This window comes from Arachis hypogaea, chromosome 6 (assembly GCF_003086295.3).
Source record: "Arachis hypogaea cultivar Tifrunner chromosome 6, arahy.Tifrunner.gnm2.J5K5, whole genome shotgun sequence".
NCBI classification, from domain to species: Eukaryota; Viridiplantae; Streptophyta; class Magnoliopsida; order Fabales; family Fabaceae; genus Arachis; species Arachis hypogaea.
In genome coordinates, this window is record NC_092041.1 from 116,158,619 (window position 1) to 116,302,797 (window position 144,179).

General features: G+C 30.7%; 12 protein-coding genes, 3 long non-coding RNA genes and 1 other non-coding gene across 20 annotated transcripts; 9 read left to right on the forward strand and 7 right to left on the reverse strand.

Moving 5' to 3' along the window:
- Positions 1-11,185: 11,185 nt before the first annotated feature.
- LOC112756070 (uncharacterized) lies at positions 11,186-14,989 on the reverse strand. 2 transcript variants are annotated; one of them, XR_011862767.1, is made up of 3 exons: positions 13,709-14,989; positions 11,914-11,963; positions 11,186-11,701 (listed from the first exon to the last, which is right to left on the reverse strand). It is a non-coding gene; the product is annotated as an uncharacterized lncRNA (long non-coding RNA). The 2 variants fall into 2 exon arrangements; XR_011862766.1 differs by lacking the exon at positions 13,709-14,989 and adding an exon at positions 12,321-12,896.
- A 102-nt stretch (positions 14,990-15,091) lies between these two features.
- LOC140173543 (uncharacterized) lies at positions 15,092-17,733 on the reverse strand. Its single transcript, XR_011862768.1, has 2 exons — positions 17,530-17,733; positions 15,092-15,778 (listed from the first exon to the last, which is right to left on the reverse strand). It is a non-coding gene; the product is annotated as an uncharacterized lncRNA (long non-coding RNA).
- Positions 17,734-27,869: 10,136 nt separating this feature from the next.
- On the forward strand, positions 27,870-29,833 carry LOC112756071 (uncharacterized). The gene is made up of 2 exons (XR_011862769.1): positions 27,870-28,244; positions 29,228-29,833. It is a non-coding gene; the product is annotated as an uncharacterized protein (transcript).
- Positions 29,834-36,335: 6,502 nt separating this feature from the next.
- On the forward strand, positions 36,336-41,657 carry LOC112756072 (uncharacterized). The gene is made up of 13 exons (XM_025804491.2): positions 36,336-36,767; positions 37,393-37,564; positions 37,945-38,025; positions 38,832-38,926; positions 39,005-39,120; positions 39,227-39,337; positions 39,455-39,564; positions 39,647-39,956; positions 40,062-40,139; positions 40,220-40,270; positions 40,394-40,483; positions 40,802-40,879; positions 41,323-41,657. Exons 1-13 carry the CDS (start codon positions 36,758-36,760, stop codon positions 41,371-41,373), a joined length of 1,353 nt encoding a protein of 450 aa, XP_025660276.1. The 5' UTR covers positions 36,336-36,757; the 3' UTR covers positions 41,374-41,657.
- Positions 41,658-50,989: 9,332 nt separating this feature from the next.
- Positions 50,990-56,274, forward strand: LOC112756073 (protein NPGR1). Of its 3 annotated transcripts, XM_025804492.3 has the most exons (7): positions 51,118-51,399; positions 51,484-52,387; positions 52,791-53,101; positions 53,380-53,638; positions 53,851-55,091; positions 55,445-55,592; positions 55,783-56,274. In XM_025804492.3, exons 3-7 carry the CDS (start codon positions 52,901-52,903, stop codon positions 56,091-56,093), a joined length of 2,160 nt encoding a protein of 719 aa, XP_025660277.1. In that variant the 5' UTR covers positions 51,118-51,399; positions 51,484-52,387; positions 52,791-52,900; the 3' UTR covers positions 56,094-56,274. The 3 variants fall into 3 exon arrangements, with proteins under 3 accessions (XP_025660279.1, XP_025660277.1, XP_025660280.1); XM_025804494.3 differs by lacking the exon at positions 51,484-52,387 and having other exon boundaries at positions 50,990-51,399; XM_025804495.3 differs by lacking the exons at positions 51,118-51,399; positions 51,484-52,387 and adding an exon at positions 52,390-52,658.
- A 159-nt stretch (positions 56,275-56,433) lies between these two features.
- LOC112756074 (uncharacterized) lies at positions 56,434-58,754 on the reverse strand. Its single transcript, XM_025804496.2, has 4 exons — positions 58,329-58,754; positions 57,575-57,680; positions 57,267-57,327; positions 56,434-56,703 (listed from the first exon to the last, which is right to left on the reverse strand). Exons 1-3 carry the CDS (start codon positions 58,442-58,444, stop codon positions 57,313-57,315), a joined length of 237 nt encoding a protein of 78 aa, XP_025660281.1. The 5' UTR covers positions 58,445-58,754; the 3' UTR covers positions 56,434-56,703; positions 57,267-57,312.
- Positions 58,755-68,983: 10,229 nt separating this feature from the next.
- Positions 68,984-70,769, forward strand: LOC112756075 (uncharacterized). Of its 2 annotated transcripts, none has more exons than XM_025804497.3 (4): positions 68,984-69,333; positions 69,441-69,572; positions 69,695-69,878; positions 70,321-70,769. In XM_025804497.3, exons 2-4 carry the CDS (start codon positions 69,471-69,473, stop codon positions 70,344-70,346), a joined length of 312 nt encoding a protein of 103 aa, XP_025660282.1. In that variant the 5' UTR covers positions 68,984-69,333; positions 69,441-69,470; the 3' UTR covers positions 70,347-70,769. The 2 variants fall into 2 exon arrangements, with proteins under 2 accessions (XP_025660282.1, XP_025660283.1); XM_025804498.3 differs by having other exon boundaries at positions 69,445-69,572.
- Positions 70,770-72,420: 1,651 nt separating this feature from the next.
- LOC112757901 (mitogen-activated protein kinase kinase kinase 20-like) lies at positions 72,421-72,945 on the forward strand. Its single transcript, XM_025806450.1, has one exon. It carries the CDS (start codon positions 72,421-72,423, stop codon positions 72,943-72,945), a length of 525 nt encoding a protein of 174 aa, XP_025662235.1.
- A 1,801-nt stretch (positions 72,946-74,746) lies between these two features.
- On the reverse strand, positions 74,747-77,088 carry LOC112756076 (uncharacterized). Its single transcript, XM_025804499.3, has 2 exons — positions 76,277-77,088; positions 74,747-75,887 (listed from the first exon to the last, which is right to left on the reverse strand). Exon 2 carries the CDS (start codon positions 75,880-75,882, stop codon positions 75,388-75,390), a length of 495 nt encoding a protein of 164 aa, XP_025660284.1. The 5' UTR covers positions 75,883-75,887; positions 76,277-77,088; the 3' UTR covers positions 74,747-75,387.
- A 21,658-nt stretch (positions 77,089-98,746) lies between these two features.
- On the reverse strand, positions 98,747-100,430 carry LOC112756079 (3-oxo-Delta(4,5)-steroid 5-beta-reductase). Its single transcript, XM_025804502.2, has 2 exons — positions 100,265-100,430; positions 98,747-100,117 (listed from the first exon to the last, which is right to left on the reverse strand). Exons 1-2 carry the CDS (start codon positions 100,304-100,306, stop codon positions 98,984-98,986), a joined length of 1,176 nt encoding a protein of 391 aa, XP_025660287.1. The 5' UTR covers positions 100,307-100,430; the 3' UTR covers positions 98,747-98,983.
- Positions 100,431-107,212: 6,782 nt separating this feature from the next.
- LOC112756078 (replication protein A 70 kDa DNA-binding subunit D) lies at positions 107,213-113,110 on the forward strand. Its single transcript, XM_025804500.3, has 14 exons — positions 107,213-107,516; positions 107,710-107,839; positions 108,921-109,007; positions 109,174-109,318; positions 109,412-109,679; positions 110,259-110,355; positions 110,455-110,582; positions 110,678-110,762; positions 110,866-110,998; positions 111,119-111,276; positions 112,039-112,162; positions 112,265-112,447; positions 112,550-112,615; positions 112,729-113,110. The coding sequence occupies exons 4-14, from the start codon at positions 109,280-109,282 to the stop codon at positions 112,876-112,878; spliced, it is 1,431 nt and encodes a 476-aa protein (XP_025660285.1). The 5' UTR covers positions 107,213-107,516; positions 107,710-107,839; positions 108,921-109,007; positions 109,174-109,279; the 3' UTR covers positions 112,879-113,110.
- Positions 113,111-113,790: 680 nt separating this feature from the next.
- LOC140173544 (uncharacterized) lies at positions 113,791-115,413 on the forward strand. The gene is made up of 3 exons (XR_011862770.1): positions 113,791-114,087; positions 114,320-114,445; positions 115,264-115,413. It is a non-coding gene; the product is annotated as an uncharacterized lncRNA (long non-coding RNA).
- Positions 115,414-118,472: 3,059 nt separating this feature from the next.
- Positions 118,473-120,317, forward strand: LOC112757904 (replication protein A 70 kDa DNA-binding subunit D-like). Its single transcript, XM_072197834.1, has 4 exons — positions 118,473-118,553; positions 118,643-118,757; positions 118,834-118,988; positions 119,381-120,317. Exons 1-4 carry the CDS (start codon positions 118,492-118,494, stop codon positions 119,559-119,561), a joined length of 513 nt encoding a protein of 170 aa, XP_072053935.1. The 5' UTR covers positions 118,473-118,491; the 3' UTR covers positions 119,562-120,317.
- A 2,644-nt stretch (positions 120,318-122,961) lies between these two features.
- On the forward strand, positions 122,962-129,647 carry LOC112757905 (uncharacterized). The gene is made up of 12 exons (XM_025806454.1): positions 122,962-123,076; positions 123,754-123,843; positions 124,266-124,368; positions 124,460-124,632; positions 124,745-124,822; positions 124,926-125,295; positions 125,379-126,071; positions 126,114-126,307; positions 126,386-127,276; positions 127,564-127,890; positions 127,981-128,897; positions 128,979-129,647. The coding sequence occupies exons 1-12, from the start codon at positions 122,962-122,964 to the stop codon at positions 129,645-129,647; spliced, it is 4,620 nt and encodes a 1,539-aa protein (XP_025662239.1).
- Positions 129,648-129,770: 123 nt separating this feature from the next.
- On the reverse strand, positions 129,771-131,746 carry LOC112756080 ((S)-8-oxocitronellyl enol synthase CYC2-like). Its single transcript, XM_025804503.3, has 2 exons — positions 130,551-131,746; positions 129,771-130,408 (listed from the first exon to the last, which is right to left on the reverse strand). The coding sequence occupies exons 1-2, from the start codon at positions 130,590-130,592 to the stop codon at positions 129,869-129,871; spliced, it is 582 nt and encodes a 193-aa protein (XP_025660288.1). The 5' UTR covers positions 130,593-131,746; the 3' UTR covers positions 129,771-129,868.
- Positions 131,747-139,083: 7,337 nt separating this feature from the next.
- On the reverse strand, positions 139,084-141,777 carry LOC112756081 (uncharacterized). Its single transcript, XM_025804504.3, has 3 exons — positions 141,079-141,777; positions 140,314-140,661; positions 139,084-140,002 (listed from the first exon to the last, which is right to left on the reverse strand). Exons 1-3 carry the CDS (start codon positions 141,526-141,528, stop codon positions 139,382-139,384), a joined length of 1,419 nt encoding a protein of 472 aa, XP_025660289.1. The 5' UTR covers positions 141,529-141,777; the 3' UTR covers positions 139,084-139,381.
- Between the last annotated feature and the right edge of the window lie 2,402 nt (positions 141,778-144,179).

Here is a 144,179-nt window from a genome sequence, read left to right on the forward strand (position 1 = left end):
TTAGTATTAGCTCACGTGCGTGCATGCAAATTTATTTTCATTAGAACAAAGTATTATTTTGGTCCTAATCTTTGGGTTAAGTGTTAATTCAGTTCTTAACATTTTTAATGTTTTATTTTAATTCTAAAAAATTTTAAACATGTTATTTCAGTTCCAAAATTTCAAATAAGTTTAGTGTTAACCAATAATCACCGACAAAAAAGTTTTTTTTTATAATTGATTGATATGATTTAGAATTTTTTTTATAAGAAGATTGAGAAAAAAATTTGTTACAAGATTTTAACTATATTTTTTTAATAAAAAAAAAGATATAACTTATAAATAGTGTTGTTAATGTTCACATCATTTTCTTTCTTAACTATTCACATAAATTTAATAAGAATATAATATTAAATTTGTTTAAAATATTTTAGGACAGAAATAACATATTTAAAATTTTAAAGATTAAATTAAAATTTGATTAAATATTAATAATTAAAATAGTATTTATTTTTTTATTAAGAAAAATGCTAAATTTTTAGTTAATAATATTTAAAATTATAGATTAAAATTATATTATTAAATTATTAGACTAAAATTACACTTACCTTTGAATTTTGTTCTTTTATTGAAAAGAGTTCTTTACTAAAAAAAGGTTAGTTACATCCAATCAAGAAGATGAAATCCTCCATGATCGCTAATATGACTTATTTTAATTTAAAAATTATTTTAAAAGTCTTTATTTAAAAAATTAATTTAGCTATAAGAACAAGTAAAACAAGACTACAAAAACACGAATAAGATACAGGTAGGGTGTACAACAAGGTTTGGTTCGGTCCGGATTTGAGTAATTTGAGTGAGTTTTGATTTTTAAGTGATTCGGTAAGATTTTAAAATAAAAAAAAATTTAAACGGTCTGTGACAATTATTTCGAAAGATAATAAGACTCTTCATAAAAAAAATCCAATTCGATTCCTGAATTTTATTTTTATGGGACTGATTAGTTTCTGTACCAAAAGAAGTCAATGTTATTTTTTTTACATAGGAGCTCATCAGTCTCAAAAAAAAGTTTAAGAGCTGAGTTAGATTTTTTTTTTTTTGTCAAAAATTTCGTAATCGAAGTAATTGTGAGGAGTCGAGTTAGATATTCACTCAAAAGAAAAATCTAACCCGATAAGACAATTAAACCGGATCTAAGCTAAAGTTATGGTCTCCTGGTGTGATTCGGTAAATGTTAGTAAAAGATTTTGTGTTATTAGTGGTAATTGGTGATTTTTCTGTAATTCTAAAATTTGATTCTATGTGAATTTATGTTTCGATTCTAAGTGAATTTTACAACATTATAAATAATTATTATTGGATATTTACATATTTTACAACATTCAATAACGTATGTCTTGTTTTAAAATTTTGTTTTATTTTTAACTAAAATTATATAATATTAAGTATAAATTGATTCATTTATTTTTAATGAAAATTATAAAATTAAAAAATTTTCAAAATACACCGAATTAAACTTTTATTTTATAAATTTTTTATAAATTATAATTACTGTATTACACTTTTATTTTATTTGGTATGGTTGTGATCCAAATATAATGAGATTCCGTCGAGTCTAAAATTGAAACTATACTTGAATTACAAATGTGATAAATATTTAGAGTCGGATTTAAGTTAAAATAAATCTGATTTTATCATGTCTATGTTCTCTTGGATAAAAATAGTTAGGGAGGATGATAATAAATTGAAATAGGACAATGATGATGTAGCTATTTACAATTTTTATCTTTAAAATAATTTATATACTAATATAACAAATATGTTAGGTGTATATTAAAATTAAATTTAAAATATAAAATATATATTTATGAGTTAAATAACATATATCAAAATGAAATTTATTTTTCAAATATTAACATTACAATTAAAAATATTTAGCTTTTTTTACTAATTTTTTTTCAAAATAATTCTTTTACTTTTAATTTGTCCTTTGAACAATTTAAAAATACAATTCTGACAACATTTTCATTCAAATCTTTTAAAATATTTGTTCGACATCTAATTTTTTAAAAATAAAAAATTCAGACGAAAAATATATATCTAATAATTTAATGACAAAGAAAGAATATTTAATTTTTTAATAGTTTTACTGAATCTAGTCCATAGATTTTGAATTGATTTCAATCGATATATTTTTAATTTTAGTTTTTACAAAAAAAAATTAGTTCGTAATATGAAGATTTAAATTTATTATCTAATGATATTAGATTTTTCTTATTCTGTTATCCTATGTGTCCAAAAAAAATACATTTGGCTATTTTAATATTAAAAAAGATTATAATTACCAAATTATCTTAAATCAAAATTCATTATATATACGTTATCTTTTATAATTTATACATAGATAATAATATTATTATTCATAAATCTTGTTATTCTACTATAATTTACTAAGAATATTATACTATATTTTAATATGTATATTGTGGTGGAATAATTATTTTACAAAAACACAAATCACACGATATCTTATCATTATTTACTTATAAATTCAATAGTATTCTTTAACACATAGATAATGGTAGGATAGTAAATTTTTAAAATTGTACATAAAACTTACTAAACATGATTTGCTAACACAATTGTCGCTAAACATGATTCATGTCCATCATGGATTTTAATAATTTTTCCACTATCACATGCTAATAAATTTTATTTTTTTCCATACATAATTGAATTTAAATTACTAAAAATGATATTTTTAAAATTTTTAACACTATCGTTCTGTGTACATACATTTAGTCATTTGTTCAAAATGAAATTAACTATTAGTTTAGTCCTCACACAACTAAAATTGTGTTCGCTTCCTTTTATGTGTGTTTCGCTTCCTTGTGATTTGTGTGTGACACGAGTTCTGATTGTTTTGTTTAACTTTTTTCTCAAGACTCCTAGTTAAATTTCTTTTCATATATACCTATGTATGTAATTTTATTTTTAGAGGTCGTAATACCTCACAATTTCTTATTTATGAACTTAAGCGTAAAGTTCTATATGTTAGGGTGTTACACTTTTTATATCATATGATATTGTTTTAACTTTATAATAATTTATTTTGGTGTAAATATAATGTAACATTTATTAAATTTAATTTTAAAAATTAAATTTGTATTAATTTATTATATAAAATTTATAAATTTGTACATTCTAATTTTATATTTGGCCAATCCAATTTAATTTGATTTATTTTGGGTCAATTTAATGTCGGGTTAAAATAAATTAAGGGTCCGGAACACAAGTAATATCTCGTTGAACTTGGTTAAAAAACAAAGTTTTACCAAAACTTACAATGTTTCTCTAGTTTATCTAAACTTCAATTCAAACCAATTCAACCATACTCAAAATCATCATCAAAACACTACTACACACTACAATTTACTCCTCAAATACACTTCAAGCATTTTCACACCTATTTCACTCAATTTTCTATCTCTTCTACTCATAGACTCATAGTTCAACAAAACCAATAATTTCCAATCAAGAATACAATCTCACTAAATTTTGCACAAATTCAACTCATCGTAAGTATCATTCATCACATATCATCACCAATCTTCATCGACGTCTATTTTCATCAATATTCATCATCAACATTACCATCAATATTCATTATCAATTCAATAATTATCAACAATCAACATCAATTCAATCCTATCCCGTCCTACACTAGCTTAAGTTTCATGAAGCATTACATATTAACTAAAAGAAACCGAAATCATACATTGGCCGATTTTCGATACGTACAAAATACAAAAAATGATTCCAAACAAGCTTCCACAAAGCTTCAGCCACCAAAGTCAATCCAATTGCCAAAACCAACTCCAATAATCACCAAATTCAAGCTATACACATTTAATTTATCATAAATTAATCCTAGAGTTCACAAAATCACTAATCCACAAGGGTTTCGCAGTGACTTACCTTATCCGACGGTATTAGGAGCAAAATCCAACAATAATCCAATGTTAGATTACCCATAAACAACCAAAATCAAAGAATTTACTTAGTAACTAAACCCAAAATTACGAAATTGTTAGGGCAGTAACGGGTTCAGCGAGAGCTACATGTGGCCACAAACGGCACGCGAATCGAAGTACCGTAGCTCAAGTTATGAGCAAATGAAAAGGATGATGAATAGCAACCCTCTTCTCTTCTCTTTGATTTCAGAGCTGTGTTGTTTGTGTTTTAGGTGGTGAATGGCTCATGAATAAGGCTATATATATATATATATGGTGCGCTTGGGCCTAACTTGGACCCAATCCAACTGTTTAGCATTTATGGTCCGTTTGACTCAACTTTGAGCCAAAATTTTTAGAATTAGCGTCCAGTTTTCAATTCTAAATATTTTTCTAAGGATTTTTAGTTTTATTTTCTCACTCGCAATACCGAAAAGACTTAAACCGGCAGTGCCAGCTATTTTACTAGTTATGTGTTTTTACACAATTTTCTGCAGGAAGTTACATTTTTCTATTTGAAAAAATTCAACAAATTCAAATCTCACCTTTAAATTTTTAAATTAAGATCTCTAAATTTTCGAACCTATTCCAAACAATTAATTTATTATTTTATTTTGATTAAACGGTTAATTACTTTCGGTTCTTACAAACATCATATACATATATATGAGAAATGATAATACTATTCTCAAAATTAATAGATAATAACACCATTTTTTTTAACTATACTTTTTTTATTTTATCTTCTTTCAAATTTATCTCTAATAATTATTCAAAAATACTTTTATATTAAAATAAAATCAATACAAATTAAATAAATTAATAAATAATAAAATTAAAAAGATTTAAAAATATGAATTGATAGCATGAATATCTACCCTAATTATACTTAATTTTGTCTTTATTAAAAATTTATTTAAATTTATCATATTAATTTTTTAATATATTCAATTATTTCCCTTTAATAATATTAAGATGTAAAATAATTGTTTTCAAATTTACATGAAAATTAAAATTAAAATGTTGAGCTGTTGCATCACTTATCTGTGTAACTTGTTGTAAAATAAAAGATATATATATAATAGAGATGTATAAATAGAAGACTCTAGTATTAAAATAATTAGCTCAATAATAATTTATATATATATAATAATATTATATGTTGTAATGTATATATATATACAAAGATAGAAAGAAGTATTAAAAATAAAGAGAGAGAGAATCACATTTGTTTATTGTTACAATCTCAATATAATAAAGATGATTAATATTGCTATTAATATTATATGTAAAGAGTAATAGAAAATAGAATTTAAAATACTTATAAAATAAAAGAAGAGAAAGAATTGTAGTAGAAATATAAGGAGAAGAGTATTTGATTGCAGCATAAAAGAAAAGTATTCGTAAGAAGTGAGAGAGAGATGATTTGTTTACTGCTTTTTACTGTGTATCTCTTTGCATCAATTCATGCCTATTTATAGGCGTACAAAAGCAGTGTTAATTAATTTCATTCAGTATTGAAAAGTGAATTCTTATCAGTAGTGGAAAGAGTGAACCGCCCATTAAATGGGCATCCACAAAATCACGCTTATCTTAACACTCCCCCTTGGATGACCATTTAGGAAAATGCCTCATTAAAACCTTACTAAAGAAAACCCAATGGGAAAAAGTTTAGTGAAGGAAAAAGAGTACAGTATCCTTTGTGATGGGGACTGCCTCATTAAAAACCTTGTCAAGAAAAATCCAATGGGAAAAAAACTTGACCAAGGAAAAAAGAGTACAGTCTCCCCCTCTTGCCGACATCATTTAATGTCTCGAAATCGACGCATCCCAATCTCATGTACCAATCTTTCAAAGGAGGATTTTGGGAATGACTTTGTAAATAAATCTGCCAGATTGTCACTTGAACGGATCTGTTGCACATCAATTGTCCCTTGATTTTGAAGATCATGAGTGAAGAAGAATTTGGGAGAAATATGCTTTGTTCTATCGCCTTTGATGTATCCGCCTTTAAGTTGAGCAATACATGCTGCATTATCTTCAAACAGGATAGTTGGAGCTATCTTATGATCAATCAGTCCACATGATGACAGAATATATTGGATCAGACTCCTCAGCCAAAAACACTCGCGACTAGCTTCATGAATCGCCAGTATTTCGGCATGATTAGAGGATGTTGCAGCAATCGTCTGTTTCGTAGACCTCCATGATATAGCTGTTCCACCATATGTGAATAAGTATCCTATTTGAGATCTCCCTTTATGTGGATCAGACAAGTATCCGGCATCTACATAGCTAACTAGTTGTGACTTGGATTCATAGGGATAAAACAATCCCATATCAACCGTCCCATGAAGATATCGAAAGATTTGTTTGATTCCACTCCAATGTCTTCTGGTTGGAGAGGAACTATACCTTGCTAGTAAATTCACCGCGAATGATATGTCAGGTCGCGTATTATTAGCAAGATACATTAGCGCTCCGATGGCACTAAGATATGGTACTTCAGGACCAAGGATATCTTCATTTTCTTCTTTAGGACGGAATTGATCCTTTTTCACATCCAAAGATCTTATGATCATTGGGGTACTCAAGGGATGTGACTTATCCATATAAAATCTCTTCAAGATCTTTTCTGTGTATGTTGTTTGATGAATAAAGATCCCATTTTTTGTATGCTCGATCTGCAGGCCGAGACAAAATTTAGTCTTTCCAAGATCTTTCATCTCAAACTCTTCTTTTAGAGTTTTTATAATTGTTGGAATCTCTTCAGGAGTCCCAATGATATTTAAATCATCAACGTACACAGCAATTATAATGAACCCAGATGTAGTTTTCTTTATGAAAACACACGGGCATATATCATCATTCTTGAAACCGTTTTTGGCCAGATACTCAGTAAGACGATTATACCACATTCGTCCAGATTGCTTTAGACCATATAAAGATCTTTGCAATTTGACTGAGTATAACCCTTGCGAATATTCACTAGATGGTTTAGATATCTTTAGTCCTTCAGGGACTTTCATATAGATATCCCGATCTAATGAGCCGTACAAATAGGCTGTTACCACATCCATTAAATGCATATGCAGTTTATGATATGCAGATAAACTGACCAAATAACGCAATGTTATCGCATCCACTACAGGGGAATACGTTTCTTCATAATCTATACCGGGCCTTTGTGAAAAACCTTGTGCCACAAGTCGGGCTTTATAGCGCACAACTTCATTTTTCTCATTTCGTTTTCTCACAAATACCCACTTATATCCAACAGGTTTTACATCTTCAGGTGTACGGACTACAGGTCCAAAGACTTCACGTTTTGCAAGTGAGTCTAATTCAGCCTTCATGGCTGCTTCCCATTTTGGCCAATCATTTCTTTGTCGACATTCTTCAACTGATCTTGGCTCAATATCCTTACTTTCATGCATGATATTTAATGCCACATTATATGCAAATATTTCATTGACAATTGTCTTATTTCGGTCCCATTTCTCTCCTGTAAAGACATAATTTATCGAGATCTCGTCATTTTTACAATTTTCAGGTACCTGAACGTCTTCTGGCGTTATATCAGAATTTTGGACAACTGCAGGTGTCTTTACTATGTCTTTTTCAACAGGAATATTATTTACCTCTTTTCTCTTTCGAGGATTTTTGTCTTTGGAACCGACAGGCCTGCCACGCTTCTGGCGTGTATTTGCTTCCGTGGCTATTTGCCCTACTGGGACATCAATTCGAATTGGGGCATTTTCCGCCCTGCCACGCTTCTGGCGTGAATTTGCTTCAGTGGCTACTTGTCCTACTGGGACGTCAATTCGAATTGAGGCATTTTCCGCTGGTATGTAAGATTTGGTTATCCTCTTTGTATCGGAAAATGCATCAGGCAATTCATTTGCTATTCTTTGCAAATGTATAATCTTTTGAACTTCTAGTTCACATTGCCCTGATCGAGGATCTAAATGCATCAGCGATGATGCATTCCAATTAAGTTCCTTTTTCAGGAAGCTTATTCTCTCCCCCTAATGTTGGAAATTTTGATTCATCAAAATGACAATCCGCAAACCGGGCTTTAAACACATCACCAGTTTGTATCTCAAGATACCTCACTATAGAGGTAGAATCATATCCAACATATATCCCCAATTTTCTTTGGGGTCCCATTTTGGTGCAATTAGGTGGTGCAATGGGAACATATATCGCACACCCAAATATTCTTAAATGGGAAACATTTGGCTGCTGGCCAAAAGCTAATTGTATAGGAGAGAATTGATGATAACTCGTTGGCCTCAAACGAATAAGTGCTGCGGCATGTAAGATAGCATGCCCCCAAACCGAAGTTGGGAGATTTGTTCTCATAAGCAAGGGTCTAGCAATTAATTGGAGGCACTTAATAAGTGATTCTGCTAACCCATTTTGTGTGTGAACATAAGCTACTGTTCAACACTTATTCCATTAGTCATACAATAAGCATCAAAAGCTTGGGAAGTAAATTCACCAGCATTATCAAGACGAATTGCTTTAATTGGATTTTCTGGAAATTGTGCTTTTAATCGAATAATTTGAGCCAGTAATCTCGCAAACGCTAGGTTGCGAGAAGATAATAAGCACACATGTGACCATCTCGAAGATGCGTCTATCAGGACCATAAAATATCTAAAAGATCTACATGGTGGATGAATAGGTCCACATATATCACCTTGAATCCTTTCTAGGAATTCAGGGGACTCAAATCCAATCTTTACTGGTGATGGCCTTAAAATTAACTTCCCTTGAGAACATGCAGCACAACAAAATTCACTAGTTTTAAGAATCTTCTGGTCCTTTAGTGAATGTCCATGAGAGTTTTCAATAATTCTTCTCATCATGGTTGTTCCCGGATGACCCAAACGGTCATGCCAAGTTATGAATTCATTTGGGCTAGTAAACTTCTGGTTTACAGTGGCATGTGATTCAATTGCACTAATCTTAGTATAATACAACCCAGATGAAAGAGAGGGTAATTTTGCTAATATAACTTTCTTATTTGAATCATGAGTTGTGATATATAAATACTCATGATTTCCCTCATTCATAGTCTCAATATGATATCCATTTCGTCGAATATCTTTAAAACTCAACAAGTTTCTTCGAGACTTGGTAGACAACAGTGCATTATTTATTATAAATTTTGTTCCTCCAGGAAACAAAATTATAGCTCTTCCGGAGCCTTCTATCACATTGCCTGAGCCAATAATAGTATTAACATATTCCTCTTTTGGCACAAGATGGGTAAAATATATATCACTTTTGAGAATAGTGTGCGAACTTGCACTATCCGCAAGGCATACATCTTCATTACATATCCTTGCCATTCTTCAAAAACAAATAATAATAAAATGAGTAGTATGCACAGTTAAATTGAATACTTGATCAGAATTATTTTTCTAAGAAACACTGTACATAAAATAATGTCATATACTAAAATTTTATTTTAAAATTTGACACATTTAATAATTTCAAAATTCATATTAATATTTCATTATTTATGTACATCACATTTGAAACTTAAATACATAGAAAATAAAACTTAACAATAAGTTCTTTTTATTTACATATCTACTTCACAATCCCACATATTAAACTATTCCATCATTGATCAAATGACCAATATTTCCTTAAGGGTCCTCAAAGAAATCAGATACATCATAATGAGTGGTGGAGTTCTCAGCATCATTTGAAACAAAATTTGTTTCCTTTCCTTTGTCGTTCTTTTTCAAAGATGCCTCGTAAAGATCGACTAGGTGCCTTGGGGTACGACAGGTACGAAACCAATGGCCCTTTCCACCACAGCGGAAACACTTCTCCTCGGTTGATTTATTCTACCCGATATTCCTTTCTTTGTCCCACTTCTGGTGAGATCTTCTCTTTTGAACATAATTCTTTTTCCTTCCATAATTTTTCTTGTTATTAAAAGCTTGCCATTTACCTCTTCTGGGGTAATGATTTGCCGTATTTACTTCAGGAAATGGGGCGGCGCCAGCTGGGCGCGCTTCATGATTTTTCAATAACAACTCATTGTTGCGTTCGGCAACAAGAAGACAAGAAATTAACTCAGAATATTTTTTAAACCCTTTCTCTCGATATTGCTGCTGCAGGAGCACATTCGAGGCATGGAAGGTTGAGAAAGTTTTCTCCAACATATCATGATCAGTTATTTTTTTCCCACACAATTTTATTCGTGAGGTGATTCGAAACATTGCAGAATTATATTCATTTATAGATTTAAAATCTTGTAAATGCAAATGCGTCCATTCATATCGGGCCTGAGGAAGTATCACCGTTTTCTGATGATTATACTTTTCTTCAAGGTCTTTCCAAAGATCTGCAGGATCTTTTAATGTAAGATATTCATTTTTCAATCCTTCGTCAAGATGACGACGGAGAAAAATCATGGCTTTGGCTTTATCCTTCTGGGATGCATTATTTTCAGCCTTAACGGTATCTCCAAGATCCATTGAATCAAGATGGATTTCAGCATCTAGTATCCATGATAAATAATTGTTTCCAGATATATCAAGAGCATTGAATTCAAGATGAGAGAGCTTCGACATAATAAAAATTTGTTACCTGAGTCTTCCTAAAAATTTGATCAGAGTCTCGTGCTGATAACGTGTTGTAAAATAAAAGATATATATATAATAGAGATGTATAAATAGAAGACTCTAGTATTAAAATAATTAGCTCAATAATAATTTATATATATATAATAATATTATATGTTGTAATGTATATATATATACAAAGATAGAAAGAAGTATTAAAAATAAAGAGAGAGAGAATCGCATTTGTTTATTGTTACAATCTCAATATAATAAAGATGATTAATATTGCTATTAATATTATATGTAAAGAGTAATAGAAAATAGAATTTAAAATACTTATAAAATAAAAGAAGAGAAAGAATTGTAGTAGAAATATAAGGAGAAGAGTATTTGATTGCAGCATAAAAGAAAAGTATTCGTAAGAAGTGAGAGAGAGATGATTTGTTTACTGTTTTTTACTGTGTATCTCTTTGCATCAATTCATGCCTATTTATAGACGTACAAAAGCAATGTTAATTAATTTCATTCAGTATTGAAAAGTAAATTCTTATCAGTAGTGGAAAGAGTGAACCGCCCATTAAATGGGCATCCACATAATCACGCTTATCTTAACTAATATTTTTCCATCAAAATTTGTTATTTCATGGCATCACACAGGTTGGAGTCAATTTCCAGTTAAAGCAACAAAAATATAACTAAAGGCCCAACACTATATCAACTAGGCTTACATAGAAGCCAATAAAACACCTTTAGTACACAAAACAGAGCTACTTCCCCAACTAGCTTGGGCAAGCAACGGAATTTTGAACCATTATAAACTGACCAAAGTATGAACCAGTTGCATGCTCAGCGTGAATTCTTGCCGGTGCTGTCCATATCAAGAATTTTCAATCAATCTAAGCTATTTACATTTTTTAAAGTATATCTGAAAGGCTTAAAATAGTGGAATCAAATGTTCCAATCAAGTACAATGGAATACCTGAACATCTTCCTAAAATAATAACAAAGAAAAAAACATAGTAGTACTTGTAAGTAGTAACATGCTCAACCGACATCAAAGTACTATTCAATTCGAATCCGACAGTTGTAGAATGCCTAAACAGCAACGGCCAAAAGAGGCTGCAAGTAATAACAACCATAAGATATGGCAACAACCAAGAATAAAATGAGCTAGAAAAGGAAGTTATATTTTCCAAACACACCAGATCACCAAGTGTATGATCTCGTATTTGAGCGACAGAATGCTTTTTTGTAGGTTTCTGGCCCGAGGTCATGATCAAAGTGGTGATAGTTGAACATAAAAAAAAAGAATAAGGGAAAAAAAAACTAACCTTTTTAAATTTGTATTCCTTCCATAAAGTATCTGGTTAAGTGATGACAGCTGAACATAAAAAAAAAGAATAAAATAAGACTAAATATAATGAAAAAATTATAAATTAATAGCAGAATTAGAAGACTACTAGTTAAACTTTCTCGGATGCTCCTGCCAACAAATCTCATTTGTGAGCTTTATACTCGGCAACAAAATCTCGTAATGTTGACAGAAAAGATCATAAATATCCGTGAGAGAGTTAACCTACAAAAATATGAATCATTTTCCACACTACTCGTGTTCATCTAACATGTTCAAGTCCCTACTCCTTTACAAACTGCTAAACATACTTCTCTTAACACTCAATCAATGATTACTAGAGATAAAGCTGGGATTTCAAAACAAAAAATATGCAATTCTGCTTACCTTGATATTGACTTAACACAAGAAATTCCTAAAACCGTCAAACAGGCTGTTAATTGCCCACACTGGTTCAAGACAATGCAGGACGAGTATGATGTTTTGATTAAAAATAACACATGGACTCTTGTTGATCCTCCATCCAATGTACCATCATTGGTTGCAAATGGGTGTTTGCAATCAAAAGAGCTCCTGATAATTCTATAATTAGATACAAAGCAAGGCTTGTAGGAAAGGGCTTTCATCAATAGGGAGGGATTGACTATAATCAGATTTTTAGCCCTGTGATTTGGCCCTCTACTATTAGATTAGTTTTGACCAAGGTTATGAGAACCAGACCGGTCATCGAACCGCTCTAATCACTTGTTTACTGGTCAAATCGGTGGTTCAATCGAAAAAATCATTTTAGAATAAAATAATAAATAAATTATAATTAAACACCCTGAAATATAATTATAGTTTAATATAAATCTTAAAATATCAAAAGTACATCAGCAACCTTAAAACAGCAACACCAGTATATTATCGAACAGCAACAATGAAACAGCAACACATTATAAAACACTAAAACAGCAACATCAGTACATTATCAAAACACTAAAACAGCAACACTAGTACATTAGCAACACCATTCAGCAAAGCAGTGATGACACTAAACTAAACACTAAAAACAGCAAAATCAGTATATTATACAACATATCAAAAGTTCAAAACAGAACATTCAGTAACCAAGCATTAGCATTAGCAAGAAAATGATGACACTAAATTAAACACTAAAAATAGCAAAATCAGTAAATTATATAACATCAAAAGTTCAAAACAGAGCATTCAGTAACCAAGCATTAGCATTAGCAAGGGAATGATGACACTAAATTAAATAGAACATTAGCAAGGAAGTGATGACACTAAAACACTAAAAACAATAAAATCAGTACATTATACAACATATCAAAAGTTCAAAACAGAGTATTCAGTAACCAAACATTAGCATTAGCAAAGCAGTGATGACACTAAATTAAATAAGCAAATTATTTTTTCAATGAATAAAAAGAACAACTAATTATGGAAGAGAAAAAAAAGCATGAATATATGATTACTGATAAGAAGAAATTGTGATAGATGAGTGATTGTTGAAAGAGAAAAGAGAGTGAATAGGAGCAGAGCAGCATTATAATTGAGCTTTAGGTTAAGCAAACCCATGATGCTGTTCCAGAATTCAAGAGAAAGAGGAGATTCCATTAAGATTACACAACAACTCAGCAACACATCACTAATCAATAATCATAATACATTCAAAATCAATAATCAGTAAATTAAAATCACAAGTTCAAAGATAGTCTTAATTCTTGATCTAATTTTAATCTGAAAATGCTATTGTGGGGCAAAATACATACCTATGTAATTTTGTATCATCATAATGTAGCATTAGTTGTTTGGGTTTTGGTGCTTCTAATAATTTCTGCAGCAGCTATAATCTTCTTAGTTACCACAGAAGGACGACGATGGCAAGACGACGAAGACACGACGACGACACAGCAGTCGGAAGCCTCGAACACGAACAGCGAAGTCACCGGGGGAATGGACGACGTGCCGAGCCCGAGCTAGAAGAGAAGGTCTGGCAGTATGGGTTTGGGACAGGGGAAGGAGGAGGCCGCGGAGACGCCGACAACCACTGACGGCGGCGGCGGTTCCGTTGACGAGGCTGGGTTTTTAACCGGTCCGGTTTTCAGAACATTGCATACCAGTGGTGGTCATTCATCAAGGATGAATTTATCATGATATTTAGATGCATTTTTGAAGAGTTGAAAAAGGTACATGTAATGGACGGTTTTCATGGAAGGTTAACCAATTTATGCATCAAAGTTCAAAGAGTCGGCCATGGACAATTTCGTGGTCTGCTGACTAATTTTCAAAGCCACCGTAAAGAGTCAATTCAACAAATGCAACTAGAGGATATCAGAGCACTGAAGAACATCATTTTGGAGGTGATAAACCGTCCTTTTGGACAGGGTAATCCGGCGATGAATCGTGAGGTTGAAGACCAATATATCTCTCAGCTTGACTTCCCCTTACAAAAATGATATAATTTTTTTCCCCTTTTATCATTGTGTTTTTTTCTCTTAAAAGTGATTATTTTCATTCAGTTGTCTCACCAAGATAATGAGAAGATGAGCAATAGATCCTGTCTTGTTCTCGAGCACCGTCAGAAAAATTCAGTTTCTACAGACTGTGCATTGACTGTTCTTCCGAAATAGGAGTGTCCATTTCCATATTAACAAACACTACAATTTGTTTCATCCATGAAATTTTGAAGAGTGAGTGCAGAGATGACGGTTGTTTATCATCACGAAAATAGAGAACACCAGTATAACACGAGTCAAAGCATTATCCGATTTTATCGGAACTACTTGCACCATCTCCGGTACACCGACGAAGATACGGTACTTGAAATTTTTTATTTGTTTGATTTGTTTTTTTTATAATATATTATTATACATATATATATTGTGAGAGTGGTAGAACAGTTATGGCAGAGAATGGTTGAATCATGTAGACTTTTTCATGAAGTTGGCCAGTTATCTATGCCATTGTCTACATGATTCACCATTCTTTGTCATAACTGTTTTACCACTCTCACAATATATATGTATAATAATATATTATAAAAAAACAAATCAAACAAATAAAAAATTTCTAAGTACCGTATCTTTGTCGGTGTATCAGAGATGTGCAAGCAGTTCCGATAAAATCGGATAATGCTTTGACTCGTGTTATACTGGTGTTCCCTATTCTCGTGATAATAAACAACAGTCATCTCTCAGATATGGTTTTCAAAATTCTATGAAGAAAACAAACTAGTATTTGTTAATATAGAAAAGGACACTCCTATTACGGAAGAACAGTCAATGCACAGTCCGTAGAAACTGAATTTTTCTGGCACCAGAACAAAACAGGATCTAGTGCCCAACTTCTCATTATCTTGGTGTTGCAACTAAATGAAAATAATCACTTTTAAGAGAAGAAAAAAACACAATGATAAAAGGGAAAAAAAATTATACCGTTTTTGTAAGGAGAAGTCAAGTTGAGAGATACAATGGTCTTCAACCTCACGATTCGTCGCTGGATTACCCTGTCCAAAAGAACGGTTTATCACCTCCAAGATGATGTTCTTCAGCGATCTGATATCCTCTAGTTGCATTTGTTGAATTGACTCTTTATGGTGGCTTTAAAAATTAGTCAGCACACCACGAAATTATTCATGGCCGACTCTTTGAACTTTGATGCATAATTTGGTTAACCTTCTATAAAAACCATCGATTACATATATCTTTTACAACTCTTCAAAAATACATCTAAATATCATAATAAATTCATCTTTAATGAATGACCACGGATCTCCTTTCGACTTATATCTAGCTTCCATCCAACCCCTTAAAGTATATGTGTCTCCCATGATGCCTTTTCTTCACAAGTCAGAGAAAACAATTTATTAATGACAGCAACAATCAAGTTTTAGACTTGACACTTTAATGCTCCTTCATTGTGTTACTCAATAAATCACCAAAAATAGTCACAATCCAAGCACATGTAAATCACAAAAGAGTCAAACAAGCACAACAAGTCAGCAACACAGCACTAATCAACAATCACAAGACATTCAAAATCAACAATCAATTAATTAAAATCACAACACAAAAACAGCAGCACAGACCTTCGAAATAATCAATAATCAACAATCAATAAACAGCAGCAGACCAGAGCAAACCAACAATCAAATAATCATTCAACAAAAATTAACAACACACAACTAGTCAACCAGACCTTCGAAAGACAGGAACAGAGCATAAAAAATACCTCAATTAACTAATTATCCAACAGAATCAACAATACCTCAATTGTAATTTCAGTATCAATCCTGGGGCTAGACAGAAATGTAGGTACAATCTAGGTACAATTAAATCACAAATCAAAACAGTAAAACACAACACACAAAATCAGTAAAGAACCAGAGCCAATCACAAAGAAATTAAAAGAAGAAAGCTACAAAAGTACAAACAATCAATTGCTTTTTCAGATTTCAACAAATTCAAATTATCTACTTTCTAGTACTTTCTTTAGTTACTATTATTTAATAACATTTAAAATATTATAACATTATTCTAATGCAAGATTAGAGTGTACTCATTCTATCTAGAACACCATTCCATCCTAATACTTTAACAATGTATGTTATTGTTACTAATGCACCTTTAATTATAGAATTACATACATCAGCCATTACAATAATTACAGCAAAATTCAGAATTACAGCAATTTAAAATCTAAAATGATATTAATTTTGTCCAAAATTTAAAATTATATCAAAATTCTATATAGCATTCAAAATCCAGAATCCAAAACCGAATTTATATCAAAATTATATTCAGCAAAATTCAGAATTACAGGACTCTATTTCTTTATGCAAAATTCAATCAAATACAGTCAGCTTCCTATTATTTCTTTAAGCTCATCTTTTGGTTTCAATGTAGTCAGAGAACTCTATTTCATAGTTCTATACTTCTATTCTAGCAAAAATCAGGTATTGTCAATCAATATTAGTACCAAAAGGTTTAAGGAAAAAACCAAATAATTCTCAAAATTTATTGTTTGCTTTGCTTGAATCTTGGTTTGGCACATCTTGAAGTTCTTTAGAGGCAATTGTATAAAAATATAAAATGCTCTTCTATCAAAATCTTCACCTATATTTTACCTCAAGCAAATCACCATATGTGCACAACGATGCCTAATGAATATCGGGGGAAAGACAATAATATATATAGAAGACTGGTGCAAGGTTTGACACACACTTAAATCTCAAGCAGCATTCTCAAACACAATTGAAATTGCATACACAGTAATTATATTCTTGCAGTGTTGATGAAGAAGGGCTATGACATGCATGATTGCAGAAACAGGAACGAAAAGAATTTTAAATTTGACCATGATCCCCAATTTAAATTTGAAATTTCAATACGCCCACACCTTCAGATAGAAACGGTTCTTAATTGAGATCTGATTACACAATTGATTAAGTAAGCAAACCCTATAATAATTACATGAGCAAAAGTTAACAAAATAAAAATAAATTAATTGAAAAACTCAAGAATTCACTGTGGCAGAGAGAGTAGAGAAGGGTCGAGACGACAAGAAAAGGAATGGTTACTGAAGAACTCACCAACCAGCCGACGACAAGAAAAGGATCGCGACGGTGAGGTTGAGATGTCGTCGAAGGCGCACCGTTTCCGGCGGAACGAAGAAGACGACACGCCGGCGGTGAGGTGAGGTTTTCTTGAACTATCGTGTGATGAGGAGATGAGGTGAGGAAGACTTGGAGGGTTACTGCCGTATGTATAGCCGTCTAGGGATTTAGGGTTAGGGGGTTCGAGACTCGAGTGTTTTTTTTTTTTTTTTTAAACCCAAAACTAGAACCGGCTGGTTACACAAAATCGCCGGTTCTCCAATTTTTATCAAAATCAGACAGTTTAATCCAATTTTCTTCGGTTCTATTCTTTATTCGGTTAAAATGACTAATAGGACCGGTCAGATAATCGATTTATTAATTTTTTGATCGAAACAACCGGTTTAATCTAATTCTTACAATTATAAAAATAATTAGATTGTACATAATTATAATAAAAATATAACTTAATTAAAAAAATCATATACAAACAATATTTGTTAGAAAATGGAATCATAATTAATAAAAATATTCTACGTTTTATTTTCTCATTAAAAAAATAGGTATTTGATAATTTCATGTTATTAAGAGAATAAAAAAATGAGATATTTTAAATTATACAAATAATTTATACTATATTCGTATATTGTAGAAAAAAATAGATAATAATTAAATTTAAGAAATTATTATCTTTTTATATTTTTTTTATTTTTTTTGTTGTCCACGGTATCTTTTAATCCGACAGGTTAAGAACTAATCTATCACGGATTTGAGCTCCATTTAAGGATTCAAACTCCCGACACTTGCTTAAGTGGACGAGTGAGCTGATTACTCGACCAACCCAAATTAATTTATATTTTTTTAATGGTATAATTTTCACATACAAGTATTTTTGCTATACAAGTCTTAGGCCCAGTTTGGATAAACAACTTAATTAAGTTATTTTTGAAGAAATAGCTTAAACAATAAATGCTTATATTAAAAGTAGCTTATAAATAAGTTATTTTGTATTTGGTTTTTTAGTTCTAAAAGTACTTATTTTAAGAGAAAAGTGATAAAAAAAACTTTTTATTATGAGAAAAGTCATTTTTTTAACTTCTCCTTAAGCACCAAAATAGCTTTTTAAAAAGTTGCAATTTTGCTTTGAAAATTGTACCAGACATTAATACTATACATTTTCATAAGTTAAAAGTTAAAAAAAAGTCACTTATAAACCTATCCAAACGGACCCTTACAAGTCTTGAAATTCACCTACTCCTTTCACGCTCCTCCTTAACAGATTTTTCAATTAACGCATGCACGTTCTTCTTCTTCTTCTTCATGTTACTTCACGTTCTCCTTCTTCATGTTAACGCGCACACGTTCTTCTTCGTTATTTTTCTTTTTCGTTATCGTTGTCATTAACACCACCTATTCCTCCTCCTCCTCTTCCTCCTTATTTTTTCATTGGATTTTCTTCTCTTTCTTTCTTTTTCTCTTTCTCCTCCAGCATCAGTTATCTCGTTGTTGAATATAATGAATAATTCAAGTTCAGATTGTCAATTGAACCAGAACAAAATTGATTATTGTTTTTTAATCCAATCCAGTGGCTGAGGTGCGGTTCAATTCAGAAGAAAAAATGCAGCATTAGAGGAAATATTTTTCTGTATTTGCAGCAAATTTGGGTATAACACAAAGATATTTGGGTGTATTTTTATTCTGATAAGTTCTGCATAATTCAAAACTCTTCATCTTCTTCTTCCTCATCTTCTGCTGCTTTTTTTTCATCATCATCATCACCATCTTCTTCTTCTTCTTTTCTTATTCATCTTTTCTTTTTTGTTTTACCTTCTCAAGTTTTTTCTTGTTTTACTCTCTTAACAAGAATAAAAACAAAAAAAATTAAACAAAGAAGAAGAAGAAACACATAATGCTGCAAGATTATTTGAAAAATGATGAACTTACATTCATTTAACTAAAAGAAAGAATGAAATAAGGAAAAGAAGAAGAAAAAAATGCAACATTAGAGAAAATATTTTTCTGTACAAAAATGCTATTTGTACACTAAAATCAACCACTAAAATCAGCCACCAATGTATTTGTGTATAAATACATGTGTGCTTTAATTTATTTTCAATGTATATTTGTATTCCATTATGTATTTTATACTAGTGGCTGATTTTGATGGCTGATTTTAGTGTACACGTAGCATAACTCATTTCTGTATTTGCAGCAAATTCGGGTGTAAAACGAAAATATTTGGGTGTAACACGAAGATATTTGGGTGTAAAATGAAGATATTTGGGTGTATTTTTATTCTGATAAATTCTGCATAATTTAGAACCATTCCTCTTCCTCCTTCTCATCTTCTACGGCTTCTTCTTCTTTTTTTTTTCTTATTCATCTTTTTTTTGTTTTACCTTCTCAAGTTTCTTCTTATTTTACTCTTTTAACAAGAATAAAAACAAAAAAATCAAACAAAGAAGAAGAAGAAACACATAATGCTGCAAAATTACTTAGAAGATGATGAACTTACATTCATTTAACTAAGAAAAAGAAAAAAATAAGAAAAAGAAGAAGAAAAAAAATGCAGCATTAGAGAAAATATTTTTCTATACAAAAATGCTATTTGCACACTAAAATCAGCCACCAATGTATTTGTATATAAATACATGTGTGCTTTAATTTATTTGCAATGTATATTTGTATTCCAGTATGTATTTTATATTGGTAGCTGACTTTAGTGGTTGATTTTAGTGTACATGTAGCATAACTCATTTTTATATTTACAACAAATTTGGGTGTAAAACGAAGATATTTGGGTGTATTTTTATTCTGATAAGTTCTGCATAATTCAGAACTCCTCCTTTTCCTCCTCCTCATCTTCTGCTGTTTCTTCTTCTTCATCTTCTTATTTCATATTATCATAATTCTTTTGGGAGGAAAAAATCAAACAAAGAAGAAAAAAATACATAATGTTACAAAATCAAAAAAAGAAGGAAGAGAAACACGACGATGAAGATGAAATACGCGAAGAAAAAGGAGGAGAAACACAAAAAAGAAGGAGACGAAGAAGGAAGAAGGGGAGGAGGAGGAGAAACGCGAAGAAAAAACAGTTGTGGTTTTCATCAAGAAAAAAAGAAGAATAGTCGTTCATAACGGTGAAGGAGCGCTTTTATGGGTGAGCGTAGTTTCTGTTGGGTTTGGCCCAACTTGTAAGACTTGTAAGCCGAAAAGACTTGTATGTGTAGCATAACTGAATAATTTATATACTTATATAACAAATATGTTAGGTGTATATTAAAATTAAATTTAAAATATAAAATACATATTTAAAATGAGTTAAATAACACATATATTTATATACAAATATATGGTGACTAATTTAAGTAATTAATTTTAGTAACTAATTTTGTATAAATAGCATTTTTACTCGTATAAAATACAAACAATTCCTGCTCTTTTTATGAACCTAAACAAACAATAAAATACATGTCCATTCAGTATAAATTTTTTGGATTTGAATTCTCTAAATTTTGAATTTTATTTTAAAAGACAAATTGTAATCTCTCACCATTTATTTCATAGGTGGAACTAAGAGAAAATATGAGAGAGAAACTATTTAAGGGTGAAAGATCACACTTTATTCTCTAAAGTAAAAATTCACAATTTAGAGGATCCAAATTTTAATTTTTACGGTAGAATCACCATTTAATGTATATTTGATATTTATGTTCATTTCTTGGAAAAAAATATCTTACGAAAAGTTAAAAGTTAAATCTCTTGGATGTATCATACAAGATAATGGAGAAATTGAACATGATGTAAATCATAGGATCCAAGCAAGTTGGTCAAAATAGCGGAGTGCATCTGGTTTTATATGCGACAAAAAAGTGCTTTTAAAACTTAAAGGTAAATTCTATCGCACTGCTATAAGACCGGCTATACTTTATGGTATGGAGTGTTGGGCGGCCAAAGGGGAGCATGAAAATAAGCTGAGTATGGCAGGGATGAAGATGTTAAAATAGATGAGTGGTCAATAAAATAAGGAACGAAGATATGAGGGAAAGAGTTGCAGTAGCACCCATTGTGGAAAAGATGGTAGAATCGCATCTCAGGTGGTTTGGACATGTGAGAAGAAGACCGACAGAATATCCAGTCAGGAGGGTGGATGAGATGGAAGATGGATAAAGGGTGAAAGGCAGAGGAAGATCTAAGAAGACCATCCATGAGATGGTCAAACGAAACCTATATGTAAACGGTCTCTCTGTAGACATGATACATGACAGAGTTCAATGACATCATTTGATTCATGTAACTGACCCCACCTAATGGGACAAGACTTTATTGTTGTATTTCTTGTTAGTTTATAATCAGTTAAGAAGTGGTTATTGGCATGATTAGTTACATAAATGTTTACTTTTTTCATTCTCTAGGCACTTTATTGATACATATATTTCAGTTGAAACTTAACAATAAGTAATCCATTTATCACAATCGGATTATTCTTCACCCTTGTCTAATCAAAGTTAGTTTTGGTGATGAGTAAGGTATGCTAATCAAATTCTAATCTTCAATGGGGCCTTAAAGAAAAGGGCAAAATAACAAGAACATTCACCAGCTTCTGTGATGTTAACAGTTATGTTTGTCTTCTAGCCTTAAGAACAGTGATATTGTTGATGCTATCCTTTGTTGTATGTAGGGTTCAATTCTTTTCTTTCTATACAACAAATGTGTCAATTTCAACAAGCCAAACCTTGTTCTTTTGACAAGGTACAAAAGTACTTCATTTTCCTATTTTAGTATGTTTTTGTTTTGTCGGTGGAGTTCATTTGACCAAACCACATTCACTTAAATAAAACTGTTGACAATCCCTCCTATTTTGTCTGTTATCAAATGCTAATCCAAACACACATGGATTAAACCATTCTATGCTGAACTTGACTATTGATATAGATACCAAAACTCTTATGGATCAAAGAATAATAATTAAAATGGAAACCTTTTTTTATTTCACAATTTTCAAAGCCAAGCATGTAAAATTTGTAGCCAAAAGAAGAGGTCCCAACTAAAAAGGGAAAATCCAAAGCATTCAAACAAAGATCTGATGTAATCACATTGGTCTTTACATGACTTTTGTGAACCAACAACTTACACAAACACTATAGCATCCCAACCATCTCATCACAAAGTAGGGTCCCAATACAATAAACATGACAAAATAAGAATGGTGAAAAAATGGAGAAAAACACAAACCTTTTTTCTTTTCATTATAACAATCACTAGTTCAATACCACCTCTTCTTTTTAATCCCACTGTCCAAGTGAGATTATAACAAAAGGTAACAAAATTCATCAAACTTCAGAACACATACTTTTTCCTTCTTCAAAACTTTCTTTGTGGTTATTGAGTGTAACTCTCCTTCTCTTGTGTCTTATAGTTTTCTTTCTCAATGTAGAAACTTTGAATTTGATCATAGTATGCAAATATATCTTCCTGCAAAACAAAGAAAAGGGTAGGTTTTGGTAAGATTAATCATTTAAAAGCTGCATGGATAGGTAGAAATCAAAGCTACTTACTCTTTATATTTTACCAAAGTTAAAAGATAAAAAGTGAAATTCAAAGGATAAAAGGAAATAAACTTTTAGCCATAAAGCATTTTCCTTTTGTAAATTAAGCACGTTGCTGCAATTTTTAGAAGAAAATCCTTTTTACTACTCACAGCTACAAGAAATCTGAATTCATGAATTGAACTCATCTTCAATTTTACTGATTCTATTGTCAAGTGCTGATCCATTGCCACCAAAGTCGCCGCAGCCGCAATAACAGATGGCCTATGATCCATTAAATTGACCTCTAGAAACAAGAACAACATACATCTTCTTTGCATCAATCAATTTTCCAGATTCTGATAAATAAGTACTCATTCCAATGCTAAAAATGAACCTTGAATTAGTGTGAAGATGATTTGAATAGTCTTGGACAAAACATGGCATGTTTGGGATTCATTGCAGAGCTTTGTGATGAAATAAGGAAGGAAAACTAATGGGGTGATCATAACCATGTTCCATTCCAATGTGCTAAGCACCAAGAGCTCCATTCTCTGAATCACTTTGTTTTCGAAGCAATAATCTTCCGATTGAAACTCGGTTAGCACCGGCACTTCACTCTCCTCCATCTTTGCAGCTAGAGTAAGACATGCAATTGATAGTAACCTCATTTTCCAACACTTACCATTCTGCATAAAAATTGAAAGATTTGAAACTAATTACACTAACTTCCTCTGAGATTTGGTGAAATTAAACATGACCCTTCTTTGTTTCTAAAGTTATACATTGATCCACCTAAGATTCATATAATAATACACTTAGACTAATAATCAAGAGTGATAATAATCATGATAAATTTCACAAAATCTTGGAAGAGTTTGTGGTAGTTCCCCTTATAATAATCAAGATTCAAGAGTGATAAATGTTGCAGTTGAAAGAGTAGTTGAGAGCTTACATCAATGGAACATTTGGAAAGGAATCTGTCAAAGTATGCCATGGACAAATAAGCTGTTTGAAAGCTAAAACCAAGTGTTGCTCTTGTCTTTGTTCATGCAAAACCAAAAGATTATTAATAAAAAAAAATCAGATTATTATTATTATAAGGAAATAAATGGGTTGTAGTTGGACAAACCTGAAGAATCCAATTAAGAGCATTAATGCGTGAATGACTGAAGCAATTCACAAATATGAAAGACTCAATATTTTTGAAAGCAAGAGTACCCTTTTCTCTCTCAATCAAAATGCTCACATATTCATCCTCAGAAGCACCATATTCTTGTAATGGAGCCAATGAACGCTCTTCTATTCTAATCTTTCCTTCCATGCATGCATCCACTATCTCTTCTTGTTCTTCTTCTTGTTCCTAGTAAAAGCTCTAAGCTTTATTTGACTTTTACAAGCTAGAGCAATAACAGTGATATATATATATATATATATATATATAAAAGAATATGTGCATGTATGTGTGTGTTTGTATATAGCTAATTTTAGCTATGCATGTTTTAAAATGGAAAATATTAACTTGAATATTGTTATACAAGGAAGACCGAAAACGAGAGATAGAGGCTAAGAGATAGAAATTGAGAAATAGAGACTAAATTAAGTTTTTGCATTATTTTTAATGTAAAATATATAAGATTGAATTATATGTCAGTATCATATTTGATTTAAGATAAATATAAAAATTAAATGATAAATCTAGAATTTATTTTATTGGGTATGTATTATTACCAAATACAATACATATACATTAATTTTAGTGTCTTGGTCATATTTATCAATATCTTAATGTTCTGTTCTATTTGTTTACAAACCAAATGCGGCCTATTGCCTCAACATACACAATTTTAGTGAGGTTGCCACTAATGATGTCATAAATATAATTGTCTTAATAAATTGCGGTAATCACAAGTCTCTAAGTAGAAATGTTTTGTTCAGACATCTTACAATCAAAACGACACACTGGACACATATTGTTCAGAGTTCAGACCATTGCTGCTAGATACAGGTTGGGGAAAAGGAAAAAACAGAAAAAAAGAAACAAAAAACTATGAAATTTAACGTGACATGCAGAGGCCAAAAAAGCCTTTCTTTACGGAGAGTACTGTATATGAAGCACATTTTTGAGGGATGAAAATAGTTTCAAACAAGATATATATATTGGATTATGAGTGGTAAATTATTTAAAGATGATCTAAACTATGTGTTATACATTGTTATGAGTTTTTACAAATGTCAGTGCCGTTTTGTTTTTTCTAATTAAAATAATATTTTTTACAGTCTTTTAATAATTAAAAAAATATTTTTTATATATTGATATTTTGTATTACTATCATAGCAATATAAAATATTAAAATGATCAAATCTTTTCGTGTTTTATACTAAAATTATCCATATATAAAAGTTTTAATAAATAATTTATGAGAAATATATTAATTATTAAATGCCAATTTTACATTTTTTTTATTTTGATTTTTTTTTATAGTTTTTTTTTTACCAAAGATAGGAGACTCGAACCCGCAACTTCTTAATTGAGTATGAAGAGACTATGCCATTTGAGTTATAACTCATTAGCTTTTTTCCTTTATACATACATCTAATCACATAATATTATATTAGTAACAATAATTATCTTTTACATTAACTATATAAATAATGATAAAAAAAACAAATATTATTATATAACTATATAAAATATTTTACACTATGAATATATTAAATTAAACTCTAAATAAATACCCAAAGAAATATAGAAAAAAAAACAAACAAACAAATTTATGCACGTGCTTTGTGGAAAGATTTTGTGGTGGGTCCTGACTCCTGAGCCTAGAAAAACCTATGCCTTGTTACTGGGCCTGGGCCTCGTAAAGGACCATCTTCAATACCTGACGAGCTAAACCTAACTACATTATCACCATCATCCTTGATTCATTCTCTCCAAAAAAAAAAAAAAAAGAAACCTTGATTCATTGACATAAAAGTTTTATAATTCACAAATAATTTCCAAAGGGATGTTCCACTACATTCACAAATGGTGAGAAATTGAAAAAGCAACTAAAAGACATTTAAGCCTAAATGGTTAAAAAACTCTCTTAAATTTTGTTTATTGATGGAATTAGTTATCTAAATTTTTGTTATAAATATTTGCCAGCCTCAATTACTACTGTTTGATAAATTTATTTATTTTAAATAATCAAATTAAATATCGTATAGTAAGTTCATGTAATTATGTTTATTTACTACAATACTAAATTTTAAAAGTAGTTTTCAAACACCTTTTAAAGTTATATCCATATAATTCAAGTTCTACTCTATATAAATGCAGAGGCCAAAAAGCCTTTCTCTGTGGAGAGTACTGTACATGAAGCACATTTTTGTGGGATGAAAATAGTTTCAAACAAGAATTATATATATATATATATATATATATATATATATATATATATATATATTGGATTGTGAGTGATAAATTATTTAAAGATGATCTAAACTATGTGTTATACATTATAGGCTTTTATAAAATGTCACGTTTTATCTCTTTATAATTAAAATAATATTTTTTACAAAACATCAGTCACGTTTTATCTTTTAATAATTAACTTTTTTTATAAATTGACGTTCTGCCATCATATTTTAATAATTAACTTTTTTTATAAATTGACGTTTTGTATTGCCATTGTAGCAATATAAAATATCAAAATAATCAAATATTCTTGTGTTTCATACTAAAATTATCCATATATAAAAGTTTTAGCTTTCAAACAACTAGAATAAATAATTTATGAAAAATATATTAATTATTAAATGCCAATTTTACATTTTTTTTTTCAAAATTTTGATTATTTTTCCTTTATAGTTTAAAATGCTTTAATTTTGTCATAAATATGAGTAATTGCCTAAATCAGTTTCCAAAAATTTTAAAAACGCACATTTTAGTTTCAAAAAAAACTAATACATAGATTAATCCCCAAGATTTTATTTCGGCAGACAAATCAGTCCCCAGTTTATTTTCCAGCAAAGTAATTACACAGATCAGTTAATAAGAATTTTAAAAGCGGATATTTTAGTCCAAAAAAAAATAATATACAGATTAATTCCCAACGTTTTTCTTCATCTGATATAACAGTCCTTCGTCCAAAAAAATTAAAATTATTATTATTATTAATTAATTAATTAATTAATTAATTAATTACACAATAATACTATACCATAATTTTTTTATATTTTTTAGACAAAAATAATAATACATTTATTCATTAGATTCTTATGTATATATTTATAACATAAAAAGTATATATATATATATATATAGTCACTCAATAATAATAATAATAATAATATTTAATAAAATTATTAAAGATTATTCTACAAGAAATTTAAAGTTGAAACTATTTGATATTTTTGTATTTAATATAATAAAAAAATATCCTATTTTAAAACTATGTTTGTATTAAAAGAAAATATTTTAATTTGGATTTCAAAACATCATTATTCACATTACTCGTTTTTAACAAAAAAGTGTATTAATATGCTAGTGTCGTCGTCCACATGCACAAAACTAAGTGAATAATAATAATAATAAAGGTCGACATATAGTAAAAGTAAGGTTTAATTACTCTGCAGGTCCCTATAGTTTCACCGAATTTTCAATTAGGTCCCTATACATTTTTTCTTTTCAATTGGGTCCTTATACATAAAATTTTTTTTCAATTAAATCCCTACCGTGTGTATAACGTTAAAGTTAACAGAATATTCTTAGTAAAAAACGAATATTCTTTAAATTTGGTTGGAGTGAGTAGCTGAAGAAACCTGCATTATTTCAAAATACCCAAATCACCCTTGCAGTTTATCACAAGTAAAAAAAGAAACCCTTTCCCTGTGGAGAACGCGATTAAGTCGTCCTCTGCTTCCCCTCTTTCAGGCCGTCATCAACATCCGTCGCTGGGGGCTTCTGCAAGGAAGGCTTGGTGGTTTGCCGTCCGTTGCCACCTTCCCTGTGAACCGGTCTGTTCTACTCTGTTCCGTTCGGAGGTGGTCAGTGCGTTCCCCGTCGCCGTCCGTCGCGGTGAAGCCCATCACCGTCGTTGCGCCGTATCGATCGGAGTCTCGTAGCGCCTGGCCTCCCGTCCCTGCATTGTGCGTCTGCTCCATCTCCCTGCACTCGAACGTTTTCTCTGAAAACAGGTCAGGAAAAAAAGCTTCTTTTGTTAGTTTTAAAAGTTGATGTGTATGCTAATTTTTTTTTTTTTAATAAAAATAACATTGGTTGAATATCTATTTCTGGGATTGATTTTTGGATTGTTTTGATAATGATTGTTTTAAGAATGCTCATCAGCTCATGTATCAAAAGACCATAGTTGAAATTGTTATGGAAATTTATATATACCCGTTTGATAAGTTTAAGTGACAGAGTGACAAATAAAAAGGAACAAAGAGAGTAGTTTAGATTTAAGTATGATTTATGCCGCTATCCATGGAGTCAAGGCCAGGGAGAGCTCAGTTATTGTTGCTATATTATGGGCAACTAGTTTGAGAGCTAGGGAGCCTATTCTATGAGAATTGTTTGGCTATGCTGTGTTGCCTTGCTGTTCTCATTACTTGCATCTTGTATTTCTAGCTGTCTAGGCCTAAGTATCTTGTTATTGTTGTAATTGTCATCGTCTGTTATTGTTGATCATTTAATAGGAGTAGTCAATTCACTCAATTGTCATAGTTGTTAGTTTTGTTATGATGGCCGTATAGACATAGAAGTATAGCTGAGATGATCTCAAGGGATTCATTTAGCCATTCCAATTTAATTACTAAGTTGCTCTCTACTGCTGGCCATTTTTCTTGGTTGTCTTGTTTGAAGGAGTTTTTGAAGGTGCATATTCTTTTTGGCAGTTTTTTCCATATAAGCTTTCACTATGTGATTGAGGATGTCGTATCTATAATTTAAAAACCTTGGGAACTGATTCGAGTAAGTGTGGACAATGTCAATATTGCAATTTGAAACATTCCTGCTCCATTTGATAACTTCACCATCCTGCAAACTAAGTTTAACAATGCTGGACTTGATCTCAATGACTTAGTCATCCTATCTGATATTTACATTATTTAATCACAGTTTTTTGTAGACCCCTTTATTTCGTTTTATCTGGTATATGTAACTTTGTGGTTTTGTAAAGGTGCACACACAATTGGAGTGTCTCACTACTCAACAATCAGCATCTGTTTGTACAACTTCACTGGGAAGTTAGATCAAGACCTTGCACTAGACAGTGAGAGTATGCACAAAATCTGAAGAAGTTCAAGTGCAAGAGCATCAATGACAACACCATTTTGATTGAGATGGACCCTGGTAGCCGCAAGACCTTTGATCTTGGTTACTATAACCAAGTTGTTAAGAGAAGAGGCCTATTCACTTCAGATTCTCAGTTGTTGGTCAACAGTGTTACAAAGTCTCTGGTGAACCAATTGCTTCAAAGGTCGCTTTGGAAATTCTATGCTCAAATTGCAATGCCTATGGAGAAAATGGAAAGAATTAATGTCAAGCCCGGGACACAAGGTGAAACCAGGAAGCAATGTGCATTGGTAAATAGTTAAGAGTAATATATATATATATATGGATTTGTGTCATGGTATGTGCAACTTTGTATTTTGTATTATTACTATATTTTGTCCTTTTGTGTTTGCTTATTTTATGCTATGCTGTAGGGTGCACTATTTCATAAGAGACCATATGGTGTGGGTGTTTTTTTGTGAGCTGGAATAAGTGGGTTCCATTTTCATAATTTTTTTCATTGGCATTTTTGTTTCATCGTTGTTAATTAAATAGATATGTGGTTTGGGTTTTTCTTTCTTTCTTAACATTTGTTTTTCGTTTGTTTGCTTGTACCTGAATCTTTAAGATCTTGTAAAATGAGAAACAAGATAGGGAAAAAACTAATATATGGCTATTAAAATCGACGGTAATGTTGTCGCTTTTTAAATTTAATATAGATCAAATATCGACACAAGCGCCGTCGATTTTAGATAATATTATCGACAATCAAGGTGTCACTTTTATTAAATATGTAAAAATCTAAAACCTATATTATCGACAAGGTAGCCGTCGATTTTATTAAAAGTTCATCGACAGCACAACAAGCCGTCAATTTTATTAGTTTTTTAAAAAATCGACACGCTTTAAAGCGACGGCAAAGCCGTCGATTTGGCTGTCGATTTTAACGGTATTTCTTGTAGTGTATAGGAATATCTTTCATTGAATATTTATAGTTTTATCGAATTTTCAATTAGGTTCCTGTACCTTTTTTTTCTTTTCAATTGAGTCCCTAAGGGTATACAAGTAATTTCACAATTTACTAACAGTTTTTTGTCGTTTGACGTTAACAAGGACTAAATTGAAAAAAAAAATAATATATAGGGATCCAATTGAAAAGAAAAAAAGTATAGGGACCTAATTGAAAATTCGGTAAAACTATAGGGACCTGCAGAGTAATTAAACCTAAAAGTAAAGTGGACGGGACTATTATGTCTGACAGATAAAAATATTGGGGATTGATTTGTATATTAATTTTTCTTGAGGACTAAAATGTTCGCTTTTAAATTTCTTGTGGACTGATTTAGATAATTACTCTGCCGAAAAATAAATTAAAAAATAATTTGTCTATCGAAATAAAACTTTAGGGATTGATCTGTGTATTAATTTTTTTTAGAGACTAAAATGTCCCCTTTTAAAATCTTTTAGGATTGATTTGAATAATTTTTATAAAGGGTTTCAATTTTTTCAGTTAAATAATTCACAGTCAACCCTAAATTAACTTTTTCTTTTCACTTTTGCAAAAATTATATATGAATAAATGAATTTAATTTTAATATATTATAAGTATAAAATAAGTTTATACGTACATCTAATCATATAATGTTACATCAATAAAAATAATTATTTTTTATATTGATTGTATAAATAATAATAAAAAAACAAGTGTAAATATATGATTGTGTAAAATATTTTACACTATAAATATATTAAATTAAACTCGATCTAAATAAATACCCAAAGAAATATAGAAAAAAACAAACAAATTTATGCACGTGCTATGGAAAGATTTTGTGGTGGGTCCTGACTCCTGAGCCTAGATAAACCTATGCCTTGTTACTGGGCCTGGGCCTCGTAAAGGACCATCTTCAATACCTGACGAGCTAAACCTAACTACATTATCACCATCATCCTTGATTCATTCTCTCCAAAAAAAAAGAAAAAAAGAAAAAAAAGAAACCTTGATTCATTGACTAATAAAAGTTTTATAATTCACAAATAATCTCCAAAGGGATGTTCCACTAGATTCAAAAATGGTGAGAAGTTGAAAAAGCAACTAAAAGACATTTAAGCCTAAATGGTTAAAAAACTCTCTTAAATTTTATTTATTGATGGAATTAGTTATCTAAATTTTTGTTATAAATATTTGCCAGCCTCAATTACTACTGTTTGATAAAATTATTTATTTTAAATAATCAAATTAAATATCGTATAGTAAGTTCATGTAATTATTTTTATTTACTACAATATCCATATAATTCAAGTCCTACTCTATATAAATAAGCATATTATATTAAGAGGGGTGTTAGAGAGCTAACAAATTTTATAATTTGTAACCATCAATTAGCTATTATTAATATTTTTAATAATATGAGATTACATATAATAATATAAAATTATTTGTTTTTTTTTTTTTTGTTAGTTAAGTACTCACCAAATTTTAATAAAATTGTTGATTTTATAGACTTTTTCATATATCAATTACATTATTATTGTTGAAAGTTGTTGAAACGAGCAATGGTCCTAACCCCTATTCTTTTACATTATACTGCACTAAACTTTATAAAAAGAAGGCTAAGTTATTGTCCCCCTAAATGGTGGGGGCTTTGTTCATTTAACTACGAAACTTGTTAATTAGGTAACTCACAGTCTACTACTCTAGCAATTGTACTGTATTCTTATCAAGGTTATAAAAATCGAATCTGTTATCAAACCACTTTAACTATTGATTTATTGATTTACTAATTTAATCGCTTTAACTATGGTTTAATCAAAATAACCATTTTATATCTACCCATATTATTATTATTATAATTTATTACAACAAAGTGATGATAAGAAAAATAAAACTATAGCCAATGAGTAATAGTTCAAATGGCATAGTTTTTTCATACTCAATTAAGAAGTTGCGAGCTCGAGTCTCCTATCTTTAGTAAAAAATAAATAAATAAATAAAACTATATATGAACATTCACATGCATTTTGTTCCTAGGCCGCAAGCAATGCAAGACCAATTCAAATTAGGCTTTTTTTTTTCTTTTTCCAATTTATTTTCAGAAAGCTATTAGGTATAGATTGATCATTGATCATTGATGTATGTGTTACATACTCATAATGTGAATATTATAATTACCTAAAACAAAATAGCAGTGTGCATATTTAATTACCTAATTCCAATAGATGACAGGTTCTCCAAAGTTGAAAGAATGAAACCATAGAACAAGTTATTAGAAATATTAAGATATTGTAAATTTTGATCGTAGCGTATCCATTTTGAAATTGACTCATGAAAAATTTTATTGAAAATTGTTAGAGGAATGGATCACCAGTTCTTTTTTAGGTTTTTTTTTTTTTTGGTGACTATTTTTAGGTTTAATTATTCTGTTGGTCTTTATAGTTTTGTAAAATTTTTAATTAATTTTTTATATATTTTTTTTTAATTGGGTCCCTGCACCAATTTTTTTTCAATTAAGTCTCTTTCAATAGTAATTAGCTTAATTTTATAGGGACCCAACTAAAAAAAAATTGGTACAGGGACCTAAATAAAAGAAAAAAAAAGTGTATGGACCTAATTAAAAAAAATTTGGTGCAAGAATTCAATTAAAAAATATATATATAAGGACCTAATTAAAAATTTTGTAAAATTATAGAAACTAACAGAGTAATTAAACCTATTTTTTATTAGTTAATTAAACTTTAGGCAATATAGAAACAAGAATCAAACAAACCAACATGTAATTAGTCATGGTTTATACCTTAATACTCTCAGCATACAAGGTGGATTAACAAATTAAAAAACATTCGGTAAAATCCTTAAATTTGTTGTTATATAGTAGTGTAGACATCAAATTTTAGTGGTCGTTTTGTATGAAAATTCATAAGTTCAAGTTTATGTATAAAATAAATAATTAAGATCTGAAATTCTGAATCCATACTTTTTCTTTCTTTAAATTAAATATTATTTTTTGTTAGTGTTATGTTATCGATAAATTAATATATTAGAAATTAAAATAATAATCTACTCTTGAATTTTATTTTGAAACAATAAATAGAAGGATTGGCCATACGTTATATGCAAGCTTATTCAACATACATTTCATGATTTCTCATGGCACTTCTCAAGTGACGAAAATAGAATACAACTTACCTTAAAAGAAAAAAAAAAATACTTGTATTTGTAGAAAGATGATACAACAACGGGAAGATTCAAAGGGTAAAGAAAATATATACTTCGAGTCCAATGGAAATCCTTCTAGCTACAAATTCCGGGTCACAAATCACCATGGGTTGTTAGTTAGTAAAATACATATATAATAATGCATTATGAATATCGGTGATTACTCGTACAAAAATGTTTTCATATAATTAAAAATAATAGCAACAGTTAGATAATTTAAAATATAATATTAAAATTAATAACAAAAATTAGCCTTTAGCATAAAATATATTAAAAATAAATAAAAAATATATGTATTTGTACATAAATATATTAGTTGGTATTTTTTTTTTGTTTCAAAAGATAGAAATATTCGAATTTGAGAAATCATTGTAAGATAGGTTAAGATAGCCGAGAAAAGTCAAAAGATTCCTGTTTTGAGGAATTTCTCCATAAAACATATTGTTGGATAGATCAAGAGATTCCAACTTCTTCATACCCCGGTAAATTGATTATAAGATTGAATCTGAATTAGCCTAAATAAACAAGTTATTAGTTGAAAGATCAATGATTTTCGTGATTGTATTGACTCTGTAATCATAATCATGACCTTTTGTAAACGAATCAACTGTGTCATAATCAAACATTCCAATTCCTTCAAGGCCATAGTAATTTTCTGCAATCATTTTAGTGACATTGTAGGTAGATCTTGGCATTTATAAAGTAATTTTTGTGAGTTTTTTATTTATAAAAAATAGTAGTATTAATGATTGGTATAATTTTAAAATTAAATTACAGTTTTTTAAGAAACTATTTAAAAGTTTATAAAAAAGTTAAAAAAAAAAATGATTTCTCTCGTAATATTACTATTTTTTTATCATATTTTTATAAAATAAATACTTTTAGAACTAAAAATTCAAATACAAAATAATTTATTTATAAACTATTTTTAATATAGCTATTTATTGTTTAAATTATTTTTTTAAAAGGAATTTAATTAAGTTTTTTATCCAAACTGAACCTAAATTATCTTATCTTGTAACTAGGGGTGGAAAAAGACCAGGCGGTCTATCAGGGGCCTGCAGCCTGGCCTGTTATAAAATAGGCACAGGCTCAGGCTGTTTTATAAAAGCTTTATTATATTAATAGGTCAGGCCCAGGCTCACTAATTAGCCTGGCCTGGCCTATCAGGCTTGTTTGGACTTTTTAATACATAATTACATATATAAATAATTTTTTTATTATTAACAAAATTATGAGATATTTTAAATTTATTATATTTAATTATAAATAGTTTTGTATATTTTAAATACTTTAAAGTTTAAAAATTCTTATAAATATTAAATATGACATTTTACATATAAATATGTTTATTAAAAAATATTTTTTTAAATAATATTTTTATTTTTGTAAAAAAAAATTAGCAAGCCTTTTAATAGGCTTCAGGCCAAGCCAAACTAAATAACAGGCTAGGCTTAATATTTTGAAAAAAGCCTATAGCAAGCTACAGGCCAAGCTCAGGCCAATCAACTACATGACAGACCAGACCTATTAAGAGCAAAGCCTGACCTGACCTGACCTGTTTTCACCCCTGAGTTCCTCAAGCTATCAATATTTTAGTGAACATATTACTAAATTCCTAAACATGTATTTCTCTCAAAATAATCTAAAAACTCTTGAGAGATAGACAACTAAAGAATAAAACCTAATGAATTTCAATGATAAGTTTTAATAAATCTTGCATAAATAATAAAAAATTCATATAACTTTTCATAGTCATTAACGAATCTTTTAATAACTTTTCACCGTAATTATTCACCCTATATTTTCTCCTTATATTTCTATATAAATTTTATTCTCTTGCTTGATCCTATTTTAGTACTACTTCTAGAAGTAGATAAGTTTTATGGTCAAATTACCTAAGTGATTTTTTCAAATTGAATATGGGCCTACTAATAATTTGTTAGGCCAATTACAGATAAAGGACATTGTTTACCGTGCATTGATAATTTGCCTCGCATTTTTTGTGTACTAACAATTCGTACCAATAAAAATTGATTTCGTTATCGGCAAATTCATTAAAATAATAAAAATAACGCAGAGTAAAAAAAAATCATAAAATTAAAAATAGAATAAATTACCATTTATACCAATAAAAGATACAGATGCTGATAAATGTACCCATATAAGAATAAAACGACAATTATAACTACAAAAATGGCTTCCGTGTGCTAAGAGTATCCGGATATTAGTTACAAAATTGGTCCATTAAGATATTTTTGGCACACGAAAATTATCTTCCATGGATACAATTATCGTTTTATTCTTATATAAATATATTTGACAGCGTTTATATCTTTCATAGATACAAATAGTAATTTATTCTTAAAAATAAAAAAGTAAATTGGTCCTTAACAATTCCTTTAAATATCTGTATTAAGAAAATCACGTCAAAAAATACGGACCACAAAATTATCCATCCTACCAAAAATTTCAGCCGAAATATATTCAATTAACATTATATTTTTAAATGTAAATTCAATTCAAATTCAATTGATTTTTACTCTTATTTCCACTGCACCTTACCGAATATCCAAAAGAATCTTAATCCAATCTACACCCGTGCAATCAAGATAACTGAATCAATTTATGACATGATTCTAAAATCTAAATAACTCCCACACACAAAGTCACAAACTTCAAAGGTGCCGACAAAAAAATAAAAAAGAAAAGAAAAGAAAAAAACCGAGGCTAGAATTCACCGAAAAATCAACGGTCTCAAATCTGCCACGTAAGTATTCACGGAATCAGCATCAGCATAATTTGCAATCACACACATTACCGAATATTCCACGCCAGCCACTTTCTTTGAACTACACTCTCTCTCTGCATTGCGATTTCTTCAAAATCCTGAATATATTTTTTCTTTCCTTCCCCTTATTTTCCGTGTGTTTCTCTTATTTCCCTTTCTTTCACGCACCCTCTCTATCGATTTTGAATTTTAATGGCTTGTTATTACTCATCGCAGCTCAACCTAGCTTCGAACTTCTTCTTGCTGCTGTTGTTTTCTGTTTTCTCCCCAAATTCTGCACAGTTGAATTCCATAGAAAACGAAATTCTCAAATCAGCTTCCTTTCAGATTCCGATTATCAAGCCTTGTACCTGCTTTTGACGAACATATCCCAAACACACACAGCTCAAAGTAGAGAAGAAAAGAGGGAAAAGCCGTTGACACGAAAAATGGGAAAGCGTACCTACTTTAACCTTATATCTTTTTTTTTTAAATTATTTTTTGGTTTTTCAGGGGATAAATAATCTTTTTCTATAAATAGATAGTTTTTTTTTTGGAATAAGGTGCTAACTTTTATAATTAATGATTTGAATTTTTAGTGTTTTACATTATCATCCAACAAAAGTGTAGAAGGATATCTGTTTATGATGAGTAACGACATGTGTTACGATAGCTTTTTAAGTCTTCATGATTTGTCAAATTCCTAAATTGGAAATTTTGATTAGCTGACGTAGAAGGTATTCTCAAATAGGGATAAAGAAAATATCTTCTAAACCAATCAAAACCTTAGATTTTTCTTTATTAATGAATAAATGTACGTGATTATTCATGTAGACTATCTTTTGAGTTTTGACCAATGAGAGAATTGCAAAATAAAATGTAAGGGACTAGGAACATAAATTTTGTAAAGATAACGACTATTATGACTGGTGCATGCAATTTAAGCTAGTAATGTGAAGGTTCATTGCTATGTTAATTGTAGTGAATTTAATGTGTTATGTTGAATGTTGCATATTGAGTTCTACCTAAAATGTTTGGTGGGAGAATTGAGTGCTGTTTGTTGTTTGGTTTTGTTTTGGGATAGGTAATTCTCAAAAGAAGAATGCTGCAATATTGTTGGACAGTGATGATGAGGGTAGTGTGAGTTCATCATCGAGTGCCCGAACTGACAAAATGTCGGTGACAGGGAACGAAGAGGTGCACGTTGATCAGGAGACTCTGCTCGAACAAGCTCTTGATGCATTAGATGAGAAAAGGTAGTTAGTTATTTCACTTGCAATCATAATTTAGAAGAGTTTTTAACATTGAAATTTGCAACCATAAATTATATGAATGTGTATGATAATAAGTCTAAATGCATGTTAGAAGAAAGAAGTGGTTTAGCATGAAAATTTGCAATGGTAAAGAACATGAACTAAGTTCATATTTGGTTATGCTTATCTTGGAGGAAAGTAGTTGTTTCAATTTTGTAGGTAGCTCTCTTAGTAAGGTTTTTAGTTTAAGCTGTTTTGAACCTGTAATAAGCTTCTATCGTATGCTAAATATATTCACAGTTTTAGCTTATTCTATTTAAACCACCTTCATTTTGAGCCTAAGGGTCTTCTATTTTATGTCTTCTCTTTTCTTCTTGATAAAGGGGTTCTACAAGAGAGAAAGCTTTGTCAGTGATCATTGAGACATTTAATAGCAATGTGCAGCATCAGTTTGTGGAGAAGAAGTAAGCATCTGTCTAACAGTTTTTCTCATTATACAATTATTTGATTATGTTTCCTTCTGTAATTTACCTAATATATGTTTCTAAAGGGACATAATGATAATCATTATAGCTATATCTGCTTTTTATCAGACATCTCTATATATAAGCCACGGTCTGCCCATGTTTGCTGCATGGTTCTTCTTTGTTTCTTAGTGTATAGATTTGAGTTGAATGTCTGTAGTTTGGTTGTGTTGAAAATGGAAATTATCTTAGGGCCCTCGCGATTGTATGTTCAAATTCCCCACTAGCTACTTGCAATTGTCCAAAATTTTCCATCGCCTAAATAATTCTTTTAGTTCAAGTAATTTCATATTACATAAGTTGCAGTTTATTTGAGGTAAAATTCAGAAATTGAAGTAAAATATAAATATTTCTCATATTTATATGAATCATTCAAACGATTTGAAGTCGATCCTTAATTTTTGTGTTCAGAACTTATCTGTTGTAATTGTGTTAGTACATACAATTGAACCAAGTTACCATTCAATTAAGTTACATATATATTTTTTTTGTCTTCCTAGCACTTATGCCTGCACTACTATGCTGTCTTGTTGACTCTGTTTCTAAAACCATGTCTACTCTTCCTGTTTATGCGATTTATCTTCTTTTGTATTTGTTATTTCTCTAAAAATGATGATTGCTATTTGAGGTATTAATGTCAGATATTATTCTTGTCAAATAATGAGATGATATATGTTACTCATATTTATTGATCTATCAAACTATGATAGTTAGGAGTATAATCTTGAAGTGCTTTCCTTTTTCAGATTTGCTACCTTATTACATTCTTGTCTTGCTTCAATAAAAAAAGGATCCAAAAAGGCATCTGCAAAGGAGATAGCATTGGCATCTCATGCAATCGGTAACAACTTGATTTAACTCACATATGCTTGATATATTACGTTTCATTTGATTAATATTTAATCTAATTCTTTTGTAGGCCTTTTGGCCATTACTGTTGGTTGTGGTGATAATGCACGAGAAATATTTGAGGAATCAGTTAATACTCTGGATGAGTATCTCACATCTAAGTCAAACGCTACAAAAATTCCGCCTGTAAGTAGGAGTTTGTATTTTTTGGAATGTCTTGTATTCAAAATTTTCCTCTGGTTCTTCAGAGGCTCTTATTCTCAATTTCCTCTGCTAAATGCTATATATGTAGTTTCTGGAATGTTTGGCTATAATCACCTTTGTTGGTGGGAATGATGAAGAGGAAACTCAGAGATCAATGGACATATTGTGGAGAGTGATTCATCCCAAATTAGGTTCCAATGTAAGCATCTGTTTCAAATGTACTAATCAAGCTCGAGTGTAATATTTTTCCGACAATAACCGTGTTATCTTGACATTTCCATGATAAATTCACTGTTTCTTCTATTTTATTATTTAGGTAGTTGCGGCCAAACCTTCTGCTCCATTAATAACTGCCGTGGTATCTGCATGGTCCTTTCTCCTCTCTACCTTGAGTGAATTGAAACTGAATTCAAAATTTTGGCAAAGGTAAGCAATCCTGTTTCTGTGTTTACTCTTTGATTTGTGGTATTGACTAGGATCTAATTAAATGTTTCTAATGTTGATGCAGTTCCATATCTTATTTATCTAGTCTTCTAGAAAAGGAAGATCGGTCGGTACGCATTGCTGCTGGCGAAGCACTGGCTCTAATTTTCGATATTGGCAGCATACAGAAATTTTCTGCTGCATCTAATAGCACAGGTGATATGATGCAAGAAGAGAGTAAAGTGCAGGAAAGTTACATACATTTACAAGGATTGAAAGGGAAGGTAAAAAATCAAGTCGAGAACCTTTCTGTTGAGGCTGGGGGAAAAGGTTCTGCTAAGAAAGATCTTAATACTCAAAGGAACTTGTTCCGAGATATCTTGGACTTTTTTGAGGTGCTTTATTTTTCTCTCAATATTTGTTTGAATAATTATTTTCTAAGAATGTAGATATTGACATAACTTCTTTATTGACATTACTTTAATACTTTGTGATACTAGTATGGTGACTCTCCTGAAATTTCAATGAAGATTGGCGGTGATTCACTGCAGACATCATCTTGGTCCCAAATGATACAGGTTTTTACTTGCATTCATCATTACTTTTCTTTGAAAAATTCTTTTTACGTATTAGCAAGCTGACATTCAGATATTTGCAGTTGAACTATCTCAAGCACTTTTTAGGGGGAGGATTCATCAAGCATATGCAGGTTGGTGTTTACTCATGGCAACTTTCTTTCTTTTGGCAAGTTCCTAATAGTTCCAAAAAGCTTACAACTCCAGAGGTTTACTTATCCCATCCCTTTTCTTTGTCTTCTACCTTGGAAATTTAGGAAAATGAGTTCCTTCATGATGTTTTTAATTTCACCCCGAAGAGAAGATATCTTGGTGGCAATGAACCCCGAATGTCCAGTGGTGAAAAGGTTAGTTTGTTTTTAATCCCAATGAGTTTTTGGGATTTGGATCATCGCATGTTTAAAAACAAAAATGTTTTTTTTTTCATGTTCATATCTCTACCATTGATTGTTTATCCTTTTTCACTTCTTATTTTCTTGAGTAATCAAATCATTAGTGGAAATGTGAATATGACAAGTTCTTGTTTATTTTGAACAATAATGGATCTAAATCCGAGGTTTTTTTTTTTTTTGTTATATCAAATGTCCTCTCTAATCTTTGGCTACTTCCGAGTTTGCGTCGTACTTACCATTATTCACTGATCTGCATCATTCTCCCACTTATAGAGAATGTTCAAGTCTCCAAATTCCGTTCAGAACAAAGCAAGGACTCAATTGCTTAATAAACAACGATTGTTATCTGAGGTAACCTTTCTTAACATAGAGATCATCAACTCTTACTTTCCTGTTTAAAATGCATGGTTACAAGTTGATTACTCTTAGGTTACCTTCCTCACAGGTTGGCTTATTTTTCGCCACCAATTCATCTCCATCTTCGTTTTTGTCCTCATTCCATTGTTCTTTTAAATTATATTGCAACAAAATCGTCACGATGGGGATCTCAATCTAAACATGTCAAACCAATATTCACTTTCTACCCTTTGTTAATAAAAATTGGTCATAGTTACAAAAGCTAGCTATTTGTGTTGGCAATGACTTAATGCACCAAGTTCAAGATGATCCAATGCTATAAGATTTGATTGCAGTTGGTGGTGTATACTTACATCATAATATAATCCTTGTTCACTTTATGATTATGTTGTCAAATTAAAATATTGTTGGGTTAATTCATTTTTTTTTATCAACAGGGTAGAAACTTAGGTCATTATGCAGCTAATGCAGGTGATGATGAAGCATGAGCTTTGGATTGGAGTGGAACTACTTATTTGCTGGGATGATGTTCACTTGAGAATTTGTTCACTAATCTTATACTTCATCATTTTCTGCTATTATTGTTATTTTGACTTAATGGCTAGGAATCTGATTTTTGCATGTTGTCCCAGCATGACAGAATATTTGCTTGTTATGTACATAGGTGGCCCCAAATATTTATGCCTTCTCTACATTGTGGTGGCCTATGTGATCAAGAATGCAACATTATATAGAAACTAGAAATTAATGTATAATTCTTGTTCTCATTTTATGTTTTCTCTTCATTTTCTCCATTTTCTCTTCCACTTTCTTTCTTTCTTTCTAGACCTATTTTCTCTTGAACCAAATAGGGGTGTACATGGGCCGGGCCACACCGGGTTTGACTTAACACAGACCCGACCCGAAATATGACCGGGCCTAATTTTTAGATCCTAACTCGATCCTAAACCCGATGAAACCTACGCACTTTCGGGCCGGGTAAAAACCAAGTCTTTATCATGTAAAAATCATCTAATCTCTAACCAATTATTTCACAATTCACATAGTAAAATTCACTTAAAAAATATAACAAGAACCAACCCTTCTCTAAAATTAAAGCATAACTATAATCAATACTAATATTGTTTATAACACCAAATATTTAAATCAATACAAATAACACAATATTATGCATTAGTCTAAAATTTTATGCATTTTAAACATAAAACATTAACTTATAATCTTATAATGACTAATAACACAAAATATTAAGGTTTACAATATTTAAATTTCACATAAGAATAGCCATCATCCATCACTAATAACACAAAATATTAATTGTGTATGATGACTGGGCTATTGGATCGAGTTCGGGTGACCCGAGCTATGACCCGAATCTAACTCGAAATAATGACCGAGTCTATTTTTGAGATCCCTACTTAACCCTAAACCCGATAAAATCACTAAATTAATCCCTAAAGTGTTCGGGGCTGGACCGGGTCTTCGGATCGGGCCAAATCATGTACACCCCTAAAACCAAAGATAGTATATAGAGAGAAGAAATTGTGTATCTACTAAGTATTAACACCAATTTAAAGTTTATATAGCTCTTCTTTAAGCATGTTTTCATGATAGAACCCACCTTTCCTTAATTTCATATTATACTAGACAAATTTCAATGTGCTGTTAAGTAAAACATTTTATATTGATAATTAACAACATACTTTAAACAATATATATCTACGCTAAACATTATTACGTACTGTGAAATAAGAGGAAATGGACTAGTATTATTTGAAATAATCCAAAGTGGAGAATGATTGATGTAAGTGGAGGGTGCGTGGAAGCTGTAAAAGGAAGATTAAAAGGATAGTGACATGAAATGAGAATAAGAGTACGTGAAAGTTACAATGGACTCAAAAATTAAGGTGGCGACAAAGTAAACTTACACACACTGCTACTTTCTAAGTACTTGTCATCCATCTCACTAGATTCTCCCTTGAAATCACTCATATCATCCTTGAAGGTGTTTTTATACTCATGAGTTTAACATATTATTTCTAAGAGTACTGCTACACATACAAGTTTTTTTTGGCATACAAGTCATATAAGTCACTTGGACATGCAAGTTATACAAGTCACTTGTATAATGTGCGTGTAAAATCACGTTGTTCCTCTTTGTATTCCGCGTTCTTCCTCTTCATTCTTTGCGTTTCTCCTTCTTTTTCTTTGCGTATTTTATTTTTATCGTCGTTTTTTTTATTACTGTTGTTATTGCTATATTTTTTCCCTCCTCCTCTTTCTATTGATTTTGCAATATTATGTATTTTTTTTCTTTATTTGATTTTTTTCTCGCAAGAAGAATTATGAGAATATGAAATAAGAAGATGAAGAAGAAGCAGCAGAAGATGAGGAAAAGGAAGAGTTTTGAATTATGCAGAATTTATTAGCACATATACACCGAAAATTTTTAAACAATACACTCGAATATCTTCGTGTTACACCCAAATATCTTTGTATTACACCCAAATTTGCTGCAAATACAGAAAAATGTTTTATTTAATACTGCATTTTTTTCTTTTTTTTATTTATTTCTTTTAGTTGAAGAATGTAAGTTCATCCTCTTTCAAATAATTTTGCAGTATTATGCGTTTCTTTTTCTTCTTTCTTTGATTTTTTTTGTTTTTATTGTTGTTAAAAGAGTAAAATAAGAAGAAATTTGAGAAGATAAAAAAAAAGATGAATAAGAAAAAAAAAGAAAATGATGATAATGATGATGAAAAAGAAGAAGAAGAAGCGGTAGAAGATGAGGAGGAGGGAGAAGAAGAGTCTTGAATTATGCAGAACTTATCAGTACACATACACCAAAAATTCTTAAACAATACACTCAAATATCTTCGTGTTATACCCAAATTTGCTGCAAATACAGACAAATATTTTCTTTAATGCATAACTTTTACATTACATTCAATTCAAACCATCAACGATAAAACATTATTCACCTACAAAATCATAAACTACCAACGAAAAAATTAGCTAGAATCGAACCACACCTCAGCCACTTAATTGGATTCAAAACAATAATCAATTTCGTTCTGATTCAATTGACAATCTGAACTTGAATTATTCATTATCTTTAACAACGAGATAATTGATGATGGAGGAGAAGGAGAAAAAGGAAGGAGGAGAAGAAATTTCAATAAAAAAGAGGAGGAGGAGGAGGAGGAAAAAGAGGTGTTGGTAACGACGATAACAAAAGAGAAGAAGAAGCGTGCAGTAACGGCACGAAAAAGAACGTGCGCACGTGAATATAAATTACTTGTATAATCTTGTATCAAAAAATGACTTATATGTGGAGAATAATTGTATTTTTAAAGTCAATTTTATGTTGTTTATTATTTGATATTTAATTTTTATAGTAAATTTTAAATATTTAAAAACTATTTATTTTTATATTTTTAAATTAAATACTAATTCTTAATTTTTTTGACAAGTTGTACACTCTTTTTTAGGCACACTATAGCAATCGTCTATTTTTAAACATATTTATATAAAAATGGTTATAGTTTTATCAAATTTATAATCAAATTTTCAGTTTAGAAGCTTTTAATTATTTTTTTTTACATCGTTTTGAATGTTATAATTAAATTTTTTTGTTTTAAAAATATTAAAATTAATAGAATACTTAAAAAATAAGAGGAAGTTTAATTTTAGAAATTTAACTCTCAAGTATAGTATCTTTAATTTAAGAATAAAATATTTAATTAATTTTAATAATTTTTTATATGATAATGACTTAATTACGATATTCACAATATTATAAGAACTTAATTAAATACTTTTAAAATATAAAAAAATTTAATTATAAATTTGATGAAACTATAAACACTATCGGAAAAAAATAATGTTGAGCTATATAAAGATTGGTAAGATCTATGAATAGATAGTGTATTTTGAAAAAACATGTGTAATTTACACTTATCTATTTGTAGCTAAAGTGCTAAACGTAATTCTTTTTATCCTTGACTTTACCATTACCTACATCATAGGCACCACTTTACAAAGTTATAAGGATCTCTGTGCATGGCATGTGCTCTTTTGAAAACTTTTTGGGCCATGATCGATGGTTTCTTTATCTCAGCCACTTCCTTTTGAAAATTGCTCTTCACTTAAAAATGATTAAAAAAATAAAACTCTTACGAGAAACAATTTTGAGATCCTAAACAAACTAAACTAGGTAATATGAGAGAAATTAGTATAAATAATAATTAAATATCCGAGATGAAAACAATAACATAAATGATACGATACACTATCAAAGAATAAGGCCATCCAATGTGTAGGGGAAAGAACAGGAAAATGTAATTGTTGATGAGACCGATGTGAAGGAAAGTAATTATCAAATCAATTTGGATTTGTCGAATAGTCAGCTCACTCGCGTGCTTAAGTTAGTGTCGAGAATTCGAATTTCGCCTTGTGTAAGCAGTAATTATTGGCCAGTGACAGACCCTTAAATGTAACTTAGATCCGCAACGAATTAATCTTTGATCTGTCGAATTAAAAATTATTGCAGACAATTAAAAAAAATAATTATTATCACAGGTATGACATAAGCCTTTCGTCACAGTTTTTAATGAAACTATTGACTTTAATTTTTGCCGTCCTTATTAATTTTCTGAAGGATTCAAAACTTCAAATACCATGCTGTTAAAAAAAATTGAATTTAAATTTTCTGAATTTTAAATTTTATTTTAAATAATAAAGTGTAATTTCTTATCATTTATTTTATAGGTGAGACTGAAAGAAAATATGAGAGAAAAATTATTCAAAAATGAGAGATCACATTTTATCTCTAAAGTAAAAAATCAAAATTTAGATAATCCAAATTTAAAAAAATTAATGAAAAGTAACAAAAAAATTTATACCATAAAAAATATAAAAAAGGTGTAAACATTATAAATATTTTTTCTTTTATATTAACAATCTCATTCGTTCAATTCTACAATGAAAAGAAAATCTTATTTTTTTAGAAACTAATATGTAAATTTTTATCAAATTTAAGAAATGTAGAAAGATTGTTCATGTCTTTGGAACAAATTTAAAGTCCGTTACCAACTTCAAAAATTAGCTTAGTGATTTCCTCCTCTTTATTTTTACCTTTGTAAGTAATGTAAAAGTTTTAGAAAATATTCTTAAATATTGTATGATGTATATGTTTTTTTTTTCATGTTGATATTTATCCCATAAAACATAAATAATATAATATAATATAATATTTATTCTGTGATTAAAAATTTAGTGATGTATAAATTTTTTCCATGAAAAACAATAAAGCTTCTCAAACTGTATTACTCGTATTTAAAATTTTAATATTCTTTCTTTAACTGTAAATTTCAACATTATTATTCTCTTCTAATTTTAGAGCAAGCATATTTAAATAAATAAACAATAAATTAAAAAATACTTGTGTTAAAAAATTGATTATTAAATTAATTACTATATATATTTATATATATTATTTAATTTATTTTTAATATATATATTTTATATAAATAATTAATTTAAAATTGATTTTTTATGTTCACATAACATGATCGCAGTAAATTACTAAATTGGGCCAGCTGTATTTATTTGACCAATATCCTTCGTTCTTCATTTCTTCTATATGAGTTGGGACCATATCTAACCATTCAACCACCATCTTTAAATATTAGGCCTATTTAAACTAAAATCTTAAATACCACGTGCTAAAACTTGATCAACGAAAATTTGTAAAAAATTGTATATGAATGTCATAGTTAAATCCATAAATGGTATATATGATAATGTAAGATTTTTTGACGTGGAATATTTCACAATGTAGGCTAAGAAAAGACACCTTAAAAAGAGCTCACATTCTAGATGGATGCTACAAAATATTTTACCCTATTTATAACATATCACAGTATAAAATTATGTAGGTTGCACTAGTGTAAAGATTCATTATATACAGATTTTGTACATATATATTTTATAATTAAAATTAGTGATACGTGTTCTTTTTTCTTCTATTAAACTAAATTCTAATGTAAATGCGAAGGCTGTAATTATAGTATAGTACAAATATTTGCACATTGTTAAATGTTAATTCCTAACTCCTTTTAAAAATAGTTGATGCCGTTAAAATTGTTACTAATTACACTTTCTTTTTCTTAATAGCTGGACGCACCAAATTTTTCAAGTAATACAACGATTATGACTTTCTTCGTTTGGACTATCGACTCAAGTTTATTTTCTTTTTTCTTTTCCTAATGTAATATACTATTAGATAAAACAATCTATAGCTATATGACGGTAAAATAATATATATATATATATATATATATATATATATATATATATATATATATATTCTCATTACAAAATGTTTTGTTTTAGTAAACCAATTATTTTTTCATTTAGTTAGTATGTTGTTTAGAAAACGGAAAGATAATTTAAATAGTAATTTTGGAATGTTGATTATATTATTTGTGGATAAATTTGTGATTATTACAAGATTTATCTATTATAGTAAACTTAGAATATTCGTAGATTTAGAATTTATTTGGGTGAGTTTATAAAAAAAATTAATTATCTTTATTCAAAAAATTATTTTAAAAAATAAAAATAATTTTATGTTTAAATATTTTATATAAAAAATATTTTTATTTATTAATTATATTTAAATATAATAATATAAAAATATTTTTTATATATTATTATGTGAAAAATATTTTTTAAAGTAAAGTAATTTTAAATTGTATAATTTTTTAGTTGAATAACGGAAGAAAAACACAAAAATATTGTTAAAAGGCACAAAAAAATTTAGTTCATTCCATAATACATAAATTATTTTTAATTATGCAGATTGTTTAGTTGAATAATACCAAAAAAAATCTATAAATTTTAATAAAAATACAAAATAATTAGTTAAAAAATATAAAAAAATTAGTTGAATAATACAAAAGTATAATTTAAGTAACACAAAAATTATAATCATAAGTTTTTAATTTAAGTTGTACATATGATATAAGACATTGTATAAGATATATTTTACATTATATTAAAGAATTATTATGACAACTACGATATTTTTTAGAAAGAACGGATAAAACCAACAAAATAAAAAATTATTATATTTATTGAAAATTTTAAATTTTTTCTATACTATGTATGTATATGTAATTTCAGATTTAACTCAATAAAATAAAATTTAAAAAAGACATTCTCGTTCCAATGTGTGTATTCTATAAGTGATTGTCGTTACAATTTAAATTTTGTACATATCTATGAAACTATTATTAAATTTAAATATAAAAAATATTTAATTATTATAAAATTTATTTAAAAGTCTTAATTAATTTAAATCTATATTTTTTAAAATTTAATTTAATTATCTTTAATAAAATAATTTTTAAAAATAAAATTAATTTTTATCCTCACAACTTTATTAAAACTGTGCATCAATTGTTACTGCTTCATATAAAGAGTATTAGATTGTTAATAATTAATGAGATCAAAAATTATTTATATATTTTATGATTTATAATTTCAGTTATGAATGATAGTATCAATAAAAAAAACACTTATTATTTAACTAATAACTTTTGTATTTGTACTTTAATAAGATCGTAAGATTTTTGTTGATGTAGTATTTTAAATTTGAATGACATTTTAAGATTTATATTAAACTATAATTATATTTTAGTATATTTATTTATATTTTATTAAATTATATAATTATAAAACAGTTATTTTAGTTTAATCATAGTTAAACCAATTAGTCTAATGAACTAATAAATCAATAATTAAAACGGTTTGATAATTGATATGATTTTCAGAAACTTTTTTTTAAGACTAGCTAATGTAATAGGTTAGTTGATTAATTAGGGTGTTAAAAACTTATAGTCCAATTTAATTCAATATGATCTAATTTAAATTTAATTATAAAATATATCAAAATTAAAAACAATTTGTATTGGACTTAAATTAAATTTTAGGTTTAACTTTTAAAATTTATTTAATCTAATTCAAATAAATTATTTTTTTTGTTTTTATAGTTAAATTTATATCTCACTTATAATATATTCTTGTTTTATGAAGTAATCCTATTAAATTTTTAAAAAAATTAAAAAAAAATATAAAAATAAAAGATAGATAACTATTATTTAAAAAAATATTTTTTATAAATTATATATATCCTAGATATAGTGCTAGAAATTTTATTATAATTATATTTCAGGTACAATGTACTCAATTTATACACGAACTTTTAAACTATATTTTAATTGTAGCATTTTAATAGTTGACTATTTTTGTTGTTTATATTTTTTATCTGTAATATTGAATATTCAAAATAAATATTTTCCATTAATATTATAAAAATTGAGTGCCTTAGTGTATTTTCATCATAGTTTAAATTAGTTATAAATTTTCTTACTAAAAATAATAGCTATTGCCTATGGGTATGATATTAAAATTCAAATTCAACTTGAAAAAAAAATATAAAGTATAAAGTATAAACTAAAGAAAGGTCAACAAACGGTGGTAGTACAATTCTGTTATTTATCTAGTGTAATTGTCTCTTATTTCTACCTTAATAAAATAACAAATCTGTTATATACATTGCAAAAAATTTAATTAACATTTTCTCTTTCTTATGTCATTCCTCTAGCAGACACAACACGCGTCAATAATTTTGTGACTCAAATGAAATATCTGTATATTTAAATCTGTACTCTATAATTTACCAATTATGTATTGTGCAAATAAATAAAAAAATAATAGTAATAATTCAAAAGTTACTATCTTTCGGTTGATCACAAAGAGTGCGAATTTTAATTTATTATACTTTATAGCTAAACTAGAGAGGTTTGTCATAATCATATCCGCTAATCTCGTTTAAAATATGGATTACTGAGTCCATATTCAAAAAGTAAGATTTACCACCTATTTAATTCGTGACTTTTTTGACAAAAAAAAATGTAAGGATCAGGGGATCATAAATACAAACTTTGCTAAGCTTAATTTGTGTTAGTATTTATTTTTTGTCTTCTTTATAATATCCAGTCATGATTACTGATTAAAGTACTCTTGTAAATGAATTTATTAAAATAAAAAATTTAAAATTTTTCTATTAATAGTAATTTTAGCCATATTAACTAAACCTATTACAAATTTGTTTGTTATTTCTTAATCAATGTCTAAGAATTTTTTTTTTTTTATTAAATCTTAACAAATACAGGCGAAGTTTTTCTGCTATAATAATTACTAATGATAGTACTATTCAACAACTATAAGGAAAAGGGATAAGATTTGATTAAGTTGGTAGTAAAGTCAGTGCTTCTGACAAAAGCTAGAAAAAGTAAGCAACATTTAAGGGGACAAAAATTAATGGAGACAAGTTGTTGATGAAGTCAGGTCTCTTCCTTCCTCTTCTGTTCTTCCCTTTCTCCATTCTTTTTTCTAACACCACACTACAGGATACACACATCCATTTCTTTGTTCTTTAGATTTTGATTTTTATTTTTAACAAAAATATGAGTAACTAATTAATTATCTTTGTAAAATTTGATTTTGTATTTGGTGGAAACTCAGATGCAGTCGACTTCACATAAAGTTGATATCTGATAGCTGTTAGATGAAAATTTAATCACATCAATCAAATCATTTAATGGCTCTCAGGTATCAACTTCACGTGAAGTCGACTTCACTTAAATTTTTACCTTGTATTTTATTATGTATTAATTTAGAATTTTACCAAAATATGAATTATATTCTTGTTAGGATATATTTAAGATATTATACATCAATATATATCAAAATATATTTCATTAATTCTATGTCTATTTAATTTGATATTATTTTAATTTTGGCACTACGATTGAATTGTATCATTTACCTTAAAATAACTATTTTTTATTGTATACCCATACATATAATAGCATCTAAATATTGTATTACTTTTGAATTATTATCATGAATTCAAATAATTTTAGATGAAAACATTTCACAACTAACAAATTTCTTTTGGAGAGATATTTAAAATTGAAATGATGAAATTTCACTTTATTTAATATTTATAGATAAATTCCATTCCATGTGACAAAATCTAGCTTCATAAAAAATGAAAGTTTTTAGCTTTCAGTTTCACACACTGTTCAAACAAAGACACTTTCTAAAAATAAATAAATCACTCAAAATAATTATAAATTGTACCCCGTTTTTTCATTTTTGGAAGAATTGATAATTAAATATTTGTCACTCTATTTTTTATTTTTCACATTTTCCCCTCCCCTTTTAACGTATTACGGAATAGAAGAGAGTCACTGCTAGGGTTTCTCCTGCACTCAACATCATCACCGCCGCTACTACCGCCGCTACCACCGCACCACGCTTCCTTCGTCTAAACTCCGAGCCGCTGCTTCTCCGTCGCAACACGCTTTCGCTTCCGCCGCCGATTTCGGATCCACCACTTCGTTGTGTTTCGTCGTCGACGGTGTTCCACTTCCTTTAAGGTTTCATTTTATTTTTATTTTATTTTACTTTATTGCCTATTCTATGAACATTTTGTGTGACTTTGGATGCTTTTACTCTGGTAGGATTCCACAATAAATTTGAGAATCTATGCACAGTTTCTGAATGTTTCTAGACGTTTGGTCTGTTAATTTTTGGACTTGAAAGTGTGGTGCGGCGGCGGTAGAAGGAGCGGTGACGGTGATGAGTGTAGGTGGCGGCAGTAGCTGCTGGGGGTGAGATGGAAAACATCAATGGCAATTCTCTTCGAAAGGATGGTTAAAAGGGAAGGAGAAATTTTGTAAAACTAGAAAATATAAAGGGACAAATGTATAATTACAAATTCTCCCAAAAACAAAATAACGGGGTTCAATTTGTAATTATTTTTAGAGTGATTAACCTTTAATTTCCACTCTAAATCCTGTTTTGTAATTTTTTTATAAAAATTCTTAAATTTGTAATGCAAAAACATCACTACTCCAATGAATACAACAGATCAAGACAAAGAAAAAGAACAACTTTGTTTAAACTTGAATCCAACTCAAAAGAATCTACCAACATCTTTCATGACACACTACACCACATGACATTTGTCACTCATATTAACATATTCCATCACCAAACATTCTGCAACCCAAAAGAGAGTAGAGAAACTAAACCAATTTTTAAATCCAAAATTATTAGTGTCAGATCTCAGATACCAATTTTCATATACTAATTTTTTGTTGTCTACTTGGATCTCCTCATTATTAAGGCCAAAGTTTCCAACTTACTTTTTTCAAGGTGCTGGATCTTATGAACCAATAAGGTCTAAGAACTAATTTTCCATTTTTAAAATGTACCAACATTAGAAAAACAAGCACAAAGTTCAAAAATAGAAGAGTAGCTTTCATGGGTTAAAACTAGTAGCTGCAGTAGTAGTAGAACACTTACACAGTTACACTTACACTTCTGAAAAGAAAGTTTAAAGTCTTTGGAATCTGAGCTATGGTAAGTTCAAAGCTATGTTGTTCATTACTGCTTGTCTAGCCTTTTTTCATCACCCTCATCCACATGCAATTTCATGTTCTTTCATGTTATATCTGGAAACACCTTTTCTCATGACATTCATCATTGCCTTTGAAGAGTATCTGTCATATCTTTGTCCCTCCATCTTTTCACCTTCCCTTTTTCTTCCATTAATGGAACTTGGTTTGTTTGTTTTTTTCCAATGAATTTTTGTTGGGGTTTTGGTTTTATTATGCTTACATACACGAAGAAGGTACCCATCGTTCTTTGCGTCATGTGTGGTTTTGCTCATTGTGTACTATAATTTGTGGCATTCTTCATTATGCTAATTTAGTTTTGTATTGAAAAATTTGCAATAATTGTGGTGAATTGTGTTGATTTGAAGGTTTTGGAGTGCTTTCTCTGGAACTGAAACTGGTTTCTGTGAAGTCCAATATCAAGCAGAACATCTGCACTTTCTTTTTTCTATCATTTTAGTTTCTTTTTGGAAGGAAGATGTTGTGTGCTTGCTCAGGGGAGCAATTCAAATTCGAGGAGGCGCCGCCGCAGTCACCGGAGTCACTGGCAACAAGAGATTTCTCTGCCAGTGGACTTTCTTCATCAAGGACTGGGGGTGATTGGGATTCTAAATTTGATCAGAACCAAGTTGAAGAAGCTGAATCAACTCTTAAAGAAGCTCTTTCTTTGAACTATGAGGTATGAATCATTAATGTCTTTCTTTCTCTCTGAAATTATTTGGTGAATTAGAAAGTTAAGTGAGGTACCAAATTCCTAATTAAGTGATGAAACTTATATAGTTGAGAAAATAACCTTTAAAAAAAAATCACTCTGGAAAAGTGAGAATCTTCCCTTAATAATATTAACTTAGTGGAGTCGGTATTGTCTGATTCATGTAGCCAACCCTGTTTAATGTGACAACGCTCAGTTGTTTGCTTTTGTTGTTGTTGTTGTCATTGTTTTTCGATGAATTTCAGGAAGCTCGGGCTTTGCTGGGGAGGCTTGAATATCAAAGAGGGAACTTTGATGCTGCCCTTCAAGTTTTTCAGGGCATTGAAATCAAGGCCTTGACACCAAGGATGATAAGAGCCATTGCTGAAAGAACTAGGCCAAAAAAACAACGTTCTAGAGCTGATAATGTGGTCCCTAATGTGATGTCAATGCATTCAGTAAGCCTTCTTGTTGAGGCAATCTTGCTTAAATCCAAGTCCTTAGAGGAACTCGGGCGATACACCGGTACCGTTTACAACACTCATAATCATATCTTAGAGCTTTTGATTATGTACAAATATTTTCAATCAGATACTTATAGTTTAAACAATTATAATCCAGTTCTACAAATTAGCATAGATAAATTACGAGTTCCAAAATGCAATTCATTATGCATGAGTGTTTTGGCAGTTACAGGTATCAAATTTTAACACTACTGCTACTTTGTTATTCACCAGAGGCTGCAAACACGTGCAGCATAATTCTGGATACGGTTGAGTCTGCTCTTTCTAATGGAATGCCAGATGGCATCGCCGAAGAGTGTAAGTTGCAAGACATGTTCCACAGAGCAATTGAACTGCTTCCAACTCTATGGATCAAGGCAGGTAATTTAGACGAAGCTGTCACGGCTTATCGCCGTGCTTTGATCAAGCCGTGGAATATGGAGCCAGGAAAGTTGGCCAGTATGCAAAAAGATTTGGCCACCACACTACTCTATTGTGGTGCTGAAGTAGACCTGCCGCCGCAATTACAAGCGAGGTCTCCAGTGACACCAAAGAGTAACATCGAAGAAGCAATACTTTTGCTATTAGTACTGATGGCAAAGATGGTGGTTCAGGAAATACAATGGGACAGTGAAACAGCAGATCATCTTACATTCGCACTTTCTGTTACCGGAATGTTTGAATCATTGGCTGATTATGTGGAGCAGATCCTTCCTGGTATCTATGATCGAGCCGAGAGATGGTACTTTCTTGCTCTTTGTTACAGTGCAGCTGGTCAGGATGAAGTGGCCTTGAACTTATTGAGGAAGTCTTGTGGTAGTTCTGAAGCAAATTGCAGACCCCATTTCCCTTCATTTTTGTTTGGTGCTAAACTGTATTCCCGGTATCCAAACCATGCTCTTGAAGGCATTAAGTTTTCCCGCGAAGCTATCGATCTAGCAAGGCTTCAAAATAAGCATTTTTTGGGTCAGGGCAAAAAATTTCTGGGTGTTTGCTCCGGCACTGCGGCTAGAAGATCTGTGCTGGATTCTGAAAGAACTATATTTCAAAGAGAGTCTTTGAACTTTCTAAATGAGGCTGCTCTAAGTCAAAATGATGATCCTGAAGTGATATTCAACCTTGGACTTGAAAATGCAATTCAAAGGAATCTTGATGCAGCTTTCGACAATATAATGATGTACTCAGATATGACTGTTGGTAGCTCGAAAAGAGGTTGGCAACTGTTAGCGCTCATAGTATCTGCACAACAGCGGTTTAAGGATTCAGAAACAATAGTTGATTTTGCGTTAGAAGATACTGAAAAGATTGACCAGTTAGAACTTCTGAGATTGAAAGCAGTACTCCAAATTGCGCAGGAGAAACCGAAGCAGGCAGTAGAGACCTACAGAATCTTGCTAGCACTGATCCAGGCTAAAAAGGAGCCTTGGCATCAAGATAAGAACAACTTTGATCAAGCAGAAACATTCAAACATGAGGTGTGTAATAATTTTACTGAATGGAGCAACACTATAAGAACACTATAATATTTATCTTAAGATATGTCTTCCAAATTTTCAATTTCGATAGCGTCTCAGCCTGTATCTTAAGTTGTAAATATATCTTAATCGTTGGGATACTTGGTTGACACTAATCTTGAGAAGGTTTTAATAAATACAAGCTCATACAGAGATTAGTTAATGAAGTTTTAAAGCCATTAACGAATACCCCTCTATCTATTTTCCCGTAAAACTTTAATTTACCATCTTATGCTTATAGGGAAAGATTGTGAATTTATTTGAGGATTGCTTGTCTAATGTTATAGATTAAGATCTGAATTCATGCTTTGCAGGCACTTCAAGAAAGGAAGTTGGAAATGGAAGCATGGCAGGATTTGGCAACAATATATGCAGACTTTAGTTCATTTCTTGATGCAAAAGCTTGTCTTGACAAAGCTCAGTTAATAGAATTTTTCTCTCCCAGAAGTTGGCACATTACTGGTATGGAGAACTTGACACCTTTGTTCATGTTTTCAATGATCAATTATTGTGCATTTCGACGAATTTTTCAATGATTTGGCATTTTTCTAAATTTCTATTGGTTGACGGTGTAAAATTACTTTACATTATTAGTGCAGAGAAATTAAATCCATTAACTAATCACTAATCTGAAATTACATGGCTGTGACAGGAATGTTATTTGAAGCACAATCATTATACCAGGAGGCCTTTGTTTCATTCTCAATCTCATTGTCAATAGAACCTGATTACATTCCAAGTATTATTTCATCTGCGGAATTGATGATCAAACTTGGTATGCAATCACTTCCAATTGCAAGAAGCTTTTTGATGAATGCATTGAGAATAGAACCAACAAACCATGATGCTTGGTTCAACCTTGGATTGGTTTCTAAAATGGAAGGTTCATTACAACAAGCAGCAGATTTCTTTCAAGCTGCATATGAACTCAAGCTTTCAGCTCCAGTGCAAAAATTTGAGTAATATTAGAACTTTAGGTAACTGTATGATATATGATCAATGTTGCATTGTTAATCATTTGATTAGAGTTCAAATGTCTAGATAATCTAGCTAGTTATCTATAGAATTACTTCATTCTATTGCAAAATCCTCAAGTTAAAGCTCATCTGATAGCAAGTTCGAAGTAATGCCGATTTAAGTAAAATAACATCTCAAGGCTGCCCTTCACATAGTAACACTCATTTAAGTAAAATAACATTATTTGAAATTTTGAATAGTGAATGGATGATATCGACATTAAGTGCGATAATAGCTATATACAAGAACAATTATGTTATATGCACACACAAAAAATCTAAACTGGTTGAGTTGAACTCTCTCCCTTTTCCATTTTTCTTTTTCAAACATTGTTGAGTTGAACTACAGAGAGAAAATAAAGTTGCTACCAAATATCTAGCATTTTTTTAAAGGGTATCAAACTATTCTTAACTAATTAACAACATAATCTTTACAATCAAAGACTATTTAACAACAACTTGGCACTAATGATACGCTTGCAGCACACACAATTTGTTCATCTTCGCAGAAAGCGAAGCTCGTGCTGCATAGAACCTCGCTGGACCCATTGCTAATACTGCAACACAGTAAATAAAAAAAATAAGACACAAGATAACCTAAATAACAGACACAATTCCTTAGGAAAAGTCCTAAGACAACATGAAGAAACCATAAAAAGTAAATTTAATCTAACTTCATTGGTTTGTTTATGTAAATTTGTTGTCAGCCAAGGAAAAAAAAGTGCTTTTGTTTACCAATGAGTTATAACTCAAATGGTATAGTCTCTCCATACTTACTTAGAGGTCGCAAGTTTGAGCCTCACTCCTAACCTTGGAAAAAAAAGTGCTTTTGTTTGCTTTCTACAGGTCTCCTTTTTTTGTAATTGATTTACTCCAAGAGAACTTAGGCCAAAAGCTCAAAACAATCCAAGCCATGTATACCTTTGAACATCCTAACTGAGAATTTTTTTCTATATAACGGGAATAACTTATATCATCTACTGTGTATGCAGTCATACAAGTACATATATTGTCTCAAGACAAGTTCTTTCATTAGAAAATGAGTTCAATATCACAAAACTTGCCCTTAAAAAAGCATTAAAAAAGAAGGGGGCCCAAAATTATCTGATAGATCACTCACCTTACACACAATTGAAAGGTTGACTCTAATATCAAATTCCCTAACCTCAACCCATCTGCCACTGATCCACAAATGAAAGAGTCAAAACACAATATTAGTGAGGTTCTAAATTTTAATACAATGAGTATGGTATGATCAAAATTCAATTGCAGATTGCTAAACAAAAGGCAAGGGAAATAAAGCAGAATATCACAATATAACAATTTTGAAGACAAGAACAACATAAAAGTTGCATCAACTCTTAATCAAGAAGGGAATTTATCTCTGGAGTTGTACTGTAACTGTTTAGCAGATTGTAAAACTATTACCTTTAGGACTGGTTCGCCTTTGTTTGCGTTTGCTGCTTGCTTTGCCATTCCTTGTTGCTGTGCACGAGCAGCTCGTCCTGCTGCAGAATTCTCAAATTGCGCTTGCCTGCAATTCCGATCAATACATGAAGTTACTCCATAGTTTGTCGTACTATTATTAACTAATAAAAAACCACAACAACAGAATTGAAATTCCATTTTTTTTTATGCTTCATTTTGTTTACCAATTACTCCCTGCATTCCCTTTCCCTTTTCTCTGTCACTATTATGTTTTGGTACATCATTGGATCAATTTATCTCAATTCAAATCTTATCCAAGCATTCAAGATTGTACAAAGAAAAAAAGTGACAGAGAGAGATAACTTTTATCCATAATTCCCTACTAATATCCCATTTGTTTTGGCCATTTCATATTCTCCTATTTCATAACTTTTATCCCTAATTCCTATTTCAACAATAAAAGTGAATTTGTACTGGTTATTGTGAATTTGTGATAATGAAATGTATCTATGAAATCCAAGCATGAGAAGAAGTAATCAGCTCAACAAAACAACCAATCAATTGGGGTTTATCAAAACACAAAAAGGGGCAATTCCAAATGGATACGTATTTGATTCACAATTTCCACAGGAAATATATTAATAACCAAAAGACTCCAAATTAAACCTCAAATCCAATGAATTATTAAGATGATACCAATGAAATTGCAAAAGCATAACATAAAATAAATAAATTAATTAAATAAAAGGATGACCTTTTCTCAGCGGCTTCAGCAGCTTTGGCACGAGCTTCTTCAGACGCTAATCTCTCTTCTTCTTTTGTCATTCGTTTATCATTTCCACCATTGAAGCAACTACAGAACATACCCATCTCTTTTCTCTGTTTCCTTTTCTTTTTCTCTCCCTTTTTTCTTGTGTGAGCTGTGCTATGCTGTATTCTTCTTCTTCTTCTTCTTCGACCCTTTTTTGGTGGTTTTAAGTTTTAACAACTAACTAACCTTCAACCTTCAACCTTAGTTGTTGTGGAAGCAATGTCCTAAAACAAGGAAACGAGGATATACTTGTGTTTAACTGTTTATTCCGCGTTAAGATTGCGTCATCAGTTTTTATTTCATTCTGACACCTATTCATTTGTTTGTTTTGTTTGTTATTTACCTTATTCTTCTGCTTTTATCAATCGTGGTAGTTATAAAATTATTAAGGCAACTACTCCTATGAAGATGCCAAAAACATCTTTTTATGATGATCTTTGTTTAAAAAGTGTAACTTATTTGTTTAGCAACACTTTAAATAAAGATAACACTTTTACTTTAAATAAAATCAAACCCTACAATCTATCATCTAATGGTCAAAATGAAATATCTTCATATGATGACAATCATAAAATCTTCATTGGAGTAGCCACCAATTATTAATTACATATATTTATGAGTGAACTAACAACTTCATCCTTTTTTTTCTCATAATGACAAAATGATTCATTTTGGTTTCTGTTTTCTATTTTCAATTATTTAGGAATTTATTTGTTTTTATTTTTTAAATAATATTTTTTTAAATTATTTTTTTATTATATTAATTTTTTTTAATATTTTATTAAATATATAGTATAATAAGTACAAATTAATTAATAAATTATTTAAATTTAAAAATATTATTTATTATAAAATTAAATAAATATTTTTAAATATATAAATAATATATATTAAAATAGAGGTAATATATTAATAATAATAACGCTATGATATAATATTAATATTATGATCTAGATAATTTTATAATAAAATAAAAATTAATAAACACATTATTTGATATATAGTAGAAGAAACCCTAGCAGAGAAAGAGTACGTACTCCGTACTCAGAGAGAATGAGAGAAGGAGAGAGCGGGAACGAGTGTTTGAGGGCGAAACACAGTGAGCATGGCGGCCATGCCGTCGGAAGAGATAAGGGGGAGAGTGTGGGTGGGGGTGCATCCGGTGTCAAGGAGGGTTTTTCACGAGGGAGTTTTTCAAATCCTACAAAGATCTCCTTTAGAGATAAAGTTATTGGTCCAGAGAAATCGAAGGCGTTTGCACTTGCAGGATCTCTATCTGGGGATAGTATAGCCACGGTGGTGGGCAAGCAGGGCGATTCCCAACCTCCATGTGTAAACTTCACTGAAGAAGCCAAGCTTTGTTTGGCAGAGCCTTATCGAGAAGCTTTAGTGATTAAGGTTCTTGATAAAAATTATAGTTACACAGCTCTTTCACACAAGCTTCGGATGGTTTGGCGCATCAAAGGTGGCTTTGATCTGCTTGATGTGGGGTTTGGGTACTTCATGGTAAAATTCGATGCATGTGAAGATCGTGAGAAGGTCATGCTTGGTGGTCCGTGGTTGATTGAGGGGCACTATGTTGCTGTAAAACCGTGGGATATAGATTTTCGGCCATGTGAGCAATCCTTCGGGTCTACGCTTGTATGGGTTCGGATTTCGGGGCTCCCAATCTGGTGCTATCAGGAACAGGCCATGATGCGTATTGCTTCTGCAATAGGAGTTCCCATCAAAGTGGACTTAGCCACTAAATTGGCTGAGAGAGGACGATATGCCCGAGTATGTGTTCAAATAAATTTAGGACTGCCAGTGATCAAGCATATCATTGTGGAAGGCGTAACTCATGTAGTGGAGTATGAAAGTTTAAATTTAATTTGTAACTCTTGTGCACGTTATGGTCACGATATGGCACAGTGCTTGGGTAGAGACTCTAGGGAAGGAAAGAGTGTTGATTCCGATGCCACCAAGCCACGGGACGGTACAAAGGCAGTGCCACATCCTGAGACCAAAAGTCATAATTTAAATGAAGTAGAACCTAATGTGGTAGGTGGCGTTACTGGCTAGAATCCTGCATCGAATTTGCAAGAAGATTTGGAGGCTAATAATTTGGAAAGAAATAATGTTGAGGAGGCTTGCATGCATGATGAACCAGGCTGGGAGCAAGTTGTGAGGAAAGGTAAAACCAAGCTGGGTCAGAAGCAATCTAACAAGGTCCAAAGAGGCATTCAATCCAGAATCGATTCGGGTAGAGTAATCAGGCCCACCATTCACTTCTCTCACACGAATGGATCAAGCTCCTATCGTGCTAGGGTCGGGTCACGAGTCAAGGTCGGACACAGCGCTTCCCGTGTTGGTGAGACGTCGATCTCCTCAACCCGACACACCCCAGTGCCTTGCGGGTCCTCTCTCCGGAAACGACCAAGGCCGGGGTCCCTACAGAGCTCGCCAGTTGAGAAGAATGGAGGCACGGTGGTGGAAGCATCGTCATGTCTTCCTGCAACCGTGAAGGAGGGTGTTACCGTGGCGGTTCCATTGGAGAAGGAAGGCGCATTGCCGGCTGTTACTGCGTCGGTAGGCGGGATTAAGGAGATATTCCAGGGAGATCCGGCAAACCTGAAGGTCACGGGAGTCACTTCCGCTGGGCAAGCCTCGGTTTGAGGTTGGTGAAGCACTTTGATTTCCTTGTTTTATATTTTTATATTTTATATTATGGATAGTTTAAATATAATAGCTTGGAATATTAGGGGTGCTTCTAATAAGTTAGCCCGGGTGAATTGTAAAGAGCTGGTTAGGAAATTTAAACCTGTAATTTTTATTGTGGTTGAAACTCACTGTCCTTTTCAACACTTGAAAATGTTCTGGGAAAGACTTGGTTATCACCCTATTGGTATAGTGGAGGCGTCAGGACACAAGGGGGGTATTTGGTTCCTTTCTGCAATACAGGGTGTTCACTGCAAATGGGTTGATGCTTTCGATCAGTGTGTTACAGTTGAGGTTCAGGTAAATAATGTGATTTGGAGGTGCAGTGGTATCTATGGTAGTCCTCAATTTAATACCAGAGTTTTGCTATGGGATTATCTTGTTACTCAATCTTCGTCTTTCTGCGGGCCATGGATTGCTCTTGGTGATTTTAATGAAGTACTATTCTCTCATGAATCTAAGGGTTGCCTCTTCTCGAGTCATCATGCAGATCGGCTTGCTGCCTCTCTAGGGGATAGTAATCTGTTTGACTTGAAGACTATTGGAAGACAATTTTCTTGGTACAGAAGGGTTAAAAATGGTGTTGAGGTGGCGAAAAAACTTGACCGGGTTTGTATCAATAGTGGCTGGCTATCTCTATTTCCAGAGGCTTACGCAGAAATTTTAAATAGGCTTCAATCTGATCATTATCCTATCCTAGTACGCTGTACAGGTCGTCCCCAACCGAAAAAGAATAGACCTTTTCGGTTTATCGCAGCTTGGGCAACTCATCCGGGGTACAGAAATATTGTGAACCAGTCATGGCAGGCTGGCTACAGAGAGATGCACGGCAAGCTTTCAGAAGTGCAGAAGAACTCTTTGGAGTTTAATTCTAAAGTGTTCGGCAATATTTTCGTTAGGAAATGCAAATTGGAGAGACAGATTAATTTCCTTCAGAAGCGACTTGAAGTAATGGAAGATTTGTCTATGCGGCAAAAAGAAAAACAGCTGATTGAGGAATTTAATAACACGCTTGTGCAGGAGGAACTTCTATGGTTTCAAAAATCCAGAGAGCAGTGGGTAAAATTTGGGGATAGAAATACCAAGTTCTTTCATGTCCAGACTCTTGTGCGGAGAAAGCATAATAAGATTCATGGTCTCTTTCTTCAAGATGGGGTGTGGGAAACGGACCCGGATGTCCTTAGAAGGGAAGCTGAATCCTTCTATAAACGCCTATTCTGCCAGTCGGAGGATGTAGACTTAGGTTGTCTTGGTGATGTGCCACTGCCTTCCCTGAATGATGAAGCCTGTTGTAGCCTCACAGCGCCAGTTACTCTAGAAGAAGTTAAGTCGGCTGTTTTCAGTATGCATTCTTTTAAGGCGCCGGGCCCTGATGGGTTTCAGGCTTTCTTCTTTAAAGAATACTGGAAGATTGTTGGTTTTGATGTTTGGACTATGGTTCGTCATGCGTTCTCTGGTTTGGATATGGATCCAAGGATGATGGAAACTCTTGTGGTTCTTATTCCGAAGGTAGAAAACCCGGTTTCCATGAAGGATTTCCGACCAATTAGTCTCTGTAATGTGGTTTACAAAGTTATAACGAAGGTCCTGGTCAATAGACTTCGTCCCCATCTCAAAGAGATTATTGGGCCCCTTCAAGGAGGGTTTATCCCGGGGAGAGGAACCCCTGACAACATCATTGTAGCACAAGAGGTTCTCCATTTCATGAAGAAGACAAAGTCAAAGAAAGGCACCCTGGCCTTTAAGATTGATTTGGAGAAAGCGTACGATAGAGTGGATTGGGGATTTCTGAAACAAACCCTGGTGAGTTTTGGCTTTCCTCCTCCGACAGTCAATCTGATTATGCGTTGTGTCACTGCTTCCTCACTGTCTATCCTCTGGAATGGGGATAGATTAAATAGCTTTACTCCGAGCAGGGGTCTTAGGCAAGGAGATCCTATATCACCGTATCTGTTTGTGTTGTGTATGGAGAGATTGTCCTGTTCTATTAATCAGCAAGTTGATAAGGGCGTGTGGAAGCCAGTTGCGGTTTCTAGAGGGGGTCCAAGAATTTCTCATTTGATGTTTGCCGATGATTTGCTTCTTTTCTGTAAAGCTGAAAAACAGCAAGTTCAAACTGTAATGGTAGCTTTGGAAAATTTCTGCAGAGCCTCTGGGATGAAGGTTAATGTGGAAAAATCTAAAGCGCTATGCTCCAAGAATGTTTCAGCGACAAGAAAAGAGATTTTCACTGGAGTCTCTTCCATCAGATTCGTTCAGAACTTGGGCAAGTATTTAGGGGTGAACCTTAATCACTCTCGGGTAACACGCGCAACTTTCAACGATGTTTTGGACAAGATTCGGGGAAGGCTAGCCAGCTGGAAAGGAAGATTGCTTAATAAGGCAGGCAGACTCTGTTTGCTCAACTCGGTAGTGACTGCGATTCCTACTTATCGCATGCAAGTATCTCTCTTCCCTAAAGGGGTAACTAATAAGATAGAATCCATGATGCGAAACTTTCTATGGAAGGGTCAAGCTGATGGTAGAGGCCTGAATCTAGTTAACTGGAAAGTGTTGGTCACTCCTAAGAAGTTTGGAGGTCTGGGAATTAGAGATCCCTTTTGTGCCAATATTGCTCTTCTTGGAAAACTAGTTTGGCAACTTTTTCACCATCCCAACAAGCTATGGGTTCAACTGTTGACGGAGAAATACCATTCTTCTAAGGATGATTGTTTTAGTCGGTCTCGAGGAAGTGGATCTTATGTTTGGAAGAGTATATGTCGAGCTTGGGATATCCTAAAGGAAGGTTTTAGTTGGTGCATTGGGGATTTGGAACAGAACTTTTGGTTTTCTAAATGGAGAAGAGAGGGGCGACTGTGTCAGGAGATGGATTATGTTCACATTTCTGATTCGGATCTCAGGATCTTGGACCTTTGGTCATCTGGACAGTGGAACCTTGAGAATATCTATTCTCCTCTGAATCAGTCTCTGCAGAGCAACATTAATTCTTACAACCCAGATGTTCAAGCTGGTTCAGAGGTCGGTTGGTGTTGGACTGGTGCGGCCTCAAAGGTTTATGATGCTCATAGTGGTTATTTATGGCTCAGTAAGAAGATGTTTAGTTGGGAGGATAGGGGTAATTGGCTTTGGCTTTGGCGTCAACATGTTCCGGAAAAGCACAAATTTTTGGCCTGGCTATGTCTTCGGGAGGCTCTTCCTACTGCTGCATTTCGTTTTAGAAGGGGCATTTCGCACACGGATAGCTGTCCACGATGTTTCTCAAGTCAGGAGTCGGTTTTACATTGTATTCGGGATTGTCCAAAAGCCCAACTTGTTTGGCAAGCTTTAGGGATCTCCGATCAACCAGTGGATTTGATGAGTTGGTTCTTACATAATAGCAAACAGCGCCCCTTTAGATTCTTTTCTGGTCTCTGGTGGATTTGGTGTTCGAGAAACAACGAGATCTTTCATCCTCACGAGCATTGGACCACAGATAAGGTGATTGGTATGGCTTTGTCCTTAGAAAAGGAGCTCCGAAATATTTTTGAGTTGCAACGACTATCTATCCCCTCAACCATTAGTGGCTCTTGGATTCCCCCCTCAGTGGGTACCTTTAAGATTAATTGTGATGCTAGCTATCCTGGCAGTGGTGCTCGAGTTGGTTTTGCTTGTGTTAGCAGAGATTGGAAGGGAAGGTGGCAACGAGGCTGTCTGGGAACAATTGAGAGTCGTAGCATTTTGCAAGGAGAGTTGTTTGCTATTTGGAGAGGCTTTCTTTTAGCATGGGACTCGGGACAAAGAGACATTATATGTGAGACAGACTGTGTGGAGGCTTTTACTATTGTCAATAATTTACAAGATTGCTCTGGGTTTACTGATCCTTTGGTGTTAAAAATCCGAGATATCATGTCTTGGAAATGGCGTGCTGATCTTCGGTTGATCTTGAGAGATGCAAATACAGTAGCAGACATCATGACAAAGACTGCAATGAGGACTATTTCTCCCCAAGTGGAGCTTCCATTGCCTTGGAAGGAGTTTGAGAGTAGTATTCAGCGGGACTGCCTTTCTTAAGCAGTTTCTTGTTTTTTTTTCTTTCTTAGTTTTTGTTTATTTTTCTTTTAAGTCACCAAAAAAAAAATTTGATATATAGTAAAAAAATTTGAGTAATAACAATTTTTTTAAATTAAATTAATAATTCTATTTGATATCTTTGCGTTAAAATATATTATTAATAGGCTACTAATACTAAATGAAATAATATATATATATATATATATATATATATATATATATATATATATATATATATTATGAAAACCATTTATAAACTCAACAAGCTCAAAATATTAATAATATTATTAATCTATTAATTTAGTTTAAAGTGATAAAAAAATTAAATTTGTTATTACTTAAAAAAATTTACTATATATCAAATAACGTGTTTATTAATTTTTATTTTATTATAAAAATTATCTAAATCATAATATTAATAATATATCATAGGTTATTATTATTAATGTATTAACTGAATTTTAATATTTATTATTTATATATATTTAAAAATTATATTTGAAAATTATAATATTCATAATAAATGATATTTTTAAATTTGAATAATTTATTAATTAATTTGTATTTATTAATTATTATACTATATATTCAATAATTTATTAAAAAATATTAATATAATGAATAAAAAAATTAAAAAGATATTGTTTAAAGAATAGGGACAAATAAATCACTAACCAATTTGAATTTAGAGAGAACTAGAATGAGACATAGTAAATTAATGATAGTATATAATAAATATTAAAAATGGCTATATTTTGTAGAATTAAATTAAATATGTGTAAACTAAAGTTAAATTTAAAAGGTGTTTTGTTTAAAATAATTTGTAGTACAAAAGATTTGGATGTTGGAGTTGTACAAAGTGATATTTTTATTTGGTTGTTTGATTTTTGTATTTGTTTTAGTTGATGGACTTAGTCTTCTTATGTGGCACTTGTCCTCCTTTTTCTGTATTGGTTATTGTTAGAGTTGTTGCTCTTTGATCCCAAACAATGTCTCAAGTGATGCAAATTCAAAAGTGTTGGAAAATGTTGAAAATTGAATCTTTAATTTCTTTCACAATAATTGTGAGTAAAAAATTTTCTTTCATTGTACTTTTAATTTGTCTATACAAATCATTTGCATCTTCTATTTTTAAATTTTTTATAGTGTAGACTTTTTCTTCTTATAACAAATGTTTGAATTTGTTCATCATATTTATCTTCACAATTACATGAAGAGATGTTTTCTGTAGTGTTAGTAAATCATAGTTAATAATTAATTAAAAAAATTGATTACATTTATTTTTTTTAAGTTATTAGAAAATGAACCATGAATAGCATATTGAAAAAAACATAATTTTAACGATATTAAAATACAATTATATATAAAGTATTATAAAATAATATAAAAAGAAGTAAAGTATCATTTTTGTTCCCAATGTTGGGAGTAAGTTTTAAAGTTGTTCCTAACATTTCAATCATCCTATTTAAGTCCCCAACGTTTCAAAATTGACTTAATGTTGTCTTATCGTTAGGGATCCATTAACAGAATTGACGGCAGGACAAAATTGAGACGATTTTGAAACGTTAGAAGTTTAAATAGGGCGAAAACGTTGGGGACAAAAATGATACATAGAAATCAATTTTAGTTTTATCCTTCAATAATATCAATTTTTTACTGTACATAATATTCAATTATTTTTTAATCACATCTAAGTAAATTATACCTAATCATATTACTTTCATTCTAAATAAATTTATTTTTTTTTATAATTTTACACTTAAAATTAAAATTATAAGTTAATATAAAAATATAAAAAAATTTATTCAAAATGAAAGTTATGTGATTAAGTGTAATTTACTTAGATGTAATTAAAACATAATTGAATATTATGTACAGTAAAAAATTGATATTATTGATGGATAAAATTAAAATTTATTTCTATGTATCATTTTTGTCCCCAACGTTTTCGTTCTAATTAAGTCCCTAACGTTTCAAAATCGTCTCAATTTTGTCTTGCTGTCAAGTCTGTTAACGGATTCCTAATTGTAGGACAACATTGAACCAAGAAAAAGTCTAGGGGGCCAGCAACTTTTGTATTTTGTGGCCAACACTTAACCATCAAAAGAAAAGTGAGTGATCTCTTACTATTAGATGTAATCTCACACCATTAAAAACACTATTGATGACCAACTGATGGTTACAAAACACAAAAATTGCTGGTCCCCTAACACTCCTCTTGAGCCAATTTTTAAAATGTTAGGGACTTAAATAGGACTATTAAAATTTTAGGACAACTTTGATATTTATCCCAAACGTTGGAGACAAAAATGATACTTTACTCATATAAAAAGTATAAAAAGAAAAAATAATTAAAGTATTTTTTTCATAAATTCAATTTAAAAATACAATAAATATGTTTTGTTTCTACCTTTTCAACTAATATAATTCTTTCTAAGTAAAAGACTTTTCTTCATCTCTGGGTGTTAATGTTTTCCATAGACGAACTACGTAAACTTTGATAAACTTTGATAAACCAATTATCTGTTTGTTTGGTGATATTGTCCAAAGAATGATGCTCTATAGAGTAAGTTTGAGATGTTGTAGTGTGAAAATAATTTTTTTGTGCTAAATTTGATGTTATTTGAAGAAGCAGTGATAAGAGACTTATATAAATAGTTCAAATAGTATGGAATTTGAATATTTGTAACGTAAGATTTATTATGATTGATAGATTATTATGACATTTGTAATATGTATGTTTATTACATTTAATGAGTTATTTATAGAAATTAATAAATTAATTATTGGGTTATAAATTTATTGAATTGTTTATAACGGTAAAATATAATAAATATAGGGATATAGATTCTTGTAAGTTACAAATTTGGTTAAACACTATTAATTTCTAATTATTGTTATTGGTAATTTTGCAGTCTAATTTACATATATTTTTATTACTTGTATATTTTTTTGTATATTTTATTTTTTTGCTGATTTGAAAATAATAATTGATTTGGCAAAAACTGAGTGGTTGATTCTAAAATTTTGTCAGTAAACAATGTTGCTAACATGGTATTAACAGGAGGAGAAAGATATCTTAAAAGTAATGAGTAAACTTACCTATCTACTTTTATATATTAAGAATAGATAGATTAAATTCCTTTTAATTTTTGAACCTGACATGTTAGAATTGACAAAAAAACACCTAAGAGACCACGTTGTGTCACGAAAGCAGAGCTGCGTTTGTTTTTGGAGATGTGACGGAAGAGCTGCGTTTGTTTTTGGAGATGTGACAGAACATGACAGTGAGGACAGAGACAATAGAATAGAGATATTAAAAATTATTCTTTGTATATTGTGTTTGGATATGTTGTACAAAGTGCAGTATTATGTTTGAATATATATAGACAAGATTAAAATATTATATAAAATGACTAAAATAGTTATACAATTCTAAATTTTTTACATCAAATACAAACTAATTTAATAGAAAATAAGAATATACAGAAAATTATAAGAAGAATTAGTCTATATAAAAATAGTATTGAAGTAATAATGATAACATAAAAAGGTTCTATAAAAAAGAGAAAGTATCTAAAAAAAAGAAAGTAGAAATAGAAAAAAAAAAGTGAGAAGAAGAGAGTACTTTTCTTAGAATAACAATGTAAAAAAAATTTAAATTAAGAAAAATAAGAAGGAATAATAATAAAATAATAAAAAATATATACCAACAAAAATAGAAAAAATTTTCATTTAAAAAAATAAAAAGCTCCTTATTCACCTTTTAAAATTCTGTATCTATTATTGTCTTGGAGATAATGTATTTAATGTCTATGTCTTTATTTTTGAACACTTTTTAAGTATTTGTTGTCTACATTGTTATTCTAAAAAATAGACAAAAAACTGAGTTGATAGTTCACTCTTTCATTTGTTGCTAAAAGAGTAAAAGGTTCTCCTTTTCTTTTATATTTTGTCCCTTCGTATTTCCCAATTTACCCTCTTTGTCTACCTTCCTCCAGCTTGTGTCATGTTGAATCCTAGCCTTGCATTGGAAATCATGGAGTTCGTGGGCGCCAAGGTCAGGAAAACTCCTTTTCATGCCAGATCTGCCTATTCTCCGCCTCATAGATTTGTTCGAGCATGGTGGCGATGACGATAGCTAGTGTTGATTCCTCGGCGCCTGGGTAACCGCTATTCAGTGCTAGTTCAGCCGCTTCGGGTGAGTTGTTTCTTTTCCCCTTTTATTTTTAGTTTTTTCTCCCTTTTTGTAAAAAATATTTTGGTCTATTGATTGGGCTCGTCTATTGTGTTGTCTTTATGCCTAAGGTAGCAAGTTTATCGGCATTTCTTAGTTGGATGGGATCCGTACCTGTGTTGAAGTGGCCTAGGAATGGTTATAGAAAGCTGAATCATAAAGAATCCGATAATGCACTACTTCCAATGGCCGAATTGAAAAAGGTTTGTTCTTAACCTGATCTTGCTGTTTTGCTGATATGGAAACATACTTCAGTAGCACTTTTATTTAAGAAAGAAAATTTATACATTAATACTCTAATTCCTTCTTTATCTAATTGAAAAAGGGCAACAAGGCATCCTTCGAAAAAAGTCAGAGTTGTCTTGAAAGTTCTGATGAATCTTATGACAAGCAACTTTATGGATGGTATGGTGCCATTCAGAGACAGATTCGAAGATCTCAATACCAAATGCGATACAGTCAACCAGTTCGAATAACAGTTTCCATTGTTGTTCTCCTTTGCTTGATTGGTAAGTTGTTTGTATCTCTGTGCAACCGTGTGTTCCACATTCATATAGACACAAGTGTACTTGCATGTCCTTCAATTTCTTAGTGATAAAAAGCTTCTTGCAACTTTGGAATTTAAGTAATTTGATAATTGAATGGCCTTCTTGCTTAGAAGTTGGGTTTACTATATAATCTCTAGGTTATAGTTGATTCCTTAGTTAGAAAAGGTTGCACATGTTGCCATCACTTCCTGCTTATTCTTTCCCTCTTTTGTTGAGTTGACTTTGTTGCTCATTATTGGGGAGTTTCCAAATATCATATAGTAAACCATGGCTCATGAGAATTTGAATTTGAATAACTTGTTACTTTTTAGCACCATGTTTGTTCAGCATCTCTTACCAATTACCATAGACTCTCTTGGTATTTTGTATGTAATGTAGCTTACACTTATCGTTATCTCTGCAGTTTTAATTGCGATTCGCGCTATGTAGAAGGAAGAAGGCTTAGACACACGTGATGATATCAGTTTGTAGCTGGCAAGAGCATGAGGAATGACAAGCTTTTGCTTCAAGCTAATTTAACATTTCAAATGCTTTGGGATTTAATATTTATAGCCAACCATAGCATTTACTCAGTTATTCATTTGTTGCTAAAAAGTTCTCCTTTTCTTCTTCTTCTTTTTTTTTCCCCTTCCTATTTTAAAATTGTTCATCAAGAGCTCTCTCTTGTAGTGGTATCACAAGTCATAAGATGCATGAGATGGAGATGAAAGAGGGAATGGACATGTTAGACCTTCTTGATGAGCTTTGGTTTTGTACCGACTCCTTTTATAACATGTACATATTCAAGATGATGTTTTATTACTCTTTTCACTCAATTGTAAATTTTGTATTAATCAAGAACTCTTTGCAAAATTAGCATCTAGAGCTAACATATTAACCCAGCATTGAAAGCAAGAGTTTCCAAATTATATGAGGTTGATCACAAAATTACATCTCTTCGTATTTTAAAAGAGAAAAATGATAGAACCAATATTCATTGCCATGTTAGGTGCTTGTTGATGTTAATGGAACCCAACCATAAACTTTAAACTCTCCTCAAATTCTGTGAGCATTTCAATGCAATCATTGGATAGAAACATTTAAACCAATATGTATCTCCTAGAATTCTTAATATTTGCAAAAAAAAATGGAAAAAAAACTATGATAGGCACCATTAATGAATACTTTTATATAAATAAAAAATCTTTATTTCTAAAAGCACAAAGGAGCATTATTTATCAAGATATTTTTTACGGATAATACATGCAGTTTGTCTAATAGTTTTTCAGTTATGTTTATTTGGTTTTAAAAATTAAAATATTAACCATAATTTTATGAGTATAATAAAACAAATACGTTTATTTTTATTAAATTAAATTAAATCGTTAATTTAAATTATATCTATTTAAATTTTTGAATAATTAATTAGACTTGATAAGTAGATGGATAAATAGATTTGAGAATGAAATATTGGAAATTAAAATACTAGTCATAATTAATCATATGGATATAGCAAAATGAGTATATTTATTTTTATTAAATTAAATTAAATCATTAATTTAAATTATATCTATTTGAATTTTTGGATAATTAAACTAGACTAGATATTTGGTTGACTTTTAAAATTTAAAAAAAAAATTATGGAGATCATAGTAGACATAAATATCATGAAACAGAGGCAAAGATTCGAAAATTAAATTTTCTCTATTTCATAACCTTTTTTACTAACAAAATCTGGGTTCAAAACTCTGATAAGATATATTTCACTTTTTATTTGGGTTTAAAATTAAAATTGATTAAAAACTGTTATAAGATAGAGATATTTCAAGTTTTTAATTTATTTTTTGATTTAAATTATTTCTACTGACACTGTCTTTATATTTTCTATTATATATGCAAATCAACTATTATCTTTCCTTTAATAAGATAAACGCGTAACTCAGTTCAAGTGCTACAAATAATTAATACAAATAGCCACAAGCTATAACGAACATAGTAATCCTTAATTATTGAAGACAAAGCTGAGTTGAGAATCCACAAAAAGAGCCAAAAAAACTAGCCAACTGCAGGTATGCAAAAAATTTGTATATTCATAAATAAAATTATTTGATCACTGTATGCATGTAACCTTTGATGTTGATTCAGGAGTAAGAAAAATCAATCCAAGATGAGTGATTTACAATGGAAGAAGCTGGAGGTCTTAGGAGCTGGTTCTTATGGCACTGTTTATCTTGCCATTCTTGTTGATGAACAAAAACGGTTTCACAGCTTCATTGCTGTAAAAAGCTCCATTCCCAGGTTGGCATTCTCACTGGAGAAAGAAGAACAGATTTTTAAATCACTTTGGGAAGGTGAGAACGGTGGTTGCCAAGAAATTATTGAATGCTTTGGAACTGAGACCACGGTAGAGCACAGACGTCAATTCTACAATCTTTTCTTGGAGTATGCTCTTTACGGTTCTTCTTTGGCTGACTTGATCCACAAGAAACCTCTCCCCTAGACCGAGGTGAGTGTCTATGCACGCATGATTGTTAAAGGGCTTTCACATATTCATCGCAAAGGAATCGTCCACTGTGACCTCAAGCCGGAGAGCATTCTTGTGTTTCCTTCATTGGATAAAGAAATTGCAAACTATCAATTGAAGATTGCAGATTTTGGATTATTGAAAACCAAAGAGGAGAAAGCAGATGTTGAGTTGTGGAAGTCCAAGCCGAGAGGTACGCCATCATACTTGTCGCCGGAAGCATTTTCCGGTCATATTGATGCTCCGATGGATATATGGGCACTTGGTTGCATAGTGATTGAAATGCTCACTGGATTGCCTGCCTGGGGTAAGAGCCCTTTGCTTATTGAGGAGTTGAGGTACTTGGTTGAGCATCATGAACTATCACCCAAGAAGCCGCAGGGAATCGGTTTTTTCTGTCATGATTTTCTGGAAAAGTGTTTTATGAAGGATCCTAGCAAGAGGTGGACTGTTGACAGGCTTTTTGATCATCCTTTCCTTTATATCACCCTGTTTCATTCATATTATCTTGCAACTTGGCTATGATTGTTTTTCTTTATTAGTTTAGAGCTATTATGATGACATTATAAGATTGAATGGTTTGGTTTATTGTGTCCCCTGTCCAAAGACCTGATGGCTATGCCGTAGGATTTCTTGGGTCAGGCCGTCTTCTTCTCCTTGATGGCTTTGCCCAAAAGGAGTTGGAGTCGGGCGGTGTTAAAAAATAGAAAAGCTGTACAAAATATTGGTACATAATGAGTCTGTTTCTTAACATTTATAGTTTGTAAGATTTAATAAACTATTTTAATAACAGTAATTTAGTTTGCTATTTGTGCTTCGAATGTTATCAGTTCTTTCAATTTTCTTTTTCTTTCTTTCTTTTATAATATGCTTTCTTTTATAATCTTGCTTTTCAGTATATGATCAAATAATTTAATTAGATAGAAAAATGTCAACCCGTGTTAGGATCAAATTTACTGGTCAAATTTCTTATTAATTGCACCAATTCGATATTGATTTCCTCAACCATGAAAATTTAGTTGGTTGATCTATTAAAGGTGCTTGATCCATTCATGGTTGCTGTTGGATGAAACATGTGTTAAGTTCAGTGGCAAAAGAACTCGAAGTTTATGCCTATTCGGGTATTCGGAATATAGCAGTTTATGTATGTTTGGAATTCATGGAACCCCTCTCACGGTTTACATAGTTTACTAAAAAGTTGTATTTTGGTATCCATTTTGTAAAAGTTGTATTTTAGTAAATTTTAAAACTCAATTATTTTATTTTGGTAAATTGCCCAATAATTTATTAACTAGAATCCAGATTTTAAGTAGTATTTTCTAATTGATTTTGAACCCATTCATCATAATCTTAAAGCATCTGCAGAAGTAGCAGTGGCACGAGTTTGTCCACCAAAGCTTGCATCATTCTGCACTCAACCACACTAATGTATCATAATTTATGAATAAAAGTTGTTGATTGAAACGGGTAGAATAATATATAATGACAAGAGGACAAAACTAACATTTTGTTGTTGGTTTTCAGAGAAAATAATCAAAATATTCACTTGATCTGTACAAAAATTTGATGAGTTTTGCATTGAATTAGTAGCAACATTGCCAAACCACTATCATAAGCAAGTATAATTTTCAAGGAGATATATAATCTTGAGAATTATTAATTCACAAGTTCGGTCGAAAGTTCAAACTATAGAAGTAACTTCTGTTTGACCTTGATATGTGAAGCCTAGCTCTTTCAACAAGAATTAATCTACAATCAATAAATGATAAAAACAAATTCTTGAAAGCAAATGAATAAATAAATCAAAGTCAGAAAGAAATGAGCAAATTTTGTTGGAAGAAATTAGCAATCTCTACCATTCTATGATTGACAAAAATAGAAATCGAGTTAATTTGGTTGGAATTGATTTTTGGGACCATCCGAAAGCATGACAAGAGAGTAACATATGGAAAATAACCTAAAGGGGTTAAACCAAGATTATTTGCTAAAGCCTAAAAACACTCATAAATTTCCATATGGCATATGCAATGTTTTGATCCTTAAGAACTAAACGTATGGCATATGCAATGTTTTGTGGCTAATTTCTTATTTACTGGAAGATAAATTGATAGATGTTAGGTGATTTATAGTTTTTTAACTAAAATTATTGACCGTTTAATATTTAAATAACGATTGGGTATACTGAAAATATCTCATATGAAGCAAAGATACATCTCTTTACCATTAAAATTTGGCGCAATGCATATTCACTAAGTTTAACAGTTGATTCAATAATTTAGTTTACATAAGTGGTACTTGTATTCCAGAGAGAACAAGACGCAAAATCTAACATAAAATTGCATTCCAACAGAATTGATGCATGGCCTCATGCATCTACTCATACAAGTCACTTTAATTTTACACCTTGCAGTGAGTGTCATATTTAAAATTTCAAAAATAAAGCTAATACATAATCAACGAAATTATCCTATTGTAGCGTGAAGTGTTTGCAGTTTGCCTATGCAATCAGCGTTGCACCTGAGTGCTTGCCAACAAAACAAACTTGGGGTTCACTACCATTCTTGTTCCATGATGTTACCATGTGATATCTCCTTTGCTTCATCGACGCAACATTGGATGTGTTGGACGTTTGCATCCAAATTCCATAGCATAGGTAACTTGTGGTACACTATCCTTCTTAGGATTTACAATGATACAAGCCCATTAACAACAGCTGCTACTTCCAGCCCAATACAAGAAGCTGAAAGCGATGAGAAAGCAATTGGGCCAGAGAAACCGTTAGCTGGGCAGAGAAATTAATGGGCTTGTATCATGCAATCTCTCCATTGACAACTCGATTATTAGGGTGAACAAGCAAAAAGTCAATACCCAGAAGACACACTTGCTCCATGATGTTCCTGTGTGCTCTCTCCTTTGCTTCAAGGATGGAACATCTCAGATGTTTGACCTCTGCCTCCAACGGCTCAATTATCCCCTTTGAGGCTTTGATGTTGTTTTCTCCTTCCTTAACTGAGCCTTCTCCTTATCAGCCTCCTTCAGCTTGTTTTTCAGATTACTAATCTTGGCGGTTAAAGTAACATTCAATTCCTCTAAGGCAGCTCTCTCGTTTTCCTTTGACTCAAGGCGGATCTCTAATTCCTTAACTCGGCCTTCTAGCACCATCTGAGATTTGGAGGTGATAGGTGGCTCCAAGTTGCGGCACATATCTTGGGCTTGAAAGGGTTTGGAGTACACATTGGACTCCTCAATGTCGGGGATCAGCACACCATTTTCAACTGGCTTCCCTTTGCCATCCATCATTTTTTGCATTTTTTTCGGAGGTGAAAGTCCTAGATCAGCACCCATGTCCACAAATGAAGATTTCTTTGAAGTTGGAGGTGGAAAGACACCGCAGGCACCTGCAATATTCCCAGTCTTGGGTGGAAGGCAGAGTTTGTCCACTGCAACACCTCTTGATGCCATGTTAGCTGCAATAAAGGAGAAAGAAACTCAAGTCAGAAAACAAAGTATATTTTATTGGCTACATTGTGCATAGTAATCAAAATTCTACAAGCAGGATAGTGGCCTTGGCAGATGATTAAGATTTAAGAGCATAACACTCTTCTTCAGCAGTCAGCACCAAAGAGGCAGAGTAAAAGAGGACATTATATATTTTATTTTATTTTTTTCTTAAAAAAAAGTAAATATTGGTAAATTGAAACATAAATTTGTCAATATTTTATTTAACTAGATTTCACTCCATTCTTGAGTTTTTCTTCCTAGATTTTTTTCCCCCTCTCTTACTAAGATATAGTATTATGGATGTGGTTTAGAAAATTGATATATGCAAAATTGACAAATCACAGAGAGAACTCACCTGGACTTGCACAAACATTGGTTCTTTTTCCATCAACTTTCACATTTTCAACACGGTTGGGGAACGCAAAACTTGGGGATGTTACTGGTGATTGTACTCTCTTTGGTCCTCTACCAAATACCAATATTGTCCGATTGAACAACTTGCGGATTGGCTTTCGAACTGGCTGAACTAATCATGTCTTCAACTTTAATGTACAACTCTATACCTCATAGCTCACGACTTGAGACATGGAAATCAAACATCAAGTGAATGTCTTGGTCAGAGGTGAGCCAAATAACCTAACTGTCAGATAATTGGGGGACTATTATACCATGCAACTTATATGCCATATGAGATATCTTCTTTCTTCCAAGTTCACCCATGTTCGCCAATATCAGATTCTTCAACTCAAGTAGAGACTCTTGATGATCAGTATCAACATTCATCAAAAAAGGATTCCAACTTTGAAAGGTTGCACCACCTACAGTGTCTTTTATATATCCGTTGGGTTGAACAACTACAAACGTGTCTGAACAAGCCATCTGTAACTCGAGATCTTTTCCAACTTTAGATGATTGAAATCTTTACTAGTAGCTAATCACATAAATGTTTCATTTTACAAATTAATCCAGCTATTATTGAAATCTTTACTAGTAGCTAATCACACAAGAATTTCTATGGGGGTGAGTAACTCGCAAAAGGTTTTTGGCATGAAATTATTTTTCACCTTAACAGGTGCTTAAACCTAGTGTCATTGTGTCATTGCTTAATGCTTGGCACACAAGTTCATAATATATTTGGTCCTAGTTATGGTATCTTTTGCTTGGTTTAGTAAGGTTTGCAATTTCCATGCATTAATTAAACAAATAAATCAGAAATAGACACAATAGATTGTGTTAATAAAGACAAGTATATAACATAGCGTGTGAAAGAGTAGTGACCACTTTTATATAAATTTTAGATAGAAAAGACCCACCGTGCAATTTGTACATTGAGGGCCATAAATATTGTTCTAAAATTTTTCCTCCATCAAGGGTTTATTCTGTCTAAGTCTATTTCTATATTGTTTTTCTTGTTCTATCATTCTCATATTGAAAATGACTAATAAATGAGTTAAAATATAGATCACTATTTACAAAGACATGCTTTTTAGATTTTGTGCATTTCAGTCGGAAAAAAAATCTCAATCCTGGGAAAACTAAGAGCAGAATAATTGCCAATAGAATCATTTTACAAAATTTTTTAATAATTTAATTTTGATTGTCTAATAGTATGAATTAGTTATCAAAATCGAACCGAATAATTCGGTTCGACCGAAAAACTGGTGAATCAGATCTTTAATCGATTCGGGTTAAATATCTGACCGTTTTTGTTATTGATCACAGTATGCTAATAATTATATATATACTAAAAAGTAATACTTTTGTTTACCAAGCACTTATTATCCTAAAAAAACTAATAATTATATCATATTAAAGCAATTATATTGTAAAACATTATTTTTATTCTTCAATAATAATATTGTATTTATTTGTTTTTATAATTTAATTTTAATACATTGATATTATAAAATATTTTACACAGTTATTCTATTATATCTCTTCTTTTAAATAATTATTTATGCAATTAATATATAAGATAATTATTTTTATTGACGTATCGTTATTAATATACTTATGAAGACATATATTTTAAATTTTAATTTTGATCTTAATTTATTTTTATAATTTTATAATTTTATTTAATTATGACCGGGTCAACTGGATAAATCAGTGACCCATCGGTTGAACCAGTAATCCAGTGACTCAATCGTATGACCGGGTTAATTACTGGTTCAGTTCTAATAACTATGGTATGAAATATTTTTCACAAATCACAGTCATCTAATTTTATCTTTTTTTTTTAAGATTAAAATACTCTAAAGTGAGAAAATTAGTAAAGTTATAAAATGAAGAGTTAATCACTCTTAAATTAAGATAGTAGGATGTTCATTTCATGAAGTTACAAAATCAATGTCGATTAACTCCTTACTACTTTACCCCTTTATTAACTTCTTTACTTTAGAGAATTTAAATTTATTTTTTAATGACCATTTATGTAAAAAATAGTTATTTTTACTAAGGTAAATAGATAATATAAAAATCAAATCCTTTTAAAAATACTAAAGGAAGAAATAAATGCCCGTTTCAATATATAAAAAAAACTACTTCCTCTTTTGTTAGTGTCTAATTTTATTTTCTTAATATAATTTTTTTATATGTTAATTATTTTCTTTTAACAAAATATCATAAAATAATCTTATGGTTTAATTTATAAGATTTAAACCGGCTTACAAATGAGGTGGCGAAAAAACTTGACCGGGTTTGTATCAATAGTGGCTGGCTATCTCTATTTCCAGAGGCTTACGCAGAAATTTTAAATAGGCTTCAATCTGATCATTGTCCTATCCTAGTACGCTGTACAGGTCGTCCCCAACCGAAAAAGAATAGACCTTTTCGGTTTATCGCAGCTTGGGCAACTCATCCGGGGTACAGAAATATTGTGAACCAGTCATGGCAGGCTGGCTACAGAGAGATGCACGGCAAGCTTTCAGAAGTGCAGAAGAACTCTTTGGAGTTTAATTCTAAAGTGTTCGGCAATATTTTCGTTAGGAAATGCAAATTGGAGAGACAGATTAATTTCCTTCAGAAGCGACTTGAAGTAATGGAAGATTTGTCTATGCGGAAAAAAGAAAAACAGCTGATTGAGGAATTTAATAACACGCTTGTGCAGGAGGAACTTCTATGGTTTCAAAAATCCAGAGAGCAGTGGGTAAAATTTGGGGATAGAAATACCAAGTTCTTTCATGTCCAGACTCTTGTGCGGAGAAAGCATAATAAGATTCATGGTCTCTTTCTTCAAGATGGGGTGTGGGAAACGGACCCGGATGTCCTTAGAAGGGAAGCTGAATCCTTCTATAAACGCCTATTCTGCCAGTCGGAGGATGTAGACTTAGGTTGTCTTGGTGATGTGCCACTGCCTTCCCTGAATGATGAAGCCTGTTGTAGCCTCACAGCGCCAGTTACTCTGGAAGAAGTTAAGTCGGCTGTTTTCAGTATGCATTCTTTTAAGGCGCCGGGCCCTGATGGGTTTCAGGCTTTCTTCTTTAAAGAATACTGGAAGATTGTTGGTTTTGATGTTTGGACTATGGTTCGTCATGCGTTTTCTGGTTTGGATATGGATCCAAGGATGATGGAAACTCTTGTGGTTCTTATTCCGAAGGTAGAAAACCCGGTTTCCATGAAGGATTTCCGACCAATTAGTCTCTGTAATGTGGTTTACAAAGTTATAACGAAGGTCCTGGTCAATAGACTTCGTCCCCATCTCAAAGAGATTATTGGGCCCCTTCAAGGAGGGTTTATCCCGGGGAGAGGAACCCCTGACAACATCATGTAGCACAAGAGGTTCTCCATTTCATGAAGAAGACAAAGTCAAAGAAAGGCACCCTGGCCTTTAAGATTGATTTGGAGAAAGCGTACGATAGAGTGGATTGGGGATTTCTGAAACAAACCCTGGTGAGTTTTGGCTTTCCTCCTCCGACAGTCAATCTGATTATGCATTGTGTCACTGCTTCCTCACTGTCTATCCTCTGGAATGGGGATAGATTAAATAGCTTTACTCCGAGCAGGGGTCTTAGGCAAGGAGATCCTATATCACCGTATCTGTTTGTGTTGTGTATGGAGAGATTGTCCTGTTCTATTAATCAGCAAGTTGATAAGGGCGTGTGGAAGCCAGTTGCGGTTTCTAGAGGGGGTCCAAGAATTTCTCATTTGATGTTTGCCGATGATTTGCTTCTTTTCTGTAAAGCTGAAAAACAGCAAGTTCAAACTGTAATGGTAGCTTTGGAAAATTTCTGCAGAGCCTCTAGGATGAAGGTTAATGTGGAAAAATCTAAAGCGCTATGCTCCAAGAATGTTTCAGCGACAAGAAAAGAGATTTTCACTGGAGTCTCCTCCATCAGATTCGTTCAGAACTTGGGCAAGTATTTAGGGGTGAACCTTAATCACTCTCGGGTGACACGCGCAACTTTCAACGATGTTTTGGACAAGATTCGGGGAAGGCTAGCCAGCTGGAAAGGAAGATTGCTTAATAAGGCAGGCAGACTCTGTTTGCTCAACTCGGTAGTGACTGCGATTCCTACTTATCGCATGCAAGTATCTCTCTTCCCTAAAGGGGTAACTAATAAGATAGAATCCATGATGCGAAACTTTCTATGGAAGGGTCAAGCTGATGGTAGAGGCCTGAATCTAGTTAACTGGAAAGTGTTGGTCACTCCTAAGAAGTTTGGAGGTCTGGGAATTAGAGATCCCTTTTGTGCCAATATTGCTCTTCTTGGAAAACTAGTTTGGCAACTTTTTCACCATCCCAACAAGCTATGGGTTCAACTGTTGACGGAGAAATACCATTCTTCTAAGGATGATTGTTTTAGTCGGTCTCGAGGAAGTGGATCTTATGTTTGGAAGAGTATATGTCGAGCTTGGGATATCCTAAAGGAAGGTTTTAGTTGGTGCATTGGGGATTTGGAACAAAACTTTTGGTTTTCTAAATGGAGAAGAGAGGGGCGACTGTGTCAGGAGAAGGATTATGTTCACATTTCTGATTCGGATCTCAGGATCTTGGACCTTTGGTCATCTGGACAGTGGAACCTTGAGAATATCTATTCTCCTCTGAATCAGTCTCTGCAGAGCAACATTAATTCTTACAACCCAGATGTTCAAGCTGGTTCAGAGGTCGGTTGGTGTTGGACTGGTGCGGCCTCAAAGGTTTATGATGCTCATAGTGGTTATTTATGGCTCAGTAAGAAGATGTTTAGTTGGGAGGATAGGGGTAATTGGCTTTGGCTTTGGCGTCAACATGTTCTGGAAAAGCACAAATTTTTGGCCTGGCTATGTCTTCGGGAGGCTCTTCCTACTGCTGCATTTCGTTTTAAAAGGGGCATTTCGCACACGGATAGCTGTCCACGATGTTTCTCAAATCAGGAGTCGGTTTTACATTGTATTCGGGATTGTCCAAAAGCCCAACTTGTTTGGCAAGCTTTAGGGATCTCCGATCAACCAGTGGATTTGATGAGTTGGTTCTTACATAATAGCAAACAGCGCCCCTTTAGATTCTTTTCTGGTCTCTGGTGGATTTGGTGTTCGAGAAACAACGAGATCTTTCATCCTCACGAGCATTGGACCACAGATAAGGTGATTGGTATGGCTTTGTCCTTAGAAAAGGAGCTCCGAAATATTTTTGAGTTGCAACGACTATCTATCCCCTCAACCATTAGTGGCTCTTGGATTCCCCCCTCAGTGGGTACCTTTAAGATTAATTGTGATGCTAGCTATCCTGGCAGTGGTGCTCGAGTTGGTTTTGCTTGTGTTAGCAGAGATTGGAAGGGAAGGTGGCAACGAGGCTGTCTGGGAACAATTGAGAGTCGTAGCATTTTGCAAGGAGAGTTGTTTGCTATTTGGAGAGGCTTTCTTTTAGCATGGGACTCGGGACAAAGAGACATTATATGTGAGACAGACTGTGTGGAGGCTTTTACTATTGTCAATAATTTACAAGATTGCTCTGGGTTTACTGATCCTTTGGTGTTAAAAATCCGAGATATCATGTCTTGGAAATGGCGTGCTGATCTTCGGTTGATCTTGAGAGATGCAAATACAGTAGCAGACATCATGGCAAAGACTGCAATGAGGACTATTTCTCCCCAAGTGGAGCTTCCGTTGCCTTGGAAGGAGTTTGAGAGTAGTATTCAGCGGGACTGCCTTTCTTAAGCAGTTTCTTGTTTTTTTTTTCTTTCTTAGTTTTTATTTATTTTTCTTTTAAGTCACCAAAAAAAAAACCGGCTTACAAATTGGTATAAACTCCAACGCTTGAAGATAACATTAATAACAAAACTTTTCAATACAACTACTACAAAATCTAATAAACATATGAAAGTTAGAAAATGTAAAAAAAAAAGAAAAAAGAAAAAAAAAAGAAAAGTATAGAATCATTTGACTTTGTTAGATGGAGAATGACTATAAAAAAATTTTCTCCTATCAATTTTGGTGACTATTCAGTATTCACATATAATTATTTTTATATGAAGATAATAGTTAAAAATAATAAAATAATTTGATATGTTTTTACTAAACTATTATCTAATAATTTTTAACTATCATATTCATATAAAAATAAATGCACGTGATTTTTGCCATCAATTTTTCACTCTTTAATTTGAATGAATGAAGGTCTCGGTGTTTTGCCAAATTGGCTAATTTTTGTGAAACTTTCATGCATGATGCATATAAGGGAGAAGATTAATAATTTAAGGCCTCCACATAGTTTTCTGTGCACATAAGATACCCTCATTGTCTTGAGCAAAGGTCATTCTTATCTCCCATTGCATGCTTCTAAGTATTTCTTCCAATGGATTAAGAATTTCAACTTTGTCACGTATGATACTCCATCCTCCAGGCCTTGACACTCGGTCCATCTCAACAACAATAGATTGAGGTTGCTTGCACCTGCATCATTAGAATTCGCACAACTTTATCGACAAGTGCACTGAGTCGTTCAAGTAATATCTCAGGTAAATGATGATTGATTCCATGAAAATTGTTGGATTGAACAAGCAATCGTCATCTTACTGGACTTAATCAGGCAAAATAGAAAAAAAGTGGTTGTTGTAAGCGCATAAAACAAAGAAATAAAGAAAGCAGTAAAGAATCGGTATAAAACAGTAATGAGAAAACAGTTAAGACTTTGGAGATGCTTATCTTTTTGGATTAATATTTTTTGCTGACTATTGTCACAACGAATGATTCATTATTATGACAAAACCGTAAGTGATTAAACCCCAATTCCTTGGACCCTTTTAATCTCCTCTAATTCTCATCAAAAGCCAGGGTCAGTGGTCATTCGAATCGAACGAGGGTGAAACTCAACGCAATTCAATCTCTCTTGATCCTACTTAAAATGTCACAGACAAGGTCAGATCTTTCGGATCGGAGAATGAAGCTTAGTATTCTAGCCTTAGCGCCATAGTAACTTCAATCACCCAAAGCTAACCGGATTTTATGTCACTTATCTAATTAGCCCAGGCAATTTACAGTTTAGGAGATGTATTTTCAAGCTGTAGTTCAATGTTATCTGGTCAGGGACTCGCAAGAACTCATGCAAAAAAGGATTCATACTTCCGTTCCACTTCAGATTCATTTAGATGAAGAACAACAATACATTATAGAATGGAATCAAACATATATTATAATAGAAAAGTAATAGTATTAATTCATGGGAATAAGCAGAGCTCCTAACCTTAACCAGGAGGTTTAGTTACTCATATTTTATAGAGAAAACAAAGAAGATCTGAAAATAAAATTCAGTCTCTCTAAACCTTAGTGATATCCTCTTTAAATAGGAGATGCTAACCCTAAAAGATGTTAATTTAAATTTAAAAAGTACAAAGATAGGACTAGATAAGCTAAAGAGTGCTAAAATCCACTTTGGGTCTACTTTGGATGTGCTTTGTATGCCTGGCGTTTAACTTAGGTTTCTGGCGTGGAACGCCCATTAGGGGGTGAGCGTGCTGTTTCCTTGCTCCTCTTTGGGCGTTGAACTCCAGATGTGGACGTTCAACACCAATTTTGGACAGTGATTCTGGAAAAGAAGTATAAACTATTATATATTGCTAAAAAGTTCTGGAAGTTAACTTTCCAACGCCATTGAGACCGCGTCAATTGGACCTCTATAGCTCAAAATATGCTCGTTGAAATGTACGGAGGTTAGGATTGACAGCATCTGCTATCATTTCTTCGTCTCTAAACAAGATTCTGCCAAATTAAAAAAAGATGTGTATAATGTATACAATTTTAAAATTCAATCAACTTTTTGTATTTTGGTAAACGAATTTGGGTTTATCTCTTCTAATATAAATAGATAAATTTTATATAGAAAATAACCACTAGATTATAAATTTTTATTTATGAATTTTGAAAATAATTTAAAGATAATCAATCACATTTTTACTTCAGAGAAGTCAAATCAAACAAACTTAATCCCGTGTCTAAAAGAAAATTATATATAGAAAATAAAAAAGAGATAGAAATTCATGCTAAATATGTCCTGATATAAATTATTTTGCTTTATTAGTAACATGGTAATTTGCCTGATTTAATAATTAGTTTGAGTTTAACAACTACAATTACTTAAAAGTATTGTTGTACTTGCTTTGGAGGAAGTTGATGAGGCCTTTGAGTGCAATGTTTACATTGTCACTCTTCATCACCTCTCCTGCAACCTCAGCAGGTGTTGCATTAACGTTGTCCAACAAATTTTGTATGTCATCAAACATAGGATGATGATGATGATGATTCTGAATTCTTTGGTAGTTAGGTACAAAAAGTTATTTTGCAAATTCTGCTATTCTTTCACTTCTAAAGTTTTAACTGAAAAAAAAGTTTCACATCTTGCTCAAAAGATGGTGATTTTTTTATTTTTTAATCATTACTTAAAAAAAAATTTGTTGTGTAGGTATAATTGCTGAAATAATTGAATTTTGCCAATTATTTTACAAATCTAAGAAAAAAAAAAGATGGAGTTGTTAATGACCCTTAGTGCAAACCTTTTAATATTGAAGAATTTATTTTCTACTTCTGTTTATCAAATTTTTAATATTTGTTAGAGTACACTTTAAATAGAATAAGTTTGTTTCAATAAAATATAAATTGTTATATCCATATAAATTATTCAATTTAAAATATTCTAAAACAAAAATAAACAAACAGAAAGCTAATCATAATTTATTAAGTAGATAAATTTTCTTTTAATGTTAGATATGTTTATATATAATTGAATCTAACTCATCATTTAGTTTAGTTGTATAGGTTAATATTTTTCCATTTTTATTCTAGTGATCGATTTACATTCTAACAATTTATTCATCAAAAAATAAGAATGATTCTAAATAAAAATATTATTTGCTTGTTTAAAATTACTAGGCCTTTATGGAAATCGAAAACTCTGAATAATAAGAAGAATCAAGAAAAAGTATAGGTAACCAACAAGATTTTTAAACAATGTGTAAACAACGTGAATTAATAGGGTTAAAAGAGTAAATTTAATTAGTAGCATTAAATTAAGGTGTAGTGTATTTTTATTTGATTGGTGGTTGTTCATGTTGTTCAAAATTTTCATTGTTCCCCTAGTACTTCCCTAAGATCAATTTACCAGTAATACCCAAAAAAAAAAGGTTCAATTTACCAATATGCAACAATAACTAGCAATAGCTACGAGATCAGATCACGGGCATACAAATCACAACATATTGGTGATGAATAAGAAGGAATATATTCATGCATCAACAAACAAAATCACGAGGATAATAGTTCACAAAAAAGTTCTAGCATCAAGCCATCAACCAACAAAGTTCTACCATCCAATTTAAAAAAGTAAATAAGTTAATTCCTAAAGTTTTTCTCTACAGTAATGTTCTACAAGCTCATGTTCTCCAACGCCAAATTTGGTGCCTCTAAGGTTGTATTGGCCACAAGATTTCCATCCTTAATCTTGACAAGGCTAACCTCAGAGAGAAGGTCCAAGCATGGTGCTTCACATACCCCTTCGAGCAGGTAGTGAGCATTACAATACCCTAAAAGAAATTTTTTAGTGACATAACTCGACGGATCATTAGTTGAAGCCTGCATCATCTAAATCAAACAATTTAAGAAATCAAGATTGACATCAATCAATTGTACTAAGAAAAGATCAACTGAAAAGGTAGATGATCATACATACAGGATATCCAGATAATGGGGGAAAACGAAACTTCACTTTCAAGCCTTGAAACTGATTTCTTATCATATCGATGTAGTGTTGTGACAAGTCAATGGTGCATTGCAAGACTCAAACGTGGACAGTAGAGAGAACCAACTTGAAGCATCATTTAAGGCGTCCGTGGCAAGGCGACGGCCATGAATGGGGGTGAGATCGCAGGAGAGAGCAAGGCGGGTGCAGAGGGCTCCCAGGTTGAAGAGAACAGAGGCCTTCTCCAAATGGATGTTATGCTGAGAAGAGTGCTGTTGAGGGTTAATGGCATTGTACCAAACAAAGATAGGTGGGTTGGGTGAGGCATCCATGGGGAAGAAAGGTTCAATCATGCAAAGGCATTTGAAATAAAGGATGAGGCGGTCACGGCGAAAGGGTAGAGAAAGCTCATCACGCAGCATCTCATTGCGCAATTTGTGTAGCATTTCGAGAAGGCCTTCTACGCTCTTTGCCAGGCTCTCAGAGAATTTGAGGACAAAGTAACTGCGGAGGGACTCATAGAGATTCAAGGGCTCACTCTTCTTCAAAGGAGGGAATCCAAGAATATCCGGCAAGGACGAAGATGAGAAGATTGCCGAATTTGTTGGATAAGGAGGAGGCATGTCTCATGGGCAAGCCACCAGCTTTCGATCCTTCATAATCTTGAAGATTCAAGGGCTCACTCTTCTTCAAAGGAGGGAATCCAAGAATATCCGGCAAGGACGAAGATGAGAGGATTGCCGAATTTGTTGGATAAGGAGGAGGCATGTCTCATGGGCAAGCCACCAGCTTTCGATCCTTCATAATCTTGAAGATTCAAGGGCTCACTCTTCTTCAAAGGAGGGAATCCAAGAATATCCGGCAAGGACGAAGATGAGAGGATTGCCGAATTTGTTGGATAAGGAGGAGGCATGTCTCATGGGCAAGCCACCAGCTTTCGATCCTTCATAATCTTGAAATGATTGTACTCCAAAAAAATGAGGTCAGCAAACGACCATCCTTTGTAGCACGACGTTGTAGAGGAGCACGGATTATACTTCCAAGATCCTGCCATTCCCAATGTTGAGGATCTGCCTCCCAACCCATTGGATGACCACGATGGTGAGCATGTATATGCGGATGCAGATGCTGATGATGATGATGCTGATGCGGGTTCGGGTTCAGCGGAGTCTGAAGTGATAGATTCAGGCTTCCGTTCTATCCTTCATGTAAATTTGAAAACTTTTTGAATGTAAGAGAATAAAAAAATTTATGCAATTCTGTATTCTAATGTCACTTAGTATTTTTATTTTATTGGTCTGTGAAATTTAATTTTGTATTCTAATGTGACTTAGTATTCTTGTTATATCTATTATTAACAGTAACATGAACTGCAAATCACCCAAATGCCCTTATTAGAAGCATTCATAATTGGAAGTCAAGGAATTGAGAGACTTTTTTTGTATATACTTATAGAGATGGCAATATATGTGCAGTGCAGATTGTTTAGCAGGAAAGAGTTTAGATTCAGAAGTTAGTCTTTACTTTTAGGACACTATTCTTAGAGAGATTGTGAGCATTTTAGCTGACGATGAAAAAGGAATTTTTTTTACCCTGCTTAGTTTGTAATTAGGTCTATTTCTTGGACTTATGCCACGTCTTAATACTAAAAAAAATTCTGCATTTTGCATCATTTCAATGCATTATCAACATAAAAGTGTATATTATGTTTAGTTATTTACATTCATATGTGTTGTTACTTGTTAATGATCTCTAGAGAACTTTGTCCTATGTTTTTAACATCTTATTTGAATCACAACACTTAATAGGACTTAAATTTATTTTATTTGAATTTGAATCTTAATTTGAGTTTGTGAAATTAGATTTAAATATGTGCTGCTTTTGAATTGTGTAACACATATTAATAAAACTGAAAGAGTACATAAATAGTACATAAAGAATGTATAAAAAATACATAAATAATATATAAAGAGCACATAAAAAATACAAAAAATATGTAAAAAAAATAATAATAAATAAATATATTCTTTTATATATGTGTATACCATTTTTAATGTGTGTCTTTATCTCAAAAAATCAGCAGACGACCATCCTTTGTGGCACGACATTGCAAAGCGGCACGGATTATACTTCCAAGATCCTGCCATCCCCATGTTGAGGATCTGCCTCCCAACCCATTGGATGACCACGATGGTGAGCATGCGGATGCGGATGCTGATGAAGATGCTGATGCCGAGGCGGATGTTGCTGACGCCTGACGATGCTGATGCGGATGCGGGTTTGGATAGATTCAGGCTTCTGTCCTGTCCTTCAAGTAAATTTGGAAACTTTTTGAATATAAGAGAATTAAAAAAATTTTGCATTGAAAATAATGGCGTATTCTGTATTCTAATATCACTTAGTATTCTTATTCTATTGGTCCGTGAAATTTAATTCTGTATTCTAATGTGACTTAAATTTATCTTATTTGAATTTGAATTTTAAGTTGAGTTTGTGAAATTAGATTGAAATATGTGCTGTTTTTGAATTGTATAGCACATGTTAATAAAACTGAAAGAGTACATAAAAAATGCATAAAGAATGCATAAAGAGTATACAAATAGTACATAAAGAACACATAAAGAATACAAAAAATGTATAAAAAAATAATAATAAATAAATACATTCTTTTATATATGTATATACCATCTTTTATGTGTGTCTTGATTTCAAAAAAAATCAGCAGACGACCATCCCTTATGGCACGACATTGCAAACGGTACGAATTATACTTCCAAGATCCTGCCATCCCCAATGTTGAAGATCTGCCTCCCAACCCATTGGATGACCATGATGGTGAGCATGTGCATGCGGATGCTGATGCTGTTGATGCTGATGCGGATGCGGATGCTGCTTATGATGCTGATGCTGATGCGTATGCGGGTTTGGATGCGGAGTCCGAAGTGATAGATTCAAACTTCCGTTCTGTCCTTCAAGTAAATTTGAAAACTTTTTGAATGTAAGAGAATAAAAAAAATTTTGCATTGAAAATAATGGCGTATTCTGTATTCTAATGTCACTTAGTATTCTTATTCTATTGGTCCGTGAAATTTAATTCTTTATTCTAATGTGACTTAAATTTATTTTATTTGAATTTGAGTTTGTGAAATTAGATTGAAATATGTGCTGTTTTTGAATTGTATAGCACATGTTAATAAAATTGAAAGAGTACATAAAAAGTGCATAAAGAATACATAAAGAGTACATAAAGAATACAAAAAGTGTATAAAAAAAATAATAATAAATAAATACATTCTTTTAGACATGTGTATACTATTTTTTTATTTGTGTCTTGATCTCAAATATTGGAACAATTAATTCATAAAATTAAAAAAATTTAATTAGTTCTTTGATTATGGATGCTGCACATTCATGGATTTAGCATACTTACCATAAAGTTTTGGAAAAGTATATGAAACCAAGAGGTTACCAACCAAAAACTAAACAAAACCACATTAATTTATATTAATAATTAATTAATTTTAAATTTTTTAAATTTAAAATTTAAAAAATTTAAAATTGATTAAGTAAACCTAATTAAAACTTATAAAAATCTTCATCTTCTCTCTCACATTAATCTACATACCTCCAACAACCACACACACCCCTTTCTCTCACCATCAGGCCCTCCCCACCGTGATCTACTCCTGACATCTGGCTCGTCGATTTCACCACCGTCAACAAAAACCGCTTCCTTTCCGTAAACCAGATGTGTTACCAGAACTGCCGTTGGACGCATCCTTGGGTCCAGTCATTGGAATCCTTAACCTTGAATCCTTGCATGCAATAGCAAGTTCTGCCATTAACGGGATGATAAACATTAAGCGCACAAGCTATTTGCTCCGCAGAGGCCATGAACGCTACAAGCTGCGTTAATGGCTTGCCATGTTACCTCCCACATCTTACGATTCTGGTTGAAGTTGTATATACGCGGGTTTCCATCAGGATCCATGACCAGTTTCCATCACAATGTTATTCTCTACGTTTTGGGATATTAGATGTTGTTTTGATGATTAAAGAGACTGCAAATTACACACTTAATTTTAGCTAAAAGAAATATGGAGTTATATTTTAGCAAAAATAATCAAATATCTATAAAATTTTAAAAAAATTATGAAATTCTTAAAGAAATAGAGACATTCATATTTATAATACAAAAAAATCAAAAAAATATATAAAAGAACATTTATTTAGTATGAAAAAGAAACATTCTGATACTTAGCAGAAGAAACATCCATATATATTAATTAGTTTTGGACTAATACCCTTTTGATTTTCTAGCATTGTTGTAAAGTTTTTTGTTTGTCATTTTTTTTATACAATTCTATATGGATTCATTCTTTTAACAAATTTATTTTTTTTGCGTGGATTGAATTATAATGATTAATTCTAATATTAACGGATCAAGAATTTTTGGCACATGAATTTGTTGCACATAATAATGTATAATAAATACATTGTTAATTACTATGACAGTAGTCGCAGGTCAAAGGAAACTCTATTACTATGTTCATCTTGAGAATATCCTATTGACAAATATGCGGTAATTATAACCATTAGAAATTCTCAAAGTGAGTCAGTTCAATGGTCATATCTCTATATGCACCATCTATATATATATAATTTAATAAATGAGATCTATTAATCTTCATCCAATGAAGACCATTATATATATATTGATCTTTCCGGATTATTAATGTCCTTTTTAATAATCCTATGACCAAGAATAATTTAGATTAAATTATAAAATATTTATCTCTCAATATTATGATGACTATCACAATGATAAATCTCTAAATTTAATCAAGGACCTTATTATATTAACATTTTAATATAATAACAATAATAAATTATTTAATACGTAATTGATTGGATTGTGATCATACTACTTATTCCCAACATATATAATAAGTGTCAGTCTTTTTTCCATTTTCTAAAATTATTAGATGCAAAAAAATTTTTATTACGGAAAAACCACACACAGGCACGCACGCAGATATAAATGGCAAATCTATAATTAGGAGTTCGAGACAAAAGCATATATAGTTGATGGTTCAGTTCATAAATATATTAATTTTATTTGGTATATAATTTTATTATTATGTATGATTATATAAAACAATTATTTACTTCATTTGTGATCTTTTTAAGCATTATTTTAACACACACGTATATAAATGGCAAATCTATAATTAGGAGTTTGAGACAAAAGCATAGTTGATGGTTCAATTCATAAATATATTAATTTTATTATTATCTATGATTATATAAAAAAAATTATTTACTTCATTTGTGATCTTTTTAAGCATTATTTTAACATTAATTAAATTTTATATGGTATACAATTTTATTAAGTTACCTATAAAGTGATCAACCTTATTGAAATTGTCATTATATTTTCAGAAATAAATAAAAATATATTTTTCTCCAAATAAAAAATTGTCATTATTAAGTTACCTATTATTTACTGAATATTTTATTTTTCTGATCATATTTTATTAAGAAAAAAGTATAGAAAAATAATTTTTAATTAATTAATATTAATTAATTTTTTAAAAAATTATAATTTAAAAAATTAACTAATATTAATTGAAAATTTTGATTCTCTAATATTACTCTTTATTAATTCACCAAAATATATAACAAACAAGTGAAAAGTTACATGAAAATGTTTATCTACTTAATATACTAAAATTGGGTTTTTCCCCAATTTATGATGGTGAGGTGTCACTTTTTCGTTAATCCATTTTCCCTCCAAAATGATTACACTATTCGCTCTTCTAAATTTATTTTAAAAAAATATATTTAATTAATATAATTATATTATAATTAGTATTTAATGAATGATATATAATTATACTAATTTAAGAAACTGTCTTTATTATAATTATATCAAATCAATATTATATGATATGATAATAATATGCTAATGGCATGAGTTATTTTAATCATAATAAAATTCTTTTCAATGCACGGATTATTCTTCAGTTATTCTATACTTATAAATCTTTTTAATAATAATAATAATAATAATAATAATAATCTACTTAATCTATTAAAATTAAATTTTTTTTCTAACTAATGAAAATAAAGTGTCATTTCCTGATGAGTTTTTTTTCTCCAAAATAAAAATATTATTCTTTAATATATTTACATTTATTATTTATCAATTTCTTTTATTTTTATTTATCACATTTGTTAATGATTTTTTTTAATTATTATTATTTAATTTACTTATTTTAGATATTAATTATTAATAAGTCTTCACAATTATTTTTCAACTATTAGTATTATTAGTATATTAGTATATTTTTAGAAATATTAGAAGTGAGATGTATGTCAATTTCTTATGAACTTTTTTCTTTCCAAAATAAAAACGCTACTTTCAATATATTTATATTTATTATCTTCTCAATCTATTTTAAGAAAATATCTTTTTTATAATTATATAAAAATTAATATTTAATACATTATTATAGTAATTGTCAATCATTAAATATTTTTAATCATTCTAATTATTATATTAATTTATATAATTCTACTTCTCCATCATTATGCAAGTTGATATACATGTTGATACAAGTTGATACTAATTATTACATTAATTGTATAATATTAATTGTCGATCATTAATATTTTTAATTATTATTTTTCAATTATTATTTTTAATCAAGCATAATTAGTAACAAATTGATACATACATTAATGGTGACAAATTGATATTGATATTAATTAATTAATTAATAATAATAATAATAATAATAATAATAATAATAATAATAATAATAATAAAGGTCTAAACAACACATGCACACGTTATATTTTTAAAAAGCAAAACATATTTTTAAAAAGATTAAGATATCAATAATTAAAAAAAAACATAATTCTATAATTCTAATTGCCATAAATATGATACTAACGTTGCTAGTGGTAAATTGATATTGATATCAATAATTAATTTCTATAATTATTTTTGTACTACTAACCTAGGTTATATATAGTGTTTCTTTTGCGATTTGTGAGTCTAAATCTAATCGGCAAAGCATTCTTTTTTTTCTAATTTGTTATTCTTCTTTGATTGAGCAATTGTTTTCAAGGAGTTTTGTAGGTCAAGTTCAAGTCTCATTCCCTCCATGCTTTCTACATTTATCCGAAAATATTCGAAGTGGAGTATCTAATAAGATTGAATTTTCTCAATTTAGCTTCAATTTTGGAAAATTCGTTCAAATTTGAAGATGCAATTTCAAAGATTGGTACTATATTTAAATTTTCTTCTCTTAAACTTTTGTATTAAAATAATTTTATAACATACTGTGATTTTTTCAGAAACTATCGGCCTTCTGGTGCATCAATGCAATGTCATTGAGGAAAATAAAGGTCAATTTAGTTTGACAATTTTAACAAAAAAAAAATGGTCTGAATTTGTACGAATTCTAAATGTTCGATCTTATGATGTTATTTCAATTGGTTGTCGTTACTAGAATGACTCTAATCTATACGTATCTAAGGATTAGAATAGCTTAAATATTATTTAAATAATTTAGTTCTAAAATTAGTATTTGATTAAATTAGTTTTAGAGAAATTTAAATTGTTACCTCAATTTATATATTATGACTATTCTTTTTTGGATATGTTATTTTTTTATTTTTTTAATATGAAATTTTTTTTTAAGTTTATTTTTTTCTTGGATATAAGTATCACTTTTTTTGTATTTCAGATTAGGAATGCAATTATTAAGAAAAATATAAGTCATTAATATACTAAAGTGATTAAAAATTTAATTATATTGTGTGGACACAAGATTGATTAATTAAGATTAAAGTATGGAAAAAGAAAAAGAGTCACAATACGTGATTTTGCTTTTCTTGCTCATGTATAAAAATACGCAAAAAAAAAAAAAAATTAAAACATCACCATTTAAAATAAAAATAATTAATCATCATGCGTATGAAAGGGGATTGAGAAATATGCATGGATAGAAAAAATAAAAAATTATTGCACGGTTGTAGAATAAAAAATAATCATATATATAAGGAAATAATCATAACAAAAAAAATTAATATATGTGATATAAATATTTTTATGTATAATTAATATATATGTATACATAAATAAGAAAATATTTAGAATTATTTAACAAAATTAATATATACGTATACATAAATAAAAAAATTACTATAAAAGAATTACTATAATTTATGAAGATTACACATACGATGACATTAATAATAAAGAATAAAAAAACTTATCAACTGATTGTAGACTCAAAAAAAATTACTATTAAAAAATAAATAATATATACGATTTAAATATATCTACGTACAATTAATATATGTGTATAAACTAAATAATAAAATATTTAAAATTATTTAATAAAATAAATATATTCTAAGAATAAAAAAATTATAACTAAACAATTAATATATACATATAAATAAATAAATAAATAAATTATTATTATTTATGAAGATTATTATGCGTATGATGATATTAATGGAATAACAAAATCATTGAATGATTGTAGGCTCAAAATAAAATATTCATAATCAGAAAATCAAAAAATAATTAGCATAGGTGACTTAATATATATGTATACTTAAATAATAAAAAATTTAAAATTATTTAAACAAAATAAATAAATATATCCTACCAATAAAAAAAACTATTGACTAAACGATTAATATATACAGCTAGCATAAACAAAAAATCCTTAAATAAAAAAGAAATAATACGTTTTTTATTTTGGGAATAAAACGTAAATAATTATAATATAATGATTTATTTAATTATTAATATTTATAATTATTATTTTAATCATAAATTAAAAAAAAGAGAGAAGATTAACAAAAATAATTAATGATTATATTAGAGTTGTTACACTTAACACCAGATTAAGAAAAAACGAATCCATAACATATTACTTTTTTATTAATCAAATTATTATAATTCAAAGTAATTTTAATTAAATAATTTAAAATTATAATTTTAACCTTATCACGTGCATGGTACAAGTTATTGAACAATTTATTATCATATGCATGGCACGAATTATTAAATAATTTCTCATATGTTTTTTTTCTCCAAAATAAATACACTATTTTTACCTATAATTATTATTCTTTATCAATTCTTTTATTTAAACACTATTATTATTTATTAATTATTTTTTTTATTTTTCACATTTATTAAAAATTCCTTTTCAATATTTTAAGTATTAATTATTGTTATTTAATTAACTTATTTTTTGGTATTTAATTATTAAAATTTTAGGTATTAATTATACTCCAATTACGATATTAAGATTTTGAACATGAGGTCAATTTAATTTTGGACAATACCAAAAACAAATATATATATATATATATAATATTTTAAGTATTAATTATTTTTATTTATTAACTTATTTTAGGTATTTAATTATTAAAATATTAGATATTAATTATTCCATGTTTTCGGGAGCAAATATTTATATGATATTAAGTTAGGAGAGTAGATTTTAATTTTACATAAAATAATATAATAGATATAGTGTATAAATAAATTTACTTAACAAATATAATTATTCATATAGTGATATTTTACTATGATAATATATCTTTTTTATCTATTCTCTCTCTTTATATATATATATATATATATATATATATATCTTTTAACTCATTATTTTTCTGTCACATGACATATTCATAATTATTATATTTCAAATTTTGAATTTTCTTGATCTAATATTACGTGTAGAAATGACAAGCAAAAAAGCATGAGGAAAAACATAAAAATATTTCAAACATAATTACTGCTAATCCTTTTTTTCTTTAGTTTTTAAATATATTATTTATTTTATTTATTTAAAGTATTAACTAAATTTATTATAACTGTAATACAATTATCTTTAAACTATTAGTATTATTATTATATTTTTTAAAATATTGACATATTATTAATATATATAATAAGTAATAGTGAATTTTTTTATAATTTTGATATAGTCTTTATTCTATTTTTCTTTTCTTTTTCATATCTAATGGCTACTATCTACTATCATATCAATAGTATCACCTATAGTAAATTATACGAAGAAAAAATATAGAAAATAAAGACCAAAATTATAAGGCTATAGAAAGTCCCATCCAAGTTTGACAAGAACAAGATGGCTTACATCGAAATAGTTCTTTTACTAAATTAGTTGATTCTTTTACTAAATTTTTTCAAGTAATGCTAAGTTCAATTTATAAATAGAATTTAATTTTGATATACTGACAGTGTAAAATATTTTACACAGTTGTGCAATCACATCCGTTTTTTTGGATGACCATTCACGCATTCAATGTAAAAAATTATTTTTACTGATGTGTCATTATATAATTGGATGCATGTGTAAAACTACTTTACATTGTCAGTGCATCAAAATTAAATTCTTAAAAATATTTGTAATTCTTATTTTAAGTTAATTTTATAAGTACGTCATTCCACAAGTCAAAGACAATTCTTTTTAATAGCTTTGTAGAAGCTAATAGCTTTTATATTGAATTTATTTTGTAGTACGATAAAATTTATTGTTCAATCAAGAACTATTTGACAAAAATATTTGAGAATGAATTGGTATAAAGGAAGGTTCATGTCTATACAAATAATAGCATATTTATAAATATTAATAATGAAAATAGTCTCACTAATGTAAATGATCAATACAATAATTATATGAAAAAATAACTAATTACATAATTGCATAATTTTCAATATTCTATATAGTTGAATCTAATGGACAAATAAAAAAAATATATCTATATGATAATATCCTAATATTTTAGCATATTATAAATTATATTATAAATTTATATATTATATTATAATTTTAAGTCAACTCCTTAATCACATTATAACACAAACCATCTAAAAAGATACATCAAATTAACGAATATTACATGGATCACAACATACACTCTAAATTGTCACGATATTTCAAATAAAAAGAGCATCAATACAGAGAAATCAATGAATATAACTAAATTAAAGAGCAACAAAGAGACAAAAAAAAAATAATAATAAAAAGAATCAATAAAAGAATTAACATATAAACCACATACACGAACAATGTATATATTAATTGTGAATCACAAAAAAAAGACTATATATATATATATATATATATATGTAAATCACATACACAAACAATGTATATATTAATTGTGAATCACAAAAAAAGACTATATATATATATTACAAAACAAAATTATAGTAAGATTATTTAAAAATAACGTAAAGATGACACATTTTTTTGTTAATCAGAAGCTAAAAGAAAAAAAAAGTATGTGCCTAATAATAAGCAATTAAAATAAACAAAATTAAAAAAAATAAAATGTATAAATAAAGATAAAAAATAAAAATTAAATAAATTATAAAAATTGTACCTTAAATACGATAGACAAAAAGAGAGGAAGAGATGGAGGGAGAGAGAGAAAAGAGAGTGAATGAATAAAAAATATTTGATCTTATATAAATAGATGATATTGAAAAAAATAAACTAATTAAATTAATTCATATATTTTGTTACCATATTTATTATTTATTAAATAATTTGATATTTACTCCAATCAAATCAAATAATTAATATAATTAACTAAATTAATTAATTAATTATAATTAATCAATTCTTATAAATTATAATAAATGGTGAGATTTGAATGTCTAATCAAATTAATTAATTGATATAATTAATTAATTATAATTGATTTGCTTTAACGAATTAAATGAAATAAATAAGGAAACACCTCAAGAACATGCCAGAGTTTCATCATTAAGTGTAAAAATCTAATTTTAATATAATAGAATAATAATAAACAGAATAGATAGATAATAAAAATATTTTCTTAAATTATTATAATTATGCATCATTCGTTAAATATTAATTGTAATATTGTAATATAATTATAAGATATTTTTTTAAAATAAATTTATTTAAAAAAATATAAATTGATTATTAATAACCGGTGTCATTATCATATAATTATCGTATTATTATTATTATTATTATTATTATTATTATTATTATTATTATTATTATTATTATTATTATTATTATTATTATTATTATTAAAAATATTTTCGATTGATAATTGAAAAGTAGTTTAATAATGCATTAAATATTGATTTTATATAACTATAATAAAGATATTTTTCTAAATTAGTATAATTATTTATTATTACTTAAATACTAATTATAGTATAATTATAATAAAGATATTTTTATAAAATAAATTTAGAAGAAAAAATAGTGCATTTATTTTGACGGAAAAATAGATTCATGAGGAATCGACACCTCACTTTCATTAGTTGGGAGAAAACCCAATTTTAATATATTAAGTAGAAGTAGATATCAGTATATTAATAGTGAAGTAGAGAAAAAAATGTAATATCATATTAATTTTTTAAAAATTATAATTATAATTTATTATTGAAATGATAATTTAAATATTTTAAATGGAATAATTTTATTTAAAAATTTTATAATTTAAACATAATTTTTATACACTTAATAATTACATTTTAATTAATATACTTAATATCATATTTAAAAAAAATAAACAATACAAATCATATTATTTATTTATTAATTAAATTATTATAATTTAAATTAATTTTAATAAAATAATTTAAAATTATAATTTCAATGTTATCACGTACATGGACGGGTTATTACAATTGTTAGCATAATAATTAAGCAAAAGCCATCCCATCAGACTTCAATCCCTTACTTATTTTACAACTAACACAGACAGATTTATTTTTGAATAGGCACATTTATTTTACATCACGTAAGTGGGCCATGACTAGATTCGTGTTGGTGCCAAGTATCATCGTTGCTCTTATTATATTCATGGCACAATTTTGTAAGCTTTGGTCCTTTCTATCCAATTTATAAATGATTTATTGGAGTCTCTAAATCCCAAGAAGCCATGCTCTTTGGCTTTGTTCATGTTATCCAACACACCCTCCATTCCCAATATAATATCCGCAAACCACCAATCACCAACATCTTCAAGCTTAGTAGCTTGCAACTTATTCTTCTTCACAATCTCATCCCAAACACCACCTTTGTCTTTCATCAATTCCGACAACCTCAAACTCGAACCCTCAACAAACCCATACTCTTCAATCCCAAACTTCTCTGCCAATACCTTCCACAAATGCTTCCATCTAAACACGTCACCGTTACTAACGTTAAACGCTTCGTTTCTCGCACGTGCGTCCACTGCACCCCACACGTGCTGCTCCGCAATCAAATTGGCATCTGAAGCCGCTGAGTAACACTCCCATGCAGCTTTGGTTCCTGGAAATCTTAACGGAACGCCTTCGTGTCTACAAATAGCTGCGTAAACACAAAGAGTTCCGATAAGATTCATCAGGCTATACGGTGAAAATCCAAAGATAACATTGGGCCTATTTATAAACCATGTCAGGCCTTTTTTCTTTTGGGCCATCTCAAACAGTATGTCCTCTTGGGTGTAGTAAAAGTTTGGTGCATTGACACGTGGCAAGTCCTCAGTGAAAGGGGGCTCGTTTGGCTTGACCTTTCCGAAAAGCTCAAACGGCCCTAGATAGTGTTTGGTTCCTGTTTGGAGAGACACGTGGCGGAGATGGGGAGCGTTTGGAATTAGAGCGTTGAGGACGTTGCGGAACATGGACCCGTTGACTTCAATATTTTGGGCCTCAGTGGACTTGCTGGTCCATGAGACATAAAATATGTGAGTGACGTCAGTTAGCGGTGAGAGCTTTAATGCGACGTCGTTTGTGTTCGAGATGTCGCATTGAACATAGTGGACAGGGTGGTTGGTGTTCCACGGTGGTCGATTACGCCGCGCTACGCCGTAAACCTTCCATGGACCACCTGGTGTGTTTTGGAGAGAGAGAATTTCGGCTAGACTATTGCCTACTATGCCCGTCACGCCTATAATCAATGCCACATTTTTCAAGTTTTGTGATGATTCATCTATTTCATTGGATATATTCTGCATGCAAAAACCAAAATATGAATTTATGTTAGAGATATAGTTAAATACTTAAATCATTAAAGCAATTTTAATGTTTAGGAAAATAAAACAAAGAACATATAACAAAGGAAAACAACATATTAATGTCATTTAATTTGAACTTACCTTGGCAGCAGCGCCAGTAGATCTTTCCCCCCACCAGCTCATTTTATTTTAATTTTGGAGATCAAGATTTAATTAAATTAAGGGTAAGAAAAGATGGCTTTGGTTTTTAGCAAGTGGTGGCAACTTTGATTCTTTGATATTTACATTCATGATTCATTCAGATATATATAGTATTAGGATTTAGAAGAAACGATGGCAAAATAATATTAATATATAGTAACATAATCTTGGTTTGAATTGTTTTATTTGATGACAAGTGCCATGACATACATACATACGACTAAGTTGATAACTTCACATTAATGATTGACCATAGTCCATAGTAAATTAGTAAGTAGTGGGGATGGAGAAATTGTACACGGAACCTATCTAAAGAATAGAGAACGTCCTAGAACATAATTTTTTTTTAAACGCAAACACCTCAACACAAATAGTAGTGGAGTAATAGGAGTCACCCAATCTAAAAACTAGGGGTGCATAGATCCGGTCCGGTCCGAAAGTCCGGCTCGATCTCGAACATTTTAGAAGTTAATTTGGTGTGATTTTATCGGGTTTAGAACCGGATAAGGGTCTTAAAAATAGACCCGGTCATTATTTCGGGTCGGGTCTGAGTCATAGCTCGGGTCACCCGAAGTCGACCCGGTGGCCCGGTCATCATACACAATTAATATTTTGTGTTATTAGTGATGGATCATGACTATTCTTATGTGGAATTTAAGTATTGTAAACCTTAATATTTTATGTTTTATGTTTAGAATTCATAAGACTTTAGACTAATGCATAATATTGTGTTATTTGTATTGATTTAAATATTTGGTATTATTAGACAATATTAGTATTGATTGTGGTTATGCTTTAATTTTAAAGAAGGGTTGGTTCTTGTTATATTTTTCTAAGTGAATTTTACCATGTTAAATAATGGTTGGAGTCTTGAAAATTTGGATATTTTTACATGCTAGCTTACAAGAAGGTATCAACGTAATGTAATATTAACGGCTCGGTTTTCACCCGGTATAATTGTGGCCCGAAAGTGTATTGGTTTCATCGGGTCTAGGGTCGGGTTCGGGTCGGGTCTGGGTGACATCAAACCCGGCTTCACCCGGCCCATGTGCACCCCTACTGAAAACAAACAAATTTAAAAAAAAAACAAACACAAAACCGTTTTCATGTCATCTCCGACATAGCCATCAACAACTAAAAGGATTTCCACCGCTCCACTCGCTCGTACTATTTGAAGATATATTGATAATTTTTTTAACTCCTTTACTTGTATGCTGAAAAATCAGTCTATTCCTTTCTAACCATAAATTCTAGACGATTACGAAAAAGCACTTCAGCCGGTGATTATTCTTTATTTTTTGTATTTCTAATAATCATTTTTATCACAACATTAAATAAAAATCTAAAATGTTACAAAAATAATTATTGAACTATTATTCACATACAACTAATCAGTTTCCGTAAAAACTAAAAATTAAATATAATTTCTTTTACCAAATATTGTTATTTAATAACTAATTTATAGTATAAATACTCTTTTGCTTATATAGCTCTTTGCATTAATTAATAATTAAAAATAAAAAATGATCAATAAAACTATACTAAGATACTAGCATGTGAGAATAATAAATATATTGAATTAAAAAATTTTCTTTTAAGTTGGAAAAGGTTACAAAAAGTTTCTTTAAAATAAAATGTATTATGAGCCATTTTCTTTTTGGATCAATGACTGTTCATTTTCTGACGAGAAGAGAAGGACCACTTCTCTACAAATTTGGGCTAGATAAAATTAAATGATACCATTTCCAAAGTAATGGACAGTTTTCAAAGTCCAGCCCATAGAAACAATAGAAAAAAACCAGCTCTTATTTAGAGTGTATTTCAATTTATTTTGGATTTCTTTAGTTGGGATAATTTTTGTTTAAATTACCTGTATTTTGAAATGGCCATTTCTATTGTGCTCGAGTTAGTATCTAAATTTTGTCAAATAATATATATTTAATTTTTTTATTAATCAAGTCCAATTAAATTGGTCTATTATAATAAAATTAGTTATAGTTAGTATTATTTCAAATCTTATTGTTTAACTTAGTTAGACTTGGTTCATAAAAAGACTTGAATATATAATATTATTCAATTTTATCTAACTTATTTTTTATAGTAAATTTTAAATTTTTAAAAATTGTTTTTTATATATTTTAAATTAAATATTAAATTTTAACTTTTTTTGATAACTTAAATATCACCTTTCAAACATCATAGCACCTTTTAAAATTTATCTATTAGAATTTAGAAGGAGAACATATATTTGTTTTCCTTCAAATGACAGAGATAAAAGCAAAAGGTAACTTCCTAAACCACCAACACCCCACCCCCCAATAAATAAATATGGTAGACTAAAGAGTTAGGCTAAAAATAAATGGTGAATGGTCCAAACAAGTATACAATGAGAGTAAATAATTAAAATCATTTTTAAAAGATTGTTTATTTTTTTAAATTAATTTAAAAAATTTAACTAAATTCGTCTTTAAAAAATTTTAAATTAATCACGTTGGTTCTTCTGTTATTTTTTTATTTGTAACATAAAAAGTTGACTAACGTAGTATATTAAGTGACAAAAATTAAGTCTTTAAAAATTAAGTCTTTGAGGTAGCGTTTGGTGGAGAGATAGAGATGAAAAGATTGAGACTGAGAGACATAGACTGAGAGATAGAGATTGAAATAAATCTCAGTATTATGTTTGGTGCAAATTGGGAGAGAAAAATTGAAACAAGAATGAAATTCTAATTTAATTTGTACAATGGGTAAAATTGAAATTAATTAATTGAAATGAAGATATTTTAAGTATAAAATATTATTAAAGTTTCAGTCTCCATCTCTAAAAATTTTAGTCTTTGTGTTCCCACTTTTTGGAAGTACTGAAATACTGAAATTTTGAGGACAGAGACACAAATTTTAATACCAATAAATATGATACTGAGTCTCAGTCTCCCCACTCTATCTCATTACCTCAAAACAAACGCTACCTAAAAGATTACAAAAATTTTGTTTAAAATAAAATGTATTATGAGCCATTTTCTTTTTAGATCAAGGACTTTTCCATTTTTTTTTACGAGAAAAGAAGGTCCCTTTTCAACAAATTTGAAATTTGGGCTGGATGAAATGATACCATTTCCAAAGTAATGGACATTTTTCAAAGTCCAGCTCTAGAATCCATAAAAAATACCTCTTATTTAGGGTGTAGTTCAATTTATTTTGGGTATGTTTAGTTGGGATAATTTTTGTTTAAATTACGGATGAATGCGGATCGAATCGAATCGGATATGACTAAAATTTCGATCTGATTTATACTAAAATAATTGAATCGGATTCAATATCCACAGTTTTTAAGTTCTAATCCAATTTGCAGATTAGATTGGATATAACTGCAAAATACAAAAATATATTTTAAAGCTTATTTTTATTAAAAAATATCAATAATATCCTTTTTTCTACTCTTTTAAATATGTTTACTTTTAAAATAATATTAAATATATTTTTTTAAATAATAAAATTAAGGGTCAAGTATTTTTTTTTGTTCTTAAGATTTTGGACCAAAATCAAAATCGTTTTCGACCTTTTTTTGTATTAAAATCATTCTCAACGTCACAAAAAATTATAAAATCATCATTTTCACTTTTAAAAAACAAATTTACCCTTACAAAATATAAATTTTAAAATTAATCTTGTGTATATATCGCTCGGGGGTGTGAGGAGGGCAATCTGGCCGTCCCTCTTCTTCATCCCTTCTTCTCTTCCTCGGGTCATCCAACCTGTTCGCCAAGTATCTATCAAGTTGACCCTATCTGGTCAACTTCTCTATGACATTTTTTAAATCGTAGCATTCGTTGGTGGAGTGACCATAGAGTTTATGATACTCATAGTATTCTGTCCGACTTTCTGCTTTCTTATGCTTAATCGGACGGGGGGTGGAAGTTTCTTTGTATGGCATATCCCTCTGTACACATCCACTAAGGAAACCCTAAGGGGAGTATAGTTGTGATATTTTCGAGGTTTCTCTATACTTTGCTCCTCCTTTTTCCTAGGTTCCCTTTCTTTATCCCGAGGTTGATAGGGCAGGTTAGGTCGTGAAGGAGGTACTCTGAGTCGGAAATTTTTCTCCATGTTGATGTATTTCTCTGCTCTTTTCTCTACTTCGTTTAAGGAAGTCGGGTATCTTTTGGATATTGATTGAGAGAAAGGTCCTTCTCTGAGGCCGTTGACCAAACCTATAATTATGGCTTCAGTTGGTAGACTCTGAATCTCCAAGCAAGCTTTATTGAACCTTTCTATGTAGTCACGAAGGATTTTTTCGACCTCTTGCTTTACTCCTAGCAAGCTTGGGGCGTGCTTCGTTTTGTCCTTTCGGTTGGAAAATTGTGTCATGAATTTCCTTGCCATGTCGTCAAAGCTAGTGAGCGACTTAGGGGGCAAGTTATCAAACCACTTCATTGCAGCCTTGGTCAAGGTGGTTGGAAAGGCTTTACATCGAGTGGTGTCAGAAGCATCGGCTAGGTACATTCTGCTTTTGAAATTACTGAGTTGATGCCTTGGGTCGGTTGTTCCATCGTAGAGATCTATGTCGGGTATTTTAAAGTTCCTAGGAACTTTGGCCCTCATGATCTCTTATGTGAACGGATCTTCTTCTCCCAAAGAACTTTCTTCCCGATCCGGCTCATTGGTCTTATTTCGGAGATCGGCTTCCAGTTTACGGAGCTTTTCTTCTAGCTCTCTTCGCCGTCTCATCTCTCTTCGCAACTCTCGTTCATCTTCCTTTTGTTGCTCAGCCTCGTGTTCGAGCTGCTCGAGTCGATCTCCTTGGCCTTGCGCTAGGTCTAGGATCTCTGTTGTATGAAGGAGGTCCTCACCTTCAGGATGATGAATTTTAGATTGGATCCTTCTCTGATGAGGATTTTTCGGGATCCCTTCTCCGTGAGGGCCTCGGTGTTGTCCCGAGGTTCCTTCCCTGTGAGGCCCTTGCTGTTGTGGTGAAGGAGGAAGCGCGAGTGGAGGGTCTTGTGGTTGAGTTTCTTGCTTGAATTCAGATGTTGTATGGTCGTCTTCACGTTCATTACTGATGTTTTGTTGAATATTTTATTTTCCTGATCATATTTTATTAAGAAAAAAATATAGAAAAATAAATTTTAATTAGTTAGTATTAATTAAATTTTGTAAAGATTTAGAATTTAAAATTTATACTTTAAAATTTAGAAATTCTTTACATAATTTTAAGCAATGTATGGATGAGTAATATTACTGGCGTTTTGCTGAATATTTTATTTTTCTGGCCATATTTTATTAAAAAAAAATATAGAAAAATAATTTTTAATTATTCAATGTTAATTTTTTATTTTAAAATTTAAAATTTATAATTAAAATTTTTTAATTTAGAATTTAAAATTAAAAAAATAAAATAATTTAAAAATTAACTAATATTAATTGAAAAAATTCATTCTCTAATATTACTCTTTATTAATTCACCAAAATATATAACAAACAATTGAAAAGTTACATGAAAATGTTTATTAGCATAATAATTAGGAAAAGTCTAAGAGACCAACAATTTTATTGAATTTTGGCCAGCATGTAACCAGCAGAGAAATGTGAGTCATTGGATAAAATCTCACACCAATCTCACACCATTAGATCATCATTAATGGCTATTTGATGGCTACTAATCACAAAAGTTGCTGAACCCCTAGCATTGCTCTAATAATTAAGCAAAAGCCATCCCATCAGACTTCAATCCCTTACTTATTTTACAACTAACACAGACACATTTAGTTTTTGTATAGGCACATTTATTTTACATCACGTAAGTGTGCCAAGGCTAGATTCGTGTTGGTGCCAAGTATTATTGTTACTCTTGTTATATTCATGGCACAATTTTGTAAGCTTTGGTCCTTTCTATCCAATTTATAAATGATTTCTTGGAGTCTCTAAATCCCAAAAAGCCATGCTCTTTGGCTTTGTTCATGTTATCCAAAACAGCCTCCATTCCTAATATAATATCCGCAAACCACCAATCACCAACATCTTCCAGCTTAGTAGCTTGCAACTTATTCTTCTTCACAATCTCATCCCAAACACCACCTTTGTCTTTCATCAATTCCGACAACCTCAAACTCGAACCCTCAACAAACCCATGCTCCTCAATCCCAAACTTCTCTGCCAACACCTTCCACAAATGCTTCCACCTAAACACGTCACCGTTACTAACGTTAAACGCTTCGTTTCTCGCACGTGCGTCCACTGCACCCCACACGTGCTGCTCCGCAATCAAATTGGCATCTGAAGCCGCTGAGTAACACTCCCATGCAGCTTTGGTTCCTGGAAATCTTAAGGGAACGCCTTCGTGTTTACAAATAGCTGCGTAAACACAAAGGGTTCCGATAAAATTCATCTGGCTATACGGTGAAAATCCAAAGATAACTCGTGGCCTATTTATAAACCATGTTAGGCCTTTTTTCTTTTGGGCCATCTATTCTATTATATAAAAATCGGATGTCTGCACTTAATGATGAAGCTGACGTGGCATGCTTCTGAGAGTGTTTCCCGATTTAATTTATTTGATTTGATTTGATTTAATTATATATTTAAATATTATAATTAATATAATTTAGATAATTTATTATCATTTATATTATTTAATTAATTATACTACATTAATTATAATTCATTCTATTAGTGAATTAATCTTTTTATTTATAAAGTCTAAAGTAAAATAAAAGTTTAAAATAAAATAAATAAATTTTTATTTATTCTAATTAAATTGGTTTATCTACTACATATCAATTAACATTAATTTATAATACATTAATTTATAATCCTCTGACTTAAATACATTAATTGGACCGGACCGGTATACATTCGGTTTGCCTAATGCGATGTCGTTTTGTGGGGGGGAGGAATAACGCGTTAGTGCGTTACTGATTGCTGGTCTTCCTCTTCTCTTTTCTTACTTTCAGTCATTTCTTCATTCAAAGAAAACAAAAAGGAAAAACCCTAGCTAGCCTCCACCGCCGCCGAACGGAGTGACTGGTTGCCGCCGTCCGTGGCTGTCCGAGGAGTCTTTCTTATGTACTGTCGGTGTTTTCCAAGTCAGATCCCCTATTTGATGTCTTCTTCATCACTCGGCGCCCATACTGGGTCTGATTCTTCCTGTTGCTCGTGGTCGCTTTGTCGCCGTCGTCTCGGCGTCATTATCTCGAAGGTCAGTGGCTTTGGTGTGCACCTGTTCTTCGATTTTCATTTTTATTCTCTGAATTTCTGTTCTGAAATCAACAATTTATTGAATGATTATAGGGTTTTGCGTTTTGCTGAAATCTTTGAACGATTATTTGATTTATGAGTTCTGGCTCTGTTGTACTGATGCTGCTTTGTGTGTTTTGTGTTTTGTGTTTTAGATTACACGGAACAAAAAAAACCAATTACTTGGAACACTTGCACACAAACATGCCCAGTCCTAACAGCAGCTTCCCAATGAATCCTTGGTTGGGCCCTTCCCCTGTTCTCAGAACCTTGGCTGTAATCATGGTAAGTCTCTAAACTAATTAATCAATGTATGTAATTTAAAACCCTAATCCCAAATTGCATGCGACCCATATGTAACTAATTTTATCATACAATTGATCCTATTTTTAATACGTCTTTTCACTTAATTTTTTTTGTTTTGTCTAAATCTTATATATTTTTTTTATTTGTCTTATGTTGCAATATTTTTTTTGGAGTCAATAAAAATCAATTCCTCAGATTTTAAATTATAGAAAATATGATACTATCCTCTCAACACAATCTTTGGTCATATATGGAAGGTACTGATAACAAATCTTTTGGGAATTATATCAGATTAGGAAACAAAAAATTGGTGCTATATATCAAATTTAATTCTCACAACGCCTTTAGTCTGTACCTCTTGAAATTAAAATAGCTTATGATTCCAAATTTTCTATATCAAATACAAATTACTTTAATAAAAAATGAGAGTACGTAGGAGTACAGACGGAACTTGAAAAAAATATTTGAAGAGGCAAAAAAATTTAATAAAAAAATATATTAGTATTTATATTAAAATAAAATTTATAAATATAATTATTTTATTTTTAAATTTATTATTAATATGTAGGAATACATATGGTTAAGATTAACAAAAAAAATAAATCTAAGTTTAATTAAAAAAAATTTTGTGTAGGTTAATAAGCCAAATTAATTTTAAATAAAAAATTAATTTTAAAAAAAATCATTTTTACATTACTAATATATAATATATTTTATTCAGAATTTTCTACTTAATATAATTTAAAAAAAATTTATTTTTACATTACTTATTCAGTTTTAGTATATTAAGTAGAAAATTCATTTTTACATTACTAATGTATGTAAATATGGTGATTTCCTCTTTAGCATATATTGCTTCTTATTTTGATTTTTCAGAATTAAACTCCAGTTTGCCATGTAAATGGAACACATTAAATGTTGGCCGTTGATTTCTAACCTAATTTTGAATTTTATTTTATTTATTGATTTATTGATTTATTGATTTATTGATTTATTGATTTTATTGATATGATTCAGATTCTTTAATCCTGAATAGTCTAAACACTTTCCCTTTTTTTAGCTGGATTTTGATAGGAACGTAAAGATTCTTGCAATCCTTACCAATACTGGGGCTGAACAGTGCTGTGACTCTATAAATTTGGCATAGGTGATCACCACATTTGTTCTTTATCTATACTGAAATTCAGTTTATTTAAGTAATTTTGTAGTGGCAGGTAGCAATGGCAGCTAGGTGAGACTGTTTACTGCCATGTGGATTGTTTCACAATAAGTTTTTTTTATCTTTCACTAAATATGAGGTCTTTGATTTTTAGGTATGATCTCATCAAGTGTATCAATGCTGGTCCAGCGCATAAGGTGTGGAAGCTCAAAGTACGTGTCATTAGACTTTGGACCGTTTCTCAATTTGCAAGATCTGGGATGAAGGCACCTATTGAGATGGTTGTCCTTGATGAAGAGGTAAAATTTTCTCTTTTCATTTCAGATTTATTTTGGTAATGACTAAGCAATAAACCTCATTTATTTATGACTCTATAAAATTAATGCATTCAGGGAGATACAATTCAATGCACTGTAAAAGACATATTTGTTCCTATCTTCGAGGGCTTACTCGCTGAGGGCAACGTGTACGTGGTCACTAATTTTGGAGTTGCTTTGAATACCATCAAGTTCAAGCCTACTAGACACGAATTTAGGATCCATTTCAAGAGGGACACGATTGTGCGTCCGGTACAAGATTCTTCAGTTCCATTGAACGGATTTAATTTTGTTCCGTTCAAAACAATTCAATCAGAGTCTAAAGAAGATAGTTATTTAGTTGGTAAGTACTTTGTTAGATTAACATTGATGCATGTGTTGTTTAATTCTTTAAAGTCTAATTTTTTAATCCTATATATTGTTTTGCACCATTTGCTGTCTTTTTTTATTATGAGCATATAGTGGACAGATATGGATTCAATTGATGGTTGTTGCTATTCCTCTCAAGTCTCAACTATTGTAGATTCATATAATATTAATCTAAAATTTGTTTCATTGAGATATTATATTAAGGAAGAATTTTTTTATTATTTCCTTTCTGTAACAAATATTCCCTTGCTGTAATTTTATATTAAGAAATAATATAATTTGTAACTCAGTTAAATATTGTTTCATTTGAATTTTGTTTAATAAAAATATTTATATAATTTTGTGTATTATCTTTATAATGTCCTATAATTTTGTTTCTTCAGGAACTTCGATTTCTAGGCCCTAACTATTTATTAACAGTTTTTATTATTTTTATTTTTAAGAGAATTAAAGGGATCTGATTTCAACATGAATAAAATGCGTTGATTCCAAAGAGAAAAATTTGGGCATATAGAGTTTTGTTAATCAATAGATTGGTGCTTTTATTTTGTAGATGTGATAGGTCAGCTTGCTTCTAAGGGTAACTTGGTCGAATTCACACGGGACGGGAAGCCGTCAAGTTATATCACCATAGAACTTGATGATCTTGAGTAATACTTAATATCTTTTTGATAGTGGCTTTTGTTTTAAAATCTTATTTTGAAATTTTGTGTCTCTCTTTAATCTACAAGAATTGCTATTTCTTATAGGGGTGGACAGAAACTAAGGGTAACGTTGTGGCAGTCTTTTGCTTTTGAATTGCTCAAATATCTAGAGGAACACCCGTGTCTTACCTATGTGGTTATTCTCCAAATGGGCAAGATGAAATTTTATAGTGGTTTGTTTATTTGTTTATTTTACTGGTATTTAAATGCATGTTTTCTGTCATCATATGTTTATGGTATTTTCTTTGTTTTGTTATGTCTTTTGTAGGGGTCATGGGTGTATCTAACACAAACTACAATTCAAAACTGTTTATCAATGTTGAGTTTCCAGCTGCCAGGGATTTCTTTGCGAGGTATAGTGTATAGATCAGTATTGTGGTCAGCAGATTATTTATACAATGCTTTTGATTATTAAACTATTGACAAATTTCATAATTTCTGATTTAAAAATGCAAGGGTGAACAAATTGGATCCTATTGACGGACAAGGCATAATGCCGCTGGTCTGTGGTCAACCTGTTTCAGATGAGGAGGATTTTTTGCGTCTGTCAGTTTACAAAACAATTGCAGAGATAAAGGAGCATAATCAGGTAAAATTCTTTCTTTATTAGTTTTCCTTTTTTATTGTATTTTTTTATTGTATTAGTTCTAATGTTTGTTGGATCATAATCTCAATTGATGTGTTGTACCCTCCCATCCATCGATTTTAGGATGCTGTATTTGTTACAGCCGGGACGATTAAAGAAGTTGAGACTGAATTTGGTTGGTGGTACAAAGGATGTAAGAAGTGTCGTCGTGGCTTGAAGGAACTTGATAAAAAATATTTTTGTCCCAATTGCATTAGAGACTACGGGTTCTATGAGCCAAGGTATGACTCACGATACTTCTTTAACATTCACACATTATATACTCTTTGTCCTCGAAGATAATGGTGTAATCTATGCATTTGTATTATTTGCTCATACACTATTAAATTATTATTATTCTAATAGGTATTTTTATAACATTTTTTATGAATTATATATAATAAGGATTATTTTAAACTATTCTCACTTGTGGGATGGAGACTCTTGGATAATTCCCCTTTCTGAGTTTTCAGATCGAATATAGAATCTTATGTGTTGTTTTTGAGTTTGATGTGAAGTTTTACACTGTTCATGATTATTATTTTTTTCTTGATTACATGTTGTAAAATTCTACTTGATTAGTAATTTTTTTTTTAAATAAAAGGCACTGCTCATAATTTTTGCTTTTGTTATGGTCAGTCGGTGATAATTGTGTGAATGTGGGGTTGGAGATTTAGATTAACTATTATTGAAATCACATTGCAAAGTTACTTTTGTGGCTTGCTATTTCTGTGTTTTTGGATTCTGATTCACAAGGGAAATATAAAAAAATTTATTGGCTACTGGTTTATTTAGCTTTGATTTGTTCACGGGGTCACTTGCTTTTAGATTTTTTTAATTCCATTTGATACGTTTTATTCTTCCTTGTGGGATGGAGACTCTTGGGTAAGCTATTAAAAAATTATTTGCATCCAATTCAGTAATAGCATAGTATAGACACTGATTATTGGTAAGATTTATGTAGTGTGTTGTTCTTGGACTGTATATTTTTTGGTGAATAATAGGTACATCATCCACATAAGGGTGATAGACCACACCGATGCTGCCTCTTTTGTTTTGTTCGATGGAGAAGCTGCAAAGTTTCTTGGAGTTTCTGCTAAGGACCTTAGGCAGTCTTGTGTGACTAAGGTTTGATGTCATATTCATTTTTTTGTGTTAATAGTCTGGACTATACCTTAATTTTTATTACTTATGAGAGCATGAATGAAGTTTTTTTCCCTAACTGTGAAGGGTGTTGAGAAAAATTCCTGTCCCGAAGAGATTAATAAGCTTAGGGATATTAAGTTCATCTTCAAAGTGCAACTCAAGATGAGGAATCTGAACTCTTATGAACCATATGTGATTCATGTGCTGAGAATGACTAATGAGAATTCTCTGGTCTCTGCCTTCTTGGATAAATACAATCCCGACACTGTAATCCCCTCTGTCTAATAACTTTTTCTTTTGTTTTTGTATTAGAAAAACAGATCAACCAGATTTTGATGATATCTTTTTATTGAATCAATTGTTTTGTAGGGCCTTTTGTCCCATGAAAATTCTGAACTATTGAATTTGTCTACTGGTCCATACAACACTTCTAAGGTTTGTGTCAAATGATTTCCAATTTAAATTGTTACAGTGATGTTATTAATTTTTACATAGTAACTAAAATATTATTATTCTTATATTTATTGGTACATGATGGCATATCCCAGGCTTGTGAGAGTGAGCCAACTCCATCTCCTGCAGTTGATGAGAAACATAATTCTAAGATTCTCGGAGCTAAGAAACATATTGAAGAGATTGGAGAGGAGTCAGTTTCATCCAAATCTAAGAAAGGGAAGTGGGTTGTGGGGGAGGACTAAATCAACACGCCTCTACACAGTTCGATTTAAAATATAGGAGAATAATTTATTTAAACTATTATTTGAATGAACTATGGTTGTTTGAGAGTTATTAGGATCTACAATATATGAGCAGTTTATTTTTCAAAGTTTTTGTGTTGACATTAATTTATCTCTTATAACTTGATACAAGAGTTGTTTCGTATATTTGTTTATTTAATCCAAGATTTTGAGTGTGTTTTCTTTTAATAAATAGTTATTGTTATTATTAGTATATAAATAATTATATAAAAAAATGAAAGTCCGTTGAAGAAATAAGTGTAATATTGGTGGTGGTGATAATATGTTGGCAATTGCAAGGAGAGTTGAGTGAGATTCAACTATGCACAACATGTTTGGTTTTGGAATATCTTGAACCTTGCATTGGAATCCCCTCTCTCATGGATATGATTATTACTTTGAGAACTTGAGAATAAATCATGCATTAGTGAAATTATTTGCTCATTCATCATTATTATTATCATTATCATATACTTCTTCAGTTTTAAAATAGGTATGGCTTTTATTTTAATTTAAAATGCATATTTTAATTTTTTAATGAATCTAAAAGTTAAAATTAAAACAACAATTATTTTAAAATAGACAGAATCTATTCAATGAACAGAAATAAGAACTTTTTTTAATCAATTTTTTCGTTTATCAAAATAAGTGTAGAGAATCTGATCAATCACAAGTAGTCTCTTTATAAATTAGAATGAATAGAGAAAACAAAAGAAAATAAAAAGGGAATTAGAATAAATAAAGAAAACAGAAAGGGAATTAGAATAAATAAAGAAAACAAAAGAAAACAAGAACACGTTAGCTGGTCTCCCTCCTCTCTTTTGTTACTTTTATAAATTAGAATAGATAAATAAAACAAAAGAAAACAAAAAGGGAATAACACTTACTGCATGCTGGTCTCCCTCCTCTCTTTTGTTACCTTTATTCATTCTTTCATTCAAAGATAACAAGAAGAGAAAACCCTAGCTAGCCTCCACTGCCGCCAAACGGAGTGACCGGTTGCCGCCGTCCGTGGCTGTCCGAAGAGTTTCTCTTTGTACTGTCGGTGTTTTTCCAAGTCAGATCCCCTATTTGATGTCTTCTTCATCACTCGGCGCCCATCCTCCGTCGGATTCTTCCTGCTGCTCGCGGTCGTCTTGTCGCCGTCGTCTCGGCGTCATTATCTCAAAGGTCAGTGGCTTTGGTGTGCACCTATTCTTCGATTTTCATTTTATTCTCTGGATCTCTCTTCTAAAATCAACAAATTATTGAATGATTATAGGATTTTGTTTTGTTGAATCGTTGAATGATTATTTGATTTTGGGGTTCTGGATCTGTTGTACTGCTGCTGCTTTGTGTTTTTGTAAAATTTGTAGATTATTATTTGATTATTCAGCTCACCGTTGTATGTTTTGTGTTTTAGATTATAGAGAAAAAAACCAATAACTTGAAACACTTGCACACAAACATGCCCAGTCCTAACAACAGCTTCCCGATGGATCCTTTCTTGGGTCCTTTCCCTGTTCTCAGAACCTTGGTTGTAACCATGGTAAGTCTCTGAACTAATTCATTAATATATGTAATTTAAAACCCTAATCCCAAATTGCATGCGACCCATATATAATTAAATTTATCATACAATTGATTCCTCTTTTAATACGTCTTTTCACGTAATTTTTTTATTTTGTTTAAATCTTATATATTATTTTTTTATTTGTCTTATGTTGCAATATTTTTTTTGGATTCAATAAAAATCAATACCTCAAATTTTAAATTATAGAAAATATGATACTATGTTATAAAATTATTTTTCTAATAATTTAAGCTCATAAAAAAGGCATATGATTTGGATAAAAGAATCTTAAATTTGCTACATATGATACATGGTTTAGAAAACAACAATAAAATGATGAGATTTTTTTCGAAATAAAATAATACAATATCTTTCTTTATATGTATTACTGTACACGTATATATTATTGATTTTTCTGATACATATATGGGTATTATTATATACGTATATATATATATATATATATTTTTTTTTTCTTAAAGGAAGACATGAATTCAGCTGTTATTTTCATTTCTTTTTTTACTCAATTTACTTTTAATTAACAGTATTTATGATATAGAATAAGAGCTGTATTTTCAATTCAAATCTTTTTTTATTTTTTAAATTATCAAGACAGATTTTTTCTTCTTTTGGATTATGGAAGAAATATGATTTTGGATGCAGTCTAATTTTAAAGTGATTTACCCAAAAAATATACCTCTTCTTAGTTGCTATAAAAGCCTAGGAAGTATGGTCTTATGCTGTTATCATACATACTTGCTATAATTTACGTTTGCTCTTATTTTTTTATCTAGAGAAAAAATGGATAGACAATATGATTTGTTAGAGATGATTGCACCGCCAAAAGAGAGCTGGAAGATTCATGTCAGAGTAATCAGACTCTGGTCTTTACCAAAATTCAAAGACCCCAAGTCCAGTAGCTCTATTGAAATGGTATTGATGGATGAGCAGGTACTTCTAATTTATTTATCCATACAATTATTTCTCTATTTTTATACACATAGTCCCACATTTGTATGTTTCTCACTCATAATTATTACAATTTCAATCTCAACAATTTTAAGGTTTTCTTGTGACCATTCAATTAAAAACTGAACAAGAATAAAACCCAATTATATATTTCTTTGCAAGAAAAGCAAGAAAATTTTTTATAAAAGAATATTTTACAGTAAAAAAAGATTTAAATTTTAACTCTGTTAAATATTGTTTCATTTAAATTTTGTTTCATAAGAAAATTTATATAATTTTAATTATTATCCTTATAATGTCCTATAATAATTAAATAATGCTTTAAAAATTAATGTGTCTTATTTTGGTTTAAATTCTGCATTAAAGAATTTTATTAAGGAAATATAATTTTATAAGCCAAAATAATTTATCAATATGATTGTATTACATAATATGTTTATATTTAGTGTATTTCATTTGAATTGGCTGATGCGTCATTTTTTGTTATAGGTATAGGACTAAAAAAAATTGTATTATTTAGTAAAATTTTTCTTCAATTTGTTATTGGCTCTGTTTTGTTTTTTTTTAATTATCTATGTTTTTTGGTACATGCTAATGACATTGAAAGTACTTTCTTTTTATTTTGATACAAGTCAAACATGACTCTAATATATAATTAGATAATTATGGGTATTGTTAGCATATAATATATATATATATATTATTTTAGATGTTATTTTTTTTATTAAAATTTATTGAATACTTTTAGAATACAGGTTTTTTGACTATATGATTATATCTGCTATTTCTGTAATTGACTAAAAGAACAAGAAAGTAATTGACTAATTGACCTGTATATCAAACAATAGTCATTGGCGTTCAGCGACCTTACTCCTCAAGTTATTATTATTTGGGTGGGGATCAATCATCGTATTTTAAAGAAGATACAATCATTTAAGCTTCTTGGTGGTGTTTTTTTTTTTAAAATGTTCAACGTGGATTCCAAAATACCAGTACACTTAACACTTTTTTTTTCTTCCAATTTTATAATTTAGTATTAACTCGAAGGATAGCGATTTTACCAACTTCTAATTAATAGAGTCACTTATTTGTTATATGCTATTTTCAACTTATTCTTAATGAAAAAATTTTTATGAAAGATAAAATAATCAAATAAAAAGGTTTCATTATCAATTTTAAGAATAATAAAATTTCAATATTCGATTATATTCTCATGTAGCATTATTTTAAGATTCTAATACTGAACTATTAATTTTATTAAAGGTGACTTATGTTTAATTGTCTTGATTTTTAATAAAATTAATTAAATAAATTATATAATTTTGTGGAATTATTCCAATTATATTATTACTTAAAAAAATTTTTTTCTCTGTTGATAAAAACTCTCTTCTTTCTCCTGGTAACACACAGTTAGATGATGTGGGAGAGTTGCTGCCGTTGTCTCTACTTTGACAACAGTGACTCTCCACTCTCCCTCCCCCCCCCTTAAGATCGAGATTTAGAGAAAAATTTTGATTCATGAAGTTGTTTAGAGATCAGAAAAATATTCAAAAATAAGAGTGGTTCACGAAGAAGATGGCACAAGTTTTAAACAATCATGACATGGGACCGATATATATTAATTCTAGGCCATAACTATTTATTAACAGTATTTTATATTTTTATTTTTAATATATATGAAGCAACTTTATCTTCAATATGATGAAGTCATGCCACAATGAGATCCTGTAGAAAGTGAATAATAAAATTTTTTTCTTTGTGAAAAAATAGGGAACAACTATGCATGCTTCTGTAGGTGAAGATTTGATATCTGTGTTCGAGTCATTGATATCGGAAGGAACTGTGTATGTTTTTACATACTTTGGAGTTAACAACAACTGTGGGTTGTATCGCACAACATCGCATCAATTTCGGTTATTTTTTCAAGATAGAACTACTATCTTACCCTCTTTCTGTGATGCAATACCGTTATATGGTATTAAGTTAGTTCCTTTTAGGGAAATTATGGGATACTCTCCTCATCATCCTTTTTTGGTTGGTAAGTGTATAATTTATGGCAAGTACACAAGTTGATTTTTTTTTTAATTATGACAAAATATCACTAAAAGGTGTGATTTGGGTACATTTTTCTGTTTGATATTTATTTAAGACGTTGCTGGAGTTATGGCCGGCGTGGAGGGTGAGAGGAAATACATGAACGATGGTAAACTTATTAACATGATGGTCATTCATATTGAGAATGATGGGTGCGTTTTTTCCAACAATCCTTACTCACCACTTAATATGTTTAAATAAGTAATCTTTTATTTTCTAAATAATTTGCATTTCTATACAGTTTACGGCTTAATATTGTTGTTCTTGGAGAGATGGTGGACCGGATCAAGGATTTTCTAGCATCGGGCGATCAACAACTGCCAATAGTTATTTTTCAATTTGTAAGAGTAAAAAATGCTGGAGGTACGTGAGTATTTAATTACTATCAAATGATTATATTCTTATTGTAACTATTTCTACTAATTATTGAGATGCAAAATGGGTGGCTCATGAAAGGTTGTCATTAGAAGGAAGATTATGCCATCAATATTTTCATATAGTAAAAACAGTTGAGATAAGTAGAGATTTTTTTAAATATCATTGGAAATTCTCTTTTTTGTTTTTAATTTCTAAAATTTAATTGGTTGAAGTGATACAAACTATTATTATATAAAATTGGATAAACGAGGTATCAGCAGTTTTTTTTTCTTCGTTGATTGTAAATCCTATGTTGAATTACTCGAGAATTAATTAATCAATATATAATTTTAAACTATATTTCTGTTATTATATAATACTTTTTATTATTTTATATTTGCATTGAATATTTTTTTTATATGTCATTGCTAAAATAAAAAATTTTAATAATTAATTAGGTTCACGGTAGGTTATAGTTATTTTTTTAAATCTAAGTACACTTTTGGTTACCTTCCATTCGATAATTCTTCTGTCATGTATAATTGTACAACTCATTTAAACAATGATTGTTATATATAGGTACCAATATTGTGCAGAACATTATGTATGGTACTAGACTCTTGATAAATCCAGATATTCCTGAGGCTTTGATGCTTCGAAAAAGGTATTGTAACAATATTGTGAATTATTTATGGTTGTGCATATTGGCTGTATTTTTGTGGCATCGTGATTGATAAGTAGTGTGTACTATAGAGAGATCTCGCAGTACCTGTCTGTGGTTTCTGGCAAATCAGCATATCTTGATGAAGATGAAGTTTTATATTCTATTGGGAGGAAGACAATAAAGGAGTTACGTGCTGCTGCGGATGTGAGTGCTTTATATAAAACTAATTTTTTTCGTTTGGTTAATTTTTTTTTAAAACTTTCAAACTGTTCCTATATAGGTTGGATTCTATGTTGTTCGGGCCACTGTTCTTGATGTTGAACCCGTTCCAAGTTGGTGGTATAAATCATGTGTTTGCAGCGTGAAGGCAGAAGCTAATGCGGATGAATACTTCTGCGATGGCTGTAATAGGGACGTGAATAATGTGGTTGACAGGTATTACTCTAATTAGATTTATTTGTGCAATCTTTTCATAAAAATGCAATATAGTTAACTAATTGATTATGTTGATTTTTAATGATTTAGCAATATCTGGCTTAATACTAATATTTATTAAAAACAAAAACTGCTTTGGTCGATGGAAATCTGGTTTAGCCACAAAAAAAAGCTGGCAAACAAAGATAAAGTGCACAGAAAAAAATTCATATAACTACAACACTTTTATACCAAAGTCTCCTTTGCTAGGCTAAAATCTAGAAAACTGATAAATCTAAAAAAAATTGTGTTTGAGCATCTAAATTATGTTGAATATCATTTTTATGATTTTGTTGTAACTAAAGGGTGATAGGCCAGGTGTTAATTGATGTTTTTGAATTAAAAAAAAACAGGTATAAATTGAATTTGTTGGTTTTTGATGGTACTGGTACAACGAACTTTGTTGTATTCGATAAAGAGGTCGCAGCACTATTTGGACGAACCTGTACTGAGATGGTGAAAGAGTTGAATGTACGTGAAACCAATTTCGTTGAACACGTTATGATTGTCAATAAGATATGTTTGTTTATTTAGAACGATATAAATGTAAAATTTTTGGTGTAGGAAAAAGGGAAAGCAAGCAAAGATCCTACTGGTTTTAATGAGTTTTTCCTTGATAAGGAGTTTCTATTCAAGGTCGAAGTAGAAACTACTGGATGGTGCGATTCTTATGATGTATCGGTGATACGTTCTGATTCTTCCAATTTACCGAGGTGGAGGGACACTCAAGGCCCGGTAAAATCTGGTGTACCCCGTGCTGATCCTATTAACCCTATGCATGTATGATTTCTTCTTTATTTTTTGTTAATTTTTAGACTATGTATATTAAGGCTTAATTTGCCAAATATGAGATGCTGTTTATTTATTTTTTTCATTGTTTTTTTATGTAGCCTCGAGGTGAAGATGGATGTTCTGTTTGTGATGAGTCACCTGATCCAATTGTGAAAAATTTGTCTGTTATTAAAAAACCTGTTGTGAGGGTATTCATTTAGTCTTCACTTATATGGCCTCTTTTATATTTTGGAATTTATTTTTTAGTTAAAATCTTAATTATACTTTTTTGTTTTATTTTGTTTGAAGCGTCTGTTGGATGAGTTCAACATGTCTGGTGCTCCTTCCATTAAAAAGTAGCTGCTGTGAAACATGAGGTTTTTCATGTAATGGAGATAAAGGAGCATGTTTTAAAGGTTTGGTGGAGTCTTGGCTATGACTAATGTTTATTGAGAGAATAGATACTATTCAAATTTTAAAATATTTTATATTAAATAATTGTTGTTTTGTTTTATTTAATTATCTATGTTTTTTGGGACATGCTAATGACATTGAAAATACTTTCTTTTTATTTTGATACAAGTCAAACATGACTCTAATATATAATTAGATAATTATGGGTATTGTTAGCGTGTCTATATATATATATATATATATATATATATATATATATATATATATATATATATATATTATTTTAGATGTTATTTTTTTTATTAAAATTTATTGAATACTTTTAGAATACAGATTTTTTGACTATATGATTATATCTGCTATTTTTGTAATTGACTAAAAAGAACAAGAAAGTAATTGACTAATTGACCTGTATATCAAACAATAGTCATTGACATTCAGCGACCTTACTCCTCAAGTTATTATTATTTGGGTGGGGATCAATCATCGTATTTTAAAGAAGATACAATCATTTAAGCTTCTTGGTGGTGTTTTTTTTTTTTTTTTTTAAATGTTCAACATGGATTCTAAAATTCCACTACACTTAACACTTTTTTTTCTTCCAATTTTATAATTTAGAATTAACTCGAAGGATAGCGATTTTACCAACTTCTAATTAATAGAGTCACTTATTTATTATATGCTATTTTCAACTTATTCTTAGAAAAAAATTTTATGAAAAATAAAATAATGTAATAATTTTATGAAAAATAAAATAATGAAATAAAAAGGTTTCATTATCAATTTTAAGAATAATAAAATTTCAATATTCGATTATATTCTCATGTAGCATTATTTTAAGATTCTAATACTGAACTATTAATTTTATATTAGGTGACTTATGTTTAATTGTCTTGATTTTTAATAAAATTAATTAAATAAATTATATAATTTTGTAGAATTATTCCAATTATATTATTACTTAAAATTTTTTTTTCTCTCTGTTGATAAAAACTCTCTTCTTTCTCCTGGTAACACACGGTTAGATGATGTGGGAGAGTTGCTGCCCGTTGTCTCTACTTTGACAACAGTGACCTTCCACTCTCCCTCCTCTCCCCCCGCTTAAAATCGAGATTTAGAGAAAAATTTTGATTCATGAAGTTGTTTAGAGATCAGAAAAATATTCAGAAATAGGAGTGGTTCACGAAGAAAATGGCACAAATTTTAAGCAATTATGACATGGGACCGATATATATTAATTATATTCTAAATTCTTCAACCTAAACTCAAAATCCGCAAATAAAAATTAGTATATGAATTTTTTCGAAATAAAATAATAACATTAATAAAAAGTGCTTTTAATTTATTATTAGTTAATCATTGAACGTATAATTATCAAATAAAACATATTATTAAATGAGAGAAATTACTGAATGAGAGTGATTGTTAGGGTGTTGGTGTTGTATGCTGTTGTGACTCATTAAAGTATGTTATATTATATTTATGACTCCGTAAATAGAAACTTTTTATTTCGTTCAAAAAAGAAAACTATTAATTTAAAATAGAATAATATCTTTGATTCTTTCCAACAAATTATAACATATACACATTAATATTTTAGCCCAGCCCAAAATACAATAGCTCTATATAAGAACTCTACAATTACATATAATCTTTCATATTCAATATTTGATTATTAGATATCCTTTTGAAGGTGTTACTTTTGCACATTGCACCACATCTTTATGTAAGTTTTATTTATTTTTTTTCATTTCAAATAAATTTTTTAAGTGTTGATTAGTCTTCTATTGATTAGTGTTTTGGTTTTATTTTGTTCAACTTCTTTACAATTTTATTTTTTTACTGTTCACATGTTATAAACTTATTAGTTTAGTAATTGAAAAGAATTAATATAATATAGCTTAATTGTTAAATATTTGAAAAAAAAAAGACTATTATACACTCTCTAAAAATACTGTTACTACACAATACACTATGTTTTATGTAATTTTTATATGTTTTATGTAAGTTTCATTTTCTTTTATCAGATAGGTTAAAGTTTGTTAATTTGGATACTAATTTTTATTATTCACTCAATGTAATTATCCAAAATTATATATTTTATTATTTATAAAATAAATTTAAAAATTACACGGAGAACATGCAATACCACCTTTTAAAAGTATATTATTATTATTATTATTATTATTGTTGTTGTTGTTGTTGTTGTTATTATTATTATTATTATTATTATTGAAGCATATCACAAAGTTGTATTTAATTTTTAATACGTAATCTAATTTTTAATATTTAAATTTTAAATGACTAAAATTATTCTGTGTTGAATATTTTTGTCTTTAACTAATTTTTGTGTTATATGTTGATTAAAAAATGTGATTTATTGAATACTTCTAAATTCAAATTTAAAAATTGTCGTGCAGGAGTGTATATTTTCAATCAATTATTTAATAATATATAATATTATATATATATATATATATATATATATATATATATATCCATTTTAATTAGATTATTAATTTGTGAATTAAAAGTCACTGTTAATATATTTTTACATATTTAAAAATTAAGTTTTTTATTTTTTAAGTAAAAATTGATACCTCATAAATTAATCAATAAATAATCAGTATTGTAAGTTAATGGATATTCAAAATTTAATTTCAAAATAAGTATTAAAATTTAAAAATTTGTATTCGTAGCTCATTGTTGCGGAAGAAGTACATTGTAGATAAGTGACTTAACAACGATAATGTATCCCACTCCAATCACACAATCGAAGATTGCAAGATTAAGACGAAAGATAATTTTGGCAAGAAAACGAAAAAGACTTGATGATAATGAGTCTGCTTTCTTTGGTGCTTCTGGTAGGTGTTCTTCTAAAACTTCTTTAATTTCTATTTTTTATGGGAATTACAGTTTAAACTATTATTATTGTTGAGAATATTAGCGAAGTAGTTTGTACTATACATAATTTTTTTAAATATTTTAGTTTAGTGATTTAAAAACTAAAAATAACTATTCATCTTTATAATTTTTTTTAAACTCATATTTAATAAGCTATAAATTACATAAAAACTATGCAATCTTCAAATCTTCATATACTATTTAGGTTAATTAATTATTTAATATTATTTAAAATATACTCTATCATAGTTTAAAATAATATACTATTTATCCTAAATTAATACATAAAACTCTATATTAATTGGGAAAATATAAAATTTGATGCTTTTGTGTATATCTATTTAACTCGATTTAAATAAATTGAAATTTTAAAATTATATTTAAATTTAGAGTTTTATTTGTTATTTAAATTGCATTGTATTTATTTTTAACTGATGACTGGTTATATTTTGAATAATATGATATGAATACTCATTGATTTAGTTTAATAATTTAAAAAATAATTCAATAAAGCTAAACCAATACAAAAAAAATTTTAACTACGAAAGTATACTACTAAAATTATATAAAATCAAATACGAGATTAGTTAATTGAATAATTATTATTTGTGTTTCATTTATTTTTTTGACTTAACAGTGTCGAAGAACAACAATAATACAAATTTTGACGTACATAAAAATGTGCATCATATTACTACAAGTCAAAGAACAGTGTGTCGAGAAATTGGTACCTCATCTAATATTCTCAGTTTACAATCCAGTAAAGATAAATGTGACATTTTTTTCACTGTAATTGACTCATATTTATCTAAATTTAATTTATATCGGTTTAATGATGAAAATTTTCTATATATTTCTCATTACTCATTCATAGGGAAGCAACTATCTATGCATGGTATACACTGTGCCTCGCATGGAATTTTTGGACAGGAAAATACTCCTCCTAATTATGTAAGACCTTCTACATCAGAGATAAGATCTAAATCTTTAACTCTACAGACGGATCCTTCATTGACAAGAACTCCACTGTCCGTGTTAACAAATAGTACGTATAGTGAATGATTGCCAAATGATTCATACACCAATATTTAACAAAAATTATACTTCATCGGAAATCATTTATATAACATAGATTTATTACAATTCTAGCATACTCCAGTGTACAAGGACCCGTCAATAATCTAACTGAAGTCGTTTCACAAAATCAGCTTCCATCACACTCCGGTTTCCACCGATCGTGCCTAACAGAAAGGTAATTTAGAAAAGATAGTCGTCATTATTATATTCTTTTTTTTCTATAGTTTCTATGGTTTATTTGAATGAAATTTAACTTTTTTGAAAAGAAGTTCTACTATGATTGGGGTGCAAAAAGGACAATCTTCCTCTGTTGTTGCTTCGGTGGCTATTAATTTGGCACAACTTTATGAAGATGTAAATTTATCGACTGTTAAAACACATCTACCAAGTGCTGACACACACAGTGGCCAACGTGTTGACCCTTTAGTTGATGATGAAGGTAATTTCTCACTATATCAAGAATTTAAGTTTGTAGTTTACAAGATATATGAATTATTAGTAATAATCAAAATGATTATGTTTGCATTTTTTATAATTTTTTTTTACTGTAGTTTTGAATGGTTATGATGATTCAATGTTGGATGTGGATATGGAAGATAATTTTATACCGTCCTCAGAAATCTTAGACGGTATGTAAAATTTTTATCTGTATGCTTATTTGCATCTGTGTACATCATGGACTAAATTGTATCGGTATGACAACTGAGTAGCTAAAGAGAGTTCATTCGACAGATGTATGGGATATAGGAAATCCTATTTATCAATGTCAACACTGTAAAGCATGGATGTGGTCTGGAGAGCTTCCTCTACTTTCTGTGCCTCCTGATGAGCTCATTCAGCTTCATACTGGAGGAGATCAAAGAAGTATTCATTTCCTAAAAAATATAAGGACATTTAATTCAATGTTTTGTTTTACATCAATGGCTGGAAAAATTGACCGTGGGGTGAACAATGGGACTGCTCCTCCAATTTTTAAGCTTGGGGGTCAAAACTACCATAGCATTGGTAGCTTACTTCCTCCTGATAGTTTGCGACCAACATTTGCCCAGCTATATATCTATGACACAGAAAATGAGATTGATAATCGAATAGGCACACTTCGGTAATTTTCATGCAATCAGTCAAATTTTTTAGTTATTTCTTATCTGTTAGAGAAAATAACATAAATTTTATTTTTTTTCGCAGTTCCAATGAAGCTATAAATGAGCGAGATAGGGAAATTGTGGCAATATTAAGAAACATGCTAGATAGATATAATAGTTTGGCAAAGAGTTTTCGCTATGCAAGAGATAGATACCAACAGGAAAATTGCACAAACATAAAGCTTAAGTTGATTAGTAAAAGGACTACAGATGGCAGGACATACAACTTGCCATCTGCATCTGAAGTGGCTGCATTGATTGTTGGCGATGTCGAACAACTTAGTAATGATAGAGATATTATTATAGAGAGTCAATCTAGAAAGCTCCAGCGGATTGATGTTTTTCATCCATCTTATTTAGCCTTGCAATATCCATTGTTGTTTCCGTATGGGGAGGATGGATTTCGTTTGGGTATTGCAACATCAGATTCTATCTCCGCTAGACCTACAAAGAAAAACAAAACAATCACTTTGCGACAATTCTTTGCTTTTCGACTACAGAAAAGGACGGGTGAATCTCCGTTAATTCTGAGATCAAAGAGATTATTCCAACAGTTTCTGGTAGATGCCTACACAATGGTGGAATCAGAGAGGTTAAAATTCTTTAGGTGTAAACAACCACAGTTGAGGGTTGATAAATACAAATGTCTGCATGAAAGTCTTATAAACGGGGATGTAGATGCTGCAAGGCTTGGGAAAAGAATAATACTTCCCAGTACTTTTACCGGTGGACCTAGGTATATGATGAATAATTGTAAAGATGCGTTTGCAATTTGCAGATATGCAGGATATCCTAGCTATTTTATCACCATGACCTGTAACCCTGAATGGGATGAGATAAGAAGAGAAGTGACTTCCATTGGATTGAAGGCAGAAGACCGTCCTGATATATTGTGTCGAGTTTTCAAGATCAAGCTTGATGGTTTGATAGATGACCTCAAAGAGGGAAAAATCTTTGGCAAAATTTTGGGATGTAAGTCTGTGTTTATGCAACGCTTTATTAAAATCCTATGTTGTAATGCTTTGCTCATTTGTCTTTTTCAATTTTCAGACGTTTGTACTGTAGAGTTTCAAAAGAGAGGGCTTCCGCATGCACATATCCTTTTATTCATGAGTAACGAGTTCAAGCCACAAACACCAGATGACATAGACAAACATATAACAGCTGAGATTCCTGATGAAAATGAAAGGCCAAATCTACATAGAGCTGTTCAAAATTACATGGTACATGGTCCATGTGGTCCATACAACAAGAATTCACCTTGCATGAAGAATGGATCCTGTTCAAAGTTCTATCCTAAAGAGTTTAGACAGCGAACACTCATTGATGAGGCCGGATTTCCCAAATATAGGCGTACTGATAACGGTCGAACAGTGAAGAAAAGGGAATGTGTACTAGACAATAAGTTCATTGTTCCGTATAATCCAGAATTGTTGCTCAAGTTCGGGTGCCACATAAATGTGGAATACACATGCCAAACAAGTTCTATTAAGTATCTGTTTAAGTATGTACACAAGGGTAATGACCGCGTAACAGCTACTCTATACAATGCTGGTGATCCGTCAGAAGCCACACAAGTTGTTGACGAAATTAGGAATTACTACGATTGTAGGTATATTTCGGCATGTGAGGCAGTCTGGCGTCTATTTGGATACGAAATCCAAGAGAAAGAACCATTTGTGATTAGACTTCCATTCCATTTGGAGGATGAGCAACCTGTGGTTTATGGTGAAACTTCTAATGTGAATGATATCGTCGAAAGAGCAATATCTCATAGGTCCATGTTTTTGGGATGGATGGAAGCGAACATGTCATATCCTTATGCTCGAAGTCTGACTTATGCTGAGTTTCCAACCAAGTTTGTTTGGAAGGACGATTCTTCAAAGTGGTTTCCTCGAAAGAAAGGCTTCGCAATTGGAAGGTTGACTCATGTACCTGCAGGTAATGACGAGTTTACATTCAATTTTGATCTTACTTATTTAAGGATTTAAATTTAAAATCTTAACAGCCTGTGCCCCATATCCATTTTATTCAATTTATCTACACTAGAAAATAAATGTTCATATAACTTTCAACAGTTATAATTTGTAGATTATATGATTTTTTATTTTTCAATATTTTTTAGAAAAATTATTCTTAAGCGGATGTGAAGCTACATAATAATTAAAATAGCGTAGCTTAATCCATTTAACAACTTAAAAGTGGGATTTTAACTAAGTTTTTTGCAGCAAATACCGAAGAATATTACCAACGACTTCTCTTGAATACTCAAAGAGGATGTACGAGTTTTCGAGATATAAGAACAGTTGGAGGAATAATTTATGCTACGTATAGAGATGCATGCTTCGCCCTTGGACTCTTGCAAGATGACAAAGAATTCATTGATGCAATTAAGGAAGCAAGCTCATGGGCCTCAGGATCATATGTTAGGAGGTTATTTGTCATTCTATTAACATCCAACAATATCTCAAGACCAGAACATGTTTGGGATAGATGTTGGCATGAACTCTCAGATGATATTTTGTATCAACAGAGAGTCGTGATGAACATGAGTGGTGAGTTTCTATTAATTACAATGATAAAAGTTCTTTCTTATTGATCATTTTTAGTTTGATTGAATTTTTATGGTATCGTATAATATGCAGAGTTAACAATGTCAGATGATGAGATTAAGCAGTTGTGCTTAATGGATATAGACAAGATCTTACATTCCTATGGTAAGACCTTGAAAGACTATCCTCCTATGCCTTTAGCAACTGAAGTTGATAATTCTTTGTTAACCGAAAGGGTTATAAGGGAAGAGCTAAACTTTAACAGGGATGATTTAAAGAAAAATGCCTCAGATATGTTAGCCATCGCAACACCTGAGCAGAGATATGCATTCGATAAAATTGTTACAGCTGTGTATTGTGATGAAGGGGGTTTTTTCTTTGTGTATGGTCATGGAGGTACTGGAAAAACATTTCTCTGGAACCTTATGTCTGCTGAGATTCGCTCAAGGGGTGATGTAGTGTTAAACGTTGCTTCGAGTGGTATTGCATCTTTACTTCTTCCCAATGGAAGAACGGCACACTCAAGGTTCAAAATACCGCTGAATATAACTGAGGATTCTGTATGTAACATCAAACCTGGTTCCCCTCAAGCAATGTTACTGTTGAAAGCCAAACTTATAATTTGGGATGAGGCCCCAATGGTTAGTAGGTACTGCTATGAAGCGCTTGACAAATGCTTGGGTGACATCATGAGGTGTTCTCCAACATATAACAAAGATTTGCCCTTTGGAGGAAAAGTAGTTGTACTAGGTGGAGACTTTAGACAAATTCTTCCTGTCATTCCACGAGGATCGAGACAAGATATCGTTCATTCAACAGTGAATTCGTCTTACCTTTGGAAGTTTTGCCAGGTGCTCAAACTAACAAAAAACATGAGACTCTCTGTAGGGACGACTGCTTCAGATCAAGACGAGACAGAGCAATTTGGTGAGTGGTTATTGAAAGTTGGTGATGGTCTAATAGGTGACAATATGGATGGTGAATCTGAGATATGTCTTCCAGGAGATATTGTTATTCCTTCTTCGGACCAGGCATTTGATGAGTTAGTTCATTTTTCTTATCCAAATATTCTGGAAAACATATCCTCAAAGGATTTTTTCAAAACAAGAACTATACTGGCTCCCACACTAGACATCGTTGAAGAGGTCAACAACCATCTGATGGCTATCATTCCTGGAGGAGAAAAATTATATCTTAGTTCGGATTCCATATGTATGGATGAAGGGAATATGGAGAGTCAACTAGATCTCTATGGTCCTGAATTACTGAATAGCATAAATTGCTCTGGTTTACCTCCACATAAATTAATACTCAAGGTTGGTGTTCCGGTGATGTTACTGAGGAATATTGACCAATCCAGTGGTCTTTGTAATGGTACAAGGCTACAAGTTAGGAAGCTTGGAAATCATGTCATAGAATGCGAAGTCTTAACGGGTAATAATGTTGGTCATATTGCTTTGATTCCAAGAATGAATATGGTACCAACAAATGAAACTGTCCCAGTTAGATTCCAACGAAGACAGTTTCCCATAATAGTATCGTTTGCCATGACAATTAATAAGTCTCAGGGACAAACTTTATCTCATGTTGGATTGTACTTGCCCAGACCAGTTTTTACACATGGCCAACTATATGTGGCACTTTCAAGAGTTAAGAGTAAGAGAGGTTTAAAAGTTTTACTTATGAATCACGTAGGAATGTCTGCAAATTCAACTATCAATGTTGTTTATAGAGAAGTCTTTGAAAAAATAGTATTCTAATGTAAATATTTTAATTTTATTTTAAATTCTGTATCAGTGTATAATTATTTTACTTTAAAATATATAAAATAATTATTACTTCCTTTTTAAGTTAAACTTTGATTTTGATAATAATTTTATAAATATCTTAAAATAATAATTATTTCGTATTTTTGTTTTAAGTATCGAAGCATATAAATTTTTTTCTTACTTTTATAAATTTTCCCGTGCTGAGCACGGGTTTATACACTAGTTTCAAACAATATGTCCTCTAGGGTGTAGTAAAAGTTTGGTGCATTGACACGTGGCAAGTCTTCAGTGAAAGGTGGCTCGTTGGCCTTGATCTTTCCGAAAAGCTCAAAGGGCCCTACATAGTGTTTGACTCCTGTTTGGAGAGACACGTGGCGGAGATTGGGAGCCTTTGGAATTAGAGCGTTGAGGACGTTGCGGAACATGGACCCGTTGACTTCAATATTTTGGGCCTCAGTGGACTTGCTGGTCCATGAGACATAAAATATGTGAGTGACGTCAGTTAGCGGTGAGAGCTTCAACGCGACGTCGTTTGGGTTCGAGATGTCGCATTGAACATAGTGGACAGGGTGGTTGGTGTTCCATGCCGGTCGATCACGCCGCGCTACGCCGTAAACCTTCCATGGACCACCTGGTGTGTTTTGGAGAGAGAGAATTTCGGCTAGACTATTGCCTACTATGCCCGTCACGCCTATAATCAATGCCACATTTTGCGAGTTTTGTGATGATTCATCTATTTCATTAGATATATTCTGCATGACCAAAATATGAATGTATGTTAGAGATATCGTTAAATACTTAAATCATTAAAGCAATTTTAATGTTTGGGAAAATAAAACAAAGAACATATAACAAAGGAAAACAACACATTAATGTCATTTAATTTGAACTTACCTTGGCAGCAGCTCCAGTAGATCTTTCCCACCACCAGCTCATATTATTTTATTTTTGGAGATCAAGATTTAATTAAGGGTAAGAAAAGATGGCTTCGGTTTTAAGCAAGTGGTGGCAACTTTGATTCTTTGATATTTACATTCATGATTCATTCAGATATATATATATATATATATATATATATATATAGTACTAGGATTTAGAAGAAACGATGGCAAAATAATATTAATTTTTGAGAAATGTTAGGGCCAGTAATTTTTGTGATTTGTAGCCATCAAATAGCCATCAATGATGGTTTTAATGGTGTGAGATTGGGGTGAGATTTCATCTAATGATTCACTTTTCTTTACTGGTTACATGTTGGTCAAAATTTAACAAAGTTGCTGCCCCTAGACTTTTCCTTAATATTTTTTTGAATGAAAATAAGCTCAATACACTAACATGGAGCAACAAAAGAAATACATAAAACAATTCATAAAACCCCTGTTACTTCCGGCAACGCCATCAACCACCAAAGAAATTATTGTTGGTCCATTCGTTGTAGCTCAGAACCGTCTTCTTGATGACAAACTCCACACTTGTTTCCTGATTATTAAAGATTCTAACATTGCGTTCCACCAAAATGTTCCAAATCACTGCAAAGAACCCTGGTTACATGTTGGTCAAAATTTAACAAAGTTGCTGCCCCTAGACTTTTCCTTAATATTTTTTTGAATGAAAATAAGCTCAATACACTAACATGGAGCAACAAAAGAAATACATAAAACAATTCATAAAACCCCTGTTACTTCCGGCAACGCCATCAACCACCAAAGAAATTATTGTTGGTCCATTCGTTGTAGCTCAGAACCGTCTTCTTGATGACAAACTCCACACTTGTTTCCTGATTATTAAAGATTCTAACATTGCGTTCCACCAAAATGTTCCAAATCACTGCAAAGAACCCTGGCAACCATTTTTTCTGATCTTGTTTCCGCTTATACCTACTGGTCTACCGCTCAAATAATTCCCTTATTGTACCCACACCTCCCCAAACGACCTCAACCAACTGCACCACACCTGCCACGTTAGCTCACAGAGAAGAAACAGATGCTCCACCGACTCTATCTCCTTCTTACAAAAAGCACAGATATTATCATTGGATCTAATGACGCCTAGCTTACTCAATCTCTTCTTAGTATTCACTCTACCAATAAGCACAAACCACCCAAACAGCTCAATTCTCGGCGGGCAAAATAATATTAATATATAGTAACATAATCTTGGTTTGAATTGTTTTATTTTATTTGATGACAAGTGCCATGACATACATACATACGACTAAGTTGATAACTTCACATTAATGATTGACCATAGTCCATAGTAAATTAGTAAGGAGTGGGGATGGAGAAATTGTACACGGAACCTATCTAAAGAACGGTTCAACTAGGTATTCTTTAAATATGGTACAATTTTCAGCCTTTTCTTACAGTAATTCAAAAAAAATAAAACTAATACATCTAAAAATTGTAAATAGATTTAGTGTTTTTAAGAATTAAATTTATATTTAAAATTCAAATTAAATCAAACTAACATTTAAAATTTAAATCTTAAATTTCTGTTTTAAATTTAATATATTTAATATAATAATATTTTATAATTTAAATACACATCTAAAATTCAAATTACTCAAAATTTAAAATTTAACTTTTAAAATTCTAAAGGTTTTTTACTTTTTAAAATTATGATTAAGTTCTATTTAGTAGTGTATTAATGATCGAAAGATATTATTTTTGTTGCATAGCTTTCATAGTCAATTAGCTTGCTGGGTTGGTTGCATGGGATGGTTACACTGAAATTAAAAGAAATACATCTATTTGTTGGGATGAGAATAAAGATAAGAACTTGTACAAGTAATTAGCGTGGATTATTACGTGTACTTAATTAGTTTGAGTAAAGAAGCAAAAAGTAATCTAGAGTTTATAAGAGAAGATGTAGTTGGTATAATCATAAAAAATTGTGTTTTTATTTTTCAATTATAACACATCTAATAGTATGATATTATATACAAAATATTCTTAAAACACATCTAAAATGATAAAAATATAGATTTTAGATATAAACGTTTTCAAAATTGTTAAATTCTAGTTTTTAAATAAAAACAGTACATAATACAATTAATCTTTTGATTTTTGATTCAATAAAATGCATCTAATATTTATTATTTAAATTATTGATTGGATTTTTTCGTTACTTTTCAATGGTAACACATCTAATAGTATGATATTATATACAAAATATTTTAAAACACACCTAAAATCGTAAAAATCTATGATGTGTTATAATCGAAAAATAACAACACAATTTTAAATTAATTGTTGATTATAATAATTTTGAAAACTAATAAGTATCGAAAAAATTCAACTAATAATTTAAATAATAAATATTATATTTATTTGATCGAATAAAAAATCAAAAGATTAATTGTATTATTAACGTTCAAATTTAAATATTTAAAGTTAGCCTGATTTTGGATGTGTTTTAAAATTATTTTAAATAAAATATCATACTATCATATGTGTTATAATTGATAAATAACAACAGAATTTTTATGACCATATCAACTACATCTTCTTTCTTAAATACATGTGTGAAAAATAACGATACCTTTCACCAATGCAAAATGAGAGAGTGCTTCAGCTGGAAGGTGGTGATAGTCTTCACCAATGAAAACGAGATAGAGAATTCAGAGCTGACAGCGTCCTTTTTGGTTTGGGATTCACTAATGCGTGTGAATGTCCCGTAGAATAAGGAATTTAAAAAACTGTATCTGTTACGTGAAGTTACGAAAGTAAAGTAAAGTCACCGTAACCACCAATGAAGTGGGTGAGTTTTTAAATTTAAATTTAAATTTAAATCTAATTATAAATATGTATCTATAAAATAGGAATATGCTACACTAAAAAAATAATTAAATATTATTTAAATTTAATTAAAGGCGGATTAAAGGCTGATTAATATTGTACAACTAGCATTTTCCTCTAAAGAATAGAGAACATCCTAGAACATAATCATTCTTTATTTTTGGTATTTCTAATAATCATCTTTATCACAACATTAAATAAAAATCTAAAATGTTAAAAAAATAATTATTGAACTATTATTCACTACAACTAATCAGTTTCCGTAAAAAAGAAAAACTAAAAATTAAATATAATTTTTTTACCAAATATTGTTATTTAATAACTAATTTATAGTATAAATACTCTTTTGCTTATATAGCTCTTTGCATTAATTAAAAATTAAAAATAGAAAAATGTTCAATAAAACTAGACTAAGATACTAGCATGTAGCATGTGAGAATAATAAATATATTGGATTAACAAATTTTCTTTTAAGTTGGAAAAGGTTATAAAAAGTTTCTTTAAAATAAAATGTATTATGAGCCATTTTCTTTTTGGATCAAGGACTTTTCATTTTCTGACGAGAAGAGAAGGACCACTTTTCTACAAATTTGGCTAGATAAAATGATACCATTTCCAAAGTAATGGACATTTTTCAAAGTCCAGCCCATAGAAACCATAGAAAAAAACCAGCTCTTATTTAGGGTGTATTTCAATTCATTTTGGATCTCTTTAGTTGGGATAATTTTTGTTTAAATTACCTGTATTTTGAAATGGCCATTTCTATTGTGCTTGAGTTAGTGTCTAAATTTTATCAAATAATGTTATATATTTAATTTTTTTTATTAATCAAGTCCAATCAGATTGGTCTACTATAATAAAAATTAGTTATGATTAGTATTATTCTAAATTTTATTGTGTAATTTAGTTAAGAGAAAATATAGGGAGCCAATGACCTAAGTGTACAATGTGTACAACGAAGGTTTAGAAAATATTAGAGATATGATTATTAGTGTTACATTGTCCTGTCAGGTTACGCTTTTGAGATGAGTGGTTACAGGACATGGTATTAGAGTTCCAGATCTGGAAGGTCAAGAGTTCGAATTTTGGTGAACCCAAAATTAGTTTTTTATAACATGAGATGTTTATTATCCCTGGTATCCGGATGGTTATTCTGCATAGTATAGGTGATGTTCATTTTATTCATAAACTAAAGATTTAGCCCATTGTACACATTGTACACTTAGACCATTGGCTCCCTAGCACTACTCTTTAGTTAAACTTAGTTTATAAAAAGACTTGGATATATAATATTATTTAATTTTATCTAACTTACTTTTTGTAATAAGTTTTAAATTTTTAAAAATTATTTTTTATATATTTTAAATTAAATATTAAATTTTAACTTTTTTTGATAACTTAAATATCACCTTTCAAACACCATAATAATCACCTTTTAAAATTTATCTATTAGAATTTAGAAGGAGAACAAATATTTGTTTTCCTTCAAATGACAGAGATAAAAGCAAAAAGTAACTTCCTAAACCACCAACAACCTACCCCCCAATAAATAAATATGGTAGACTAAAGAGTTAGGCTAAAAATAAATGGTAAATGGTCCAAACAAGTATACAATGAGAGAAATAATTAAATTCATTTTTAAATTAATCTTTTAAAAATTTTAAAATTTTTTTTTTTGGATGAATTGGACAATCCCCAATCATAGGTATAAATATACACTCATTTATACTAAGGGTTCCTTTTTTAACTTGGTACATACACTAAGGTTCGAATCCGGATGTAGTATATTAAGAGACACATGATTTACCATCTGAACTAAGCCTCAGCTGCAAGATTTTAAGTTAATCACGTTGATTCTTCTGTTTTTTTTTTTTTATTCATGACGTAAAAAATTTACTAACGTAGTATATTAAGTGACAAAAATTAAGTTGGAAAAGATTACAAAAAGTTTGTTTAAAATAAAATGTATTATGAGCCATTTTCTTTTTGGATCAACGACTTTTCCATTTTTTTGACAACAAAAGAAGGTCCACTTTTCTACAAATTTGAAATTTGGACTGGATGAAATGATACCATTTCCAAAGTAATGGACAATGATACCATTTCCAAAGTAATGGACATTTTTCAAAGTCCAGCAGCTCTAGAAACCATAAAAATACCTCTTATTTAGGGTGTAGTTCAATTTATTTTGGGTATGTTTAGTTGGGATAATTTTTGTTTAAATTAGGGATGAATACACTAACGCAAGTTGGTATAGATAGATGAGAGTTTGTGTCCTTTAACCATTTCTTCTGGATTCGATACTCATTAAAAATTTGAATCCGATCCGACCTGCATATTTGCAGATTGGATTGGATATCAAAAGTTGTTAATTACTTCATCCACCCACCACCATATGTACCGAATCACCAACACCTCTACCTTCATCTCTCACTACCAGACACAAACAGAATAAACAGGAAAACAACAAATAGAACAAACAGGGGGTAAAAAAAGGAAAACAACAAATAGAACACAAACAGAGGGTTTAGGACTGATGAAAGATGTGGTTGGGCGCGAGGAAGAGACGGACTACCTTCGCGTGGTTGTTGACGTCGTCTTCTGCGGTGAGGAGATACCCTCAATTGCTTCGTCGGGAGGAACGGACGGCATAGGGTCAGGGGTCGAGAGCTTTGGTTGCGCGGAGTAACAACGGCGCTCGAAACTCCATTCGTGAGGTCGTGGTCGTCGTCACCAGCAAAGAGGTCTGGAGAACGTGCAGCACTCGGTTGACGGCGCTCGAGACTCCCTTCGTGGTGGCTGTGGTCGTCGTTGTCGGCGAGTTGACAGGCGGCGGTTTGCTACGGATGGAAGTTCGTCGGCATCGGTTGGGAGGCTGGCAGCGCAACTACGTGGGTGTCTTTTTAGGGATAGATGAGAGAGATGAGAGAAGGAGAATGTGGTTTAATTTTATAATTTATTTTTTGTATTTTTTAATTTTAAAATTTATTTTTTGTAAGGGTAAATTTGTCTTTTTAGGGTAAAAAGGATGATTTTATAACGTTTTGTGACGTTGAGAATGATTTTAATACAAAAAAAGGTCGGAAACAATTTTGATTTTGATCCTAAACCTTAAGGACGAGTATTTAACCCTAAAATTAAAATAATAAAACGTATATAATAATTATTAGTTAAAATAAAACATAAAAAAATATTTATTTATTTATTTATTTATTTTTGTGGATTCACAGATACGTGGATCAGATACATAAATTTCACAATCTGATTCTATTAGTGTGCAGATAAAATCCAATCTTATTAGTATGCGAATCAGAGATATATAAATCAAATCTGATCCATAAATACTCTTAGTTTAAATCACCTATATTTTGAAATTTACCTATTAGAATTTAGAAGGACAACATATATTGGCTAAAAAATTTTGATATGGAAGTAAAATGAATGATATACTTTAACATGGTAATTGCTGGTGTTTTTTAAAATTGTGGGAGTACACAAATCGGACCCTGCGATTTGTGTTTAAAAGTTGAAAATAATTCAGAGTACACAAATCGGAGGGTCCGATTTGCAGCTGATAGAATTTGAAACCTGAAACGTGGAATTCGGACCCTCCGTTTTCTTGTTCTGAGTAATTCACAACTCGCAGGGTCCGAATTCTGCTTCCTCTAATCCCACAACGAGGTAAAGCACCCCTCCTCTCCATACGCGAGTCTAACACGTTCTTAGCTTCCATATTCAAATTAATTAGTGACATATATTTGTTTTCCTTCTAAAGACTGAGATAAAAGCTAAAAGTAACTTCCCTTCCCCCTCCCCCAATCAAATAAATATGGTAGACTAAAGACAAATGGTGAATGGTCCAAACAAATCTATATAATGAAAGTAAATGGTTAATTCGATTTTAAAATATCATTAGTTTTTTAAATTTGTCCTCAAATATTTTTTTTATTAAATTCGTCTTTTAAAAATTTTAAATTAATCACATTAGTCTTTTTATTATTTCTTTTGTTGATGATGTCAAAGTTTACTAATATAACATATTAAGTGACACCACAACATACACTTAAGAATCTTAATTAAGTATTAACATGATAAATTTATGAAATTAAAACCTAATTGAAGAAAGAACTTGAAACATTAAAATCTCTCAATTTAAAATTAATTTGATCTAATTTCATAAATTTATTATATTAACAGTCAATTAAGACTACTAGATATATGTTATAGTATTACTTAATATGCCACATAAACAAATTCTGACAATGTTATAAACCAAAATGACAAAAAGATTAATATAACTGACTAAATTTATGAAAGACGAATTTAATTAGATCTTTCAAAAACTAATTAGAATATTTCAAAAACTAATAAGAAGAGTCCCAATATACTCCAACTCTTCAAAGCTGTAAAAATCTATGGCAAAGAAATGATTGGGAAGTGACTCTATCTCTGAGAAACCGTTGACAAAGTAAACGCGTTTGGCATTGGCAATTGGCAACGATTATTACCATTATTGGCTTTACAACGTTTGGAGCTGTGTGCTTCGTCAGAGGGGTGCCCCATCACAAATTATTACCTTGTTTGAAAATTGAAGACTCAAGCAATCATCAAGAAAAAGACAAAGCAAACACCACCTTTTTCGCTTTGGTTCCCTTCTTCACCAAATATTTAGGTCGCCATTCATTTTCTCACCTAAAATTCATTTCTTGCCAAGTAATATGGGATAATATTTATATTAATTACCAATAATCTTCTAAGAACTACACTATATAATTTAAAAGATATTAATTCTTTTTTTTTGACAACCTAATTACTAAATTACCAGTAATCTTATTAAAATCCTCAGATATTAACTTGTTTGGTAAAAGAGTAGTGATTGTTAATCCCTTAAAAGTTAAGTATGTTTGGTCATATGTACAGAACTTTATGCTATAAAAGTTATTTTGATCATATGGGGAAAATATAAAAGGCAAAATAAATAAATACATGAAACTCTTTATGACTTTAAAACAGTCCTATTTCCACCCAAAAAGAAAAAAGGGGAAAAAATTCACATCATCAACAAATTCAAAGATACTGTACAGTGATCTATGAACATTGGAAGCACGTTCACAAGCATTCATGATTTCATGTTTTGGTGCTATCAGTGGCAAAAAGGATAGAGACTAATCATAGTGTCAAAACTGCAACACAAAAGCCCCTTAAGTTACATGATTTAAAACATCAACTTTCTTTTCTCCCAAATAAAAACACCAAGAAACAAATAGTTCAAATAATGTAAGGGATCCTAACAACTGTTACAATTGCAATTGTTGCATCTAACAACATTGTGGTACATTGTCAAAATATATGAAGTCCTTAACGGCATAGAGCATAGATCATTTCCTAAGAATAACATTAACTTCTACCAGCTCTAGCTAATTGGTTTTTTAAATTCATAGGATAAAAATCAACATTAGACACATTTAATAGTTCTTCTGAAATTGCCTTAGGGATACACTAACAATATGCTATTCTAGCCTTGAAACTCATGCAAAACTGTGTCAGTGATTAAATCTAGGTTATAACTGTGATCTTCAAGCATCGTGTTTCAACGCTTTCACAGAAAAAAAAATGAAAAAAGAAAAGAGTTACTCTAAAAGCAATTGCAGCTTATAAAATTATCAGCAGATTCTCAGGTTCATACTTATGGGAAAACAAGTGGGTAAAAAAACAGACCTTGATGCTCATAATCATCCACCATAAACCCATAGTATTAAAGTTTTTGCCCTTTTCGGATCCGTCCGGTCATTTCCTATTTACAATTTTAGATGAGGCAATGATCAACAGCAGAAAACCCTCGAACAACCCCGCCGCAATCTTACCGGTTCACCTGCAGCGATTTGTCAGCCATTAGAAACCTAGGCTAATCCGGAAACAACTTCTTCGCTAAACATCCACTGTCCAGTTAATGTTATTATTCACATTGCTTCCATGTGATTTTTGTATTTGAGATACTTTGGCATGGTATGTGGCCGCTGCAGTCTTTGCTCTCTGGCCTTGAGGGAGCTCGCAGGCTTCACTCAGAGAAGCGAATCTTAGCTCTGAAGGAGGAATGAAACAGTCCACTGAAAGGCCGGGCACATTGAATGCGACTTCCTCAATTGTCCATACTTCTTCCATCTTAGTTTTAGTGTGACTCATTGCTGTTTCTCCAAATCTGAAAAGCGTCACTACCGAACGACCCGAGTGAGCAATCATAATCCCCTCAACAGGCCTATAATCATCAAGGAATGAATTTATTGTGGTCTCCCAATATACAGCGTCGCCTCCGTTGTTTTGAATGCGAGTCAGATGGGAGTCTTCCAAGTGAACAAGAAGTCCTGTTTTCTGGCTGAAGTACCCGAATAAAACATGCCTTATGATCTCTGCTGGACCTTCACTCCTGGATTTTAATGTCGAGGGATCAGCACAAAGCTTGAGGATGAAACAGTCCTCATCGTTAATCTTCTTCTCCCCAATGCATCTTGCATTAACAAACATGCTTGCGGTTGTTCTTGGGTCAAGGCCCTGAAAACAGACAAAACTCTGAATTATAGGGTGCCCTTGGATAAACTTGGAATAAGTACTTCTGTGAAAATATTCAGAAGTGACTCTTAAGAAGAGTATAGTTTTAACAAACAACTCATAATGATCTCCAAAAACAAGGAGAAAAACTTATTTTCCAACTCTGATTTTGTTGCAAATCTCATCCAAGTAGAACATGGAATTAGAAAGCAATTTCATTTGTCAAAGAAAGTACTTTTTTTTTTCAAAGGAACACAAAAAAATACATCCATAGACTAGAGCAAGACCCTATTGAATAGAGCAGGTAACTTAACCTGAAGCGCCCGTCGCAAAGGCCTCACTGGTCCTTTTGCCGCATGTGCACCTAGCCAGGGTGTGTGCCGCCACACAAGTTTCCCATTGCAACCAGCATGAACCTTGCTGCCACCCAGAGCAAGCTCAACATACCACATGTCTGGATTCATCTGCCACAAGACAAAGCCACCAGATTCTGTGGCTTTAGAGGAATTGCGACTGCGCATAACCTTCTGAGCCGTCTCAAACTCGGAGGCTACCATCCTGACCTTTCCCATGGCATACGCATTGTTGATGGAATTCTGAAGCTTTTGCCCCCCTGAAGCAGCAATGTACTGCTGCAATATGTATTGCGCCGAAGAAGTCTCCTGTAACAGCAACACACAAATTAGAATCATGTCATACTTCAACCACCTAACTAAAATGGAGGAATAGAAAACATCATAAGATCAAATGACCCTCTTCCCTCTCCAATTCTGTCTCTCCTCCACACAGGCACACATCAAATGACACAAAATTACACCACAATGCTTTGCTTTCAATTTCCTAATTATACTCAAGCCTTAGTTTCCTTTGTAGCACAAATACTGAATTCTGTGTACTGTAAAATGTTGTAATTCTCTGTTTTGAAGAACTGAGAAAAGAACATAACAGCAAAAAATAATAATAAAATATGTATCAACTCGAAAAACCTTGTTGATCTGTCCATATAACATGAAAATTTTGTGTGATCGTGAAAGTGGAGTTGAGTTAGTTACGAGTTAGTTATAGAGAGAGAAACTAACAATGGGAATGTCCTTAATGCTGAGGTGAGGGAAAGGGTCGGTGGTGCAAACATGAACCGGAGCGAGTGGCGCACCCAACACCCCAAGCAACAACCTCAGATCGGAGCTCTTACACGCGCCGCCGTGAGAAGACGAGGAAGCGGACGCCGAAACCGACTGAGTCCTCATCCAATGTCCCCAGCGTCCCTCTCCTCCTCGGGAATATTCGCGGGAATCGGTGGCGTCGGGGCCTTCTTTCAAAGGCGAGAGGGCTTCGAGGGGTCTGAGGGTTCCCGATCTGGAGAGGGAGATGTCGGAGGGGGGAGCGTGGTGGTGCTTGGTGGTTCGACGGCGGCGGAGGAGAGAGGAGATAGGAGATGAGGCCCGAATGGGGCTCTTGGAGCGTGAAGACCTTGTCCTTGCTGGGGATAGGCCCCGAACTGCTGAAAAGAAGCCCTGTTTTTTCTCCATTATTACAATACTGCCACTCGCCACTCACGGCAGTGGAAGTGAAGAAAGGGAAGAGAAGCGTAGCTGCTTGTTGAGTTGAGAAGGAAGTGTTTGTTTTGTGTCAATCTCAATTGGGAAAACTCCGGATATTCGTTCTTTCTTAAGTTGGCGTCGGAACACTTGATAAATCATTCTTCAAAAATACCCCACTACACTACTACTTAACTCTTTTCATTACTCACTCAATATTGTTATTTTTTTAAGTTAGACAGTAGAAACTCAATTGCCCCTCACTTTTGTATGAAGATGATATTTAAAAATTTAAAATTTATTAAATTATTTATCGATTTTTAACTATTAATTTTACATCAAATTATAAAATTTATTGTCTTTAAAAATTCATTCTTAAAAAATATCGTACTATTTAATTCTTTTTGATTATTCAGTAGATATTGTTTTTTTAGTAAAAATTTATACGTAGTTAATTTTATATAAAATTAATAGTTAAAAATTATTAGATAATAATTTAGTTAAACTTATTAAATTATTTAATAATTTACAACTATTAATTTTAAATTAAATTAATTTCATATTAAGTTAACTGGATTTGAGTTTTTTTTAATAAATTATTTTTATGGTGAATACCATCATTTTTTTTAATCCAAAAGAGGTTTTGAGTTGATAAATCTTTCTTTTAGTTGGTAAAAAGAGTTAAATTAAAAATTAGAAAATTTATTGATAGTAAATTAATGGAATACATTATCATTGTACCCATAAAAGATACAGACGCTGACAAATGTACCTATATAAAATAAAACGACAATTGTAATTACGGAATGTAACCTCCGTGTGCATTGGTTACTTAATTATTATTATTTTTTTTTTACCAAAGATATGAGACTCGAACTCGCAACTTCTTAATTGAGTATGGGAAGACTATGCCATTTGAGCTATTACTCATTGGCTAATTATCATTTTATTAGGGTACTCTTAGCACACAAAAGCTATCTTCCATAGTTATAATTATCATTTTATTTTTATATGAGTATATTTATCAGCATCTATATCTTTTAAAGTGGTAATTTATTCTAAATTAATGACTTGCAACAACAATTTTTTTTTGTTATGCTTATACAAGAAGGTGAATCAATGAGAAAAACTATGTGAAGTAGACAGAAAATATATTTATGAGAAAATAATTCAAGAATATATTTGTTTATTTAAAAAAAGATTTGGTTATTGACCTTGAATGTTATATAAATTAATGTTTTTTAATAATTAATTCTCATTAACGCACATGATATCAAGGAGATATTGTTATTTTCTTAATTGATAATAGTATAATCTTTTAAGAAAAATAAAGTATAAAATAAATCTGTGAGATATTTTTTGAGTGTTACACATACAAGTCATTTGGTTTATAAATCATATAAGTGGGAGAAACTTAACAAAAAACACGCTGACCCATATACGATTTTCATGGCGTGCTTCGCCTCATTCTCCTCCTCCTCTTCTTTCTTCTTCTTCTCCTTTTTCTTCTCCTACTCTTCTTCTTCTTCCTCCATGAAAACGAGTTTCTTGCTAAATTTGATCTCCTTCGTGTGTTCTCTCTTTACCTTTTCATTCGTTGTTTTATCTGCGTTTATCATTGATATTCTTGCTTCGTTTTTTTTCGATTTTCATGGTTTCTGAAAATCAAGTTTTGAAATCGTTTTGAAGATAATGGAATTTCAGGAATACACCCAAACGATTACAGAAATACACCCAAACGGTTACAGAAATACACCCAAACAGTTACAGGAATTCACCCGAACGATTATAGAAATACACCTAAAGAATTACAGAAATACACCAAAAGAATTTAAAAAATACACCCAAAATTCATTGAAGTACACCTTATGCATAATTCAAAACTCTTCATTTTTCTCCTCCTCATCTTCTGCTGCTTCTTCTTCTTTATTTTCTTATTTCATATTCTCATAATTCTTTTTTGGAGGAAAAAATCAAACAAAGAGGAAAAAAATACATAATGTTGCAAAATAAAAAGAAGAACGAGGAGAAACACGACGATGAAGATGAAACACTTAAAAAACGAAGAAGAAGAAAAAGAAGAGACATAAAAAAAGAAAAATAAAAAGAAATAAATGACTTATATGACTTGTATAGGAAAATGTTTGTATGCGGAAAATTTCTGTTTTGTAAATACGGGTTAAGACAAAAACAAATTTAGAAAATAAATTTACAAGATCCAAAACCATTGTAGATTTAGTAACAAGTCAAGATTTTGGTACCTATTTGGCTATCTCAGCATTAAGAGTTTATTTTTTTTTTTTTTTTTACAAAAATGATATGCATATGTCAAAAATCAATCAATAAATAAATTATTATATATTTATATATAAATAAAAATATTATTTAATTTATTTTTAATATATATATATATATATATATATATATATTTTTAATATACATTTTATATGTATAATTGATTTGATAGTTTATTTTGATGTATCAATAATATTTTTTTTTTACTATAAAATTATTTATAGTGCCTAATTAACACTTAAAATATATTTATATAATATTATTCACGTGTGTCTCGCTTTTTTCGTGATTAATTGGAGAGGGACAGTGAAGAGTATATTAGATTGGGCATAAGAATAAAGAAAACT

Bases quoted from the DNA above. Each gene is read 5' to 3' on its own strand.
- LOC112756072 (XM_025804491.2), top strand. The intron at 39,338-39,454 runs GTAAGCATCTGT...TTTATTATTTAG, and splicing joins ATCCCAAATTAGGTTCCAAT to GTAGTTGCGGCCAAACCTTC. The intron at 40,880-41,322 runs GTAACCTTTCTT...TTTTATCAACAG, and splicing joins AACAACGATTGTTATCTGAG to GGTAGAAACTTAGGTCATTA.
- LOC112756073 (XM_025804494.3), top strand. From the start codon at position 52,901: ATGTTGTGTGCTTGCTCAGGGGAGCAATTCAAATTCGAGGAGGCGCCG. The intron at 55,092-55,444 runs GTGTGTAATAAT...CATGCTTTGCAG, and splicing joins CAGAAACATTCAAACATGAG to GCACTTCAAGAAAGGAAGTT. The intron at 55,593-55,782 runs GTATGGAGAACT...TGGCTGTGACAG, and splicing joins CAGAAGTTGGCACATTACTG to GAATGTTATTTGAAGCACAA.
- LOC112756074 (XM_025804496.2), bottom strand. From the start codon at position 58,444: ATGGGTATGTTCTGTAGTTGCTTCAATGGTGGAAATGATAAACGAATG. The intron at 57,681-58,328 runs GTCATCCTTTTA...TCGGAATTGCAG, and splicing joins GCTGAAGCCGCTGAGAAAAG to GCAAGCGCAATTTGAGAATT.
- LOC112756075 (XM_025804497.3), top strand. From the start codon at position 69,471: ATGGGATCCGTACCTGTGTTGAAGTGGCCTAGGAATGGTTATAGAAAG. The intron at 69,573-69,694 runs GTTTGTTCTTAA...TAATTGAAAAAG, and splicing joins CAATGGCCGAATTGAAAAAG to GGCAACAAGGCATCCTTCGA. The intron at 69,879-70,320 runs GTAAGTTGTTTG...TTATCTCTGCAG, and splicing joins TGTTCTCCTTTGCTTGATTG to TTTTAATTGCGATTCGCGCT.
- LOC112757901 (XM_025806450.1), top strand. From the start codon at position 72,421: ATGATTGTTAAAGGGCTTTCACATATTCATCGCAAAGGAATCGTCCAC.
- LOC112756076 (XM_025804499.3), bottom strand. From the start codon at position 75,882: ATGGCATCAAGAGGTGTTGCAGTGGACAAACTCTGCCTTCCACCCAAG.
- LOC112756079 (XM_025804502.2), bottom strand. From the start codon at position 100,306: ATGAGCTGGTGGGGGGAAAGATCTACTGGCGCTGCTGCCAAG. The intron at 100,118-100,264 runs GTAAGTTCAAAT...TTTTGCATGCAG, and splicing joins CTACTGGCGCTGCTGCCAAG to AATATATCCAATGAAATAGA.
- LOC112756078 (XM_025804500.3), top strand. From the start codon at position 109,280: ATGAAGGCACCTATTGAGATGGTTGTCCTTGATGAAGAG. The intron at 109,319-109,411 runs GTAAAATTTTCT...TAATGCATTCAG, and splicing joins TGGTTGTCCTTGATGAAGAG to GGAGATACAATTCAATGCAC. The intron at 111,277-112,038 runs GTATGACTCACG...GGTGAATAATAG, and splicing joins TACGGGTTCTATGAGCCAAG to GTACATCATCCACATAAGGG.
- LOC112757904 (XM_072197834.1), top strand. From the start codon at position 118,492: ATGTATGGTACTAGACTCTTGATAAATCCAGATATTCCTGAGGCTTTG. The intron at 118,554-118,642 runs GTATTGTAACAA...TGTGTACTATAG, and splicing joins GCTTTGATGCTTCGAAAAAG to AGAGATCTCGCAGTACCTGT. The intron at 118,758-118,833 runs GTGAGTGCTTTA...GTTCCTATATAG, and splicing joins AGTTACGTGCTGCTGCGGAT to GTTGGATTCTATGTTGTTCG.
- LOC112757905 (XM_025806454.1), top strand. From the start codon at position 122,962: ATGTATCCCACTCCAATCACACAATCGAAGATTGCAAGATTAAGACGA. The intron at 125,296-125,378 runs GTAATTTTCATG...TTTTTTTCGCAG, and splicing joins AATCGAATAGGCACACTTCG to TTCCAATGAAGCTATAAATG. The intron at 127,891-127,980 runs GTGAGTTTCTAT...TATAATATGCAG, and splicing joins AGTCGTGATGAACATGAGTG to AGTTAACAATGTCAGATGAT.
- LOC112756080 (XM_025804503.3), bottom strand. From the start codon at position 130,592: ATGAGCTGGTGGTGGGAAAGATCTACTGGAGCTGCTGCCAAG. The intron at 130,409-130,550 runs GTAAGTTCAAAT...TTGGTCATGCAG, and splicing joins CTACTGGAGCTGCTGCCAAG to AATATATCTAATGAAATAGA.
- LOC112756081 (XM_025804504.3), bottom strand. From the start codon at position 141,528: ATGGAGAAAAAACAGGGCTTCTTTTCAGCAGTTCGGGGCCTATCCCCA. The intron at 140,662-141,078 runs GTTAGTTTCTCT...TTGCTGTTACAG, and splicing joins GCATTAAGGACATTCCCATT to GAGACTTCTTCGGCGCAATA. The intron at 140,003-140,313 runs GTTAAGTTACCT...GTCTGTTTTCAG, and splicing joins CTTTGCGACGGGCGCTTCAG to GGCCTTGACCCAAGAACAAC.